We start from the raw sequence: 144,179 nt of genomic DNA, 5'->3' as shown, positions 1-144,179 counted from the left end.
AACAATGGGCAAACTAGAATGCAACGGGACAAATTGAAATATGAGCGGGGCAAACTAGAAAAACAGGGAGTTGAAATATGAGGGGGCAAACTAGAAAAAATGCGGCAAATCAAATATTGCAACAAAGAAATCAAGGGTTTCAAACCCAACATATTTTTAACAAGAAAAAAATGGGCAAATCAAATGAGGGCAAACTAGAAAAAAATGGCAAATTGAAATAGAACGGTAAACTAGAAAAACAATGGGTAAATTGAAATATGAGCGAGGTAAACTAGAAAATAATGGGGCAAACAAGAAAAACAATGGGCAAAACTAGAAAAAAAAAGAAGACAAACTAAAATAGAGCGGCAAACAAGAAAAAACAACGGCAAATGTCGGGTCTCATTTGTCCACGTCATTTCCAAGGACTCAAGCTAACAAGATATACCGGATTTCTCTCTCCCAAATAGATTGCGTGCTATGCTACAACTTTTTAAAGGAGTAGTCCTATATTTTAGCTTAGTTTTTTAAAGAAAAAAATGAAATTCTTTATGATGAATAATCACGTATATAATTAATAAAATCATAGATAACAAAAATAAGTCCTATATTGAAATATAATAAACTAATGTAATAATAAAAATATTAGAATAATGATTGGCACGTAATTGAAATAACAAACTAATGTAATAACAAAAATATTAGACGTATTTGAAATATAATAAACTAATGTAATAAGTCCTATATTGAAATATAATAAAAATGAAAATTTCTAGTTTTCCCGCTCAATTTCATGTTTGCCTTGCTCAATTTCATGTTTGCCTTTGAATTTCTAGTTTGACCCACTGATTTCTAACTGCGAAATGAATGAAATGGATTTTCAACCAATGACCCGATGGAATCTTGGAAAATAACTAGGTTGATTGGCTAAATTAGCTTCTCCTACCCCAAAATCATATGTAGTAAGTTAAGTAAATCATTCTAGTTTAGGAGATATGCTTGTTAAATAAATAGACAAAGAAATGAATTAAAAGATAGAAAAATATTTTTATATACTTATATATACATATTTACATAATTATGTATTATAGAAAAATGTAAGGGGGAAAACGTTCTCAATGTAAAAAATAAAAATAAAAATAAAAAAAATCAAAAAATGAAAGAAGTGCATAGCACTACAGTTTTGGCTACGGTTATAATCCGTAGCGATAGACCCAGCTCTGACCCGGTCGACCGGGTCCAACCCGGTCGACCCCAACACGCTGCCTTCCTTTTTTCTTTTCCTTCTTTTTCCCTATTGTTATCCCCACCGATTTTTGTGGGTCCCATTATGAGGTATGTGTTATATCCAAACCGTCCATCTATTTGGCGAACTCGAATTAAGGCTTGAGGTGAAAAATAAGACAGATCTAGCAATCAACTGGACCACACTGGAAAAGGCAGTGGGGAATTGAACGTCTACCATTGCAACCCTTTTAGGGGTTACACAAGTTTTGGATCATTATGAAATTTGTTTTTCCTATTCATCCAGGTCTTTGTGACCTTATGAATGAACTTAGACGGGGTGGATTTCTCACAAACATCACAGTGGGCTCCACCTGAGTTTCTAATGGTTGACGCTCATTCAAAATTGTTTCCTGTAATGTGGTACAATTGAGATTTGGATATACCTAATTTTGGTCTCATACCATAAAATGATCTGGAAAAATATATGGACGGCATGGATGAAAAGTATACAATATGGTGGGGTCCACAGACCAGCGACCGTCCGCATTAGCTGGTGGCAAGGGGAGTACCGAATCCGTTACCGTCAAAAGGAGGGGTATTTTCGTCCTGAAATTTTGACTCTGTGCGAGGAGGTCCAAGTGCGTATTCTAAGTTTGTATTGCTTCATAAAAACCGCTGGATAAAAGGTGGGGTCCACAGACGTAAATTTCTCTTTCTGATCGTTACCCTTTTGTAATCGTACTGCCATGCTTGGGAAGTCATCCACGGACGCGTTTAATGAAGTTAGACGATCATGATCATTTTGGCCATGGCCCACCTGACAGCGACTTAGATCTGCAGTCGCGAGGGAACCACGTTTCAGGAGGCGATATTAATGCATACTCACGGGATGGCACCGTTCCCATGGAGGGATGATTCCATTGCCATTTGCCAGTGAAGTAGGGAAGCTGATTCGGTGAGACCCTGGATCCTTCGCAGGAAGTTACTGCGCAAGGATTGAGCGTGGGCCCACTGAGATGGTTTTTAGAAAGCCATTCCGTCCATCTATTTTTCGAGCTCATCTTAGGACATGCCATTAAAAATAAGGTGTATCCAACACTTAAATGGGCCACACGAGAGGAAATAGTGGGAATTTGGTGACCACCGTTGAAACATCTATAGGGTTAAAAAAGTTTTGTATGGGTCTAAGTTTTCGGTGTTTTCACTTCATCTACGTGAAAATGACCTTATAAACGGCGTGGATGAAATATAAACATCAAGGTGGAGCCTAAGAAGGTTTCAACGGTAGGCATTCCTTTTCCCACTGTTTCATCTAGTATGGCCCACTTGAGTTTTGGAATCTCCTCCTTTTTGGTCTAATGTCCTACAATGAGCTCGAAAAATGGATGGACGGTTTGGATTTCTCACAAACATCACATTGGCCCCACCCATAATCCTTGCGCAGGAACTTCCGCGTCCCCCCGATCCATCAAGGTGGGTGGGACCCTGACTGCGTGGGGCCACTATGATGTATGTGACTACATCCATGCCATCCACACGTAATGAAAGCCCATTTTAGGGCATGAATCCAAAAATGGAAACGGATTGGCTACTCCCCCTGACACCAGCTCTGTGGCTATGATCGGTGCTCTGTGGGCCCATCATGATGTATGTTTCTCATCCATTCCGTTCATCCACTTTTACAGAACATTTTATTTCTTTGTCCCAAAAATGAGAGGTATATAAATCTCAGGTGAGCCACACCACATGAAAACAATAGTGATTGGATATCAACCATTAAAATCCTCCTAAGGCCCACTATACTGTTTATTTGACATTCAATCTATTGATTAGGTCATACAGGCCCAGATGAAGAGAAAAAACAAATAACAGCTTGATCCAAAACCTTTATGGCCCCCAAAATGTTTTTAATGGTCGACCCTCATTCAACACTCTTTCCTGTAATGTGGACCACTTGAGATTTGGATATTTCTCATTTTTGGATTCATACCGTAAAATGATATGTTAAAACAGATGGATGGCATGGATGAAATACATACATCATGGTGGAGCCCACATAGCACCGACCACCAGCCATTGGCTAGTGTAAGGGGGAGTAGCCAATCCGTTCCCTAAATGAGGCAGTTTCAAATCCCAAGCGAGTACACTTTAGAGTGTGTTTGGGCGGGCGAATTAGGCGGGAGTAAGGGGAATGGAATTGTAAAATTTCGGAATACCACACTCAATAGGTGTTTGGACCGCAAGGGATGGGAGGCAATCTCATCCATCGTTCGGACAGAGGCCGGATATGGAGGGATTTTGCAATACCGAGTTGGATTTGCCGCCGGTCTATCTCTCGCATCGAGTCCAGTTCCGTATTCCGTGTATCTCTCGCAATCCCTTCTGTGGAACTGAATTTATCTTAACCGTTCATTTCTTTGTTACGCGTGTGGCTTGCGTCCATGTGCTAGTATGTAAGAGGCGAAAGCCAACATGGTGCACTTTACTCAGCAGTCCTTGAGCTCGTGACAAATCGGCACACGTGTGCAATTCTTCAAGCAGCCTACCTTTCAGTGGCCCTTGGCCTGGAAATCATCCACTCCAGTCCAGCTTTAAGTCAGCCAAACACGTGCAAAAGAGGGACGGTTGGACAATTTTAAACAATGGTTCACGTTCAAAATACATTTATGGCACGAAATATGAGGCAGGATAACATAGATTTCCGGTCATAACACCTACACAGAGGAATTCATCCTGATGAACGGCTTGGATCTCACACACACATGACATGTCGACATGTGGGAGACGCGAGTCCATGAAAAAAATATTGCGCGTGTATTGTTCCCATGGAGAGCTGGCGGGAGTTACATGATACTCGGGCAGCGACGCAGCGCAAGACGCTTGATATGCAGGCAGTCAAAAAATGTACACGTGGCATACATTAACTAAAATTAAACCGACTACGTTGTGTAATTAAATTTTTGTAATTTAAGATCAAAAATTCAAATTAGTTGAACAATTCTAACCTCTGATAATACAACCATTGGATATTCTTCATTCTCAGCCGTCCAATAAATGGCCACCAATTCGATATACTTAAATAATGTGGAAAAAAAATCTAAAGTTTTGTTTCATGATAAATATAAAGTAGAAACCATGATTTCTACAATTAATTGACTTAGTTTTGCCACGTATGCAATTTCTAAGTGCCTGAGTATCATCCATCACTGCCAGCCAGATTATCAAAGCTATTCTCCTTTCAAAATCTCCCACTCAAAATCACCTCCCTCGTCAAAGAAGAAAAATACAGAGAATTCAATCCTCCTGATGGCTAATGTATCGGCAAAACCAACGCTCTCTCGTCCCTCTCTCTTCTCTCCTTCCTCTCCGCAAATCTCAACCGTTGATCACCTTCCCCATCTCCAAATCCTCACTGTCCATCACGTCCTCCATCTAGTTTTATAGATCGTTTTATGATATGAGACCAAAAAAGAGTTATATCCCAATCTCAAATGGACCACATTACAGGAATCAGTGTTGAATGAGCGTTGACCATTAAAAACCTTTTGGGGGCATAAAAGTTTTGGATCAAGCTGATATTTGTTTCTTCATCTGGGCATATATGACCTAATCAACAAATTGGATGTCAAATAAACAGTATAGTGTGCCTTAGGACGATTTTAATGGTGGATATCCAATCAATATTGTTTTCCTGTTGTGTGGTCCACCTGAGATTTATACCCTTCTCATTTTCGGCTTAAAGCCTAAAATGGATGACCGGACTGGATGAAACACATACATCATGGTGGGGCCACAGAGCACCGACCATCAGCCACGGAACGGATTGGCTACTCCCCCAGACACCAGCCAAGAGCTGATGGTCGGTGCTATGTGGGCCCTACCATGATGTATGTGTTTCATCCATGCCGTCCATCTATTTTTACAGATCATTTTATGGAATGAGGACAAAAATGAGGTATATACAAATATCAAGTGGACCACATTACAGGAAACAGTGTTGAATGAGGGTCAACCATTAAAAACATTTTGGGGCCATAAAAGTTTTGAATCGAGTTGTTCTTTGGTTTTTTCTCTTCATCTGGGCCTGTATGACCTATTGGATGTCAAATAAACAGTATAGTAGGCCTTAGAAGGATTTTAATGATGGATATCTAATCACTATTGTTTTCATGCGGTGTTGTCAACATGAGACTTATATCCCTCTCATTTTTGGGATCAAGCCATAAAATGATACATAAAAATGGATGAAACACACACATCATGTTGGGGTCCTCAGAGCACCGACCACCAGCCCCGTGGCCGGTGACAGGGGGAGTAGCCAATCCGTTTCCATCAGCCACGGGGCTGGTGGCAGGGGGCGTGGCCAATCCGTTTCCCTATTTGATGGTGAGTCCGGCCCAGCTTGGGACAGGGCGCAGTGCGCATCATGATTTTAGACGGACGAGTTTTAAATCTGATGTGACTCACCTGAGTTGACCTGGACTCGGTCAGACCCGATTCAGTTGGATGGGATGAGCCATCCTCCTGAGTCAATCCTGACCTGATTCAGTTCAAATGTGTCAACCTCCTGAGTCAATCCTGGCCTGATTCAGTTCAAATGAGTCATCATCCCGAGTAAACCCTTCTACGAATTAGATGGGCCCATGTGTGCGATGAAGATCAATGATCAATGGTCCATATTAGACAAACATGCATGGCCCACTAGATGAGTGGAGCATCTCTATTTTTTAGCCATGTCAGCCCTTACCTAGTTAAGGGCCCAAGGAGGCGCGGATTGGAGTAAGTTGAGATCAGATGACCACCCCTTTGATAGCCCATAGACCAAAAACCACACCAGTCAGAGATGATCGTGGCCGTTTATTGGAGGATATCTTCCAGTAAACCTCTCCCAAACAAGTGAGCTTTGAAAGTGATGGAAACGGTGGTTAGGATGTCTCATAAGCGTGAACTTTGAAATATAGGACATTGATGATGGGTCCCACTCTATGGACGGTTTCGATTGGTAATCGCCCGACCAAGTTAGCCACTGATAGATGGCTCTATTGTATATGTTACAACGGCTCTACCGTGTCGGCTCCCCTCTTCTATTCAGGTACAGTTTTGGATATCTACATTGGCTTCATTGCATCTCCACTGTACACGTGGCACCACTGACCATGCTTTCCACGTAATTGCGCCAATCAGATGCAAGTATAGCAATGGGTTGGACTTGGGTCAGCTCGTGGGCAGCCCAAGCCAAACCCAATTACAAAGCAGGCTAAGAACTTCGCCCAAACCCCGACGCATTAGCTTGTGGATCGACCCAACCCACTTCTAATTCATCAAGCCCAAGCCCCACACAACCCATTTATACATAATCCGTTTGGCGGATATATACTCTGGATGCCTCATTGTGCCGGTAGCTTTTGACATATTTGCCCTTATAATTAGTTCTGGGGTGAAAATTCTCTAGGCTTTTGCCCTTATGTAGTCCTTCAATTGGAGGCTATTTTCGTACTTTCAACTCTTACATGAAGTAGACCGTAGACATAGCTCACTTCTTCTGTACTCGGCATTGGTACTGGTTGGTGCTGGAAAAGCTCCGTGGGCACAATCATGATGTATGTGTCTTATCCATGCGGTCCATTCATTTTTTCAGCTCATTTTAAAGCATGAGCCCAAAAACGATGTAGATCCAAGTTTCAGATGGACCACACCACGGGAAACAGTAACAGTAGTGATTGAATGCCCACCATTAAAAACTTCCCAGGGGCCACTGTAATGTTTATTTGCAACCCAACCTATTGATTAGGTCACACAGACCTGTATTAGTTTGATCCAATACTTTTGTGGCCCTCAAGAAGTTTTTAACGGTGCAAGTTCAATCACCACTGTTTCCTGTCGTGTGGTCCACCTGAGATGTAGATCCGTTTCATTTGTGGGCTCATGCGATGAAATGATATGGAAAAAATGGATGGACGGTATGGATAAAACAGTGGGCCACATTTTCTAGACCAAGCCATTTATAACCTTTAGGGGTCTTGGCCAGATAGGGTTTAAATGGCAAGTTGACCTGAGACCCATTGCCACCTTTGGTCCAGCTACGCGGGCAGTGGCCATGTTGGTACCCAAGACGTTTTATGCAATGCAAACCATTACAAATGAAGGGAAGCCATGAGCCAGAACCTTGGCCACTCTCAGGGTTTTAAGGCTCAGATGAGTCCCGTGCAACTCATCTCGTGTGACTTGTTTGAGTTAACTCAGTCTCGGTAGGATGACTCAGACCCAATGCTGTTTCACACCACAAGGAACTTAGGCGACTCATCCCAACTTGGTCAAGTCTCCCCGATTCGCCCCGACCGGACTCGACACCTAACGAATCGGTAGAGTTGGGGAGTCTTGTAACTAAGACTAGAGGTGGGCACAGACGACTCGATCCGGCTAACTCGACTCGTCCGACTCGTTCAGATCTGACTCGACCTGAACCGAATGGGTGAGTTGGTCCGAACCAAGTAGGCTTCGCCCAATCCAAACTCAAACTAAGTCGAGTTTAAGTTACCTAGTGGCTCGACTCGACTCGACCCGAAACTCGATCCGAAACCTGACTCGAACTGACTCTCTAGCCCTACTTGCCGCACCCTACCCTGACCCAATCCCAAACTCTCTCTCTCTCCCTCCCTCCTCCTCCTCCTCCTCTTCCAAGCTCGGTAACCCACCACCACCACCATCCTCTTCCTCCTCCTCCTCTCTCTCATCTCCACTCCTTCCCTCTCTCCCTCATCCTCCTCATCTTCCAAGCCCGACAACCACCCACCACCGTCACCCTCTCTCTCTCTCTCTCTCTCTCTCTCTCTCTCCCCTCTCCACTCCCTCCCTCCTTCATCTCTCAATCCGACTCGGTGCCAACTTAACTAGACTCGGTTCTTCTAATCGGATCAGACTCGGTTCGGATCAATCCAGGCTAGTTTGAACTTGGATCGAGCCAAGCATGCTGGACTCGGTATTGAGTCGGATCGAGTTCGGGTTAGGCCCATTTCAAAACTGGATTGAGTCGAGTTAGCCCTAACTTGGTCCGACCCGACTCGATGCCCAGCTCTAATTAAGACCACTAGACATGATGGATCCCACACAACGTTTGAGGTCAATTTATTGTTAATTGTATTCGTGGAATTGACAAATCATGTGTACATTAGTAATGGAGATTCAACACTAATATTTAAGATGTACCTGATTGGAAAGACATTCTCATGCCGTGTTATTGTCAAGGAATGCTAGGTCTTCGCACCTCACACCTGTAGTAGAATCTCTAAATGGGACTAGAGTTTTCCTTCGTGTGTCGGTGAGAGGACCAATACATTTATTTATATGGAAGAGAGCTAGTGAAGCTAATCCATTACCCTTCTCTCTTTTAAGGTCTTCACAATGTAGGTTTCTATATTTAGGTTTTTTATTTTTTTTTATTTTTGGGTTAGCTTGTTAGTACACACACTCCATGTTAGCCACCCCCACTAGGGATCGATACTAAGACCTCAAGTATTGAAACGATGTATCTCCACTCAGTCTACCAGTTTCTATACTTGGCTTAATAACCATGTCTATATGAGTCACGGTTCAAACGTCCTGCCACAAGTCTATATATAATGATCACAATTTCAATAAGGCCTATTGAATCACTCTCAATCTGAATAATCTAATGATTAGATCTAAACCGGTAATTATGTGTAGCCCACCTAATAAGAGCCTTACATTTATTAGCATGGTAACATCGTAACAGAACGTGTCAAACGTGGGGTCATAAAACTACTCTTTCGTTTTATTACAAATAATGTAGGCATTCATTCCGCCACCACCACATACCTCATTCCAAACAACCTAAATCAGGGCTCCTTTGATCACCCAAAAAAAATCACAGCTATTAACTGTGTAATTAATAACTGGCTGGTTGGTGGGCTTCAAATGGACGGTTCAGAATAAAGAATGTAAATGTGCTATGTTCGATAAATAAAAATCTATCAATCCATCAATCCAGTTTCTGCGTAGTGACGGACAGCTGGGATTGATACATGAGAATGCTAAGTGTATGGATGCCCATACGGTACCAACATTTCATGCCCATATGGAAACTCCGTACATGTGGAGATGTCCACGCATCCAAATGATCCCCCACCGTAATTTGGTCCCGTCACGGTAGGCCCCATCAAATGGACTGTTTTAGATTATCCAGCCATACAATCACATGGCCCATCATAGACGGGCCAATGTCCATCTGATGAACTTAAAGCTCGAATCGGTTAAACCGTCCTCAACGAAATTCAACGGATGAAACGCTCCATGACCGGACAAGTCTAAAAGAAGAGTCCTAGCCGTCCATTTTAAATGGAAGGCACTGTCTTAAACTCGGGAATGCGATGACAACTGTTTAATTCTGGCCATGACGTGTTGGTGAGGTTTCATCATATATCAACCACCTGCACCGATGAAGCGTGCAGCCACAAGCGCTGCAAAATGGTGGGCCCCATGAGACAATCATCTCGTCCAGATCGTACGGTTGAGTTCTCTTTAGTGCGTGTTGCTCATCCAACCAAATCATTTCTCTTTTTTGGAGTTACATGATACTCCGGCAGTGTATGACCCTTGATACGCATGCACTCAGAAACTAAACACGTGGCATACAAGAACTCGAATTAAATCAAATAAACTGTGGAACCCAGTCTCAAAGTTACAGTTCCAAAATCAGATTATTTGATAGATCATAGCCTCTGACTCAGGGACACTTGTTTGAATTAGGACCGTTGGATATTTTTCATTTTAACAGTCCTATAAATGTCCACCAATCTGGTAGTCAAATAATCAAATAAGAATATTTTTTGTTAAATAATGTATTTAAACTGGGATTTTGATTTGGACAGCTTAATTTGACGGATCCGTATGCCATGTATGCTATTTTTAAGTGCCTGCGTATCATCCTTCACACTCCACCAGAGCATCATAGTTTCTCTCGGATCAATGGGTAATTTTTTAATATAGGCACGACCTTTGACCCACCTTACATTTTGCGATCGACCTAAAACCTAACATACCAAACTAGACCTCAAGAATAAGTCCATTTCAAACAAAAATACCCTAACCTTTTTCACCTACTTATATCTGGCAGGGCAGGATGCAATTAGAGGTGGGCATCGAGCCGAGTTGAGTCAAGGTGGGCCAAGCTCGGCTCGGCTTGTCCATGATGTACTCGAGTTCGAGTTCGAGCTCGGATTCAAGGTCAACTCGAGTTCGAGTCGAGCTAGTGGTTCGAGTCGAGTAGAGTTTACCTCGAGTCGAGCTCGAGCTTGAAGGGTGAGAGAGTAATGGATTGAGTTCTTGATCCTCCTCCAATGATGAAAAATTCAAAAATCTAAGGAGAAACAAAGCAAAACCCGAAAAAAATCAAACAAAACTTCGAATCGAATGAGGAAACCTATAAGAACTGATCTGTTCTTGATCTTCTTCCACTAGCAGAAATCCAAGTACTAAAAGAGAAACAGAGCAAAACACAAATCAGAAATCTAAGTAAAGAGCTCTAGCTAATCAGATCATTGGATTTCCTTGAAGCTCTAGCAAATCTGAGAAGAACCCATCTCAGATTTCTTGGATTTCTCGCTCAAGAAGTAAATCTCAAGAGATTGAAATCATAATATTGTAGAGCTGAAATGAAAATTGGTGGTAGTGATCCGGGCGGGCGTGCGGCTAGCAGCGGGTAGAGAAAGAAGAAAAGGAAAGGAAAGGAAAAAGGGGTGCGTGTGGACGAGTAAAGACCCTAGGGTTTGCTTTTTTCTTTTTAAAAAAAGTTAAAACTTAAAACTTATATATATATATATATATATATATATATATATATATATATATATATATATAATATATATATATATATATATATATATATATATATATATATATATACATATATAATATAATATTTAATATATTTATTAATCAGTAGTCGAGCTAAGTCGAGCTCGAGTTTGAGTCGAGTCGAGTTAAAATGCCCCATGATCGAACTCGGCTCGAACTCAACTCGAGCTACAAAAAATTAGCTTGACTCAGCCCGAGTCTACCATTCAAGCTGAGTCAATCGGAGCTGACTCGAGCCGAGTCGACCAAGTTATTCGAGATAGCTCGACTCATGAATAGTCCTAGCCATGTCGTGCACAGGGATCCTGAAAAACTACTTTGGTAATCAAAGTTTGCAGCCGTTGGAAAAAAAAAAAAATCTCTTAAAAGGTAAGCATCTACTGTGCTAATTTTTCCCGATCAATTACATAGATTTCTTGTGGTAAAGCTAAGCGGATAGGTGCTGACCCAGCCAACGTGATTCATGTGTTTTATATCAACGTCGTCAATTCATTTTTACAGCTCATTTTAGGACATAAGACTAAAAATAAACAGATCTAAAGCTCAAGTAAACCATACCATAGGAAATAATAGGGTTAATGATACCCACTAATGAATTACCATCCAACCCGTTGATAAGGTCACACAGAAAACACAAATATCAACTTAATCTAAAATATTTATCACTGCTAAAAAAATTTTAACATTGCCTCATTGGATCATCTCTATTTCCTGTGGAGTGATCTACTTGAGTTTAGTATCTACTTTAATATCGGGCTCATGCCTTAAAATGAGTTGAAACAATAGATGGACGTAGTGGATATAACACACATTTATCACATTGGGCCTTGCAGGTCCCAACACCACCTACTTGCTGGGCAACCATGATTTATGTGTTTTTTATCAACACCGTTCATCCATTTTTCTGGCTCATTTTAGAGCATGAGACTAAAAATTAGCAAATCTAAAACTCAAGTGTATCATACCATGCGAAATAATAGGGATAATGATACACGCAGATGAATTGCCATCCAACTTGTTGATAAGGTCATGTAGGCCTGGATGAATGGAAAACACAAATATCAGCTTGATCTAAATTCTTTATCGCTGTTAAAAAGTTTTGAACGGTGAGCATCGGATCATCCCTATTTCCTGTGGGGCGGTCTACTTGAGTTTAGTACCTGCTCTTTTTTTGTATTTTTTTGTTAGCTTGGTAGTACACCCACTGTCACTTCACACTTCACTGTTAGCCACCCCCACTAGGGAATCTAGCAAGAGCTCAATGCTGAAACGAGATATCTTCTTTAATATTAGACTCATGCCCTAAAATGAGTTGAAACATATCTACTTTAATATTAGACTCATGCCCTAAAATGAGTTGAAACAATGGATGGACATAGTCGATATAACACACCTGTCACGGTGAGCCTTGTAGGTCCCAACACCACCTAATGGTGCTGGCTCACCACCAAATCGGCATCCATTGAGTGCTTCTCTAGTAGGGTGTCCCTGCAAGGCACGAATGTGGTGGGAGGTTGGTGGATCTTTGACTTTGGGCCTCACCATGATATATGTGCCGTCCATCAATGCCGTACATATGTTTTGAAAGTTCATTTTAGAGCAACACCTGAAAAATAAGCAAATTCAAATTTAACTGAACAATATTACAAGAAACAGTGGTGATTGAATATTCACCATTAAAAGCTTCTTGGGGCCACTAGAATTTTATTCACCGCCTAACCCTTTAATAAGGTCATAAATACCTAGATGAAGGGACCACACAAATATCATCTTAATGTAAAACTTTCATCTCATAAAAAGTTTTTAATAGTCAATTATCACTTTTTCCTATGGTTTAGTAAAGTTCACTTGACATTTGAATCTACTTCATTTTTTTTAAATCATGCGCTGAAATGAGTTATCAAGGGGGGGTGGATGGATTATATATAAGGCTCGTACGTCACCATCACCCATCTCAGTGGATCCGGCAACATAATGCCCCCACAGGGATTCACCCATCTCAGTGGATTTGGTAATTCGTACACGGTTTGGCTCGTGACCCCAACACCAACCAGCTAGTTGGTGTCAAAGACCTGTGGGGCCCACCAAGATGTATTTTATGAATGATGTTCATCCATTTTATCAGCTTATTTTAGGGCAAAAACTCAATATACCACACTGAAATAATGGAGATTGAATGCTAACTGCTGAAAACCTTTCAGGGGCCAGAGAAGTTTTGAATGAAGCAGATATATGTCTTACATCATCAAGACGTGGGATGAGAAATTAAATATTATGGTAGCCATAGGAAGTTTTTAACTGTCGATGTTTAATCAAATATCATTTCATTGTGGCGTAGCTGTCTATCATTTGGATCTGACTCATTTTTAGGATTATGGTTAAAATAAAATGAAAAAAATAAAAATAAAAATGAATGAACAGCGTGAATAAAACACATACATATGGTGGAATCCATGTAGCTTTGAAACCAGCTAGATGGTTGGTGTTGGGTCACTAGCCAAACCGCGTCCGTTAACACCTGGAATCAATCAAGTGTAGGGCCCACCAGCTTACACGTGGCGGTCCCCACGTGGTACCAGGTTGAGAGGGAATGAGAGATCGCTATCTTGAGTCATGGACACTCAAAAGTGGGTACTCCGCCACGAAAAGCACTCCCACCATCGAACGCACTCATAAGTGATGTAATGGAAGAGAAGAGGCTTCGATTCTCTCGCAGGAGTATGATGATCCGTACACACGCACGAAGCAACTATACGCATACTCTACATGTGCCTTGCATTAAACACTTCAAATTAAGGGCCCCAAATAGCTCATTACTCAATGGTCTGGATTGACTAATCAATCTGATTTTTTTGGGCATACATCATATACGGTGGATCCACTATCTGGACAGATTTTATTTAGTCGAACGTACACCAAGGGCCGATGGCTGAGTGCATATGCATATATGGATCTCGTATACCCCAATAGTATGATTGGGATAGGTTGCTTTTGGAGTACGTGTGTCAATGGGTCGGGCTCGGGCCTGAAAAATCAAAATTTTAAATATACCTAGTGGCCTGGCCGGAGTTCAAAACCCGGACCGATACCAACCCAGGCCCGGCCTGTTTGAGCCCTACTTTGGAAGAAGCAGTCTCGGTGAGCTTAAGCGTACTTGAGCAAGCTCTATGGGGCTACCATGGATGTATATGTCTTATCTACTTCGTACATCTGTTTTTCCATATCATCTTAGGGCATGATTAAAAAATTGAATTATATCCAAAGCTTAAATGGACCACACCACAGGAAACAGTGGGAATAATAATGTCCTCCGTTGAAACCTTCCTAGGGCCTACAGTGATATTTATTTGTCACTCAACCCATAGGTCACGTAAACATGGATGAAGGGAAAACACAAATATATGATTGATCCAAAATTTCAGTAGGCATCTGATTTACACTTTTTCCTGTGATGTGGTCTACTTAATATTTGAGTATATTTCAATTTTGGGCCCATTATCTAAAATGACCTGTTAAAACGGATGGACGGAGTGGATAAAAAGACATAAATAGGTCTATAAAGTTTACTTACTACACTTACGGAGTCCGCTTCCCCCTCTGGTGTTCAACAGTGACAGTGGGGTCGAGTATCAAGACGGAGAAACAAACAGAGTATAGCTAGAAATGCATGAAGAAGGAATCTGTTGTGGGGGCGCTCTCTTTAACAGAAAAAGGGAAGATGCCTACTCAACGTTTGCAAGGCACCCAACCCATTGGTTGTGGCTTTGAAATATATGGCCATTGAAAGAGACCTATCAGTTATCAAGCAAAACGAAAGAAGCCTAACTGACTTTGAAAAGGAGAGATCCACCGTCCACGTGGTGCCTGTGTACGATATATGGATCTTTCATCAACTGGCCCCCACTGAATGTGGCATAAATAAGATGAAGATGGCTGTGTGTGAGTCACGTGACCTATCTACTGGAAAGCTGACTGATTGGATTTAACTAGGCTACGTGCTACTGTTAAAGATGGGCCACCAAAGGGACCTATGACAGCAATATCTCTGTGACCCAAAGTCACAGAATTAATTGAGCCATGTATTACTGTAAAAAAAATGAACGGATGCAAGGCATTCGAAAAGTTATTCAGCCCAATAAATACAAACCTATCAAAAGAGAGTCCAGATACTCTGCTTGCCATAAAATCCAGCTTTCGTACATCATGATTAGTCGATGTTATTATTAACATTGTCTGCACTGAGACATTAGATGCTGAGTGTGATGATGTGGTCCAATTAAATTGCAATAAGTTGGATTTTTTTGTTTTTGGCAAACATAGGATCCAGATTCATTAAAGAATCAATTAGGTGGTGAATCATGTTAGGCACGGAAATCAATTATGTGGTGTTGGCGGTGAGCCGTGTTGTGCACGAAAACCAATTAGGCACGGCTAGGTCATGTTGGGTGCTTTGGGATATACTGTAGTATATCTGTTTTTTCTGCTTTGTTCATTCATTTTTCTTAGATCATTCTAAGACTAGCATCAAAAATATTAAATAGATAGAGGGCTCAAGTGGACCACCCCATGTGCAATAATAGTGATTGAATGACCACCATTAAAAAATTTCTGCAGCTTCAAAAATTTTGAAGCAAGTTAATATTTGAGTCATTTGGTAATGTGAATTCTGAGGTATTTGGAATACACAATTTTGATATGTTTTGAAGTATAACCTTTACTTCGTTTTAAACTCAAATATCTTTTTTAGCTCCTTTTTAAAGGAAGGAGACTTACACAGGTAAACATAAGTATTGTTAGACTATTAATCTACTTTACAGGTGACATACTGATGATGCCTCAAAACAGTCAAATTATCAATTACATCCATAGAATGATATGAAACGTGCAAACATTAGTCATGTAAATGGACGATTAAAGAATGTTAGTGAGTTGCTCATTTATGATCCTTGTAACGCACCCCAAGCTCAAAATTTTGTAATTTTTGGCCAAAGTATATATTTAAATGGGCTTATTATAATTATTTTGTCAAATATCATATGTATACACTAATTTAGGATATTAAAATTGGTTTAGTAATAAAATTCAAATTCCTATAAATATGCTATGGAATTTCAATGCTTTTCTATTTTTACATTCTAACAAACTGCCAAACACAACTTGGGATTCAAAATCACCTTCATTAGTGATTTGGATTGCATGCATTCCAAATACAAGCTCTCAAACAAGCCCTGATTAATGAACATTTGTTCCTTGAAATTTGGACCACTAATTTACCATAGTTTCATGGAGAGTGGTCAGACAGATTGGATAACTTCTCTAAGGTGTTATTTTAGTAGTGATCCATTGATTTTAGGGTCCATAGTTTTGAAGGTCTGGATTGAAGCAATACGGCCATGTGTGTTGTGGTTGTGGTTGTGGTTGTCTGCATGTGTATGGTCTTCATATTTCATACATGAAGTAGGATAGATTCTGGATGGTTTTAAGAAGGGCCCAGATTAAAGGAAATCAGGACATTGGACATAGGAGTCAAGATGGGGATGCAATGCAAATTATAACGTTCTACAATTAGTTTTTTGTGACCTGTTATTAAAATTATCCATATAACATTTTGTCATGAATTTTGGCCCATGTTAGAAGCTATTAGCCCCATGGCTGTGATGGACAGACTATTTCAACACTGAGATCATAGGGTCCAGTACCCATGTGTAGGTGTGAGTGTGGGTGTGGGTGTGTAAGTGCACATATAAATATAATATAATAAAAGCTAACGGATAGTTTTGCAATACGATCATTTTGAGGTTAAATTTGTGCTTTAAGTGAATTATATTTTTACTATTTTTTAGAGTATTTTAAAGGTTGGACTTAAAATTCTTTTTTACTTGATAATGGCCTTTTTTTAATGTTTAAAAAGTTCAGGGTTTGAACTAGTTATAAGTTTAAGGTTTATAAGAGTCATATCAAGTGCATTGTAAGCTAGTTGTATTATTTTAGTGAATTCAAGGGATCTCGTTGAGCCGACATTTCTCCCATTTTTCAATGCTACCTTTCTTTTTTCATGATAACCTCTTGCATTTCTTTCCTTCTTTTGTTACTATGGCTATGCTCGTCCAATTTATACAATTTAAATCATAGCAAGTAGACCAAAACTCACACGAAAAATAATGGTGGTCCAAATTTCATAAGAGTTACTATTTACACTCATTTTCGATGCCCTGATGTGATGATTGACACTACGTGTTTGGCACGTATGAAAGTCATATTCGCACCTGAAGAGATCCTTAGTTGATTTTCCTTCAATGTACACATGCCCTTAAGAGAATGAATTGTTACATGCCACATGGTTATGTTTATCGTGCCCAATTAATAAGGCATTGTACCCGCCATTGCTATAAAAAGTACTTGTTGAGAGAACAAGTCAAATCACATATTTGGCTATGATATTTTCGGTGAGGCCATCTCTCACAGTCTTTCCAAAATTAAAGATCTTCTTAGAGACGTTTCGAGAACTAGCAACATTCGAGAAGAATCCAAATATCAAGAGATCGGATCAATGTCCATGCTAATCCAACCTTAGTTCGAACCCAAGCCGGGAGAGACAGACACATCAACTAGATCAAGTCCCAAGTCATTGTCCAATCAAAATTAAGAGTTTGAGAGATTAGAATATGATGGGCTCCCATTTATCCCTTCTAGTACTCCAAACCATCTTATAATGAATGATGAAAACACAAGAGGTGATTTGAACTAGACTGTACAACACTCCAAAGTAGAAGATCATAGAGTGAGCCATCAGATGAGTGGCCACGAACATCTTCACGAAATATCAACTACAAGAAGATCTGAGAAGTTAGCAAGTTTGGATATGGATAGAGTCCTTTATTTCCAATACAAGTCAGTAGTTTCGGATCAACCAAATCTACAACTACGACGTAAGCATGAAGGATTCAAAAATAGCAAGGAAACCCAGCGAATTTCGCACCTTGACAAGTTATAAAAGGAGCACACGAAGAATAACTCGAAGCTCCATGCCAAATACATTTATCTACTTTACATTTATATGCCTAGCATAGTTCTAATATACATAGTTACTGCATAATAGCTCCCGCTATAGTACCTTAGGAGTATAGTAAATATCCTTAACTTTAAGCGGTAGAATCATGATAAATTAAGTTCCAATTTATTTGAGCATATCAATCCGGTCACATTCTACCGGCCCCCGCCTCGATCATCTATTCTAATAGATATATTAAGTATTTATCTTTCTTTCTCATTTAATTTATACTATGGTTGATTGTTACTTTATGAATTGTAATGGGGCCATATATTTAAACATCAATAAAATTAGTACTGTGTAGTCTTATTTCATTTATCTATATATTCTTATTCATTTAAGAGATATATAAATCTAAAAATTGGTGAAAGAAGGCATCCTTGAGTTCATACACTCATGGCTATTGTCGTAAAAAAATTAAAAAAAAAAAATCGCTCATTTGAAAGGTTTTAATACTTGTTTTTTACAAAACCACCCATGCAAAGTACAAACCGGTGGTTGAGAGGATAATTATGTCTAATATGTCCATCTCAACGCAAGGACACTAACAACCAATTTAGGCCCTCAGCTCACACGCATAGCCTTGTTTGATTGAATTGTCACCACCAATTACCAACCCCGGTTAATATTGTTCTACAAATTTGATTTCTGTACTGTGATCCATCTACCATGGGACCCACTGTTAGGCCGATCTGGATTGAAGTACAAGAATGCCACGTGCACATAGGTTGTAACACATGGTAGTACTACCGGGACTATGCATTTTTCTATTTTACCCATTCACTCCCCGTTGAGTCTGGATTCCATCGTTGTCAAGCACGACCACCGAAAGTCCTTCCACTAAAACGTGATTAAAGAGAATCGCTGTCGTTATCTAAAGTTTTATTTTATCTTTACTCGTACGGTCAGATTAGTCTGATTTAAAATAAAGGAGACTACTCGTACTTAGGTGCATTTCAGCATAGGGAGTGGAGTAGATACGGTCCTTACCATGGGCCCACCTTGATATACGTATTCTATATCCATGCCGTCCATCCGTTTTGCCAAATCATTTTAGGGTATGAACCCAAAAATGAAGCAGATATAATTCTCAGGTGGACCATGCCATAGGAAACAGTAGTGATTGACTGTTAATCTGCCACGTAAGTTTTAGATCAAGCTGATATTTGTGTTTTCCTTTCGTTCAGGTTTATGTGACCGTATCAACAAGTTGGATGGAAAATAAATATTACAGTGGGCCTTAGTAAGTTTTTTATGGTACCACGTTCAGTCACCACTTTTTTATCTATAGTATGGTCTGCCTGAGATTTGGATTTTTTTAATTTTTGGGCTCATGTCCTGAAATGATACGTAAAAAACGAATGGACGGCATGGATATAGAATATATACATCAAGGTGGGCTCCACAGTAAGAGCCGCTCCATCTTGGGTGAGGCCGGGCGTACCTAATCCGCTCCCAGCAGGCAGAGCCGTTCACATGGTGGGCCTTGCCATTGACCAGCTATATACCACATTCACACTCCAATAATCATGACTGTTTGAAGTGGTCCGTAAATGGATGGTTGAAGAGCTCGAAGTCTCTAGGAAACTACTTAACGTGCGTGGAAATCCACCCCGTCAGCTGGGTGACCGCTTATTTAACCTTGATCCCAAAATCAGGCTGACTCAATGCTCAGGTGGGTCGCCCTATAGAATTATACCAAAATCCTCTAAATTCACATAACATGCCCCCACCAAAGTATTGGAATTCTGTAATTTTCGGATAATGATTTTGTTACTGCCAAAATTTGGATCTCAGAACTCCGAGCCGTCTCTGAATCCTGTACCTGCACAACCACAATGAGCAAAGGGGACTTTAGCTTAAATAGGAGACCCTCCGATGCCTAAGTCAGGCCAAGGGAATCTGGGTCTAAGTTGAATTATAGAGGGAGAGTGCTAGATATTGCGTAACTATTTCCTCCTCAAAAGATACTATTTATACCCCCTCGGCCTGGGATTACTCTGATTCGACTGCCTCGGCCTCGGATCGCTCCAAGTTCCGAGTCGGCCTCCCAGACCTCGGGTCAAAAGCGTAAAGGATATCAGGTTAGGTGTCATGCCTCTACCTATGTGTATAACTCCGAGCTTAGTCCCGCGCCCTGAGTCGGCTCTGAATAACCTCTGGTCACGGAGTTCAGGTGTCTTTGATTTTCCCACAACAGATTTCATCCTAACAAGGAACATTGGATGAATGGATTGGATGGCATATAAACACTATAGTGGGCCCTACACAAAATTAATGGTGGGTGTCCCATCTCAACATTTTTCTGGTGTTGGCCAACTTGAGCTCTAGATGGTCATGATTTTTGGGTTCTGAGGTAAACATTGAGGCAATATACCTCGTGGAGGGGGTGGATCTCATGAAAGTTCCACCCATGTGGCTCTCGGTGTGCAGCTCTCTCAAACAGCCCGCTCAATAAACAACTTTCAGCCTATGGTTAGAGCTGGGCACGGGGCCACTCAACTGGGCAGACTCGTTCAGACCCGGCTTGATCCAAACCGAGTGGGTGAGTCGACGTCCAACCCAAACTCAAACTGAGTCGAGTTCGTGTCACCCAGTAACTTGACTCAATCGGAAATCCAACTCAGTACTGACTCGAGTCAATCTCTGTGTGTGTGTGTGTGTGTGTGTAATCTGGATATTTCAGATCTAAGATGCCATATAGCTGACGGAGAGGGTGGATACCTACTGTATCCGACCCGACTCGGTGCCGATTCAACCCAACTCGGTATCTGTGACCAGGTCGGAGTTGATCTAGATTAGTCTATGCTGAACTTGGACTCGGATCGGGTTAGTCATGCTTGACTCAGTACCAAGCCGGGTCGAGTTCGGATCAAGATCGGATAGTGGTTAATCCGGACCGTTCTGATCCGAAAACCCGATCCGAATAGATCTGGACCGTTCCGATCCAGCCAGATCCGGAGTAAAAAACAATATTTTTACTTTTTCTTATGGTGTGGTCCACTTGAGCTTTGAATATTCATCAATTTTGGGTTCAACAGCTAAAATAATCTGAGAAAACAAATGGACGGCATGGATCACATGCATTCATGGTGGGCCCCAGCAGAGTTCACTCAGATATGAGAATGGGTTACTTGCACGGCACGTCAACAGCGGGTAACAGCTGTTTACTTGCTTTACAAGTCAATACGGTAGGTTGTGGGAGTATGTATTAAAGTGGCTTAACCAAGTTACTTGGGCCCCACCATGATGTATGTTATGTATCCAACCTTCCATCCATTTGGAGAGATCATTTCAGGGCAATATCCAAAGAATGAATGAAATCCAAAGCTCCAGTGGACCCCACTATAGAAAGTTTTCTGAACAGTGATGCCCACCATTAAAAACTTTTAAAGGCTACAAAAGTTTTAGATTAACGTGGTATTTGTGTTTTCCCTTATTTCTTTATTTTTCAACTTTTGAATAGGTTGGATTTCAAATAAACATTACGGTGGGCCTTAGAATAGTTTCAACGGTGGAAATCATTCTCCCCACTTTTTTCTGTGATGTGGTCTACTACAGATTTTTATCTACATCATTATTTGGCTCATGCCCTAAAATGATATCTCAAAATTGATCGACGGTGTGGATGTAACACATACAGTGTAGTGGGGCCCACAGAACTTGGTGACGGGCCCACAGAACTTGGTGACGTTACGTCAGTAGCCTTGAGAGTTGAGGCTGCCTGCCCGATTGGACAACACATGCAGCATGCATTTATATAAATTTTTTATAGTCATGTGGGGCCCACCTTGATGTATATATGTTATCTAAGCCGTTCATCCATTTTGACATATCAATTTAGGCGTTGAACAAAAAATTATGATACATTGAAGATTAAAGTGGACCACACCATATGAAATGATCCGAATAGTGTCCAACCCGATCCGACTCAATTTTCTTTACCAAGTCAGACTCGGATCGGGTCAAATAAATCAAGTATCGGATCTATCCGAGTCCAGTGACTTGGACTCAGTCTCGGATCGGATATTTCAGATCTAAGATGCCATATAGCTGACGGAGAGGGTGGATACCTACTGTATCCGACCCGACTCGGTGCCGATTCAACCCAACTCGGTATCTGTGACCAGGTCGGAGTTGATCTAGATTAGTCTATGCTGAACTTGGACTCGGATCGGGTTAGTCATGCTTGACTCAGTACCAAGCCGGGTCGAGTTCGGGTCAAATCTATTTCAAAACCAATTCGAGTCATGTCAGCCCTAGCTTGGTCCTACATGCCCCGCTCTACCCATGGTTGACCTCAGCATGGCCCACCGGATGAACTGTCTGGATAAGAGTGGCAGCTCTACAGAAGGCGCCATTCACCATAGTCTCTCCCTTTTTCAGTGAGACCAGTCTCATATTAGTTTCCCACTTTCAGTCTCATATAAGGAAAGGTATATGATAAATATCTACTTTCTATGATGCTAAGATAAAAATAGTCATCTTCCACCGTCCACCTGGAAGGATAGATGGCCAACTACCAGTAGCCGCTGTCGGTGCTCTGTGGGCCCTACTATGATGTATATATTTTATCCAGGCGGCTACCTGTTTTTCCAAATCATTTTATGGCATGAGCCTAAAAATGCGGTGGATCAAATCTCACATCAACCAAACCACAAGAAAAGAAAACAGTGGTGATTGGACCCACCATTAAAAACTTCCTCTGTAATGTTTTATTTTCTATTCAACCCGTTGATTAGGTCACACAGACCTGAATGAAGTGAAAACACAAATATCAGCTTACTTTTGTGCCCCCAAAAAGTTTTTAACGGTGGGCACTCAATCACCACTGTTTCCTGTGATGGGGTCCACCTGAGATTTGTTTCTATCACACGTTTGTAATCATGCAATAGAATGATCTCGAAAAGTAAATGGACAGCTTGTATAAAATAAATACACCATGGTGGGGCCAATAGAGCACCCACTAGAATAAAATGATTAGAAATATCGGTTTGCATTTCACCGTCCATTTGAGGCTGCGATTAGAATGATCAGTTTTTGCTGTCGATTTGACCGTGGGCCCCACAGTTTAAGGTCCACTACTTGTACGCTTCACATCCAAAGTTTACCACCTAGTCGACAAAAAGGGTGGCTCTATCATATTATAACAGAGGCGACTCCATCATTTCACCTCTCTCTCTCTCTCTCTCTCTCTCTCGCGGAAAGTTATTTATACCGGGTAGCTAATGATGCTTGATACGCAGGCGCTCTAAACAGTAGAACGTGGACTTGGTGGTGATCCCTCCTGTGCAATCGGTACTGGTCTGCGCTGGAAAAAAGGTTTGTAGGCCCTTCCTTGATGTATGTGTTTTCTCTCTATTGTTAATCTATTTTTTTATATCAAGTAGATTCAAATCTCCGGTTGACCATATTAGATTTTAAAAAAATAAAAACTAGTAGTTATTGAATGCTTACCATTAAAAACTTCATGAATAACACAAAAGTTTTGAAGCAAATTGATATTTCTATTTTCCCTTCATCTTGGTCTGTTGAACTTAATTAATAAGTTGGATGGCAAATAAATATTACAATAGGTGTAAGGAAATTTTTAATGGGGACATTCAATCACCACTGTTTCCTGTTGAGTGGTCTACCTAAGATTTCGATCTACTGCAGTTTTTGGTTTATACCTTAAAATGAACTAGAAAAATGGATGGATGGTGTGGATAATACACATACCTTATAGTAAGCCTACTAAGCTTTTCCAACACAAGATGGGAGTAAATAAATAAATAAAAAGAAAAACACTATGACGTCCACTCCAGCGATTAACTGTGTGAATTTATATTTCGACATGAAATAAAAAAACAACGCAGATCTAAAACTCAAGTGAGCCAACACCAGGTGATGTATCAAGAACGATTGCAACCTTCTATGTGGCACAGTGATTTCCATATGCCATCCAACTCATTTATTTATATGATATGTCGTACCAAGGCTGATGGAAAATACAAATAATAGCTTGATCCAAAACTTTCGTGGCCCCCTAACCCTAAGAATCTGATTCTTAACGGTGGAATTCAATACCTACAGTGTGGTCCACCTGAGATTTATATCCACTTCATTTTTTACACCATGCCTTAAAATAAGGTGGCAAAACGGATGGACGGCATACATACATAGAAGTGGGGCCCACGGTCAGGGTCCCACCCACCTGGCTGATCCCCGTCGCAGCTAATCCGCGTCGGTAATACTAATACCCACAACATGGTGGCCCCCACGGGAGGCTTTTGTTGCATGGTTGTGCCGTAACGAAATCAAAATCCCAAAATCATATTACTTAAATAATCCTAACCTCTCATCAGTTGACACTTGTTTGCAGAAAATTACTATCGAACATCATTCATTTCAACCGTCCACTACATGTCCACCAATCCTATAGTTATAGATAATTAAATAACTGTAATTTTTAGTTCATGAAGCATCTAAACTAAAACCCCTAACTTGACCAGTTAAACTCAATTAATTGCATGACACGTGTAAATTCCTCAGCGCCTGAGTATCATCCATCCCACTCAGCCAGAGTATGAAAGCTCTCCCAGGTACTAGGGAGCCGCGCAACGCTTCCCGTTTAACAAGCGGAATGTTTTCCGGACGGGTTGAATAATCCAATCCTCGAGATTTCGTTATACACAGCGACCCTTTTTGTTATTTGTTTTTTTAAAAAGCGGAGAGCGTGTGGGAGCAAACACGAGGCATCGATCTCCGCACGTGTGACAAGAATATTGGTTTGCTTTTCTTCCACTCGACATCCCTTGTATATAAATATCTCTACTGAGAGAGAGATGGAAGCCAGCACCTGATCTGATTCTTCGAAGAGCTGAGATTGCAAGGTACGGAGAACATTTATTTCATCAAATTGTGATATCCTGTTTTACAAATATCCCGTTTCTTTTCTACTTTTCGGTACAGATTTGTACTGTTGGATTACGCAACAGTGGAATCGTCGGGTGTATCGATCAATCGGGCGGGTTTAAATATCTCAATGTTTTTTTCTTTTTAATTCTTGTGAGGTAGGTGAGCAGTTCTTTATATGTATGGAAGATTGCTGTTTTTTTTATTTTTTATATTTTTATTTTTTATACTTTTATTTTTCTTTTCTAATTTGACTGAATTACCCCCGTATATGAAGAAAAGACGTAAATTCTTCTGGCAAATGAGTTAACTCAGTTGAGGGTTTAATGGTCTTTTTTTCTTTTTTTTGGATAAAAGCAAGCATTTGTTCCGAAAGCATAGCAGATGGTGTGAGTTTTTGTTATTTACCGAATGGAATAAAATAAATAAATAAAACGCAATATTTTGGCAAAAGGGAATTTCTCCACGGCACGTGTGAGATCAGCACACGTGCGTAGACGCTGAGTGTATAGCGTGGTGTGGATTCTATGTGGCGCCACCGTAGTGTATGTGTTTTATCCACGCCGTCCATCATTTTTTCCTGCTCATTCTAGGGCATGAGCCTGAAATCGAAGCATATCCAAAGCTCAAGTGGACCACACCACAGGAAACTGTAGGAATAATGACGTCCACCGATGAAACCTTCCTAGGGCACACAGTGGTGTTTATTTGTCATCCAACCCGTTGATAATGCCACACGGATCTTGATGAGGGTAAAACAAAAATATCAGCTTGATCCAAAATTTCCGTGGCCCCCATGAAGTTTTCAACGTTAGTTGTTCAATTCCCACTGTTTCCTATGTTGTGATCCACTTGAGCTTTGGATATACTTAAAATTTGTCCTCATGACTTAAAATGAGCTGAAAAAATAGATGGACGGCGTGGATTAAACACATGCATCACGGTGGTGAGTGCCTGGCTACACAATCCTCGTCCCACGTGTGAGGTCAGGCCACCTGAGTCATGGAACGGGACAACATTTTTACGGTAAAAAATGGATGGTTAAAATAACTTAATTAAGAATCCACATTCAAAGAACTCATGTGGCCCACCTGATGAGTGGACCAGAACATGCTCTTAATGAAGGGTCTGATCTTACGCAAAGCTCTCACCCTAAGAGCATGATAAGTTACAGTGCTCCCAGTTGCATCCACTTCGACAGTCCAATCGATCTGGGCTGTCCATTACGGTCCAGCTACCACAATTCCATTTGCTTCCATACGAAAATACAGTGCGATTGGACGATTCTCACCATTCAATTGATAGCGAATAAAATGGATGGCCGATATTGTTTGTGAGTAAAAATGAGTTCAACCAACTATTTAAGCCATTTATTCGTGCGGGCCCTACATGGGCTTATGATTCTAGATAATCACTCGATCCTATCAATCCCATCAATGGCTCAGAAAATGGATGGCTATTAAAAAAAAAAAAAGGATGGGTGTAATTATCTGATTAGTCCGACCTTCTCATGGTAGCTTATGACATGCTTGCTAGAACCAATGAACAGTTTGGATCAATGGATTGGATTTTCCGATTGGGTGTAGCTGATCGTTGCATCTTTACCATACACGATGAGGGGAGAATCCATGAACCTCATGTATTGCCCTTGCATGGCCTAGTGCGCTCTTAAGGATACGAGAACGGTTTTAAATTGAATCTAAGAATGTTTAAGATGTGTTTGGTTTTCCAATTTCACGTGTAATACAAGGTAAATAAGCCATTATTATTATTTCAAGATATTTGTTTAAATAAAAATTACTATTTATAAATTGAGAGTTATCATAATGGAAGGTTTTGTGTTTGAATATCGAGAGCAGCCAAATATGCCTAGGTGATATATTCTTCGCTGGGACAGGGAAATTAAGTCCATATGGGACTAAGAAATCAAGCCCAATCTATTTATGGTGTGAGTGTCTTTCTACCCTTCTTCATTATATTCCCGTGCGGAGTTTCACCTTGCACGTGTGGAGGACTGTTTAGGTCACTTGATACATATTGATATGCTAGCCTTTAATAGCTCAAGGTTTTATTTCAAGAGGTTGTAAGACAAATACACTTATAAATAGATAGGTAAAGAAAATTATAATTTTTATATTTTTATATTATAAAATTATTATTTTTACTGTGATTTTTTAGTGAACCAAACAAAATAGCAAACTCACCATTGCAATCAAATGAAGGTAATGTAACCATACAATTACAAGAGTACGGAGTAAATTATCAATATCCATTTGTAATTTTGAATTTGTTTTATTTGCAGAAGCACAGAAAAAGAAGAAGAAGAGAGAGAGAGAAATGGAGGAAGGGAATTTGACTAATGAGATATGGAAGTGGAGGAGGTGTTCGAGTTCAGGTAGGATGGAGGAAGAAGGAGAATGCGAGGGAGAAGTGTCGATCCCACCACCTCAGACTCCTAACGAGCCCATGGAATTCCTTTCAAGGTCTTGGAGTCTCTCCGCTGCTGAGATTTCAAAAGCTCTCGCCGAGAAAAAGAAATTTTTTCTTCTCGACAAAAAACCCGATATACTTCCCGACACTTTCATTCCTTCTCCCTATGTAAGTCATTTTCTTTTGCCTTCAGCGTTGGATTACTTCTACACAATTGTTCAATCATCCAAACCATTGAGGTGACCGGCCTCAGTCCTGATGGCACATGGAAAAAGTTATCCGATTAAAATGTGATCCCTTGTTGTAATTTCTTTCTTAATCATCAAATAACGGGCCACGTATTATGAATGGTTAGGATTTTTCCTTTCTTCTTTTTTTTTTGGGTGGGAGAGATTTGTTAAATGGGGCATATCATATCAGACAAAACAGTAGTATCTGATTTTTTACCCTTTCTTATCCTGTCCACTCAATACACCAAGGACTCGCAATCCATGTGATAATTATCATTTATTCTCCCATAGATTTTTTTATTTTATTTTATATTTTTTTACAGAAATTTGACTTCAGGCACATGATAGTATGCAATACACACCCATGTATTAGATGAGAGATTTAGGAATGCGTGCGTAACACACGCACCATGCCTACAGTAGAAGGGTCCTTTTGTTGATGGTTATGGTTTTTGTTCCTCTCTAGGGAAGCCAGATACTCGGGCAAATGGGAATATTCCAATGGCAAGGATTATCAGGTCTAAGCCATTCTCACACATTTAATCCTAGCCCTACTGATTACCGCTTACAAGACAAAGAGGTGATTTTAATTCCATCTTATTTAGATTAAAGTTGCTTGTTATTAATTAATTAATTAATTACCTAATTCTTATAATGATCCACAAACGTTCATTGTCCAACCCCATAGATGCATGCCTCCAATGTGCCAATGTGGCATGGTCTTAAAACATCCAAGTCATCAGGTGGGCCCCACTTTGTAATCTGTCTGGCCCAAAATTAGGCAGGCCCACGCATCAGGTGAGCCACTGCATGCAAAAAAGAATGGACGGCTATCACATTTGGTTTATCCTTCCATTTTAGCTGGAACACTGGAGGTTTGGGGAATCTATATGGTGGGGCTCACCTGATGAACGGCTCAGGTGCTCCACATGCAGAGGCATGCATGGGGGCCTGCTATACAGAGCAAGCCACTCCATCCAATACCAGCATTATATATATATATTTTAAAAAAATTCCAATCACAGCCATGCAGAACACTTAATCCGAGCAATGCACGTCGAGCAACGGTCGGAAAATGGTTCCACACCAAGGAATTCAGTAGCAATAAACTGAAGAAGAAAGAAAAGGCGCGCATCGACAATGCACGTGTTCATGCAGCAATGTCTGTGGCTGGTGTAGCAGCAGCCGTAGCTGCGTTAGCTGCTGCAGCGAATTCTGACCATCCTACTTCCAAGATGAGCACTGCAATGGCATCAGCAACTGAGCTCTTAGCATCGCACTGTCTGGAGATTGCGGAGCTAGCAGGGTCCAACCACGATCGGGTGGCTTCCGTCGTCAGATCAGCAGTAAACGTCAGGACCCCCGGTGATCTTATGACCCTGACAGCAGCAGCCGCAACAGGTATTAATGGATTCCAACAATAATGACATTAACACACATACATGCCTGATCATACTTCATTTTATTGATTTTCTTTTCATTTTTCAACTACTAAGCTTTGCGAGGAGCAGCCACGCTTAAAGCAAGAGTACAGAAGGAAGCAAGGAGCAGTGCAACTATCATTCCATTTGAAAAGGGAGTTGGGTCGACTTGCCATCTCATTCAGCTGAGCGAAAATGCAACGACTTTTAGTGGCTCCGATATTCCTAGCAAAGAAGGGAAACTGCTTAAACGCACACGGAAAGGTATGTACACTTCGTTTTCATTGCCGTCACTGATCTATCAAAAACACAAATGCACTTGCGCTGTTTGGTTGAACTTTAATAAAATAAAATGTTGAAAATGAAGTCAGTTTCTTCTTATTGCAACTCTATGCATTTCAATTTGGAGTGGAAATTATCAGTATTGCTGTTTGGGGTTAGTTCTTCATTATGAATGGATTGGGGGAAATTCCCATTTTCACTTTTATCACTTTATTGCATTGAATTATTGGAATTCGATTCAGTTGGTCATCCAAACGCAGCCTAAGTTTATACTATGCTAATTATATTAATATTATTTAAATCCCCCATGGATCTTGTGGAAGTATTGGGCTTATGTTAGGGGCCTATATCAAGGAAATTCCCATTCTAGTTGAGCTATAGATTATAGAATCTATTGCTAGATTTGTAATTCTTTTGGGTATTCTGTATTTTGGATGTGTTCTTGTTGATTGCATATTCATCATTTTATTTTTCATTTGATTCAAAACAGAATCTCAGACACCCATTCCCATACTTTACAGGCGTACTTCACTGGAAGCAAGTCTCCATCTATGTTAACAAGAATTCACAGGTAAATATGGAAGTGTTGAAATGGGTCATGGAATCAAGAACAAATCGCAGCTCTAACGCAATGGTAACCTGGATTTCAGGTCATGGTTAAGCTTAAAAGCAAGCATGTTGGAGGGGCATTTTCCAAGAAGAAAAAGAGTAAGTTTTCAGTTTCAAGGAATCATTCGGTGTGTTGACACAGTTTTGGTGTATATCCAAACAAAGCAATGATCTGGTATTGATTGGATGGTTGATGAAGGGGTGAACACATGCTAGGCAGGCTAACCAAACCCCTGATTGATTCCAAGCCTTCCCACCACCAAAATGCAGATGAGGAAAGAAAAGTGTCCGAGGAAAACTATGGAAAAGAAAATCTGTGCAAAAGAATCCTTAAATAACCTGATTGTTTTAACATACATGATTTCAATGGAAATGTAGAAAAGCCAATGACAAAAAAGTGAGAGTTATCTCCCAAGAAGGGTGGAAATCTCTATTTCCTTGGTTTTAGACAGGAAAAGGATATGGTCCTTTTCAGAGGAAATCTGAGGAAATGAAAACTGATTTCCTCATCCCTATTAGCTTTTGCAAACAAGGTGAACTGTTACATAGGATGAAATCAGTTTTCTTTCCTCCGTTGAATATCGTTTTCCACCAATCCATACAGACTTAGAGATCAGGCACTTGTCGAAAAGCAGTTATGCTGGATCATTACTCTTTTAGTTTTGACTTTCCATATGTTGGGACTGGTGAAATCCTGTATTCTATCATGGAAAAAAAAATCGTTTTCCACAAATGTGATGTTTACCACTGAATGCGAAAAGAAAGAAAGCTATGGGAAATGAATTTCCTTTCTTCTGTTTTCCTCAAAAAAGGCTGATTTCCATTTCCTAGGAAAAAAAAAAAAAACCTCATTTCCATGTTTTCCCGAGATACAACTCTCACTTTTTGACCCTTCACTTTTCCACCTCTTCATGGAAATCACATATGCTAAAACAAAGATGTTTAGTTGGATTCCTTTCTACAGATTTCTATTTCCATAGATTCCCACAGATGTGATATTTTTCCTTTCCTAATCTACTTGTTTGGATTCCACCAATCCAGACCTCTTAATCCTTCAAAGGCATGAAGTATTGCTATTGCCATGGTTGTGTGTAATGTTTTGACGCAACTGTTATTATCAGGTGTTGTCTACGATGTTTGTGAAGAGATTCCTGCATGGCCGGGAAGGGGAAGAGGAAATGGCGGGGAAGAGAGAGGCTACTTCGGTCTGAAAACAGCACAAGGTCTTCTAGAGTTCGAGTGCAAGAACAGGATTCATCGGCAGAGATGGGTGGACAGCATTCGGGATCTTCTACGACAGGTGGGCAGCATTGAACAGACAGAGCAATCCCTAGAATTATTAAAGATCAATTAGGGATTAGTTGTTGGGCTTTTCATGTAATAACATTTGAGGTGAAGCTGATACATATGCAAGGAAGTTCGATGACTCTTTCTCACAGCACATCTAACGACTGACAGAGATGAGAAGGTTATAATAATGAAAATATGCATGTGAGACAGATTTTTGAACCTTTTAATCTACTTCAAATGACATACAAAAAAGAGTTTTTGACATAATTCGGTATTTGCATTATTCCAACTCGAAGTGATAGAGATGGTGAAAGGAAGAAATAATGTAATGAGAGTGTAGTTACTTCCAGGTTTGCATGTTTAGCAATGCTCTTGCTGTGGGCATTTCAGGGATAAATGGTGGCAATTTAAACAAATGGTTTGCAAGTGCTTAAACAAGTTAGGGATAATTGTGAGAGAAAAACTTTGATACTCTGGCAGCATGATGAATGATACACATGTGCTTGGAGATTACTTTGGAATTGCATCTGTGGCACCCAAGTCAAGCTGAACTGTCCAAATTATGGGTCCCAGTTAAGACATGTTGTGAGCCAAAAAAGTATGGTTATTTGATTATCTGACTGTTGGCTTGGTGGACACTAAGGGACAGTTAAAAATGAAAAATATACAATGGTTCTGTCTCAAAAAGTACACCGTGAATCAGAGGTTAGGATTATTCGACAATTTAGTCAGTTTAATTTGGGTTCATGTATGCCGCACATGGTGTTTCCGAGTGTTTGTGTATCAAGCGCATCAAGCGTCATGCAGCCAAAGTATCAAATAACTCTCCTACTTGTAAACACCTCCCTATGTTTTGAATCATTATATATGCCTCCCCATTCATTGAAGATTCTCCAAGACATGGAAACAAGGCCGTTATCTTTGAGCAATGGACCATTTCTAACCATCTCATGTGCAACTAGTAGTGGATGTGTGGGCCCACCATAGTCCGTGCATGTCATCCCACTCCTTTGGCATGGTCACTCCACCATGAAAATGGGACAACCCAAAATTGAAGTTGATCTAACCATCAGGTGGTGCACCATGTTAATTTGGAAGTTTTTTTGTTGGCAGTCCATTGTTTTCTATGGTGTAGCTCATCTGATGATTGGATTAGCCTATTTTTTAGGCATCTATTTTTATAGCAGAGTGACCCTGTTGGATTGGATGCCATGCACACGTGACAGTGGGCCCCCACACCGACAAAGAACGAGCTCGTCAAATGAACCTATTTTTGTCAGTTGGTACATATTTATCTGGCCTCTCTAACAGATGAAAGGTACCTGCAATAATCCAAAAAAGAGGTGTTTACAATTAGAGGTCATTTCCTCTGCAAGTCCATGTAGAATGAGCTTATTCCACAAGGTTGCAGGCCCACCATGGTGACTGTATGGGCATCCAACCTGTCCAGAAGGGTCAGACCCACTGTCAAAGTTGGACACTCCAAAATTCAGGCTGATCCGATTGTCACATGGGTTACCGTATGACTTCAGAGGTTTTGGGGTGGTAGTCAAGCATCCCATCATCATCGTGGAGCTTACTTAATGCATGGGTTGGATGGAGTACACATGACCTGGTGGGCCCCACACATTTATAAGCATATGAATAAGCAAAGTGAATATGCAGGAGAACAACTTTTCTCACACAGGTGAATGGCTAGTGCGATAAGCCTATTCTACAAAGACTTGTAGCGGAACCGGCCTTACTAAAAATTATCTCAACAAGTTAAGGATTCATAATCTAACAACAGTAGGAAAACATACCAGAAGATAGGGTAGATCCAACTCCAGCAAGAACAAGAAGTTAGAGATTGCATCCGCAAGATCTGATCAGAGGGTGGGGGCTAAATGTGGCCATTCAATGATGAGTTGTCTTGGAAACCATTTTTACCAACAATCTTCTCGTGCCATTTTCATTTATAGTCTTTCTTCCATTTTATAAGCTTTTTTCATCTGCGAATATGAATTGGAACCAGACAGTGATGGAACACATGAACTCAAGGGTAATAGCAAAATGGTGACACATGCTCTAACACCAGTATGCAATGGCCTAAAACAGCAAAAGACCTGGAGCTCCATAAGCTTCGTTAGCAAAACCCAGAACCAAAAACTACTTAGAGCTATGTTTGAGAACTCGGAGAGGGAGAAAAAACACTTGAGTCAGCTGAGTTGACTCAACTCTATCAGATTTTCATCTTGAAAAGCAAAAAGCCCCATTTGTTCAAGACTATTTCGAGGCTGGACTCCACAAAGCTAGTAAAAAATCAATAGTACTCGACACGACCTGACTCAGCTTGCCATGTCATGATATTTATATCTAATTTAAATATTAAACATTACCAGGTCTCAGTGTTCAAGACTTGAAAAAACTCACCCAAGTTACTAGACAACTTGACAGACTTTCAAGTCAGCTCCTGTTTCTGAGTTTTAAAATCTGGTTTCTGAGTAACTTCTTTGTTATGCACATCAAACACCAACTTCTTTTATTACCCTACTTTTACAGGTTATCTCCTACCTTTTTCTTCTATATTCTCTCAGCAACTAAACCCAGATAAGGTGTTAAATGAAAAGGTCAAATCAGCAACCAAATCACCTAAGAGCATCCTTATCAATTAACATGAAAATACTTTTCAAAATAAATCAATTACGATGAAAATTCATAAAATTAGAGATATTTTCATTAATAATGCAGGATACAGTAGAAAAGAATGATATCAATTATTAATTAATGGTGAATTTTTACAAACTAGGACCCTTTGTGTCCTTGTTACTCTTCAAAATACAACAGTCTTCGCTTCTTCATAAGGCAGCACCCGAAGCTCACAATAAGATTTTAAAGCCTTTGCCAAGCATTGCTTCTCGAGGTCCTCTGATTTCTGCACAAAGCTTCTTAGGTTGTCTCGGTGGGATACTCGCTCAACCTGCAGAACAAAACAAATTTGCAATTTGTCTCTAATGGATCAGCATCATACATTGATAGCTTGTATACTCACAATAAGTAAGGTGGTATACATTGGCAATAATTAATACTCAAGAAACTGGTAAGCCGGAATAATAAACTCTCTCAACAAAAATAAGATAATTTATATTGATAAAAAATCACCATCTGTTCAATAATAGCACCCGAATCAAGTTCTTCAGTTACGAAATGACTTGTTGCACCAATCAATTTCACTCCAGCGTCATAAGCCTGGGAATATCATATTGCAGAGTTAGAAAACAATGTTAAATGCACCAAATATCATTGAAGACCGTTTAATAAAAAACATGAAACTTCATGATATTTGGCGCAACCAAACATGCCCTTATGTTAATAATAATAATAATAATAATAATAATAATAATAAGCAAATACAGATCATCTAATAAGAAAGACAAGAATGTCTAACCTGTTTAGAAGGACTGCCACCCTTAAATGATGGTAGAAGGCCATGATGAATGTTAATTACATCCTTCCCATAGCTCTTCAGAAATTTTCCAGACAATATCTACAAAACTATTCAACATATTATTGATGAACTTCAAAGATCACAAAGGTACTCTCTCTTCTTGATGAATTGCAGTTGAATTTTAACTATTTATATATAAACTATTCAAGCAAGGGTAAAGGAGGGTTGGTGTTAGGTGGGCAGCTAGTTGCCAAACTTTTGCCAATCAATCACGGGAGTTCCCGTTTCAAATCTCAGGACTGACATAACAAGTTATTATTTAAGCAATATTTGGCGTAATGAGATTGGTGAAGATAGCTCCAAATAGCTCAGACAAGGCTATGATGATGATGATAATATCCCAAGAAATACCTCAAATTTTGAAATTTCCGGGCTGAGAAATTGCGGAGAATGAGATTTGTCACAATAATGATGATGAATATGATATAACTATTACCTTTTCTTTTCTTTTCTTTTTTTGGAAGGATGCATATAATTTTTCCCATTATTGATGAACTTCAAACATCACAGTACATGCAATTGAAATGAATGATAAATTTGAGAAAAGTGTGTTTACATTTTGACAACAGGTTCTATTTTTCAATACACATTTGCCAAGAGCTAAATTAATATGTTTCAAGAACAATCATGGTCATGAAAGCAAAAGCTTGAAAAAAATAAGTAAATGCTTCTGCAGCAATCTGTGTCAGCGTAACTCGAGATTGAGGATTTTTCATAAAGAATGAAGGATATAGAGCAATAGTCCAACAAAGTAGATATAACCAACATGGGAAACCAAAAACTTATTTATGTTTAGGAATTAGGATACCGGTTTCAAAATGATGCAAAACCGATATTGGTCAGTGATACTGCATGTATGCTCGTAGGGTGCAGATTAACAGTATCCAATCAAACTAGGTTCCTCATTTTCTGAACTCCTAGATTTTCTGACAGTATCAAGATGTTATCTGTGTCCTCAATTTCATGAAATGCAGGTTGCTTTCCAATTCCCGTACTCATGTCTGCACAAGTCTCTGTATCTACACATCATAGATTTGCCTTGCCATCTAACCCTCCGATGAAAATGGGGAATTACCAGGTTCCTACAGTCTCAAAGATGTGGAACCTTCAAATGCATACTCAATCTTAAAAAATTAGATCAATACCATCAAATGAACCAAAAAACAGTTGAAACAACCCAGCCTTTGAACCGTTCAGAATATCCCATGTTGTCAAATCCATAAAAGTACCCCTAGAAGGTAAAACAGGTGGTTAAAATTGTCCAGAATTGAAACAAAGCAATGTCAAAGCAATGCCAAACCAACATTGGATTAAACCATATCAAAATCAAGTTATACTATAACTCTTCCTCAAACATGGTTTTTTGCTATTTACTTGCTCTGATGTTTATGTGAATCTTTTAAAAGTGATCTATAGCTTCTCACTCTGGACCCTGGTAGTTAGGACCAACAGCTCGCTTGTCGTAGGTTCTGACTGCAAATAGACTGGGAGTCAATTTGAAATTATTGAAGAGAAGGATGATCAGGCACCTATATTCCATATTGACTGGGTTGGAACAAGTTACCCATAGATCAAAGTTGCTTAAAGCACCATGGATGTACTCAATGAACTACAAGCACACATCATTTACTAGTGAATATAGTGAGGCGACTACCATCTGCAATGAAAATACTGCACAAATCTAAATTACCTGCATATATCTAGCTAGCACCAGAAAATCAGTATTTCCAACCAAATCCAAGATCTCATCTTCTCTTTTGTTCCCAGAAGTTGTAGGCAAGTAATGGTATGGGATTCCATGCCTCTCAAGAAACCGAATCACATGAGTATTTGGTGCCCTCTCGTGGTTACTGCAAGGCATAATAAGGACCACGAGTTAATGTTCGAGGCGAATAATCCTACCAAAATAATTGATCGATCAAAATTTCACCTTATTACGCGAGTAATGTCCACAGGAAGTCTCCCCTCCTGCCATCCATGCAGTAAGTCCACCAAACAGTGGTCCTGCAACAGCATAGTTTCAAGCATGACAAACAAATAATATGTGAAATGCATAAAAATTATGGGTTTGACTTTAACTGCAAGTCATGATACACTTAAAGAAAAGAAAAGGATGCATCAAAGCAGACAACATCCAAATCTGTGTCATGGATTATGCAACCAAATAGCACTATGATTCTCATAAAAGTTAGCAAACTATCTTATCAAGGCTGTAATGTTAATCATCTAGGCATATGTACAAAGAAAGAATTATTAAAAGGCATCTAAGGATCATAATTGAAACAAAGATCAGACAGGAAACCCGCTTTACCTGCTTTGAAGCAAGAACTGCAATCTTATATTTTGGGTCCAGATCAGGCACTCGTACGATGGATCTTTCTGCATTGAACAGCTTTGAGAGTTTCACGAAGTCATCGTCCATCATTGCCCGCGGCCACTGTGTAGAGTCAAAGACAAATTCACTGCAGAGTTGTATCAGCATCTAACCTTAGATTCACTTAAAATCAGGAGGAATATGCAAATGCAATGCAATCTAGCTGATACACAAACAACAGGTAATTAAAGTAGTAGAGAAGTTAATCTTCCACGCATGGAAAATGCAGCTCAGTAGAAAAGTAGCAACCACCATTACTTGCATTAGCAGCATGCCTACGTGCCATTAAAAACCTCCATCCCTCCCTCATCATCACAATCATCAACATCACCACCACCACCATCAACATCAGCACAATCACCGTCATCATCATCACAAAGTGCTGAACATACAAATTAGCTCTGAGTTATCTGTGTTGTCATCCGTCCATCTAACATGGCTACAATCGTCCACCAGTTGTTTATCCAGAAAACAAAAAATTCAATCATAGTCGCTGTCTAAGCCTTTCTCCCAGCGATTTGGCAGTGGTTTCCAAATGGAAGGTTGGCATAAGTTTTAGGAACCGACTCCCACCAATGTAAGACTTCCTCTTTTAACCAGGACATGCCAATACAATTCCACCAATATTAATCCCCAGCTGATCTAAACACACCCCAAATGGAAGGCAAGCAAAGGAGGGCCACGGAGAGGCAGTTGCTAGGTATCCCTCTAAGCATGAGGGGCAGACACCCACATGGAGTTTCCTAGTATTAGGTATATACACAGGCACCCAAGGCTTTGAGGCACACACGTACCACTAGTAGACCAGAAGTGGAAAGGACATCATAGTTAGGTACGAAGAATGGCAGCAAGCCAATGGATATACGTGTTTATCTAACACCGTTTGCATCCCAGAAACTGCACTTTAGCCTAACCATCAAAAATTTAATTAGAGGTTCCGAAGTGCAATTCGCCCAGGGACCAAAACTGGTACAACTCACCTGTATCAGTCAGTTTCAGTCCTGCTTCAGTCCCATAACAAGTCTTGTGACTTGTTTCATCATGGATTTGAACTGATACAACTCAGTCAATACTGAGTCCTATTGGACAATGATTAAAACTGCGTAGCAACCATGTGTTACCCAAAAAGGGAATTTACAAAAAACTAAGATTTAGAGCATGCAATGCCAAACAAACTTGCTAAGCATGAAACGAAACATTTTATCAAGTATGCAAAACAATACAAGTCTAAATCACGCAATGCAAGTTGTAAATAACAGTTAAATAGATTGCTCCAGCTTTGAGTGGAATCTACCATGTAATGACACTCTATAGGTCATCGTCCCCATCATCATAATAATTGTAGCATTGTCCCAGCTGTTTGGATTGGGCTTTACAAATCTTGTTTTGACAATCATTCCTATCTACTACTCCACTCTGTAATTGAACGAGCCTTCTCATCCCTTCTCAACACCTCAAACCAAGTCCTTTTTGTCGAATGACAGTCTTATAAAATTTCCCCTTTTCGTCATCAATGTGGCGATCAAATGTCACTCCAAATGCACATCTCCAACTATATTGGCATACGGGCGTCCAGGGTAATTCCTTTAAACTTTAAGGTGTGTTTGGACACACTATCGGATTGAACTAAATTCCAATATTCAGTGCAATAAAGTAGAAATAACCAAATTATTCTGAACTGCACTTACATCACATTCAAGTTGGACATGAAAGGAATGAAGGAATGCAAAAACAACTTTACTAGCTACCTCCCCAATATGAATACCATGAAACAACATTACTGTTTGGCATCTTCCAATGGTCGTTGGATCCATGGAGTGGAGATTCTCTCATACTTGTAATTCAAAGGAAATTTTCACTCCACCTTACCAAAAAGGATGTGGTTTCCATGTTTTTGTGGAAATATCTTTCCATGGAATAGGATACGACTTCATTCCCCATCTAAATCTTCAAACCATGGAAAATAACAATAATCGACATTCGGATGCGGCAATGTTAGGAATAGTCTATGTTTCAAAGCATTAAAAAGAAACCTTCATGAATTTTACATACATGTTGAATATAAACGGATCGAGACGCAATGAAGCAATACCTTCTGGAGTAGAAGACCTGCTTGTTTTCAGGAACAAAGACATCAACGCCCTGTATATTCCCTCCATGAGAAGCAATGCACGCCGACAGCTTTGCAACGATCCCCACCTCATCCTTAAAATAAAATAAAATAAAAAATAAAACGAATCCAGGCAATTCAATCTCCGAAAGCAGAAATCTCAAGCCATCTAAGGAATGGAATTTTGATGGCTAGGATCGGAGATCCCAAACTACAAGCGACTCAAGGGCTCTGATTACCGGGCAATGGAAAACGTGGATGCCGAGAGTGGAGGTGAATCTCCTTGAATGGAAGAAGGGCCTTGAGAATCCTGCTGCAATTTGCGGGAAGAGCGTGGAGATTCTTGTATTGCGGAGCATGGGATGGGGTTTTGAGGGGGATGAAGGGGTATTTTGGGAATTCCGAGAGAAGTGTGCACTGGAAAAGCGTGCTTTTCCTGCTCGGGCAGAGGCTTGCTGTGAGAGGAAGATGAGCAACAACCATCGCTCTCATATACCGCCACCACCCCAGTCTTAGCCGATGCGAAGTTGTTGAATCGTTTTCGGGTTCTGCCTATGCGTTGGACACGTGGAAGTTAAATAGGAAATGTTATCCGCAGCACCCGAGCTATGTCGGGCCCACCGGACTGTTTGTGTGGGAAACGGAATGGCTACCTCCCCGGCACCAGCCAATGGCTGGTGGTCGGTTCTCTGTGGGCCCCACCATAATGTATGTGTTTCATCCATGCTGTCCATCTATTTTTACAGATCATTTTACAGTATGAGACCAAAAATGAGATATATCCCAATCTCTAGTGGACCACATTACAGGAAACAGTGTTGAATGAGCATAAATCATTAAAAACATTTTGGGGGCATAAAAGATTTTGATCAAGCTGATTTTTGTTTTTTTCCCTTCATCTGGTCCTGTATGATCTAATCAACAGATTGGATATCAAATAAACAGCACAGTGGGCCTTAGGAGGATTTTAATGGTGGATATCCAATCATTATTGTTTTCATGTGGTGTGGACCACCGGAGATTTATTACCTCTAAATTTTTGGATCGACCCTAAAATGATCTTTAAAAATGGATGAACGGAATGGATGAAACACATACATCATGGTAGGGCCCACAGAGCACCGACCACCAGCCAGGGGGCTGGTGGCAGGGGGAGTAGCCAATCCATCCATCAGGTGCGCCCGTAGATATTAGGTTGTACGCATGGAAGTCAGCCAAATCCTAGCCACACGATATGGAACAGCAGGGAGGATACTCCGACCGTAGGTTTGCATGTGGGCGTGCCATGATGTCTGTATATTCTATCCAAGCCGTTCATCAGCTGTGCCTCACCAGGATGAAGGGACAGTCCAAAACGATCCAGACCTAAAACTAAGGCAGGCCACACCGCAAGGACTTTGAAGATTTTAGTCGTGATTTTATATTGTTTCCCTTGTATGGGGAATATACGTTTTTTAATTAGGTTGATTTTTTACATGTATAGTGAAAATGAGGGGGGCGCTCCTGAAGGACGGACTGGATGTTACTCAAACCACACGACGGTGGGTCCCAAAGAACTCGCGTGAGATTGTTGAGGTTTCCCATCTGGTAGGAGATAGTTGGAAATCGGTCCAGGCAGGGGCTCTGTGGGGTCCACCGTGATATGTGAGTTTTATCCACGCTGTTCATCCATTTTTTCAGATCATTTTAGTAATATAAGAAAAAATTAAGCGACATCCGATGCTCAAATGGACCACACCGCAAGAATCAGCACTGATAATGATGCCCACCGTTGAAACCTTCGTAAGGCCCACCGTGATGTTTATTTGTCATACAACCTGTTAATAAGGTCCCGTATCCTTGGATAAAGGAAAAAAAAAAAAACCAAATATCAGCTTCGTACAAAACTTATGCAGATCCCAAAAAATTTCAACGGTTGGAATTCAATCCCTAATGTGTGGTCCACTTGAGCCTTTAATCTGTCTTAATTTTTTGGTTTATACCATCAAATGATATTTCAAAATGAATGAACGGCGTGGATAAAACCCATACATCACTATGGCCCCACAAATCCCCACCTGGACGGATTATTGTGCATGGGCTGGACGCAACCCGCTTCCGCTTCCAAGATGAAGAAGGTAATCCCCGCACATGATGACATGGACTTTGGACGTGTATTTCCTTCTAAAACCTTGAAATCATTTGGAAAAATGGATGAGCGGCGTGGATGCAAGGCACATGCATCATGGTGGGGCCATAGTCAGGGATCCACCCACCTCGGTGCACCGAAGCGGGAAACGGATTGGCTACTCCCCCTGCCACCGGCCAGTGGCTGATGGTTGGTGCTCTGTGGGCCCCACCATGATGTATGCATTTCATCCATGCCGCCCATATATTTTTTCAGATCATTTCATGATATAAGACCAAAGAGTCCGGATCCTCTGTTACCAGGTAAACAGGGATTCCCTGTTACCCTAATCCTCATTGGTCCACGTCACCATTCACTTAAAAAATAAAAAAATAAAAGAAAGCTCCGGACGCCAAATCATTATAAAAAAAAAACAAAGGAAAAAAAAAAATACCAGAAAAAGAAAACGGGAAGGGAAAAGAATAGGAAGAGAAGGCAGAGAGTCTCATCTCCTCCCTCTCTTCTATTGGGTCGTTTTCCTTCCTTACGGAAGATTTACGAGGTTAGTATTTGAATTTTCATATATTTTAGATTTTCCTTTAAATTTAGACTCCACATTCTTTAAAAAGATTCACTGCTTTGATTCTTCTCTGTCATTTCACCGCCTTTCGGCAAAATCAATACAGTTACCCTGTAGTTTTTTCCAACCAACTATGGATGGAGTATCAACAAAATTTTAACAGGGAGATAATCTTAACTGTCTGATTTTTTTTCCATTTTCTATCGGACTACTCACTTATTTATTCTCAACCATCCATTTGGTAGACTTTGATTGGACGGTTAGGACTGCCTTAATCAGTGTAGTTTTAGAGATATGGTTCATTTAAAAAGGAACCAACAATTTGAATGGTCTGGATTGCTGCACCGGTACCAAGGGGCAGACTCCTATGATAGTTTAACCAGAAGGATTCCAAGGAGCTTTTTTTTTTCTCTCTCGATAGCAGGCACATTTTTAAAAGAAAGCTCAGGGTCTTTGTCTTCTCTCTCCGAAAGGTTCTCTGATGGGCAGGTGAATTTGAATTTCCTTGGAGTTTTATTCTCTCGGTCATTTTGGGGTAGGCGATTTTGATTTGTGCAAAATGTGGTTATTGAAAGTGTCTTTCATGCAAGCAATGGATAATCTAGTGGTAATTATTTGCATCGATTTGGAGGTGGTTTGGCAGCTTGGATTTTGGCAATTTTGGTGCTTTTGAAGAAAACAAATATTCGCATGCTTCCCCTTTTGCAAGAATAATGGAGGGTGGTTATGCTCCGCGGCTTCTACAAGTAAAGTTGTTTTCTTGTATTTCTTTGTACTTCACCGTTTAGCATATAGATTGTGGAACCACAATATGTTTACTTAGCAGCAACCATGTCTGAACAAATGTATTATTATTATCATATCTATTATTATTATTATCATTATTATTTGTTTCTCTATTGCTTTCTCATAATTCAATGCTTCAGTTTCAGCATATCCTATAATGTCAAATGTTAAAATGTCTCTTCATCCACATTAACTTTCTCTTCTTTAATAATCCTACAGCACATTCATGTAATTTTTATATGTGCATTGTAATTGTGGGTGTTATATCCGTATCCATGGCCATGATATGTTATTAGTGTTATATCAAGCAACCTTGGGGGCTATGAAGGTTCTGCTTGTTGTATGTGTAAATGTGGAAAAGGATGAATTTTGTGTTGTACATTTGACTTAATTACAAATTTAAATTCATGTTTTCAGCTAGAAAAAGGTGTAGATGGGCTATTTGATAGTTTTGCTAGATTGGATTCACATGTCTCTAGCGTGGGACTGACGATTCAGAAAAACTGAATTCTTCTACTTGTGGCAAGCAGAGGATCCAGATTCATGTTAACCCTTCTGTCTTTTTTGCTGTTCTATTTTTGAGACAAAGATTACCAGATTTTGTTCTGAGACACTATTTTTGTCATCTAAAAACATAATTTCTTATCATTGATTTATGTTCTCTTATTTATTAATTTTCAGGCAACAAGTTTTAGAAATTCCAATCTTAGTTCTATAAAATGGTTGTACATCTCGTTTGAATGATCAATAAAGTTACAAGTGGCGTGCTTCCACTTTTCTGGGAAAAAAGTATTGTATTTTTTGTGAGCATGGTGTCTTTTTTTTCTTTTTTTTTCTTTTTTGTTGACTCCTGCTGATAATATTGTATTTACTATTTGCATAGGAAAAGGGCTCAGATGAAATTGTCTTCAAGGTGATGGGAAGAGCTATAAATAAAATTGTTATGATCGTGGAGCTGATTAAGGTGGAGTATCTTATATCAATATTCTATGTTTCCTTTTTTTTTTTTTTTTTTTTGGTCGGGTGGGGGTGGTTAGTAGTTCAGTTCCAAGTAGTAAAGATGGGAAGGACCACCTGTATTTATTTACAACTCATGTTGCTGGCTGCATTCTCATTCCTTTTATGCAGAGAAGGATTGCTGGTCTTCATCAGAATACATCAGTTGGATCAACTGACATAACTGACAAAATTGTTTCCTATCACTTCTTATGTTGTCAGTCTCCCTATATATTGTTACACATAAAATTTGTTATTGGTAGAGTCTCATGTCTTATCTAATGGCATAATACACACTAATAATTAGCCATTTGCATTGATTACTTAGTGCCAGGTGTCATAGAGTTCGTGATAGCAGAACTGCTTTACTTGCAATGGATGGGATCCAAACCAGCCAATTTATCTTTACATCAATTCAACTGGAACGACTCATCCGTTTCCAACTTGGTTTAGTCTTAGACTCAGCTAGACAAGGTTATAGGTGCTTCAAATTTAAGTTTTCGAATCTCTACTGTTCCAATTTTCAGAGCAACTATTGAATTTGTTCAATGCAAACCTGAATCTTAATTTTTTTCTAGATCTTGTTAATATTTGTAGACTTACCAGTCTTTCTTCTTTTTTTTTGGTTCAATGCAAACCTGTGTTTTAAAGAAATTGATGTTTTTTTTTTTTTTTTTCTGGTCTGCCATGTTAGGTGACAATCTGTATACTTGTGAATGGGAAGTAAACATTTTGTCTCATTGTAAAGACAATTTCTCTGATATATGCTATTGATCAAAGGAATAAGGTTGTGTTTAAATGCAATGTGATAGTTGCAACAAATTCAGTAGACAGGAAATGATGAAGGGTAGCAATGGGCTGGGTAGTCTGCCGGACCCAGGTTTGGACTGGGCTTGGACCTACTAGCTGGCCCATGGGTTGGGCTCGGGCATCCCATGCATGGCCTGATTAATTTGCAGGTCAGGCCTGGACTCATGTCACTTTAGCCTGGCCTGTTCGGCTAACTATGTGCATGTGTTAAATGTATACTGTTGGTTTAATTCCTCTGTAATGTCTTTTTTCTTTGTGCATTTTTTTTCTTTCTTTGTGCATTTGTTCCCTACATGATCAATCGATATTATGTCTCTTTCTCCCTCTCTGTCTCTCTTTCTCAGTTTCTCTTCCTATCTCACATCTGTTTGAGACTAGACATGTGCTCCATTTCCAGTTGGGCATATCCTCTTGTATGTTCCTTTTGGCAATATTACATTTTCTTGACTTTCACATAACAATATTACATTGGTTGTTCATTGACTTTCACATAACAACATTTTCTTGGAAAGTAATTCCTGTTGGAGATATTTCTTTCAGTAATTCCTGTTGGTCAATGGAAGCGTGTTGCATGTCAAAACTTAGTTCATTTTTTTAATACTTTAAATGGATCTAGTGGTTGAATATTGCATCAATTGAAAGCATCTTTATGCCAAATTATGTGACCTAGAATATAACTTCCATCCAATCATGTGCATGTGACTTCCCTTCTCTACATTTAAAAAAAAAAAAACTTTCAATCAATGATTACTATAATGCCTCTTATACAAATCCCATACATATGTTTCCTATTCCTTCTTTCCTTTCTTACCATTTGTATCCTATGATTTTTGTTTAATGCAATCGTCATTCATATTCATAGGTTTGTATATAGCTGTCATGACACAAACAACCTCATTATCTTTTGCAACTTGATGGGGGTTAAGAATCAAAATTTTAATTTATGACTGACCGAAGAAAACTTAATTCATTGGTCCTTAGATTTATCACTGACCGAAGTAAAGTATTTGCACTTTTTTAGTCCAAAAATGGAAATGGGTGTGGTGTTTGTAAATCAAAAGGGTGGGTGTAAATAGTTGATCCCTTTCTTCAGAGGGTTATTTGTGGAAGAGAAAGGAAAAAAGGAAAGAAAAAAGAATACCAAGTTGAGTTCTATGATTGCCCATGTCTACAATTTTTGTTTTTGGGTGAATTTAGATATCGTATTGCATTTATTTATTTTGTTACATAGGACATGATGGAGCAGGAATTCTAGCAGGTTCGCTTGCAGGATTGTCCATTTTAGCTTTAGTAGTCTTACCCAAATGGTCCAACTATTGATGATAGAAATTGAATAAACTTGCTGGAATTTCACCATTACTTATACTTTTGTGATTAAATAGTCCGATTTTCATATTTCAATATTGGAAATTCATAATGATGTCCTGCTTGGAGCAAATCAATATCACAAGTACAAGCTAAAAAAGCAACCTAGTTGAATCCTTGGAGGAGCTTGCACCTGCTTACACATTAGATGTGAATTTTCCTCCATGGTAATATCACCCTGAAACAACAACTTGTTTCATCATTACAAATGAATTTTATTTTGCCTCGGTTATAGATTGAAGAATCCTTGGAGGAGCTTGCACCTACTTGCACATTAGATGTGATTCGGTCCTTCTAAATTCACATTAGGTGGAATTTAAAGCTTTAAATTGGTGAAATGCTCTGAAATTGTACAAATCATCTCAGATAGATTAAAAAATTCAGATAATTGTACAGATCATCTCGGATGCGAGTTTTAGGAATTTCCTGCTTCATTAAAAAAGGAAAAAAAAAAAAAAGTTTACTCGAAGTTCCTGTAACCTAAAAGCTCTACAGGGGCTACTGCTAAATCCTTGAGAAATGCACTCCCTTCATCAGTTTCTCTAGGTCATTTCAGATTTAGAACAAAAAATGAGCATTTATTTATCGATGAGGGATGCTATCTTTCCTTCTCATAATTGAGGAAATATCTACGGTATCACTAAAAGATGACTGGCTCTCGCCCTAATAACCTGAAATATCCCATGGTCTTTTTTGCATTAGTTGGCACAGCACGTGCATATTTTGATTTGATGTTATCTTTCTAGCCTTTTGAAATTCCAATGTTCTTTTAGTTTACCAGCATTAGTTGTGCAGATTCCTTCAAATTATTGTGAACGGAATCAATAGATTACCTTGTCAAATTGCACGGCCAAGGCCAACTACACCCAATCTTTGGGCATGAGATGCACCATCCCGAAGTTTGTATGGAAAGAAAACACATTCCAAAGATTTTATTGTTATCTTATTCTCTGTAATCTGGCTTTCTAATGTTTGTTGTTTGTTCTTACATTTCTCCTGAGAGTATTTTGGCTTTGGTCGAAGTACATGTTTCCAAATGTTTGTAATGAGGAAGTAGCCTTCAAATTGCAATTATGTTCTTCACAGGTCCAACTTGGAACTTGGAAGTAATGTGACTGCAATTTGAAGCCTTGATGCACTGTATGAATAAAGAAGGAAACAACAACATGCCAATACGCTGGCTGATACTGTTACCTAATACTTAGGTACCTGGAAACAAATTGGAGATACCTTGGCTTCTTATAGCTTCCTAAAATCCGGTTGCTTGGGTGGTCATGTGTTGTGGGTCCTAGCTTCAAGTATGGTTCATGATAAGATCAGGCATTCTTGTGGGCCATGGCAAGGTGCACATTCTATGAGCATTATTATGTTTGAAGGCAGTATTACTTCCACAGATGCATGTACCTATTCTGATATAGATTGTACTCTCTTACATGGTGTCTGCCACTTCTCTCATTTATATTTGAAAATTTTCTAACCCTATAAAAAAATACAATAAACAATTTATCTTACCTGCATTGGGACGCCTTCTAATAATCCGGTAAAGGCTTGTGTAACTGCCAGTAAAAGGTCTGTATATGTGTAGGCCAATGTTTATTATATCTAATTCATGAAAGTTGTTGTGCATCTTTCGTTTATTGTTGAATTCGAAATTTTTAGATGAGTTGATCTATCAGGGCATGCACTAACAATGGTAAGCCATTATTTTAAAAAAATAGAAGCTAGCTACGGATAATAGCCGTAGCCTTAGATCTAAACACCGTAGCCATAGTTATTTAGCTACGGTTTTTATCCGTAGCTTTTATCCCTTTTCTGATAGGAATTACTTTTGCTTTATCACCTTAGATCATCATTATTATTAAAAATTTTACTTTTCACTATTATTATTATTTTTGTTATTTCTTTTGAGGGTTTTAAACAAATGAATATTGAAAACTGAAAATAGATATAAAATCCTATAATCTTCGCTAAAATAAACAACCATATCACATTTCTAAGTGAAATCACTTCACACTCACACAACCATATCATATCCTCAAGTGTAACCTCATCATATAGTGTATTAATTGTATCACATTTTCAAGTGGATCCACCACACCAACTGTTAAACAACCATATCATATCCTCAAGTGCAACCTCATCATATAGTCTATAAAGTGTTTCACATTCTCAAGTGGAACCACATCACACTATTACACAACCATATCATATACATCCTTAAGTGTATCCTCATTATATAGTCCATCAACTGTATCATAATCTCAAGTGGAATCACATCACATTATCATCTCAACCATGTCATGCGCTCAAGTGCAACCTAATCACATAGTCCATCAACCATATCATATCCTCAAGTGTAACCACATCACATTATCATACAACCATATCATATCCTCAGGTGCAAACTCATCACGTTGTCCATCAATCGTATCACATTCTCAAGTGAATGCATACCTCATCACACTATCACACTACCATACTACATCCTTAAATACAACTCCATCATGTTGTCCATCAACTGTATCACATCTCAAGTGGAGACATCACACTCACACAACCACTTATCATATCCTCAAGTGTAACCTCATCCCATAGTCCTTCAATTTCTTTTATTCTTAATTGTAACTTCATCACATAGTCGCACTATAATATCATATCCTCGAGTGTAACCTCATCACATAGTCCATCAATTATATCATATTTTCAAGTGTAACATGATCATACTGTCACACAACTTTGGATTATCCAACGTCATAACATAGTCCATCAACCATATCACATTCCCAAGTGGAGATCATTTATCACACTACATAATCATATTATATTCTCAAGCACAAATAGTCCATCAACCGTATCACATTCTTCAATCTGGAACCACTTCACACTGTTATATAATCATATCATATGCATATGTGCAACCTAATCACATGGTATATCAACTATATCATATTCTCAAATGTAACCACATCATGCTATCACACAACCATATCATATCCTCTAGTGCAACCTCATCACATAGTACGATAACCATATCACATTCTCAAGTGGAACCATATCACACTATCACACAACCATATCATATCCTCAAGCACAACCTCATCATATAATCTATCAACCATATCATATTCTCAAGTAGAACTACTTCACATTATCACACAACTACATCATATCCTTAAAGGTAACCTCATCACTTAGTCCATCAACTGTATCATATTCTCAAGTGTAACCCCATTATACTGGGACAATATTATATCAACGCCTTAAGTATAATCTCATCACATAGTCCATCAACCGTATCACTTCCACAGATGCATGTACCTATTCTGATATAGATTGTACTCTCTTACATGGTGTCTGCCACTTCTTTCATTTATATTTGAAAAATTTTCAACCCTATAAAAAAACACAAAAAAATTATTTATCTTACCTGCATTGGGACGCCTTCTAATAATCCAAGTCATTCCATTGTACAAACATGTTAAATCGTACTTTTTTTTTTGTAAAGTGGGAGTACACCATCTATAAAAATCCAAACATGTTAACTAAAAAATGTACAAATATTCAGGTGGGCATTACAAATAAAAAGTTCCTCACCTATCATATAGCCCAGACACAGGCATATAAGAAATGACCCATTGCATCAAGTAGATATGCTTCCCAATAAAAGAGCTACCTAACAAGTTCTGTTGGGTTTGATCATGAGGTATGTGTTATATCCAAACCGTCCATCCATTTGGCGAGCTCGTCTTCAGGCTTAAGATGAAAAGTAAGACAGATCTAACTATCAAGTGGATCACACTGCAAAAAGCAGTGGGGGATTAAACGTCTACCATTGAAACCCTTTTTAGGGTCACAGAAGTTTTAGATCAATGTGAAATTTGTTTTTCCTCTTCATTCAGGTCTTTGTGACCTTATGAATAGATTGGATGGAGAGTGATGAGGTTACACTTGAGAATGAAAGAAATAGAAGGACTATGTGATGAGGTTACACTTGAGGATATGATATGTGGTTGTGTGAGTGTGATGTGTCCACTTAGGAATGTGATATGGTTGATGGACAATGTGATGGAGTTGCACTTGAGAATGTGGTATGGTAGTGTGATAGTGTGATGAGGTATATATCCACTTGAGAATGTGATACGATTGATGGACAGCGTGATGAGTTTGCACTTGAGGATATGATATGGTTGTATGATAATGTGATGTGGTTACACTTGATGATATGATATGGTTGATGGACTATGTGATTAGGTTGCACGTGAGCACATGATATGGTTAAGACGATAGTGTGATGTGATTCCACTTGGGATTATGATACAGTTAATGGACTATATGATGAGTTTGCACTTGAGGATGCATATGATATAGTTGTGCGATAGTGTGATGTGGTTCCGCTTGAGAATGTGAAACACTTTATGGACTGTGTGATGAGGTTGCACTTGAAGATATGATATGGTTGTGTGCCAGTATGGTGTGGTAGATCACTTGAAAATGTGATACAGTTGATCGACTATATGATGAGGTTGCATTTGAGGATATGATATGGTTGTGTGAGTGTGGAGTAATTTCACTGTGGTTACTAAACAATAAAGTTCATTCCATAATTTTTCAAAAACTTGTACCTTATTGTGGTTACTTGCATCTTCAACTACCAGGATGGACCCGACTATTTAGCTTAGCATCTTCAACTACCAGGATGGACTAGACTATTTAGCTTACCATTTTGCTAAGAACCATTCCATACTAGCATCTTAACAAACATTAGCCTCAACCTTCATCAATTACAATTCAACACCTAAGCTTGGAGATATGATATTCATTATACAAGTATGTTGTGTTTGTAAATCATCAAAAGTAAGCACCGACTCAATTAAAGAGCCTCAAGAGGCTTCAACAATCTCCAAACTTGTCACTTGCATGACTTCAACTTCCTTTATCATTATCACATCTCGAAAGTGAAATTTTAATATGTAAATGGTATTCCATTGCATCCATAAGTGGACTTTCAATATGTAATTTCATCATTTTTCAAAATTACTGTACATGAATTCTTGAAGACTCACAAAAAAGAAACATGCCTCATCTATCGTATAATGCACTTAAACAACACAAAATGTACATCAATTCAAGTGGGCCAAAAAAAGAAAAAGAACTACGGTCTTTGTTACATCTCAAAATTACCTTACTAGACTTTCTGATCTTTATTACATCTAAAAAATATATCCTCCTAATAACTATGGTCTAAAGAGATTGAGACTTCTTAAGATCCGTCAGCAACAAGTATTCCATGTTGCAGCTTTCCTTTAACAATTTCATGCTTTTGGTAGGAATTATGGAGCTGCATCCAGGAGGGATCAATAGCATCCCAAGTAAACCACGCATAGAAATTGGTATGCCTCTTCTCTTTGGTGAATAAAATTCAGTAAGACCCAGGATAATTTTAATATTTGTGATTTTAAAGGAGAAAAAAAAGATATGGGTTCAGTAAGGATTCCTTCATTGAAATTCTGTTTTCTGTATAAGATGACTTCATTAATTATATGGCGATTAATTATCTTTGATTCCTAGCGTAATAGTTAGTATGACTTTAAGTTCCTTACAAGGAAATCCTATTGATTAGCTTGCAAAATCCTATTGATTTTCACACCAATACTCCCTGGTCAGTCACTAATCTTTGTTTGAATTTCTTTTCCTTTATTTATTTACATCACCATCATCATCATCCTAGCCTCATCCCACCACAGAAATAACAGGAAAATAGATGAAATACCCCAAGCTTATGAACTCCGTAATGTTGACATCAGGTGCAAGAACAAGCTATCATGAGGTGGGTCCAATTGCACAGTTGCTCTAGCCTAAAATCAGGCTGGTCAGCTCATCACTTAAAAACACCGCACATTTTATATCTACACTGGCGTTTTGTTGGGGCCGCCAGTGAGAGTGCGCTCAAGTGCAACGTAATCATATAATCCATCAACCATATCATATCCTCAAGTGTAACCATATCACATTGTCATACAATCATATCATATCCTCAGATGCAAACTCATCACGTTGTCCATCAATGATATCACATTCTCAAGTGGATATATACCTCATCACACTATCATACTACCATACCACATCCTTAAGTATGACTCTATCGTGTTGTCCATCAACCGTATCACATTCTCACAGCAAAGCCAGAAAGTTGATTTTAGCTCAATCGGTGAGTTTTAAACCAATTGCAAACTTTCTTCATGAACATTGAACTCTACAAGACATTATTTCAAAGGGAAACAACAATAGCAAGAAGGACTATACCTCTACAAATTTCAATTTGAAATCGAGGCTTCCGAAATGTTGCGCAGGCTCATACTCATCTCGAAGGTATTCCAATATCTGGGCATAGTTTGCATCGTGCCAAGCAATTTCAGATTTGAACGATGAGAGTGACAAGCATGAGATGCATTCAATTATGTGCTAGCTTATAATTCTAATTCGATATTTTTGGAAGTCAATTCAGAAAACTGGTATTTTGATTTTGCAGTCCAAGTGAACTGTCAGAAGAAATTTGCTAGGTTGGTAATGTAATAGGTCAATTTTGGACTCAAGAGGCTAGGCCAATTGAAAGGACTTGGTTGAGCTGCAAGTAGATCAATGAGTTCTCAAGATTTTATATTACTTTGAGCATACACTTCTTGCAAAAAGAAATTATGTTAAGGACTCTCACTCTACACCAATTTACTCTAATAATCGTCCAAAAAAGAAAATTAATATAAATGGCCATCTTTTCATCAATGTGTGTGCGGCCATCATTCCACTGTAGATCAATTGTACCTCTAATTTATAATACAATGAAGGCTTGAAATTTTGAGACACTTTTTATAACCTCCAGTGGTTGATCAGAAGTAACAGGAATGACATTTTTTTCTTTTTAATAACCTACAAAAGAAAAGAGAAGAAGCCTATATGCATCATACCATCATAGACCAGCAGTCCATGTCTGGTATGAGCATCTTCAAGTAATTCCAAGAGTTAAATCCTTCTATAGTTGCATTCCTAGAGAAAATAACTGAAGCAAAAATTGTGAAAGCTCACCACTTCATTGCACATTCTCTAAAAACAGTAATATGATAGAAAAGCCCACAATTAATTAAAAACCAAGACAAAGTTCTCCATATGACCAGGCCTGGAGCATCCAATACCACAATGGTTGAAATTCTTAGAAAAAAGAAAATTGTAGCAGCATCACAACTTCGAATGGGAAAGGAAGCAGGAGTGGCATCTTGAGCAGAAAGTTCCTATAGCTAAGCTCATATCACTTCACAGGTTGTGTTTAAGACTAAAAAGTGGGCATAGAATCCCTAAAAATTCATCAATTAGCACCCACATTCGGTTTATACCATTGAAAACTAACCTTCCACTTTAATCTTGCCAACTACTTTCTTTGCCGCTCTATATATTCACTCATATCCAATCGTATCATGGCTGCCTCCTACAACAATGTCAGCAAAAAAATGAAATTAGCTAGTTGCCACTTCATGCATTGCCTGAACAGCTCTAATTTCTTGCCAATATTCATTTGGCGACTTTGAAAGTAGAAAATATTAAAAGTTACTAAATAGATAAAAAGTAGCGACATGCCAACTAATATGTGGATAGGGCTAAAGGAGGCTTGATGTCAAGTGGCATTGGTTTGCTGGATGTCAAACTTTTGTCCCCAGTCCACATAAAAGTGCTAATCTCAGGTGGCACTGGTTTGCTGGTTGTCAAACTTTTGCCAACCAACCATGATAATTGTCAGAAAGCTAACATCAAATAGATGGGACAAGGTTATGGTGATGATGATCATGATGCAACCAAATGTACCTTTGGCCATTTGATGCAACCAAACGCTATAACGGAGACTTTTACCAGCAAAAAATAAATAAATAAAAAAGAAATAAGATCAGCAAAAAACAGGCAATTACTACAATTTTAATCTTTTTGTTGTTGCATACCACCCAAGCTTTGAAGATCATCAATGTCTCTTCGAACCATGTCCTCTCTAAAAACTGCCTACAACAGCAAACCAACAAATGAATCATTTTTTGTTACTTAGTGAAATTACGGACCAAGAATCAAGATCAAATAAACACCTGCTGCTCTGTTCTACTAAGAGTCTGCCTCAGTTATTCAAGTGCTTGAACAAGGGTAGCTTCTCGCTCCCCAGCTTCTCTCAAGTTTAGTTTTGGCTTCATTGTTCGCTCGTGCCTCTCTCATATGATTTCTTCCTGAACAAATTCCATTCCCAATTGTATTTTTGAAGCTGAGAAATGGACCTGGGGAGCATGGAATTTGATGGAAACTGAAGAACATTTTCTAAAAGCTCTGCGTAGCCCGTTATAAACTCTGATGCTAGTATGTTCCTAGCAAGTAACTTTCCAGAGTAAGCAACAACATGAGCAAATTTAGACAGCTTCATGTCCGATACTAAAATCCTATAATCTACACTATCATCTCAGGTTCACGTGCTTGAAAAATCAAACCATGGACTCTGTTAACAACCTGTATTAAGACGGGTTTTTTAATAAATATAAATAAAAAATTGCGAACTTCAGTCATGTAAATGTAAAGGAAACAAGGATGAGTTTAAATGGCACTAAACTCACATATCTTTTTATGCTAGCCAAGTCAGGAGCAATGATGGGTACTTCAAAGGAACCATAAAGAACAATGTCAGCCATTAATAACACACTATTAACATCAACATCCAGACCATGGTGGCTTACAGAACCATCAGGAAAGCCCAGATGTGAAGCAATTTCCTGCACAAAAAATGTAATGAAGCAATTTATCTTCTCATATCTAAGAACATCAATAAACTTATATAGACTGCAGGACCATCACCGTCCAACATCAATGCTACAGATAACAAATACCAAACTACCGCAGTCCCCTCAAAATCTAAGTATATTGTGCACACCCTCGGTCAAGGATCTCATAATTCATCATCTAATAAAGTGATTTTAAAAATGAGGAATACTGATTCTGAATGCACATTTGTAGACCTACATGACTAGACAACAGACAAATAAATAGAATTATTATCGCTTAAATAAACCATAGGAACAAATATTATCCTGATACAAAACTTTTGTCACTACTAGGCGTTCAATCCACATTGTTTCATGTGGTGTAATACCCCACATGAGTTTTGGGTATAGCATTTGACGAGCAGCAATTGACACAGCTAATATAGCATTTGCACCAAGTTCCCCCTGCATGTTGAAATGTTGCAGTCCAGATATTATAAATGATAAAGTGGGTATGTAATGATTTTCAATTTACCAAAAAAGAAAAGAAGATTTTCTCTGCATTGGTATATCTATATCATCAAATAGATCAAGTGGACTGAAGCATATTGAGAGAAGATACACAGACCCAAAAGATTTACAATCTGCCTCCATACAATTTTCACAGTATCCAACTGATTCCATATCAATTAAGTAAAAGACTTCCCATCTCTGATATCCTCCACATCAAACTTCCATAACAAAAGCAGCATTTTCTTCTAAATAATCGCAATTTTGAACTATTTTCTTTTTAGAAAACTTCCAAAATTGTGACTAAGCATAAAAGTGCCCCTTTCATGCACAAATTGATGTGGAGGGTATGGGACCTGGCAAACTCTGGATTAGGATACCCTAACCACTCACACAAAGCATTAGGAATTCAAGAAGCAGCTACAAAAATAATAATAATTAAAAAAAAAATTGTAAAAGGAAAAAAAAAAAAACAATATTCTTTTCTGGTTAGGATTGAAAAGGAAATTATTCAAGTTCCTTGAACTCGAGTTGATTAAAAGCAGCTACAAAAATCCAATCTTTCCATTAAAGAAAGGAACTCTCCAAATCTACTCTGAAAGAAGTAAAGGATGGAATAAAAAAAGCACCTTTTCAATGTTAATGCATTAACATTAAAGTGATCAAATGCAAGTCCATAGTTCACAACAACACAAAAAAGGAGGAGATGGAGCCTTCTCATTTACCACAGTCCACAGTTCACAACCACTTTCCGAATAAGATAAATAGATTAATGCATTAACATTAAAGTGATCAAATATACAGAGAGAGTACCTATTTGAAAAGGAGATGGAGCCTTCTCATTTACCATACCATCATTTGAGCTTCATAACACAGCTTCTCCAGTGAATATAACTCAATTTCCTTTTCAAGGTGAGCTATGTCCAGTTCTAGTTGTGGATAGCCCCCTTGCCCCTGCATGACTTTAAGGGTTGACAATGTTTCCTTGCACATAGATAAGTCCTGCAATTGATTTCACACAGTAAATAAACACTACCGAAAGAAACTCCACAATGATGAGATCCACTTTATGCAAACCATAGATTGAGCTAAAATCAACTTTCTAGCTTTTCAAGGTGAGCTATTGTTGTTTCCTTTTGAAATAATGTCACAGTGAAAAACCACATATCTCTTGTGTGAGTGTGATGTGTCCACTTGAGAATGTGATACAGTTGTACTTAAGGATGTGGTATGGTTGTGTGATAGTGTGATGAGGTATATATCCACTTGAGAATGTGATACGATTGATGAACAGCGTGATGAGTTTGCACCTAAGGATATGATATGGTCTTATAATAATGTGATGTGGTTACACTTGAGGATATGATTTGGTTGATGGACTATGTGATTATGTTGCACTTGAGCGCATGACATGGTTGAAACGATAGTGTGATGTGATTTCACTTGAGAATATGATACAGTTGATGGACTATAGGATGAGATTGCACTTGAGGATGCATATGATATGGTTGTGTGATAGCGTGATGTGGTTCCGCTTGAGAATGTGAAACACTTTATGGACTGTGTGATGAGGTTGCACTTGAGGATATGATATAGTTGTTTAATAGTTGGTGTGGTGAATCCACTTGAGAATGTGATACGATTGATAGACTATATGATGAGGTTACACTTGAGGAGATGATATGGTTGTGTGAGTGTGAAGTGATTTCACTTAGAAATATGATATGATTGTTTATTTTGGCGAAGATTATAGTTTATTTTTCTATTTCCAGTTTTCAATCTTCATTCATTTAAAACCCTCAAAAGAAATAGCAAAAAAAAAAAAAACTTAGGTGATAAAGCAAAAGTAATAGTTACCTAGATAGATTTAAGTCACAAAATTTAGTTAAATAGAGGTCATATCAGTCGGTGAATAAAAGGTCATGTTTGGATGTTGAATTGGATTATGTATGATACTGTACATCCCAAAAAAGCACCAGCCCCGACCCGTCGAATACTAATTAAGTCAGGATGTATCAAACCTAACAATCAAGATGACTAAAATTGCAATTCAACACCTAAGCTTGGAGATATGATATTCGTTATACAAGTATGTTGTGTTTGTAAATCATCAAAAGTAAGCAACGACTCAATTGAAGAGCCTCCAACAATCTCCAAACTTGTCACTTGCATGACTTCAACTTTCTTGATCGTTATCACATCTCAAAAGTGAAATTTTAATATGTAAATGGCATTCCGTTACACTACAAGAAAATTGACCTTTATAAAGGCCCAAAAAACTACCGGTATAAGTGGCATTGGTAAAGCCTTTACTAGCGGTCAGGGACCTTTACCCGCGGTTGTGCTAAATGCCCCTATATCGTCAGTTATTCAGGAAAATGATCAAAGGCTACGGGTTAAATCCGTAGCTATAAAGAAAAAAATCCTTCTAAAAAAAATAAAAATAAAATAAACAAATGCAAGACAAACATGCCTCTTTTATCTACTTCAGTGTGCAAAAACGGTCTTATTTCTTGCAATCTGAAATGCTACACAAACATAAGTTGCAATTTGAAAAGAAGCATGCACATGAATCCTCAATCTTGCAGAATTCATACCAGCTGAAGTGATCAACCTTGAACTTCCACTCCCCTTTGACTGGGTCATAAGAAATAAACCGGGCGCCCTGATCTTGAGTTTTCTTCATCAGCATCTCCTTGTACTTTTCAACCTTGGGCCCTTCCATGTACTTCTCTCCTGTCTTCTTATTGATGCATTTTATATTGAGGAGTGTTGCTGTATCTTAGAAGATTGCTGCTGGTTTTGGTCAGAATATCTTGTCACTTGAGCTACATTCTTCAATATCGCCACAGGACTGATGCCTTTGAGAAACCATAACCAAGGAAGATTGCTATAGCCAAACATACAGAAACTGTTAGCTTGAGGGACTAGTTTACTGAATTACATGTTTTTCTGTTTTAGGAACATACAATGAAATTGTTGAGCAGGATGGAATTCAAACAGTCAACCTCTCCTGTAAGGCAGGGACCTACTACCAGCATACCTTCTGATGGTGGGAGTCAGACACGTCATGCGAGGCTAACATTCTCTCAAACCTTCTGTTCCTTGTTACATAACATACAAAAACAAGTTGTATGGTGAAAATTAACCGAAGTGAAATTCACATGAATCCATCAAAACAATGGAAAAAATCTATTTTTTCTAGATGAAATGAGATGGATCAAAGCAAAACAAGCAGATGAAATAACAGATCAGGAAAATCAAATACAGAGCAGATTTTTTTTTTTTTTTTTTAAGAACTTAACTGTCGGAGACGAATGAATTCTTTTGATCTGTCGATCACCACAGATTCTTATTGGTGCTTTTACTAGTCTCTTGAAAGCATCACTACACAGAATTTTAGATAAATAAAAAGAAAGAAAGAAAGACAAGAGGCTTCTTAAAATCAGCTCGATTCGAGTGCATCCCACCAATAAACAACATTTTAAATGTGTCCAATTAAACTATATAAAAAAAAAATGTCGTGTACATTTCCAGCTTTCCTGTAAGTAACGTCGGTGAGTTACCATGCAAACTTTGCACTTGGAGGCTTACCAATCTTACATTAGCTTAGGGTCTAACCATGGTCTAAAACATGACTCAACTACTGCTGAATATGACCAGGAAAGAAGGCTCAGTTATTGTTGACTCTATGATGCCAATGCGGTAGTAATGTATATAGTTAGATGGGGACACTCTTTTTGTTAAAATCTGGTAGATCAGGCCATTCATCAAGTTGTTTTTATTGGTGCTAATACTCAAAATATTTAAAATAGTTGTATGAGTGTTTTCAACCATTGATCTTTTATTTAACAGTTAAATTATTTTTATCATACTTAATGGTAATTTCAACAATTAAGATCTTATGATCCATTACTTAACTTACATGAGAATTAGATTAAGGAAGAATTAGTGTTCATTAGAGGGGTGTGGTAGATATAGGTAGACGGTTATGCAGAATTATAGACTTCAAAAGTTTAAATGCTACTGCTTTTCAAAAGATTCTAATATACGCTGTGAACATGGCTTAGACCAAAAGGTACTTGTATGTGAATAATAGGCAATTAGAAAAATAAAAAATAAAAAATCAAGTGGTGTGGATTCAACATACATGTTTATTACCCTGATTTTTTATGTTTACATTGAGCATTAATTATTAAATAATGCATATGATTACATGTCCATCCAAATGGTGGTAAGTGGTCACCAGGCCCACATAATAGGAAACAGGATCCTCATTTTGTCCAAACCTCGATTCTTGGTGTGGAAATGCTAATTTACTGTAATAAAAGGGAATATTTGTAAACATCTCCCATGGTTTGAAAATTTTCAAGTACCTCTTCTCTACTAGAGATGTTAGATGAATGCAGCCCAAATGACAAAAATAGCAGTAGATAATTGTATGATGCCTGGCCAAAAGTGTTGCAATTTAATGCAATACCTCAATTCGAGTAAGCATCCCATTCACTAGATAATTGTATAGAAATAACCCAATGGTGCAGAAGTCAGGCCGTTCATCTCGTTAGGTGAGCCACACATGTACGATGGCAACAAGTTATTTTAAAAAGAATTTTCCCACTGTTCACATCAATGAAGTACCCTAATGGTCTACAGAGAGTTATATTTTTTCTCCTAGGTCATCTCAATGGTGGGGCCTACCTCATTCACAACTCAGATGTACCGCATACGCACATTCTTTGGCATATGCCACTATGCATGTGGGCTTTAGCAGAACTATAAATGGTCGTGACAACAGTATCCCCATCGCAATGTGTTCGAAAAACCACCAAAGCATACACAAAGGCTGTGCTTGGATGCATGAGCAAATTGAATTCTGAACAGTTTGTTAAATGAGGAAATAACATAAATGAATGATGTTTCCTAGTATTCATAACAGGAAGTAGCCCTCAATTCGTAGTTGCATTTCCTTTCACATCCCACATCAAATTACTAATTGAAATCTCGAGCAATGATCCCCAAATATAAATGCTAGAGAAGTTCATGATTTGAACTTTTTTTTAACCCACTTTATTAGACTAACAATTGCAATTCAAAACGATAGTGCATCCAAACAAACCCAATAACTTCTAAATATGAACAATGTAATATCATCTAAGTAGGTGGATATAGCATTTGCTTGTGTTTTCACAATCCAAAGGAGAATGAGCATACATACAGAGTTCTGCTAGAACGATCACAATATTCGAGTGAAATTAACTATCCACGTAGTGATACAAATTTGAAACTTACACGAGATGTAGACGAGAGCTGTCCCCCATCCATGCCTCGACCTTAACCCTCGCTGATGGGTGATCCGAACCCAATTGAGAAATCGAAGGTGATGCAAGTCATTTGGTTGCCGTTCCCGCCCAACAACTTCATCTTAAGTGTGTACTTGCCCTGTACACAGTATCATGGAAAAGGAAGACAACATGACTTATTCCAAAAAACAAGGTCAGTACATCATTAGTGCTTCTCTAATGATGCAAAGAAAAAAGATAAGCAATGACAGCGTGTTTTGCTATGTTGGAGGATAGAGAAATTACAGGAACCCCAGACTCAGGATAGGCATAGTATCCTCAGTTTGAACAAGAGAGGCCTGTGGCTCAGTGATCTAGAACATTTGGTTTAACAGGCCCCACAAGACCCCAGATTGGAAGATTGTATCCGATTTCTTTTTCCTCTCACTGAACGTGGACAGTTGCTATATATTTTATTATTTCATCACAGACCTGCAGTGGCCCTATTTGCAGGGGACTAATCAAATGTTATCTTATCTGGGAGATCATTAATAGAATATATCCAAACTAAGACCTCTTAAAACCCAATCGCAAGTAGGAAGATTATATTTAAAAAATAGAAATAAAAAAAATGCAGTTAAAGAGACAATGTTCCTGTCAGGCATAATGTCGAATAGCTTGCGGGCATGTGCCAAATCCTCACACCTTATATACATATTTATTAACCCATGTCCAAACATGCAATCTGGAGGTTTTAGATTTGAAAAACAAGAGATTGAATGGCTCACTATCCCTCCAATGTAAAAGCACATGGATCTTACTGATAGATGTAGAGTTGAGTCTTTTCCGCAATTTACAAGAGCGATTCACCCAATCTCTGCATATCACTCGAATAGCTTCAAGAAAGAAGAGAAAAAAAAAAAGATCAAAACCTAAATCCTTGAAAAGAATATCTGAGAGAGATAGATAGGGAGAGTGAGAGTGAGAGGAGACAGAGAGAGAGATAGGAGATAGACTCTCTTCCTTTTCTTCCTTTTCTTTTCCCTCCCTCCCCGTTTTCTTTTTCTGGTATTTTTTTTTTTTCCTTTGTTTTTTTTTATAATGATTTGGCGTCCGGAGCTTTCTTTTATTTTTTTATTTTTTAAGTGAGTGGTGACGTGGACCAATGAGGATTAGGGTAACAGGGAATCCCTGTTTACCTGGTAACAGAGGATCCGGACTCAAGACGAAAAATGAGTTATATGTAAATCTCAATGGACCACAATGTAGGAAACAGTGTTGAATGAGTGTCGACCATTAAAAACCTTTTGGGTGCCATAAAAGTTTTGGATCAAGCCGATCTTTGTTTCTTGTCTGTATGACCTAATCAACAAATTGGATGTCAAATAAACAGTACAGTGGGCCTTAGGAGGATTTTAACGGTGGATATCTAATTACTATTGTTTTCCTCTGGTGTGGTCCACTTGAGATTTTTCATAACTCTCATTTTTATGATCAAGCCATAAAATGATCCGTAAAAATGGATTAACGGAATGGATGAAACACATACATCATGATGAGTCCCCCATAGCACCGACCATTAGCCACTAGGCTGGTGGCAGGAGGAGTAGCCAATCCGTTTCCCCGAAGCCGCGCCAGATGTCGCAAGCGCACGGAGCAGTGAGACCATCTACACCAACGTCCAACACAAAAAGATCGACTCGCTTCCTCGACCGAGAGCAACGTCCCTTCGTTCCGTTCTCTACCTGAAGCACGAGAACCAAAAATGCCTGTAACTCTCTCTCTCTCTCTCTCTCTCTCTCAAATCCCATTTTTCTTTTCTTATTTTGTAACAGATCCCTTTTATCAATCCCCATGTTTTCTTTTCTTATTTTGTAACAGATCCCTTTTCTCAATTCCTTCTCATCTTTCTCGAATCTTTTTCTTTCTTTTTTTTAAAAAAAAAATCTTCCCGAACAATCTCCAGATCTACAATCAAACAACAATAGCCGAATTCTAGGGTTAGGGTTTTCTTCATCTTCCTTTCTATTGATTTTTCTAACTATGTGAATTGCTCAGCTGAGGAGACTTTTAGAGGTGGAGCCCCCCGGCCCTCTGCGCTATATAGTCGGGGCCGTGATCATGATGGTCGGTGTCGTTCTGCCCGTCGGATATATGATGTTCCGGAACAAGCGGGTCCCGTCCGCTTCTTCCTACTCCAAGCAGACGTAGGTGTGCCGCCATTTTCGCTTTCCGTTCTCTTCTTTTATCTAATTGATCGTTTTCTTGGATTCAACGTGGAATTCCAGTTCTGGTCACGGTCGGATCGCATTTACTGCAGTCTGATCTCTGTGGATGGAATTCAATGGCATTTCTGTAATTTCATCTTTTTTCTGCGTTGACTTTTCAGGAATAAAGTCCTGATATAGGAATGCTGCGGAGATTTGGCTTCTTTTCTGTCCCTGGTTATTGGAAGGACCACCGGTAATGCGGTTGTTCTTATTCAGCTTTGAATGTAAAATCTGATTTTTGGGTTTTTAGTTGTTGGAAATTCTAATGCTGTTTCCATAAGATGAATGTATTTGGTCCGATTTGTTTGTCATGGAGAAGTGCATTTGTTCATGTGTCGTGTGTTTTCTTGAATCTTTTCATCTTCTTCTTTTTCCCGCCCATCTGCAAAGAATTCTCTAAGTGAAAACAGAGAGACAAAGGGCTGATATTTGAAAAGGAAAAAAGAATGGATCTGTAGGGTCCCAAATGAACTGGTTTTTTCAAAAAAAAAAAAAAAGCCTTGTTCAATGCATTAACATATAGTTCCTTTGTTGGGATTATGTTGGGAACCATTGGCTCGGGAGTGATATCAGTGACAAGGTTTGAAAATCATTGCTATAGTGGTCACCACCAAAACCAGATTCTTTTGTCCGTATCGCCCCGTGTTGGGCTGATACAGCCATATCATTTATGTATGAAACTGGTAATGCATGGGGAATAAAGTACCTGTTTCCTATGATACTGTAACCCTTGGTTGGTGATGCTATAAACTGTAAATTCTATTTTGGGTGCGTTTGGATGCACAATTGATTTGGAATGTGTATGTTCATTTCAATTATAAGAGAATAATGAAATTTTAATGGTGTTTTCTAGTACTCCTAATGAAAAAAGGTAGGCCCCAAATTGCTGTTGAGTTCCTTTCAAGTCCAACTTAAAGGTAACATAACTGGAATTCAGTTCCTTGTCTCTCAAGATCAAGGCTAAGGGCTATTTACATCTTGGTCATTTCCACTTTATTGAACAAATCATTGCAACTCAATTTAATGTTGCATCTGAACACAGGCTTAGGGAGCTTTCTACACAATGTTACTTGGTTATTGATCAATTTGCTATGTTCTCATTTAGATTAAGAAAACAAAAAAAAGCAAACTACACTAACAAGTTCATAAACTGACTCACACTGTAATTGATGGGAACATGTAATATTCATACGTGTGTGTACTCATGTAACTTGGACATTGGGTCCTTACTCTTGCTCGGGTAGTAGACTCTCAGGAGTTTCAACTCCCGGTCAAGGGTTCGAGTACCCAGAAGTGGTGAAATTCCACTAGCGTGAGTGTGTGGGGTGTGTGTGCGTGTGTAAAAAATAATAATAATAATAATTTTTTTGAAATAAATGTAACTTGGACATTGAAGTGTGTGCTCATGTTGGTCAGGGACACGATGGCTTCTAAAAGTAAGAGTTGTTGGTATGTCTGTATGCATATTCATATTTTTTATCTCCAATGTAATTTTTTAATATGTAAAATAATCTGAAAAAGAAATAATAGTAACAAACTTGGGGCCTGTTTGGATTGGGAATTACCACAGTAATGTAATGGAAAAGTCCATCTTTATGATTTTACCATCACAACCAAACGCGGCAATCATTGGTCAAATGCAATGTTTTCAGTTACTGTAGACTTACACCAGGGTTCAGCATTGAACCTGTATCTTTTTCATTGGTTATGTTTGAGTTAACAAAGCATTTAGAAGAAGTCCGTTGTTTGCAGATGACATAGTTTTGATTGATGAGACAAGGGAGGGTGTAAACATGACGCTAAACTATGGTCATGTAGTTCCTCAAGTACCCAACTTTCATGGTTGGTTTTATAGGACCTCCTGGCGTTGCTTCGGACCAGGCTTGGACCTGTTAGCATTGCTTGTGGGCTAGGCTCAGGTCTTATACTAAATGCTTCCCTAGTTGATGATGTTTCTCCATGAGGTTTAGATATGTTGGAAATTTTTGTAGAAGTATTCTCAACAGTATTCATGGACTCATGGGGTCAGGAAAAAATGGGGCTCTTGATCTTGCTGTTGAATTGGTTTTGTAGAGGATTGCCAAGCCGACTGTGGTGTCGTGATGGTTCATGAGCTTATGGATCTATTCAATCCATATGGATGTTAGATATAGAACAGGTCTCATGATTGGAAAGGTGAACCTTTTTGGTGTGGTGCTGGGAAGATGAATTTGGAGTAATGTTGAGGACGCCAATAAGCCATACCATTTTGTAGTAGTTTGTTAAGTGTGATAAATGCACGCTGACTGGCTTCTTCCACCTAAATTGGTTGGCCAAACAAGTTAACTCTGATCAGTTAAAGTCACTATAGGTAGGATAATTGAAGCAATTATCCAAACCTTGCAGTCAAGAGCCATGAGTAGAGGATTTGTTGAGTGATCTTTATCATTTTCTCAAAACTAGAAAGTATGGGGGAGCTCTTTCTTTCTTTCTTTCTTTTTTCCCTTCTTTTTTTATTTAATTAATTAATTTTTTTTGTAAGGGCGGAGACTGGAGAGGTGGTTTGCATCACGGAAGGGTTAGGTGCTGTCCTTTCCCTGGCTATGGTACTTTCATGACTGCCACATTATGGTATATTCTTGTCTCCTTTATTACGTTTTATTGCATCCTTGCTGTTTGTGTTGGAAGTTGGAGAGATGAGGAGTAACTTCGGTTTCTAATGGAATAGAAGAGAGAAACAGTGCCCATGCGTAGGCGTAGGAGCTGCTTGGGCCAAAGGATTTGGGCGATCCAAAGGATTTGAATATGGGGCGTGGTTCAGATGTAAGAAATCCAAAGGATTTGAATATGGTGCTTTTGTGGAAATGATTTTGGATGATGCTTTTGTGGAAATGAGCTGTATGTGCTTTTATTCTTGAGGCACAAAATGCTAGGGTATGACATGTTGTTCGCTCTGGGGGCAGGAGATATTGGTCTTGGGAGTTAGAACATTGTTGTTTCGGTTGTAGGTCTTGGGGAACTTCCAGGTTTAGATTTATGATCAGAGATGATCATGAGGATCGTGTTACTCGGACATTTGGAATAGAATTATGCTTCTGACCAATACTCTAGATGTCCTCCTTTTCGCAGTTAAGGAGAGTGATGGAGGAAGTTGTGTTTAAGGGCATGTCCTGCTTGTGGATTACAGTTTATGGTCATTAATGATGAATAGGATCTCACTGGTTTATCTAATGCAAGATTCTTACCATTCCATCTGTATCTCACTAGAAACATGTTATGATTCTGTTTAGGGAGATTTCAGGATTTAATACACAAGGCCATTCCACAGATTTATGTATTGGAGCTGATTCTCTCTCCCTGAAGATTGATTGGAGTACTATGGTATTATAATCGTTTGAGTACAATCCCTCCCTCCCGTTTGAGAGGTCCTTTTTTTTTTTTTGGATGAAAAGGCATAATCTCCCTTCCTCCCGCTTGGGTGGTCTTTTTTTGGATGAAAAGGCATAATCTCCCTCCCTCCTGTTTGGGTGGACTTTTTTTGGATGAAAAAGGCATCATCTCATTTGCTTGTGTGCTGTGAAGTTCTTTGCAGCACATTTGGCTGTTGTTAATGATTCCATTTGGTCACTTATCACAACCTCATTCCCATCAAGCTGTTGTGTTTTTCCCTCTTTTGCAGTTATCTTAAAAAGAATGCTGTTCTTTCGTTGCTTTTCTGGCTATGTTATGATGTTGTTATGGATTGAGATTGTGCAAGGAGATAAAAATACCAGCACTATATAACCTTTGCTGTCTCCTGAAAGACGACAGTGAGAGTTCTCCTTGGAATCCATTTCTACAAATGATTCATAGGTCGAGACCATTTCCGTTCCATTCTCTTGATACGGTGGTGGTGGGTGGGGGCTGATTCAGTAATCCAAGGAGAAAGTCCCTGCATGGATGTGCATGAGGAAAGAAAAAGAAGAAGAAAAAGAAAAGGTTACCTTGATAATAAATTTTTTGTGCTTTCTTCACTGTTAATGTCGGCAGCTCAGATCATTGGCCATTGCCTCCACAAATGCAAACTAAATTCCAAGCAAATAGTGTATTTTCTTTCCATCAAGTTGGTTAACTGATACCGGCAAAGAGGTGGTTTGAAAGTAAGTTGTAACAGACAGAACGTTTGAATTAGGCCCATTGCCGTGCTCTCGCCAGATAATTGGTCCAGATCACGGGCCCGATGTGGCACACGACTTTTGTGAGAGCTCACAATAGGGATCATTAATCCATTGTTCACGAACCAGATGACCTTTCTAGCAAATTTTACTGAGGTATTTCTCACCCTCCATAGACTTTCTGGACTATTGATTCTTGACAGCCGAAAAACAGGTAATATGGCATGTGCAGCATGGAGGAAGAGAGCAGCAGTTAGTTGGGCCTCATGGTTACTGAAGATTGTTACCATCTTCATGAGAGAAGCAAATTATGTTACTGCACTGCAACAACAGAAGCTTGCAAGGAAATGGCATGGTTACAGGGTCTCATAGAGGGGTCAGGTAATAAGTAAGAAAATTGTAAGTCATACAGTGACAGTGAAAGCACAATTTTGTAGCAGAAAGAGCACGGTAGGCTATGTGTTCACTTTGCGTGGTGCAGCAGTTAGTTGAGCCTCACCATTACAGAAGATTGTTACCATCTCCATGAGAGAAGCAAATTATGTTACTGCACTGCAATAGAAGCTTGCAAGGAAATGGCGTGGTTACAAGGTCTCATAGATGGGTTGGGTAAGAAGTGAGAAAATTGTAAGTTATACAGTGACGGTGAAAGCACAATTCACCTAAAAGAATTCAGCCTTCCATTTCAAGAAGTAAGCATATAAATAGCAAATATAATTTCATACGATCACTTCTGGAATATGGGCAATTTACTTTGGAAAAGATTCACACAAATTAGAACCATACAAATATGTTGACCAAGGTGGTCACTAAAGAGATTCACATCGAGTTTTCTACGGAAGCATGGGCTTTTACATATGCAGCATGATCAATGGGAGATTGCCTATAATCAATCTCCAAGTGGGAGATTGTTAGGATATGTGGAGCCCATTCATCAAAGGTGCATTGTTTATCCAACCATCACTTTCTCATATTTCACATGGATTTTTATATAAACCCTAGTTCGTTTGGAATTATATATATATATATATATATATATATATATAAAAGGAAAAGGTACTATGCGCTCGACCTCACGAGTCCGTCCCATGAGGTCGAGCTATGTGGGCCCCACCGCGATGCGTTTCGAACATCTACCCCATCAGTCAAATGCACCATTCAATCGTGGGTCTAGGTCTCAAAAATCAAGTCAATCCGTGACTTGTATGGGCCACACCACATACAAAAGTAGGGAGGGCCCGTGCACCATAAAAACATTCATAATCATTTTTTGGGCCCACCGAGATGTGGTTTGCAAATCCAGCCCATCCATTATGTGTCCCACTTGCATGAGGGTTCAGACCAAGTTTCAGCAGCATTAAAAACTCAGGTGGGCCCCACCAAATGCTTTTATATGTTTTAATGGTGTCTTCACATGATTTTAGATGGTATGGCCCACCCGAGTTCCGTATACGGCTGATTTTTGGGATATCCCATAATTTAGAAGGGACCTATCAAATGCACGGTGTTGATGGTCGACACACATCACGGTGGGGCCACACAGCTCAACCTCACGGGAGCTTATCATGAGGTCGAGCACATAGTACTTTTTCCCTATATATATATATATATATATATATATTTCTGTTGTGGGAGAAAGAGAACAATAATTGTATCGAGAGTTGTAACTTTGTTTTTGCCTTCGAACATAATGAATCGGTGTGAATCCGTAGACATACGGAAAATGAACCACGAAAATCTGTCTTGTGATTTGTATATTCTCTTTTTCTTTTGATTGAAATTGCTCTGCGTACGGTCAGTAAGGGATCTCTTTTCCCAACAAGATCATCCAAAATTGAACTGAGTTGCACTTTTTGGTGCATTGCCATAAGATAATAAGTATATAATCACCATGTGAGCCAGAGTGAAATGTGAAAAAAAAGAAAAGAAAACTGTGCTTTACAACTCCCGACTGCATGAAAAGCAATCAAAATCGTGGGTTTACCTATAAAGCACCATCTGATTCCTGTGCAGAGACTCAATGGTAGAATTCAGCTGTGGGACATGCACCAACATCAGATGGCTAGGAAGAGCTTTGCTAAGCCCACACGCGTGCATGCCATCACATAAGCCAGTGTGGCAGACTAGAATATTAAAGCCACCCATTAGGTGGCCTTGATCCGTGTAGATGTTGCTGTAGAAGTAGTTCGCTTTCGCGTTGGCTGCTCTCACTACATGCACTAGATATTCTTAATAACTATAAATTCCATTTGGACGGTCCAACACACACGTGTCCCATCCCTCCCTCTCTCCTATCTGGGTTAGCTACCAAGCAGCCATCCTAATGTTTGATACCTGCAAGATCGGAATCATCCATCACTTGGGACCCACCGTAAACAGGTCCCACCAAAAATCACAGAGTTGGCATGTTCCTGTACACCCAAGTAGATGACCTGATGATTTCAACGAACAGTTAGAAAATGATCCAACCAAGTCTGCTAGGTAACTTCAGATGGGTCCAATTTTATAAAATACAGTGCATGACATCTTAATCTTCAACGTCGCCCTGCTCTAAACCCATGTGATTGGCATAGGTGCAACGGGACCCATGTGCAACCACAACAGCTCCACAACAATATAATCCCTACAAGGCATAGGTGCAGCAGGACCCATGAGCAATCACAACAGCTCCACAACGATAAAATCCCTACAAATTGCTGGAAAACACACGTCTCTGTCAGAACATGGATGACTCTAGACAATCGGTATTAAGCCTCCACAGTCGTTTTTTTTTTTAGGGCAGGCTCGTTCTGCTCGACACAGAGGACTTGGGATAGTATTTGTAGAATAGGCATTTTCATGATGAAGAAACAATATATGGACTATTGCAAGCAAAATCAATGGTCAAATAAATAGGGTGTTCAAATGCATAACCCATCAAATATTCAGAAAATGATAGCTGATTGAAAATATGAGATTTGTTTCTGTTAGTTATGAAATAATCCACCAACAATCTATTATAACTGCCTTCTGAGGAGAGCAACCTGTAATCAGCCTCTTCTAAATCACTTGGTAATCTTGTAAGCCTGCAAAACAGAAAAAACGGGTTGTGTGAGATTCCTTGCCACAGTGCATCCCTTTAATGGAAACCTAGATGGGATTGAGAATTAAGTTCACAATGCAACCGACAAGATTGGACTGTTAAATCATTTGGAAAGAAACCTCTAACATTGCGAGGTGCCAATCATTTAGGCTGCATCTGCTTGGGATGCACTATCAAATTCAATTACTATTACCAGTCTAGTGAAGTGTAACGGAAGGGAAAGACCCAAATTGCAATACGCTTCCGACTTACATTTCCATTGAGACTCTGGCTCCTAAATGCAATTCCCTTGTTTGTTTAAAGAGATTCTAAAATCTGGGACAGGAAAAGCCCTATGAAATCCTCAGAAAATAGAAAACTGCAAAATCCAACAATTATTCCATTGTTTGGTTTGCAGTGTTGTTTTCTGTGGAAATGTTAAAAGCTAAATGGTCTTAAGACCAAGAGCTGTCTCTTGTAACCATCAAAAGCTACATGCAACAGTTTTCTTTTCTTTTCCTTTTTCTCTCCTTTTTCTTAAAGGGGAGTCTAGGAAAAGGAAATAGATAGATTCTCCACTCTCTTTTTTGTTTGTTTTTCAAACTGAGGAAACTGTCACATCAAGTGAATTTGTATTCTTTTGCATGGGGTTTCTCTAAACAAACAGGACTCAAGTTAAGACACAGAAAGAAAAGTAACCGCAATTTAGAAGCTATGTCATCATTGTGCATACAAGGAAAAATCATTGACTTTTCTCTGACGTTTTAAATGGGGACCAGACCCCAACCTGTTTTTGTTGGCAGATCAATCCAAAGCAATACCCATGTTTATATATAGTATGAAGAAATATAGTGTGGTTTGACCCAGGTTTATAATAGTAAAAAGAAATATAGTTTTTATGCTGCAAAACATGTGTTAGTGCTGATAGCATGGCTGCTTCTCAAGTAGGAGCTCAGAGTTTCAACCTCTAACCCAACCATTTAAAAATTGCTGACAAGTCCATTCAGTCAGTTGGATCGCTTGACCCAGAAAACCTGAACAATTGCCAAGACCTGTTATATGCCCGTTTCAATTCAAGCCAATCCAACTGTCCAGTCTGGTTGGGCTTTGAAACATTGCTTTTATCATTTTCTCTCAAATAAACTAAACGTCCATAAGTTAACAGCTTGTACATCCACACACAGCCTTATGAAATTCTTTATTTCATATGCACTGCTTACCAATTGCTTTCCTTTCTCTAACAGGAAATAGACCTTATTGAAGAAATTCATATACATACCTTTACAGTTCTCAATAGATTATTGGCTTCAGTGTTGTTTTTGAAGTGTTCCCGTACTGGCTGCAAGTACAAAAGGGAGGATTGAGATCTACTTTCAAGAAAAACAAGAAATAGCAACAGAACTTCCACCCAAATAGCTATTTTGATGTGTATGTCAAGGCCCTTCAATGCTGATGCAAAGGAGATTACGAACAAACAATGCAACACAGAATCAATTAGAACAAGTAGGATTATCTTCAAAAACAACATTTTACATTTATTCATCAGCAGAGGACGAAACCAAAAATGTTTTAATTTCTAAGAGGACCAAGTCCATGTACATGGTCTCAACATTGGTGACCTGAACCATCAACCTGGTGGGTCCCGTTGTGGATGATGAACATTCAGTTTTTTGAACGTTCAGTTTTTTGGTGACCTGAACCATCAACCTGGTGGGTCCCGTTGTGGATGGTGAACGTTCAATTTTTTGTTTTGCAAACATTCCTGCCCATCTGGTTCAAGTAATACTGCAGGTAGAATTTGAACTGCAAGTGTGGTTTTAACAATTCATTTGCAGGTCATGATGGAGCCACCAGATCTAATCAATTTGATTTTGACACTATGGGATGAGCACTTCCAGTAGTGCGCAGGGACTGCATGCCTGGTATATGTTGAAGCATCATCGACACTATTTTTAATAATACAGTAGCAAGCATTAAGCAATTTTCCACTCGAGAATTATCATAAGAGCCCCACTTTTGTGCACCATTCATGGTAGGTGGGAAGCTCTATGCACAATGAACGTGGGCATCGCTGAAATCCCACTTTGGATGTGAGTAGAGTTCCTTGCCACCACAAACCAATGGGTTGGAGCCAGTGGCTCACAAGCTCCTGCATGCCAATGGAAATACACAAATATTTTCTCACACAAGCTTACAGAAAAGCAGGTCGGGCTTCAGAGCGACATGAAACTGAGATCTACCTGCAAAATCTTATTTAATGCCTTTGAAAGTGCAGGCTTGACATCTGCAGGATGTAATTCCTCCCTTTCATAGTCACCTATCAGTTCCTCAATGCTGGTGAATGTCCTGAATGGAGGGTGAAATTTTTACAGGTCAGTCCTTAAAAGATCCAATATTAGTAGTTTGAGCATCAGTCATCAATATAGCATTTCGAATCATACAGAATCCAACCACAGAGGCGAGGCATCTATGAGCCGTTTGAAATTCAATACATGAGCAATAAGACCATTTGGACATGCCCAATGCCTACCATCATTGCATCCAATATTTGCGAGTGAGGTTTCAAATAGGTGATACCCAATGTGAAAGGATATGTGACATCTTTTTCTTCGTCTTTTTTTTTTTCTTGTTCTTTTTTTTTTGTGGGGGGGACAAAATAAATTTTGTAAGCTCAAAGGAAATACAACTCAAGAGAAAGTATGTCAACACAGAATAATATTGTTGCAAGGACGTGGCTTCAAAGAAATGTTAGTCTTCCAAAAGAAAGGGACATCGCTTTCTATTTGGCAACTTCCACCCCTAGCTACCTCTACTTCTTACCCTGTGGCAATCAACTCATTCAAGGTGTTCTGTATCCATTACGATACGGCCGTAAAGGCCAATACATACAGATAACGACCGTGACTGTTACGCGATACGGGGGGTGAAACGGGGCAATTGTTTTTTTTGACCCTATCGGCCATAATGGCCGTTACGCCCATAACGGTCGAAAAACATCTATTTTTTCTATGTAAATCCATTCTCCTCCTCATTTCCCACTTTTCTTACTCCAAAAACCTTTCTAGATTATTTTACAGCAGATTCTTACCATAGTTTTTAGGATTAAAATTGTAGATTGAAGCGATTTGAGTGAATAGAAGCTCCGAGGGCAATTTTTTCAAAAAAATAAAAAGTGGAATTTATGCCTTTTTTTCGATTTCTAATTATAATGCTTGATTGTAACGTCTAAATATTAGAAACACATAACCATGTTCATAAGTTCACTAGACAACCAAATACAACACTCTCACCAAAGAGTGGACCATTACGCTTGCACAAACATGTTTAAAACAAAAAATGAATACATATTTAGAATATTTACACTATTCTGGATTTTCTAAATATTTTTTCAGAATTTTTAAGGGAACAAATTTCAACCATTACGGGAGTCGTAATGGTCTTTACACCCCCGTACAGCCATTATGGCCAATACCCGTATCAGTAACGATGGTGACCGTTACAACCACCATTACCGATACGGAATACCTTGAACCTATTCCTCGTAAAAATGGGTGTGATGAATGATGATAAATCAGGAAAATAGTCAGTAAATTCTTGACACAAGCAGGTTGAAATGTATTGATTCTGTTTCCAGTCTGCAACTGAAAACACAATCACAAACATCTTTGCCTTCAAACAAATAAATGAAGAATTTCAAAAACAATCAAGGGATGAGAATACACACTTAAGAGATGAAACAAAACTCACTTGTTACCCTAAAAAAGAAGAAAAAACTCACTTGTTCCCACCATTCTTCTCATCGCGTACTACCTCAAACTTTCCAAACCATGGGAAAACGATGTACTTGATGTATTCCAAACATGGGTTTCCTTCCACAAACTTTGGAGGGCAGTATGCCTTCTTTATCTTCACATTCACTTCAGCCTATAACATAAGCCAACACTGTTATAACAAGCATTCTACAAAAAAGAAGAAGAAGACGGTGAACAGAAAGGAAACAGATGTTATGAACATGAAATGGAGCATTGAAACAAGAGAACAACATCATAGTCAAAACATATGTTATCAGTTTTCATAAACTCAGTTCATAATCAAGTTTATGTTACAAGCAGTGTTTCAAATAGCGCTCGTAGGCTACGTAGCGTAGCGTGGCCGTAGCGCTACATAGCATCCCAAATAGCGTAAATCCCCTATAGCGTATGCTACAACGGTCATAGCGTATGCTACAGCTACGTAGCATCTGTAGCGTAAGATACGATGCATTTATTTTACTATTTTAGTTTTTTATTATTTTTTCAAGTTTTCTTTGTTTATAATGTTGAGGAATGTGACACTTGTATTGTACTTGATACTTTTAACCCATGGGATTTTTATTTCTTTTCATAATTGTGACTTGTGGTTTCAATTAGACATTATTAATTAAAGTGGTTTGCTTATAAAGTTGTTTTTTTTTTTTGAAAGATAACGTGCATTAAAAGGGGAAAAAGATACAAAAAAGGACCGTCGAGCTGGCAGCCCCTTAGGACACAAGAAAAGAAAGATCAACATTGGGCCCTTCCCTAATGGAAATCCACTCAGCGATGAAACAAAAAGCATTGGAGGAGACTATGTGGGGGGGTTTCGCGTCGTTCCAAAAGCATCTGTTGTTCCTTGCTAACCAGAGGGCCCACCAAATCACTAAAATACCGATCCGCCATATCCTAGATTTGAATTTGCTTAATCTGACCCCGTGCCAGGCTTTAAGGAGAGTATCCACATCATTTGGAAAACACCATTTAATTTTAAAGCAATACAGGAAAGCTGACCAGACGGAATAAGCGAAGGGGCAGTGGATCAGTAAATGGTTCACCGATTCTTCAGCAAACATGCAGCAAAGGCAGACATTCGGCACAATCATTCCTTTTTTCCTAAGGTTGTCGATGGTGAGGATTCAGTTGTTCCCCACCAGCCACCCGAAAACCTGGAGTTTTGGTGGAGTAGCGTATTTTCATATGAAATGAGGATGTTGCGAGGGGGTGGAAACATTGTTGGCCGATAAGATTTTAAAGAATGACCTGACCGTGAAAGCAAATTTGTCTGGTTTCCACGTGAGGCAGTCGTCGCGATCCTGGTTGAGGGAGACAGATTGAAGAAGCTGCAACAGATGAACATAGTGATCATTTCCCAATCTTGCAAGTTCCTTCTACAAGGGATGTTCCAAATAACCTTGTCATCTACCCGGGAGTAATATTCAGCGATGAAAGTATTGTTGTCTTTCGCCACCCTGAATATTGGAGGGAATTTATCCTTCAGAGGCATGTCCCCAAGCCAACTGTCGTGCCAAAACCTAACGTTGTCTCCCCTGCCCACATCAAAAGCAATCAAACGGATCACTTTCTCTTTTAGGCGACTGATTCCTCTCCAGATCGCAGAGACCTTGTAAGGAGCAGCGTCATTCGTCCACCATCCGCCTATCGAGCTCCCGTATTTACCTTTAATGATTTTATTCCAAAGGCTGTCCTTTTCTACTCCAAGACGCCACATCCATTTACCTAAAAGGGCCTGGTTCATCAGTTTAAGTTGTTGATGTGATAATTATTTGATTTGGCTTATATATGTGGATTGGCTTTTGATAAATGATAACTAATAACTTTTTTAACATGCTTATAATTGATAAAATGAATCATCTTTTAGGCATTTTCATATTTTTTCCTTTTTTTTCACTATTTATTATATTTGTCCTATTTTGAAATTAAAAAATAGAAGTATCATGTAGCTTACGCTACGCGCTACATATTTACGCTACACGCTATAGAGGACTGAGCGCTACGCATCACACTACCGCTATTTAAAACAATGGTTACAAGGGCATGTGTACAGGTAGGGCTATATGCAGTGCCATCATGCAGGAACAGTTCTGGCTAAACACCAATTCGGACCATGTGGACACAGTTACATGCGTTAGTTGCGAATATTCAATGAGAACTCGATTCTATCCAGTGCCCGGTATGGCTCTAGAGCACAGGTGAGCTCAATGCAAGAAAGAGACAACTCAAGCTAAATTGCCATTTTGGACAATGGCCTTGAGCTGAATGCAAATACAGCAAATTTTCAATGCAGTCTTAATTCTATCGACATTCACATGTTTCTTTCCATTTTCAAGCGCCTACCTCATCATCCTCCATGAAGATTGAAGATGATGGGTCACTTTTTGACATCTTCTCTTGACCTTGCTGTAGACCAGGCAACATGTCTGCAGTTCATCAGCACTTAAGGCCAATCATATAATCACAGTTGAGAATAAACAAACACAGCAGATGAATATATAGGATACGATGTGACAAGATAATAGGCTTCCTCTTCCTTTTGATGTCGTCACAGTACTCTCTTGCCAGTACATTCACTTTACGCTGATCCATGCCCAACTGGCAGATGTCAGCCTGTAAAAACAAAATAAGTAGCCATCACTGATGTTGTCTTGTATGAAACAGCAATAGTTAGTTCTGCAAACTTGTGTCAGTGACACAATTCTACGCCTTATTGATTGATTGGAGAAAACCAAACGATAAACAAAATGAATAAAAATTAACACCCCAATATGAGCTCATGAAAACCAGCTAGCATTCATTACTAATATTTTAAAAAGGAAGATATTTGGGAAGACGGTACCTTCAGAAAAAATATGTCAGCACATTGCATGCATGGGTAGAAAATCTGTGCTGCCGTCAATTCATCCTGCTCACTCCGACCCATGATTTGACAGCACCTACAAAATCAAGAAACTGTCAAACCTCAGGTTCTGGATTAGGTGATAGTCGCTAGAAGCTACTGTTGCTCTAAAGTTTTAGATCAGAAAATGCACGCCGAACACACACATGGAACAACACTCAGGATCCAATGCACATGAATGCAAGAACACGCATACAAAGGTTATTCCCACACCTTAGGATCCTTGGAAGCTTGTTCCTTCGAGCTATATCCATTACGAGAGGCCAGTACACAATGGCATTCTTGTTAATTTCTTCTGAGGACCACAAAAACTCTACTCTATCAAGGTCCATTCCCACAGCTTTCCAAATCTCAATCAGATAACGGCCGACGATTTGGATTTTTTTCAAGTCACCGCCCATTTTATTGTTCAGCTGGGCAAACCAATCTGCAATCCAGATCTTCACTTTGCATCCTGCAGATGTCAGCTTGTTCACGTTTATTGCCTTCATAACACCCTGCTCAACAATCAAGAGCAACCGTTTATAACTATAATGTTTGGTACAGTGTGGGAAGCCCTCAACCTTTCATCTGTACTTCAAATAAATCTAATAGAGTATTAACATGATCAACCACATAATAACATTCAAATTGTAGCCTGTTTGCAATTCCACTTATTGTAATTAACAAGTTGGCTGACTCACATCAATCAGGGAGGAATGGTCTAGCCAATGAATAAGGGAGCTAAAATAATGTTGAAAAACAGTTCTTAGTGGCAAGCATCTGAGGTTGATGCCAACAAGGTACAACTCCCCAAGGAATCCTCTGGAACTTCAGTTGACTGACATCAAACTATCAATAAGAATATCAAAATGATATGTTGAAATGACTAAAAAGTGCATTGGAAACAACCTGCAAGAAGAGAGATAAAGTGGCAGCCTTAGGGCCAAATCGTGGTTGAAAGCAAGCTTACCCAGATGTTCTTTACTAATTATGTTTTGGTGTACCCTGAATGTGCACTGTTTCATGCCAGAACAGAGGCAACCAAATGATGTGGAAACAGAGCCATCAACTATATGCAGCCCCCAACTCCCCTAAATCCAAATCAATGGATTCCACCATAAAGATGATGGATGAATCAAGCATTGGAAGCTAACAAGCTATCAACTAGATTGAATAGAGAATGCATCTCTTCTTCTCTTGAAAGGAAGGATGCTTTCAAGATAGTGTTGACTGCTGAGAGGGCCAAACGCTACACTATACACTACATGCCATTTAAAACACTACTTGGGGTTGCTATGTTGTCTGATATCTCAGCAGATTCCTTTCCTCTTTTGTATCTTTTTCGCTATTAATATATTTTCCAGTTATCCTTTTGTATATAAAAAAAAAAAACACTACTTGGGGCCTCAAGGTGGATAGGGGAGACTTTTAAGTGTCTCACCTCTAGTTTGCGGATGACACCATCTTATTTTGTGAGCCGAACGCCACTCGAATTGATAAGCTCCAGAATGCGATTTTCTAGTTTGAAATGGTTTCAGACGTTGCAGGAAATTTTCAAAAATCAACAGTGTTGATTTTGGGCATCGGTTTGTCCAAGGAGGAAGTGGATTCTTTTGCTCAGTTGTTTGGTTCAAGGGGCAGTCCTTCCCAACATCTTACTTGGGTATTCCCTTGTGTATTGGAAAGGTGAAATGTTGTTTATGGGATCTGGTGATTGAGAGATTGAGAGATTCGAAAGGAAATTTTCAGTGCAAAAGAGTAGGTTGTGTCATTGGGGGATAGAATCGTTCTTATCGAAGCAGTGCTTTCATACCTCCCCATTTATTTCATGCCTCTCTTCAAGCGCCCGAAAGTAGTGCTCAATAAATTGGAAAGTTGAAAGGGAATATCTTATAGCAAGTTGGGGAAGCTAAGAAAAAATTCCATCTTATGAATTGGGTCGATGTTTGTAGGCCTAAAGAAGTGGGGCGGCCCTTAGGTTCATTGAATGACACTTTATTGGGGAAATGGATTTGGAAATTTGGGGTGAAGGGAAGCCTTTTAAAGGAGGTTTTGGCTAGAAAATATGGGGTGGATCATGGGTGGTGGCCCAATAGTGCCTCTATGTATACAGCATTAGGTGTGTGGAAGCAAAACTTGAACTTAAAAATGTGATCCATGGTAGGGTGACTACAGGGGGAGGGTAAGATTTTGGATGTGTGGTTAGGTGATCAGTCTTTGCAGGAGCAATTCCCAAGAATTGCTCAAGTGGCATTGGACCCCGACTCTTCGATGAAATGTTGCTTCTCTATTCAAGATAGCATAGGGGTGTTAACTTCTTTATGTCGTAGAGATCTCCATGAGGAGAAATTTCAATAGTTGCTAGTTCTTCTTATTCTGTTCGGGGGGGACTCGAGGATAAATCTGGGAAGTTCTCGGTGAAATCTTTCCATTCTTTGCTCTCTAGAAACCAAAGCGGAAGATCTAGAGGTGGTGCATACTCTACTCCTTTGGTCCTATGGTGGTGCGCCTTCTAAGGTGTCGATTTTTTGCTTGGTGGGTTGGAATAAGGTGTTGACAATTGATAACTTGAAAAAGAGAGGTCGTATCATTATCAATGCTTGCCCGTTGTGTAGACAAGATGATAAATCCGTTCGCCATCTCTTTTTGCTTTGCCCATTCACTTTGGAAGTGTGGGCCAACATCTTTCAATTCCCTAGTACGGTAGTGGTCAGGGAAGCTCTATTGAAGCCCTACTCAGATAATGGCATGGTAGTGGTCAGGGAAGCTTGGGAAGAAAGAAATGGAGGCTCTTTCTTCTAGCTAGGCTATGGACCATTTGGAAGGAACGAAATTCAAGATGCTTCTCGGACATTTGTAGCAATCCCAAGGGGATATTTTTCAGAGCCAAAACTTTGGTTGCAGAATGGGTGCAGGCATCCTTTTAGTTGAGGCTCGTTAGGGAGGGCTGGATTTCGGTACCCCCCCTTCTTTTTTTTCTTTTCTTTTTTTAATGATGTTGGGATCCCTGCCCCATTTTGAGGCGAGACTATTCCCTGCGGATGCACGCAATCATCTGCAAACCACGTGCATTGGGTAATCCCAAGGAGGGGAACGAACTCATGTCTATGGAGAGAACGCCCATGACGCTTACTGTTTGCCCAAACCCTGAGCAGGTGATTTTGTCGCTCATTGCCAAGGCGATTTTTGTTTTCTGTTGCCCTCTTATTCTTTACATTCTTTCAGTTTTGCCACTTTATCTATAAATTGTCATCCTTAAATTTAAAATTTAAAAAAAAAAAAAAAAAAAATTAGAGAAAGAGATGAGAATGTTGCAGGAGGATTTGTTGAAACACCATAAAGCCACCAAGGAGCCATTTACAGTGGTTAGGGAGAAGCAATAATGGTTCATGGCAAGTGTTGAGGCCAAGCCCAAGTTACTGCTGAGAATAAGGCTACTATTAGCAATGTTAAACAACTTGATAACTGCTGAATCTTACCAAAAGGTTGGAGAACATCAGCATTGTCTGGTGTCAGTTTTGGTCAAAAACCAGAGCAACCTATAGCAGCAAGTGGCGGATGGACATGTCATATTAAGATCAAGTTTCTGCAGTTTGATGAAGACCCTTTAGGGTGGACCTTCCATGCCAAATAATACAAGAGACAACAATACTCTGGTTCAATAAATGGTGGAGCCAGCGTACACCCATTTGGTAGGTGATGCGATATTATTTTACCAATGGGCATGTGAAGTTTTAGCTTGGTTACTTGGTCTGAGTTCACCAAGGCACCATGCACTTTGTTGAGAAACCTTGAACAAGCCAGTGCCACAGGTGTTATGGCTAAATTTTGACAAATGGTGACTGTGTGCGATTCCCTGGTAGAGTTTGAGAGGTTCTTCTAACGAATCTTGGGACTAAGAATCATTTTTAGTTTTTCATCCCTTTTTTAAAAATGAATGCACCCAATTTATTAGCCCAGCGGCAAGCCGGAAACAAGAAGGAAAGAACAAGCAAGACTAAGAAAGGAAAAAAAAACAAAGATACAAAATGCGCACAACACTAAAACTTGAGCATCAATTTATATGCAATAAAAATATCAGTTTGCTCTGGGCCCATCATAATATTTATATGCCATAAAATCTGTTCACAAGGTGTGTCCAACAAGGATGAAGGGACATCCCAAACATCAAGCAGATCCACACCACTTGCATTTGGAGGTTTAGGCACATTTTTACATTGTTTCCAATGGCATGGCCCACCTGGGTTTGGTATTAAGTCTGGATTTTTGGGCACATTAATTCCAAGGTAGGGCTCACCTGTGCACAGTTTGGATTTCACAAAAACATCAACCTTGGCCCACAAACAACACATGTTTTAGACTCATAGCCCTTGACCATAATGCCAAGCCTATAGAGCCCTCACTGAAACGACTCTTCATTTTTATCAACGAGAAAATATTCGATAATCTGGAAGATTGTGATGGATTATACTCAGGCATTTAGAAAATGCATACATTACATCAACCAATTGAAATTAAATGATCCAAAATGCACCATGAACTAAAAAAATATCCTTATTTGATCATCTGACTATCTGATTGTTGGGCATTTATTGGATGGTTGAAATTTAAATAATAATAATAATATTAATAATAAAATCCACCAGTCCTATTTCAACAAACATGCACCCACGAATCAGAGGTTAACACTGCCCAACCAATCTGTTTAGGGACAGCAACTTGGTGAAAGTAGGTTCTACAACTTAGGCGGTTTCAAGTAAGTTAATACAACTACGTGAGAATTTCTCAATGCTACGTATCAAGGCTCACAGGTTGCAAGAGTATCAAATAACTTCCCTGATATCAATTGAAATTTTACAAATGGTACAGTCATGACAAGGCATAAATAGATTGGTCCAAACCATTGATTTAATCTGTACCACAGTAATGAACCGTGCATGTACATATCAGCCTAAATAGATTGATCCAAACCGTTGATGTAATCTGTACCACAGTAATGGGCCGTACATGTACATATCAGCTTAAACAGACTACGCTCAGTTTTAACGGCGAATGCTAACGAAGGAAACCACAGTTCAGTCGTTTCCACTGCATCAGACTAATAAAAATAGTAATTTAAATCGATAATGCATCCAAACGCACCACTAGATGAGAAAATAAAAAGAAATCAACTAATGGAAGGGAACTGACCTGGGCAATATGCATTCTACCAGAGGGTTCGAACCCGTCGTAGCATATCGGATCCTTCTTCATTGCAAGAAGATTCAGCAACTCATCTTCTTGTATGCATTCTTCTCCGATGCTCCTTATGATCTTGAATTTCTCTTCCAATGTCAACCTACGGTGCATGTTAGAAACATACCGAACACAGATGAAAAGCAAATCACAGAGAAACAGATCCAAAGAAATGATGATTTGGAACTTCTTCTTCTTACTCGGCCACAGGTCTCGCATCGCTTGAAGAATAGGATTCGCCTTCATCTCGAGAATCCAACGATAAGCATTGGATCTGGTGAGAGTCTTTGACGGTGGGGTTTGGATTCGCTGATTCGTCGGCCATCTCTGACTGTGAGACGCTGGTTTCTATGGTTTGCAGAGGGGTTTTGGAAGGAAGCTGCGCGAGCGTTATATATCCAGGGTTTGGAGACGGAAGTCCAACCCGTCGACGTAGTGACCCCTCCAGTACCACGCCGGTGGACGCGGATTGCGTACACGCAAATTCTGTGGGGCCCGCAGTGATGTATGTGTCTGATCCAATCCGTCCATCCGTTTTTTTTCAGTTCCTTTAAGTGTGTGAAATCAAAATTGGAGTATATCCAAATATCAAGTGGACCACACCACAAGAAAAGGTGGGAATTGAATGCTCACCGTTGAAAACTTCTTTGGGGACACCGAAGTTTTAGTCAAGCTGATATTTGTATTTTTCCTTCATCCATGTCCGTGCGATCTGTGATCAGGTTGAATCACAAATAAGCATCACTCTGGTATCTAAGAAGGTTTCAATGGTGGTCATCATTATCACCACTTTTTCCTGTGGTGTGGTCCGCTTTCGGTTTGGACATCCTTAAATTTTGGGCTGGTACCATGAAATTATCTGATAAAAATGATGGATGGAGTGGATAATACATATACATAATGATGGCCCCCACACAATTTAGCCAGTACGCTATAGGTACTCGGCACGAAATCCATTTCCTTAGCCCCGCCGGGACCGGTTGGTGCGGGAAAAGCCGTGTGGGCCCATAATGATTTATGTCTATTATCTGCTCCATCCATCCATTTTTACATATCAATTTAGGTAAAGGGTTCAAAAATGAGGTAGATCTATGTCTCTGGTGGACCACACCATAGGAAACAGTGGTAATTGAACTCCCACCATTAGAAACTTCCGCTGCAATGCTTATCTAGAGAAGGATAGCTTACAGACGCTGCCAGCCTGCCAGGATCAGGACGCGGATTTCCTGCGAAAGCCTTTAGCAGGAAGTTCCTGCGCTGGTAACTTAGGTGGGGCCCATTGTGATGTTTGTGAGAAATCCTCCCCGTCCATCCGTTTTATGAGTTCATTTCAGGACATGCTGTCAAAAATGAACCATATCAAAAGCTTGAGTGATCCGTACTAAAGGAAAATGTATTTAGGAAAATTTCTACCATTGAAACCTTCCCGGGTTCAACAGTGATATTTTGATGTCATCCATACCATTAATAACGTCATTCCTATTGGGATGAACTGAAAATAAAAATATTAGCCCGAATCAAAACTTCTGTGGCCCCACAAATACTTCAACTGTGGACATTTAATTATCACGTTTTTGGCTCACTTGAGCTTTGGATACATTTCATTTTTGGTAACTTGTCTTAAAATGAACTCACAAAACGGATGGGCGGAGAGGATTTCTCACAAACATCACAGTGGGCCCCACCTAATTTCCCAGCTCAAGGTGCCTGCTGGAAACGGATTGGCTACTCCCCCCGCCGCCAGCCTGGTGGCTGGTGGTCGGTACTCCGTGGACGCCACCATGATGTATGTGTTTCATCCATTCCGTTCATACATTTTTACGGATCATCATTTTAGGGCTTGATCCCAAAACTGAGAGGTATATAAATCTCAGGTGGACCACACCACAGGAAAATAAATAGTGATTGGATATCCACCATGAAAATCCTCCTAAGGCCCACTGTACTGTTTATTTGACATCCAATCTGTTGATTAGGTCATACAGACCCAGATGAAGGAATAAAACAAAGATCAGCTTGATCCAAAACTTTTATGGTCCCCAAAAATGTTTTTAATGGTTGACCTTCATTCAACACTCTTTCCTTTAATGTGGTTCACTTGAGAATGGGATATACTTTATTTATTGTCTCATAACATAAAATTATCTTAAAAAATAAATGGACGGCATGGATGAAACACATACATCATGGTGGGGCCCACGGAGCACCGACCACCAGCCATTGGCTGGTGGCAGGGGGAGTAGCCAATCCGTTTCCGTGGCTACTGGACGGTGATATGTGGGCCTCTCCATGATATGTGTTTTATACATGGTATCCATCCATTTTGGATAATTATTTTTGGGACGGGGTTTAACTAGTGACTCCAATGGCATTGAATCTTTGCGGCTCCACCAGATTGAATACTTACTGTTGAGAACTTATTAAGGTTATAGAAGTTTTGGATCAAGTTGATGCCTGTGTTTTCCCTCATCCAGGTCTTTGTGATCTCTTGGATGGCAAATAAACATCATGGTGTACTTTAGGAGTTTTTAATGATGTTGAATCAACAGGTGCGGTCCACTGAGATTTGTATTTACCTCATGTTTTGGGCTGATGCCTTAAACATTGGCTAATTCACAACCCATGTGGTTCACAACAGGTGGAATAGTTGAGATTGGGATGTCCACCGATTAGTTTTGTGTAGGGCCCGTGAATCAGAGGTTAGAATAGATCAAACAGTAAGAGTTTGGAAATGTTACTTAGCAATAGTGGATGGAATTTACACTGGTGTTAGTTTTGATTTGAGTTGGTAATTAACTTTCAAAAACTAAGGGCCTGCATATCAAGTGTGTAACCCTTTTAAAGTATCACATAGCTCCAGAAAGTGGTGATAGAAGATGAAATGGCCAAGGAGCATGGGGATGAAAAAAGTAAAAACAGATGAAGAGAAGTCATATGATATTCGAACTAGAGCTGAAAGTCGGGCGGGTACAACCCGACCGACCCGGGACCGACCGACTTTGGGTTGGGCTCGGGCAGGATATCTCGGGTTCAGTCTGGGGCTTGGGCCATAGAAACACCAACCCAGCAAAATTTCAGTCGGGCTCGGGTTGCCAATGAGTATAATGTAAATACATACATCGTGTTATGTGCTGAGTATTTCCGATGAAGGCTATCCCATGGGCCGGAATTTTCTCTCCTGATTGCGTGTGACGCGGATTTGCTATGAAAGCCTTTCGCACGGGGTTCTGCTCAAGGATGCAATGTGGGATCCACCGTGATGTTTATGAGAAATCCAACGCGTCCATCCGTTTTTCTAGCTCATTTTAGAACATTCGACCAAAAATGAGAAGGATCCAAAACTCACCTGGGCCATACAAGATGAAACAGTGGGAAAAGTAATTCCTACCGTTGAAACCTTTCTAAGCTTTGCCTTGATGTTTATATGTCATCCAAACCGTTTATAAAGTCATTTTTACTAAGATGAAGTAAAAACATTAAAAACTTAGACTTAGGAAACTTTTATAACCATATAAGTATTTCGACAGTGGTCACTAAATCCCCACTATTTCCTCTCGTGTAGTCCATTTGAATTTTTGATCCATCTTACTTTTGGTCACATGTCCTAAAATAAATTCAAAAAACGGATAGGCCCCGTTCAGAATCCACCCAGGATCCATTCACCGGAACTTCTTGCCAAAGCTTTGGCAGGAAATCCGCGTCCGATTGCATTCTCCAATGGCAGCGGAAACGGATTGGTTGGTCGGTGCTTCGTGGACCTCAACATGATAAACATGATGTATGTGTCTCATTCATGCCGTCCATCCATTTTTCCTAATAATTTTACGGTATCAACCCAAAACTGAGGCAAATCAAAATCTCAGGTGGACCACACCATGGGAAAACAGTAGTAATTGAAGATCTACTATTAAAAATCTCCTGGAGCCCACGGTGATGTCTATTTGACATCAAACCTGTAGATTAAGTCTAAGAGACTTGGACGAAGGCAAAAAACCAAATATCAGCTCGATCTAAAACTTTTGTTACTACAAGAAATTTTTAAGAAGTTTTTAATTGTGGGAGTTCAATCAACACTGTGTGGCTGATATGAGTTTTGATCCACCTCAGTTTTGGGCCAATCACATAATTTTATCTAAAAAAATGGATGGACGGCATGGATGAGACATACATCATATTAGGATCCACATAGCACCAACCACTAGCCATTGGCTGGTTGAGAGAAGCCACTCCGTGTCTTATGGCACAACTTCTATGCAGATTGCGTAATCTTCCACAGTGCGTAATCCACCGCAGGACTTTTAACATGTGGTGGATCTCTGGCCTCACGAGGATTTGTGTTTTTGTGTTTTACATCCATACTGTCTATCAATTTTTATGGATCATTCTAGAATATGATCCCAAAAATGAATTACCATTGAAACGTTCCTAGGGCCAAGCTTGAGGATAATTTTCCATCCAACTTGTTCATAATATCAAACACACCTGGAATAAGTTAAAATACAAATATCAGCTTGATTAGAGTCTTTTGTGGCCTCAAAAAATTTCAACGGTAATAATTTAATCCCTGTTACTTTCTATGGTGTGGTCCACTTGAGCTTTGGATGTTTCTCATTTTGAGGTTCATGCTTTATAATGATATGTAAAAATTGATGGACAGTGTGGATCTAAAACCTAAATCATTGTGGCCCCGAGAAGTTTCATGTGCTAAAATTCTGATGTGGAAGGCCATTTATTTTGGAAAGAAAATTTCAGGCATAGGAGAGAGAGAGAGAGAGAGAGAGAGAGAGAGAGAGAGAGAGAGAGAGAGAGTTAGATAGAGAGAGAGAGAGCATCTCACAAGGTATGTAAATATGTATCACCATCAATCTATTATTCTCTCTTTCTCTCTATATCATATAAAGGTTTGTTTGATCATTTTCCTTTCTTTTTTTTTTCTTTTCTTTTTGTTTCTCTGCATTTGTAATTATTTTGATATTTTTCATGGCCATGATTGCAACACATGTAAAGATTTAGTTTATTTTTTTAATCATATCATGAAATATAAAATGCACATAATTAGTAATATTGATGCCCTATTTTCTACATGTCTCTTATGTACAGAGTTTTTTTTTTTTTGAATGGGGGATAGTAATGCTCCTGTTGATATTACAGATAATTCTATGGTTAGTAAACAAGTAACATATATAAAAAAATAAAAAAAAATAAAAAAAAAGGCAAACGACGGCGACACACAATAATGTCTCAAGAATATAGAAACACTTTAAAAAAGTTGATAAATAACTACATATATAATTAATCAAATCACATGTATAAAAAATAAGGCGTGTATTGAAATATAATAGACTAATGTAATAACGAAAGTACCAACCCGACCAACTCGACCAAGCCTCTTTTGGGTTAGGCTTGGATGGAGAATTTCCAACCGGAAGTTAAGTTGAGTTGGGTTGGGTTACGGTTGAGGTATAGGAACCTTGGGTTGGGCTAGGGTTGAGCACCAACCTGGCCCAACCCGGCCCGGCCGACTTTCAGCCCTAATTCGAACACGATGCTTGATACGTTGGCACTAAGAAATTGTATGCGTAGCTAACGTTTACCAAGTTAAAGTGATTGAATATCTACCAGGGTCCGCGGGTAGGGAGCGCCTTCGGTGGATCCCATGCTGTGGGGCCCACCTTTAAGTATGTTCCTTGAATCCACGCCATCCATCCGTTTTGAAATCTTATTTTAGTGAATTATATGGAAAAAAATTGAAGAAGATCGAAAATTTAGGTGGACCACACCATAGGAAACAGAGGTGATTGAATACCCACCATTAAAAACTTCTTGGAGCCTATCGGAATGTTTATTTCCATCCAACCCGTTAACAAGGTCAAAAAGACTAGGATGAAGGGACCACACAAATATCATCCGGATCCAAAACTTTTGTGGCCCACAAGAAGTTTTTAATGGACAACTACCACTGTTTCCTGTGGCGTGGATCTGCTTCATTTTTAGGATCGATGTAAGGCACATACTTCACGGTGGGAAGCCGCGCCCGAATTAATCCCGTACATACAATACCTTTCAAAAAAAGAAAAAAAAACATCTTTCCTGCTAACATGACCCTCGTGTAGGACATCCTTGCCATCAAACAACAGCCCGCACAACTAATATCATCACCGTTCTTGAAATTCAAGCTGATCAATTCACGAAGTGGGCCACCTGTATGTTAAGTCAGAGCTACGGTTGTCCATTGATTCCAACGGTGTAGCCCACCTGATGCTCAACCGTTTTTTTCTTCTTTTTTTTTTTGCGTGTGCATGCGATCTTAACGGTAAGGTGTCCTCCCCAAATGGTATTTTGTCAAGAAATATGGTACGGCACCACTAGTAGCGGTGTCCTCGTTCCAATCCCAGGGACGATTCAGCTGAATTTAGACCGCTGATATAATCATTCCTCTGCCAGCCGCTTATCAGACTCCCGTTTCGTTATATAGCCTGTTCAAGTGGTGGGCCACCAGAAGGGGAGTTACAATCATCAGACCAGATTGCGACGTGTGCGCGTGATGGGTAAACTGCACATTCTATGCAGGGACATTTACATATCAGCTTTTTTGCTCAGCCAAATGTTGTCAGTACCATTAGCGTATTCATTTTGTATAAATGACCCATGGTTCATTCATCCAAGCCATTGCTATTATGGAGTCCACCGTAGATGGAATCCACACCAACAATTTTCATTCGGACATAATTCCAGCCGTTTTTTGGTATAAAAAAAAAGACGGCTAAGAATAGAAAATTGCTATGAGAAAAAAAAGACGGCTGAAAAAGGTTAACGTTGAATAAATAAATAAATAAATAACGCTTAATTATTGCTAGATCATTGAACCATGAGAGTCCTTTGGACAAACTGAAAACTGTTTCACAAACACAAATATTAAGATATCGGATTGCGGGGGTTTTCTGGGGCATTGTCCATCCATGGTGGGAAGTGACAGATCAATGGTCTGGATCAAAGAATCACCAGGTCCACTTGTTGGAAATGGAAACCTGCATATGCAATTGAAACTTGAAGCCCCCTGGATTCGATATTTGCACAGTACGAGTGAGTGTGCGGCTATGAAGGGGCGAGATCTGGGCCGCTCATTGGATACACTTGGTTTCTTCAAAATTCAGTGAGTAAAGGAAAATCAAATCCAAGGATGTATAGCAACCTTTTTCTGAGAGTTTCTAAGAGTCTTGTTTCCAAGAATTTATTCAACATTTGACAAAATCAGTGTCATAAAAACTAGAAAGAGATTCATGGCAGCCAATCCAAAATACAAACTGAATAGATCTCAATCTTGAGAGCCAAACAGTCTTCAAATCTCTTGATGAAAGAGATGAAAAACAACCCAAAGAGAAAAAAACTGGTGGGATGAAAGATTGTTACCCTGTAAGCGCAGAGTTGAGAGCACTGTGAACATCCACCCCAATTTGAGCTTCAGCCTTCTCCAAGTCGGTCGAGGCTGAGCTGAGCTTCTGGGTGAACTCTGCGAGCCCCTTCTGGACAAGGCTTGGGTCGATGTGGTCGACCGGGACAGCCTCAACAGCCACTACATCTGCAACTGAATTGGCATGGATGAATGCAAATCCACTGCTTACGAAGTACTTGGTGACTTCACTGCCTTCATGGACTGACATGATTCCAGGCTTCAGCTCTGCGATGGTGGCGACATGGCCCGGCAAAACACCCATCTGCCCAGTTGTCGCTGGTATTATCACCATGTCAACCTGAAAATACATAAAAGATTAGAGCAGTCTACTTTCCCTTCTTCACTTCTTTTGTGTTTTATATTCGTTTTTTGTTGAATGGATGCTTTAGTCTGTGTTGGGTGAACTGCCAAATCACGGTCAGCAAGGCTTAGTGTTTGGTGCAGCAAGAAAAATAGAAACCACATTGAGAACACATGGAAATGCAGAAAATAAAAGATAAAGAATGTGTGTAATCAACTAGGCAAAATCAAGAAAACCATTACACACACCGACATGCCAAACATGATATGAAATGTGCGGAGGAAGAGGAAGAGGAAGAGGAAGAGGAAGGAGGAGGAGGATGAAGTAAACATGCTGGATCAGCATAAACGAGCAACCAATGTATATTAAGCTTTAAGATGAATGAGAAAAAAATACATGAATTGGACAAAAGGACGAAACAGTATGCTTAAGTGCATGACTGAGAGAAGGATGAAGTATACGAAAGCTGCAAGAACATCCCGCATAAACTACATTATGCAGGCACTCTGTCATGAATACATATGGACTCTTTCATATAGAAGAGGAGTCTATTGATCCAAACACTTGGATGTCGGACCACATGGACATCGAAAAAGGCATAATAAATGGGCATACGGGAGCAAATGAACTTGATATTAGAAATCCATCATTTAGACATCAAAAAGCTTGTGAATCAATTGAAGGTAAAAATGCATTGAGAATGAAATATAATATAAAAGTTAAATATGGATATGAAAGTACAAAATAGAGTTTTTTCTTTCCTTTTTATTTTATACTAAAGTGAAGCTTTGTCGATTAAGAAAAGTACTCCATTGGGATAAAGAAAACATGTCCCCGACACAAGGGGATGATCTCTCTAATCCCTCTGCAGCTAGGATGTTGATGATCTCGTTAGCTTCTCTACCTACATAAGTAAATGAGATGGGTAGCTTGGTAACCTCTTGAATCGCATAAAAAAAATAAAAAATACAAAAAATACAAAAGCCTACGTTTTCGAATAAGCCAGCTACTCCTATTGGATCTAGTGAATGACGTTCAGAAAAATCCGAAATCCTTCCCTTTGAGTTCTTGCTCGAATTTCGTTAGAATCAGCCTACTCCAGTAGTCTAGGAAAAGGTCAGTCATAAAGGATGACTGAAATCAATGTGATCATAAGCTTTCTTGATATCGATTTTTTTTTTTGAAAGATCACAAATTATATTAATAGATAAAGAGAAATACAGAGATAGCTAAACCACTGAGGTAGCGGGACTGCTACACTCCTATAAACTGAAGATTATAGCCCTTTAATTTTTCTGCATTAGAAGCCCACTCGACTACAAACCACCTCACTCTAAATGCTATGGATTCCGGAGAATTTGAGACACCATCGAAACATCTTCCATTTCTTTCTTCCCACACTGTCCACCAGATAGCGAGGAGGGACATTCTCCATAAATCGGTCCTCTATTTGCCCAATCTTGGGCCATGCCAAGCCTTAAGGAGTCTACCTATCGAATTTGGTAAGGACCAACGGATATCAAAATGGGATAGGATATTTGGCCAGATCCGACTCATGAAGGGGAGAGTGAATGAAGAGATGGTCCACCAATTCTTCGCTTGTCATGGAGCATAGACACACATTAGTGATAATCATACCCTTTTTTCTCAAATTATCAACTGTAAGGACCTTCTTCTTACCAGCCAGCCAGCTGAAACCCACTATCTTGGGAGGAGCTTTGTATTTCCAAACATGATTAGTCTGGGTCTCTTCTCCTATTGACAATCAATGCTCCTATGGAAAGATTTAACTGAGACTTCTCTTGATTTGTCAATTTTCCAAACTACTCTGTCCGCACTAGACAAATCCGGCTTGACGTTGTGGATGCGATTAAGAAGGGCTACATATTCTTCAAACTCATGATCATGGAGATTTCTTCTACATTCTGGATTCCACACCACTTCACCCCCAAGGATAGAATAACATTCAGCAACCACAATGGACTGATTAGAGGCGATGCGGAATATGTGCGGAAATTCGTCTTTCAATGCAGCGTCGCCCACCCAAATGTTGTACTAGAATTGAGTACTATCACCTTTCCCTATAGCAACTCCTATCCTTTTCAGGACCTCCTCCTTTATGGATAGCACCCCTTTCCATAACGCTGAAGCTCTGTAATTGGATGAGTCCTTGGTCCACCACCTCCTCCTTTATGGATAGCACCCCTTTCTCGATATCGATTTTACAATCCAGGACTGGAGATTTCTTTCTTAAGTGGATGCATTCATTGGCACCACCAGGGATTTGCTGACCCTGCATAAATGCCCCTTGGAATATGAATACGATGAGGGGCACAACCACAAGCAATCTACATAGCCAAGACTTGCTGCGATAAATCGGTAAACGCTTCCTGCTAGACTAATTAGCTACAAGTCTTCAAACTCGATGGCACCTTCCTTGTGGATAAGAGTAGGTGGCAATGAGACTTATGTTCAACCCTTCCCTCTGTTGGACTTATGATCTCTTCACTTGCAGCAGAAAATAGAATAAACAAAAGGAAGAAAGGTAAATATGTGGCATCAGATCAAAAAGAACAACTTACGCAGTATACCAAAGGAGCTAGATGCATTGCACCACTAGCTTCTAGAAGAATCACTCTCCTAGGCTACGATCAAGTCACAGCAAACTTAAGAAGTTAACTTCATTCGATCATTCAAATAATCAAGTAACATTCATAGCGTCATTTGTACGACCCTATATTAGCTTTATACAGGCTGCTAATCTTCTCTAGATTATTTTGGAAAGAAGTCTATAGAAATTTCTCTCTTGCTTACTTCATTGAATAGCGAATAATTGCCTATTCTCACCTAACTTGCATTTAAAGAGTATCTAAACAAAGACACTAAAATGAACAGTTCAAATCCAACTAAGGATACTAAAATGAACAGTTTAAATCCAACCAAGGAAACTAAAGTAAATAAAAATATGAACTATTGGCTTATACAATCTGTACAAATCCTCCAAAAGGGGCCTTAAATTTTTGTAAAAGGCCTTATAAAGGCGAATGGTTGGACTGGTGGGCCACATAGGCCATCTGCTTGATTTGGGGTCCCTGTAGTTTAGTCAAACCATTGATATGTTGAAAATAATCATCAGGGCCTTCGACCGAGCCCAAATGGCCAATAACGTGAATATGGACCCTTGCTGTGGTCCAGACCTTGAATAGATTACTAAATTGACTAGACATTCAGTATGGACAATTGGATAGGTTTGATTTGTATTTTATAAATGGTCTAAGGAGATTGTTAGTTTCTACTGCTCAAGAAAACAATCTCTACCGTAAGGGACAGGATTTCACTAATCAGAGGAAGGGGGAATTTTTTATTTTATTTTCCAATTATGAGGAAACTCAAAATTTACAAAACACATTATTTCGGCCTCTTTTTTTTTTTTGGTCCATAAGCTTGATGGATGAGGGTGACTTGAGTAATGCCGTCAAATGGTCTAAAATGTTAGTGCTGGAGCCTTGGAAATTGGCTTATCTTCTAGCATGTAGCTGTTAGACAAATGAGATTCCTGACCCTCTCGAAAAGGGAGTGATGGGAGGCCAGTAGGGTCACCCTTAATTGGCTCCCCACTGCCCCTTTCCAGGTGCATTCCCATTTCTCTCTACTAAAATTTTAGTTTTATTGAAAGAGAGAATTTCCAAAACAAATCCAAGTGTATCTTCGTTTCTCTAAAATTTTAGTTATATTGGGAGAGAGTGTGTGTGTGTGTTCCCGCAACAAACCCAGATTTGTTTAAACATTTAGAATGACATCTTTGAATTAAATATCTAATCTGCGATTTATAGCCATCTATTTGGAACATTTCTGTGTCTAGTCTACTACTGGATCACTGAAGGTAATTTAATCAGGCAATCATTCGCATCAGCAATGAGTCGATGACACAAACTGGCCATCATCTTAGCACTAGAAGATGCCTTAGATTAGCCCAAATCCTTTTTTTCGAAAGTAAATGGTATGGGAGGCATGTTTCTAGGTGAAGTTTGGAAACAGAATAAGCATGTCAGCAATTGACACAGACTAATACCAACAGAAGATCCATGAATAGTGTGCCAATTTAAAACCATTTTTCCTCTCCTCAACTGATGCATCTCCTTCATCCCTACAAAGCATAAACCCAAAATGGACCACAAATATTCACATTATCAGCAAAACGTTGTGATTGCCATTGCTTGAATTGGGATACTATACCTGGCATGCCTATGAATTGTTTGCATAGACCACATGGCCATTGCAGGTGTCAGTACCACATCTCGTACAAAGGAGAAATAAATTTCTCTGGAAAAGTCCTCACAAAGTCTTTGTAGTTTACAAGTCATTAGATTTAGGGTGTGTTTGGATGCTCAATCAAAACAAAGAGAAAATCACCAAAGTGGGAGAGGAGCCATTTTAATTCACAACAACAACTGATCCCTCAATCGCATTCCATGCGTTTCAAGCCGGACTTGAAAATGATGCATAACAACGATGATTTGAAGGCTAATCCCCTGTTGTAATCTGAGGGAGGCCATCACCACCACATGATCTTTTTCCTCCCTACTGAATTGGTTCATTGCGATTCACTCCAATCGAGCACCCAAACCCACCCTTCGGCCACATCTTGCTCTACAAAACTAAGTATTCTTTAAACTTCAACAAAAGGGGATCAAATCTTCATTCACTAAAACTACAATATAATCAAGATCCAAAAGTCGTCACACCAAAATCTACATTTCCAAGAGGTAAAAAAATCCATCCACGAAAACCCTAACAACCCAACAACTGGCATTCTCAATCATCAAATCAGAACCCCATTTTCTAAATCCATTCTCAAAAGGAGATAATCTAACAACAGGAACGGATAGATATGGGTGCGACCCGTTTACCTCTTTGGCGGACAGCTCTGATTGGTAGGGGAGGACGAAATTGACGGTGATCTTTGAAGGAATGGATGAGGGCGTGGTGGGTCGCGGCTTCATGAAGGAGAGTGGGGTCTGGGGAGGGTCGATGTTCGGGATTACCTTCTTCCATGCCTCGACGAACGCTGAGTCAGATGCGGGCTGGGCGGGGACATCGGAGAAGGGCCGAGACCGGGCCATCATCGAACGGGCCAAAAGGCGCGGGGCTTGTCGAAACATGGTCGATCGGACGGTCAGATAGAAAGCTGCTGAGGTTCTTGTTTGCCTCTTGAGGAGCTTTTCTCTGTGAGTCTTGATGAGAATGAAAAGGGCTTCGGAAGGGAGAAGAGAAAACCTTTGATACTCCGGCGGAGTGCGATGGATTGCGTCCAACCCCGCCCGTCTCGAGTTGGGAACGGGCAGGAGCTTAGAGTGGCCAACGTGATGTATAGGTCTTATCCACGCCATCCGTCCATTTTTCCGTATCATTTTAGGGTATAATCCTGTTTTTGAGGAAGATCCAAGGCTCAAGTGAACTACACAATGAGGATTAAACTCCTACCGTTGAAAACTTCTTGGGGGCCACAGAAGTTTTGGATGAAGCTGATATTTGTGTTTTCTCTTCATCCAGGTATATGTAACTTTATGAATAAGTTGGATGGAAAATAAATACCCCAGTTGGCCCTAGAAAAGTTTTAACCGTGAGAATCATTATCACTGCTGCATCTTGTGGTGTGGTCCATTTGAGCTTGAATCTGCCTTATTTTTTGATTAATATCCTAAATTGATAGGAAAAAAAATGGATGGACAGTATAGATAAGAGACATTCATTACAGTGGCAACTAAAAGCTTCTGCCCGTTCTCAGCTTGAGACGGGCACCATTTGAATGGGAAGCTGATTGCGTTCTACGCCTCTCTAAACACGAACGGATAGTTCTATGTGTGGGGCCACTGTGGTGTATCTGTAGGTCCAAGCCGTTTATCCCATCATTTAAGGGTATGTGCACGAAAATAAGGGGGATCCGAGGCTCAAGTGGACGACACCTCTCTAAACACGAAGCGGACAGTTCTATGGGTGGGGCCACCGTGATGCATCTGTATGTCCAAGCCGTTTATCCCATCATTTAAGGGTATGTGCACGAAAATAAGGGAGATCCGAGGCTCAAGTGGACCACACCAAGTGATAAGCTTTGGTTGCATTAAATGCCCAAATCATAGGTGGTAGACTCTCAGGAGTTTCAATACCCGGTAAGGGTTCGGGTATTCATAGGTGGGGAAATCTTACTCCGCGTGAGTATGCGACCCAAATCATTAAAATAATGTGAGATAAGGGATGGATGGCGTGGATATACGGATACTGGGTGTGCCCGAACCGAGCTAGCTCGGTTTGCTAACTGGCTCGACTTGAAAAAGCTCGATTCCACTCGGTTTGAAGCTGAGTTCGAGCAGAGTTGAGCTGATTTTTAGAGCTTGAAAATGAGTTCGAGAAGCCCTAGCTCGACTCGACTTAGATCAAATCCAGCTCGAATCGAACTCGGATCAAACCAGTTCGGTGACTCAGTTACTTTGCCACTGATGTTGCTCACCAACTGTTTGTTAAAATAACTCAACGAAATGTGGCCCGTGGCAAGGAAAGTTTGGCTGGTGGCAAGAAAGGTCAACTTTCGGATCCTTACTCTTGCTCGGGTGGTAGACTCTCAGGAGTTTCAACACCCAGTCAAGGGTTCAAGTATCCACAGGTGGTGAAATTCCACTACGGCGTGAGTGTGTGAGGGTGTGTGCGTGTGTATTAAAAATAAAAATAAAATAAAATAAAATAAAGAAATAAGAAAAAGAGGAAAGGTCATCTTTCTCTTTACAATACAATCCCTTCATAATGAAAGTGATTTTTATGATTTTTTTTTTTCCAAATTTCTCTCACTTGAGATTTTTGTTTCCTAGATGTGACAATGCAGGGGTTGTTAACTAGTTTGGAGATATTGCGTACAAAGAGGCATTCACTGACAATCTTGAATAATATTAGTGGGTTTGTGAAACCCGGTAGGTGATGATACTCTATCCGGACCCTGACCCGAGTTCACATGTTTGCATGTGTGTGTGTGAGTATGCATCTCGTGTATTTTGGTCCCGCGGTCCTACCGGTCAAATTTCGGCGACCGCGACCTTCGGATAGTGATTGCGGTCACCCTCGAGTTTGGTCACGTAGACCCAACTCGGATTGACCCAAGATCTATGCCTTTGCGACCGCATCGTCGCCGCGGTTCCAGTGCCGCGTCTCATGCGTAAATCCGGCATGTCCATCAAAAGTTATGGGCCGCGCATTATTTGGACCGTTGATTGCATTTTTGGTGGGACCCACCTGATTGCACATTTCCCCATGTGCACTATTCCCCATGTAAGCCACCTTTAGGCTAGCAATGATGGCTTCTTTTCTCAAGAAAACCATGATGAAATTGGCTTCTCTAGGCAATGATGAGCCACCTTATCCCATGAGCAATGATTATTTCTCTTTTCAAAAATTCATCTTTTTCTAAGAAAGCAATCATTTCAACCTTAGAAACTCTCTCATCTGCCTCTGTCTTTCTTCAGTTCTCTCTTCTCCTCTTTGCAAATGTCCTCCATTGCTGAATTGTTCCAGCCCTCTATCATCTTATACTACCCTAGATATAACCAACAAAGATCCATCATCACCATTGAACCCCTTCCTTAGAGCTTAAGGAGCATGGTGGTTGAAGAATCTTGAAGATCCAACAAGTGGGTGAGCATGTAGGATAAATTGCATGATTCTTATTGTCATAGATCTTTTGTTGCTTCATATGGAGAGTGTAGGACTCACCACATCAATGGTGAAGGTCCACCACTCCTTGGATAAGGTTTATTTTAGCCATCACTTGCATGCATGTGATCTTGATGGGGCCATTCTCCATGGACCCCATCTTGATGAGATTTCCTTTATTCCTCTCTTCTCCACTTTATATGGTTTGGATGTAATGATTATGTGGCCCACCTGATGTGCCATGCAATCAGAATTTTTAAATTTTGGGACATCCAGGCCCAAGTTGTTGGACACCCAGGCCCAACTGTGCTGCCTAGTTTTGCTGCTTGATTTGGAAAGCCTTTGGGCCTGATTTTATGGATTTTCTTGGGGAGGTGCTGGGCTTGGGAGTTATGTGACACATCAGGGTGGACCCCACCTTGTGAAATCTATGATTTATTTCCCATTTATTAATTTTTTTGGGCTGATCTAGACAGTAACATGTTGCTGTCCAGATTGCTGGAATTTTTTTATGCTGTAATGTATGGGTTGTAGGCCTTGTTTGTGGTCTCCTTTTTCCTGATTTCTTAGACTTCTCTTTGAGGTATGGACCCCACCTAAAAGTATGCTAAACCTCAGCTTCAAATGTCCCTATTTGATCACCCAAAAGGGTGGGCCAAGGAGGGTGGACGGTCCAGATTTTTCTGGACTGTCCAGCTACACTATTTGCTGGAAACTCATAAATATCAGCCTGATTTTGAAATGCTGGGCCACCTTTGTGGACCCCACCTTAATGTATACTTGTATAGGAAGGTTGGCCTTGTATTTTTCCAAATTTACATAGACCTGGGCCCACTCAAATGGGGTGCTAAAGTCAGGGACAGCAGCATTGCTGCAGCAGGAAAATAAAAATCTGGACCTTGCTGTCCATAAATTGCATGAGTTAAATAAAATATTTTTACTATCCCAAAAATCCTAAATTTTTGTAAGGAGGTGTCCCACCCATAGTAGGACCTATCCACAAAATTTCAGGGCCAAGGAATCCTATTTGGGCATCCAAAAGGGTGGGCCAACATACTGGACTGCCAGAAATTTCTGCTGTGCAGTCCAGCAGCATAGTCCCATAAAAATAATATTAAAAAAATAATTTCTAAGAAGGTAGGCCATATTTCTGGATTCCAACTTGTTTTAGGCTTGATGAGGGACCTTGGGTCCAAATTTCAGGAATTTTGGAGGCCCAGAACCCACCCATTGGATGGCTAAAATTCAAGACGATTATATTCTAACAATATTTCACCCTAGACAGATTGTATTCCTTAAATTAATTAAAATACTTCTGAGCATCCTAAAATTATGAAAATTTAAAGAGAGGTGATATACCCATGGTGGGACCTAACTACTAAATTATAGGGCTAATGGAGCCCTGTGTACATCGTGACAAAAGTGCTGGAATGGCTCACCACGTCCAGGTGACCTGATTCACCAGATTTTCTTGATGGTCTGATTTATTTAAATTAATTAAAATACTTCTGATCGTCCAAAAATCACAAAATTTTGAGGATTCGTGTCCACCTATGGGAGGACCATATTGTAAATTTTCATGGCCATCGGGCCCCTGTACTGATCGTGGTGTGGCTTGCAAACTTGGGTCAGTTTTGGGCCAGATACTCAGGCCGTAGGACTACGCATCACGGGACGCCCCTACCTTGGGTTGTTGCTGGGCCTGTATTCCAGCGGCATGGCCCACTTCTAATATGTGTTGTGCATTCCCCTCTCATCCGGTGGGACCCACTATGATACGTGTGGGTCACCATGGGCTAGTAACCCATCTAGATTAAATAAATTTCTTGACTCCAGTAGACCCAAGAAATGGGTGGGCTGGAATTCCAGCAAGGGGCCCAAATTTGCTGCATGGTTGATTGTTTTGGAACCATTGTGGCCCACCAGATTTAAGGGAGTATTGCACATACTCTTTGCCTTGTTTCCTTAGACATTTTTGGGCATAATTAGTGCCTCTTAAGGCCCACATTTGTAGTGATATTGTGGGCTAGCCTTAACCAGATTTTTAGGTAGTTTTATAGGCCCAATGGGCTGGAAACCTATTTCTTGAGCCCAAGATCGTGTAGGGCCTGACCTTATTGTTTCACAGGCCCAACGAGCCGTCTACAGGCTGACCGTGTGTATTTATTAGCCGTGATGCCCTCATGAAATGCTTAATTATGGGCTGACTTGGGGCCCACATAAATGTATAGTGTGGAGGGCCTTGCTAAGTCTTTGGGCTGATGTGGTAAGGCCCACACTATCGTATAGGCCTTGCCTATATATATTCTTAGGTTTATGGGCTGCCCTCCAGCCCACCATATTGTATGAATTGGATGACCTTTATTTTGGGCCATTTCTTTAGGGCCCATTATGTGTTATAGTATATGCATGTTTGTGTTAGCTAGTAGGCCTTGTGGACTCGATTCTTTTGGATAGGCCCATTGATCTTGAGCCTATACTCTCCTATCTATTGTGATGGGCTTAGGGGTAGTAATACACAAGAAGTCGAGCCCTTGGTTGCCTACTAAACTGACCCTGTACTTAGGCCAAAAGTGATGCCCAACTCACTTGTGTTAAATGTGAAACTTGCCCATGTAAATGAATTACTGGGCTGCCCCTGACGCACACCACAATATGTGGAATTATGACCTTTGTGGTTAGGCCCAAACCTTACTTGAAGGCCCACTATATGGCCTATGAGTTGGGCTTGGTGTATGGCCCATTAGGCCATGCATTGCTTGGGCTTTAGACCTTACATTATATGAGTAGTGGTGAGCTACTTCTTGGAAACCAGTTGAGGTTGGATGTCCTCCTGGGTGATCCTAAGGTAAGCCCATAGGTTTCTCTATGTGTGGTTAAAGGCCCACCATAGACCTTAGGCCATTTATTTAAGGCTCAATGTGCATGTATGTGGAACCTACCTTAACACATGTTTGATCCAGGCCGTCTAAGCCTTGGATCGCCTGATTGTGGAAGCACTCTCTACCTTGGGCTGTTGCTGGACTCACAATCCAGTAGCAGGCCACTTGATCTTTTCATGATATATACACACTCTCCATCTGGTGGGGTCCCCCAGTGAGTATAGTTGGCCTTCATGAGATTATTTCCACATAGTCAACTAATTTCTGGACCTTAGCAGGCCCAGGAAGTCAAACGGGCCAAAAGTTTATCAAAGGGCCTTAGATGTATAATTTTATGGTTAAAACTTTATTTGGTTGTGGGGCCCACCATATTGAGAACTTGTGAACATGTTACATGCTTATATTTTCTTATAATCTTTGGGCTTAATCAGTGCATTCTTTTGGGTCACTTTTAGTGATCTTATGAGGACCCCATCTTAAGATCAGAATTTTTGGACATCCAGTGAGCCTAGAGTGGGCAGGGATGTCCCAGCTTGGCCCAACCATATATTGGGCCGACTTCCACCATTTTGATGGACTTGTGGGCTGAGATAAAGATAGTATTGGGCCCTCGGTTGCCTACTTAAATTACTAATTATTGGGCTGATGTAGTGGGGCCCATCTCATCCAAACTTGAACTTATTTTTTTGGGCCGTATATTGTGTATGCCGGCTGCCCACCAAGTCCAACTTAATGCATGGATTCTATGGCCATTGGGAATTGAGCCTTGGACCTTAATTTCCCTCTTAGAGCCATGTTGTTAAAAGTGGTATTATATCTTTTTATGGCCTATTATGAGGAATATATGTATGTGGTTACTTTTATTTTTATCTTAAATGTAGGCCTTGGGCTTTTATCCATATAGTTCATGGTAGATATGCCTTTTTGGGGAATGGTGGTTAAATGTCCCCATTATGGACCCCTCTAGGTCCGATTGTATTTAAAAGTGATTGGATACTTATCTTAGATAGTTGCTAGGCTCATTTCTATATTACTTAGACCCGTAGTTGTATGCTTAGTCTTATGGGCTACCCTGGTAAATGGGCCCCTACTAGAGGCGGGATTCCTTATGGATATTGTCTAAGTACCTAGTCTTGGTTCCTTCTTGGATAGGAGGAATGTAATTTACTTTGTATATCGCCGCATAATGCGCCTAGACCCATCTTCATGACCCATGTGCATCATTGTATGCTTGGATGACACTGTGTGTGTGGTTATGATTGTGCCATTGGGCATTGCATGCTGTCTTCTCGAGGGACGTAATATTCCCTCTTGAGCATGTTGGATGCTTGGAATTGATGCATAGTTGATTGTGTGATTCATGCATCTGGCATTGCATAATATGAGCATTATCACCCTTGCTTCATCAGGGTTGTAGCCTCCATAGATACATCATGGATGGCCATGTTTGGACACCGGAAATGTTACTTGAGCATATTGGGTGCATAGGATGCCCATGGGTGAAATTCCCAAAACTTCCATGGTACCAAGGATCTGCTCCAACGCCGTGACCGAGTGGAATATATGAGCGCACGAGGGCCTTATACTATTAGGCCGCGACTCCCACTGTCGTGTAGTCGGTTGGATAGGGGTGTGGCCTTACTAGCCTTGATGTAAGAGGGCATTGCTGGGCGTCTGACCGGCTCGTGAATGGGTCCGCTACCGTCGGTCTTGGTGATTGGTTGTCCACGGCGGGTAGTGAGGTCTCTTACGCTCGTTTGGTTGCGGGGTCTGTAGAGCGGCAGTCATCCAGCAGTGTAACGGACCCCGGTGATTTCCTTATGATTGGAAATATACTTGACATATGGTTTGGTTATGAGCACTAGCATTACCTGCATCGCATTAGTATTGGTTATGTAAGCCCCTTCATGCATTGCCTTGGTATGGCGTCCAGTACTCATTGCATCATATTCATGATAAGCCTTGGTAAGGCTAGTGATATTCTCATTGAGCATGTCTCCTTCCGTATCTCCTATTATTCTTCTGTGCACTATGATCACACACTTACACCACCCTCTAAGCTTCTATAAGCTTATGCACGATTGATGCGTGCAGGAGATCCTAGGCAGGTGTCGCAGTGGCAGAGTTTGGATTAGAGCTGAGCTTGAGGACCCAGTATTGCATCCTTCCTTTCTTTCTTCTATTATCTTATGTATGTCCTTTTGGACCTCATGTAAACTTGTAAAAGTTCAAATTCTTAGTGGATTTTGTGATAAGTGCCTTTTTTATTCTCAGATTTACTTGTTATGATCTTGGGTATGCTCGTATTGGAAATAGTTATATTGTTATGGAAATCCTCCTTGTAGGATCCCAGGATCGGAACTTACTTCAGGAGCCGAGAATGGGGTACTACAGAGGCTATTGCGGCCAGAACCGGCCATCAGGTTCCTTGTGAATTCGGTTACCGAGTCTGGGGCGTGACATCGGGTTTAGGTTATTATTGTTTTTTTTTAAAAAAAAGGGTGAAGTTTTTGGAATTTTGAAATTTTTATTCTTAAAATAATTTCAAGAAATCTCTAACTGGATGCTTTTTTTTTTTTTTTTTTCATTTTAAAGTTCCAAAATCATGGATATTCAATGGGATTTTGAAGCTGCAGTTCAGGTGTTTATGAAAATGCCTCAATGGCGAACTCGACCCGAGCTGGCCCGAGCTGTTGCGAGTTGGCCAGTTAGGCTCAAGGATCAAGCTGAGGTCAGCTAGTGTTCAAGTCGAGTTCGAGCTGAGGTCAACCAGTGTTCAAGCCGAGTCGAGCTGAGGACAACTTGACTCAGTTCGACTCAATGTACACCTGTATACATCACGGTGGGCCAACCCACAAAATTGCCCGTTCGTGGTGTGAGTGTGTGTGGTAGACTCCCGGGAGTTTCAACACCCATTCAAGGGTTCGAGTATCCATAGGTGGTGAAATCCCATTGCGGTGTGAGTGTGTGCGGGTGTGTGTGCGTGTGTAAAAAAAAAAGTGTGCAATGGTGAGAGTATATATGTTAAAAAAAGAAAAAATCATTCCCTTAACTATTAAATAAACATCTTTCAGTGAATATTGACCATTCATCCTCTTTATTTGTTCAGTGAATATTGACCGTTCATCCTCTTTATTTTTGGCCATTCCGACTTTCCACGCTGTCTTTACACCCGACCTAATAGAATCAGATCTGATTTACATGGTAAAGATGAAAGTGGGCCAAAAAGCAAGAGATGAGTCCATACTATGATGCATTAAATGAAAATGTTTGATAAAAACAATACATTAAATGCAAGAATTCAACTACCAAACCTCTTTAGCATAGTAACAAGGACCATGTAAAACATGTACAAGAATATTATTTAATAGAGTCGGTGCAATGCAGTTGATGGTTGGTGTGGATGAGACCCACGGTGTATCTCACATGGTGCTCATTTAGTTATAAGTAGGATGTTGCATCAAGCATATTATGAGTGACTCATTAGGTTGTGAGCACAAGCGATTGAGATGGCTTAGTCATGGGCCCTACCAGTTGGAATTGAAAATGGAGAAGTGGGTCACATATCACATAGTTAGAGCCGGACACGAGTTGATTTGAGTTGAGCTTGGTACAGCTTATCTTGGTTCGGCCGGCCGCCAATCCCAGTTCGAACTCTGCTTAGCTCGGTACACCCATTACATGTACTCACACAACTCTCACACTCACACACTACATCCATTGCCATATAGACATGCACAGCGCATAGCACACATTTGGCACACATGCAACACACGTGAGTGTAAGCCAAACATGTGCTTGCACATATTTTAGATGAGGAAAAAAAAAAACCACTGATGAGAGAGACGTAAAGGAATAAATATCAAAGAGATTATAAAAGCAAGAGAGAGAAATAAAAAAAGATAAGAAAAGAGTTGGTTATTCATGTGAGAGAGAAAGAGAAAAATAAGGAAATAGGTAGGGTGAGATAGGAAGATAAAAATAATAATAAAAAAAATAAAGAAAAAGAGAGAGAAAGAGAAAGAGAGAAAGAAAGAGAAGAAAAAAAAAAGATAAAAGGAAAAAAAATAACTATTCTCTCACTTGTGTGTGTTTTTTTTCTACTAAATTATTCGTTCATGTGTGGATGCTAAAAATTTATTTCTATTTGATTTGTTAAAAATAAAAGAATAATATGATATATGAAATTGCTCATCTTAGTTGCAATTATTATCAGTAGTAGTATTTTTAAAAAAAAAATCATATTTTTAAATATGTCATTTTTTATTATCTTTAATTAATTGCTCATCTTGGTTGCAATTATTATTAGTAGTAGTGTTTTTTTTTTTTTTTTTTGTTGAATTATTTATTATACTTTTAAATATGTCATTTTTTATTATCTTTAATTAACATAACTCAATTTGACTTTAATATTGGCTTATTGTTAATCCTGTTTTTTTTTTAAAAATATTTTTTTTATTTAGATTTTTTTTTTGTTAAAATTATTGTAAAAAATCTCAAGTTTATATATAATTTCTAGATTCTTAGATCTAATAAGTTATATTGTAGGTTTATTTTTTTATGTAAAATTTTAATCAATATATAATAGATTACATTGCATGTTTATTTTTATTTTTACGTAGAACCTTAATCATGTATGGACAATTTACATTGATTGAAAATTTTATTTTTTGTTTAATAAATCATGTACATCACATATTATGGATTGATCGATGAATATCGGTCATTGAAGATTTTTTTAAAATATTTTATTCATGAAATATTAAAATCATGTATAAAAAAACGTCAGAAAATAGGTGAGGTAATCAAGTCTTCTAGGTAAAAAATTCATAAAGTGTAAACAAGTGGCGTAACTTAGACTCTCAAGTGAAAAGTCCCAGAATCCCAATTGATACCTCTTGTCACTTCTATCATATCCCTTGAGTGGGTGAGTGTGTTAAGATAATAAAAGGTTCATGCTGTCAGGTTCAGCAAGGTATTAGTCTGACCAGCTAAAGTACAAATGAGTTCCTCATCGAATGTCTTTGAATGAGTGAGCATGTCACGCAAAAGGTTCGCATTACTAGGCTATGTGTTGTATTAGTGTGGGTGTTGGTTAACTGGGATAAAATGACCTTGGTGATTATGTCATAAGAGAGAATCTTGTTTATTAACATCATCATCTATTTGCTTTACATAAACATGTATTGTATTTTTTTTGTACATTTTATTTAAATGATATGATGTTGTTTTTTTAGAAAAACTGTATTGAGATTACTCGTTGGTCTTCGTAACTTTACCCTATCAGGATTTTAAAATTTCAGGATTAGGATTTCGTGGAGGCGCTTAAAGAGATTTGCTTTTATATTTAGATTTATTTTTCATTTCTTTAACATTTTCTAAATAAGTTGTAATGAACATTTAGTATGATAGTATGGTGATGACATGTTTTGAGACATGAGTTGGGTGATAATCTTCAATAGTCGGGGCATGGATATTTTATTTTCTTTAAATAACTATTTATTGATTTAAATTTTTAGATGGTTATATCTTATGAATAAGAATAATTTTATCAGTATATGTGTGGATTATGAAATGTGAACATATAAAACATAAGTCATACCTTCGGGTATGGAATCGGGGTTAAATATATCCAGGTGCCGGATTTCGAGGTGTGACAGTAACTATTCAACATTTTTTCACATTCTCCAAATGCGGAAAGACATGGGGGGATCTAATATGATTAGATCAGATTACTCAGAAGGCACTATGTATAAACAATATACTTTATGTGCTGAAGATAAACTTCGTACTAAGAAGTAAAAGGCTTGTCCGTATTACAATGCATTAAATACAAAAGTCCAATAAAGACAATGCATAAAAATTTTATTTTTTATTTTTAAAAACTCTCAAGTAAAGCAATAAAGGCAAAAAGATGATCATCCATGCATGATAAGTTGTAAATGAGCAAAAGTAGAATACTGACCTAGGAGAGTGTGCACAACTACATAACTTGCTGGAAAATGTATTCTCCATGACTTAAAATAGCATGCACAAGCACATTACTTATTGGAATTAATATTTTTTATACACATAATCGAATGTTAGAGGCTACACTTACGTGTATGACTCACATGAGATCACACGGCCAACTAGCCCAATCTCTCACAATGCTGAAAATTGCTCTTTAGTGACTACCTTTTAAGTCTATTATAAATAGAGCACATAATGAAAAGTTTTAGGCTACATGCAAATGCAATCAAATTAAGCACAATGCTATTTATCTACCTGTCCCTTGTTGATGCTTATCCTTTTATTTTATATATATATAAAAAAAAAAAAATTAGCCCTCATCACTCTTTAGCACATATTATGGGTCATAGTTTTTATCCTTAGTTTATCTCTTCATCCTTCATTCATGGCATCTCGCTGGATCGCAAAGAAGATTGCTCATTTAGGAAAGAAAGGCTATTTGATTTTCCTGCTACATGCTAAGTGATTTTGTCGACCATCTTGCCATGAAGTTTGATTCACATATAGTCAAATTACAAAAGTCTTATTATAGAATTGGTTCCCAATAAATCATCGAGCAAACTATCATCCCACTAGCCATCTTCCTATGAAGCCCGATTTTGATTAAATGACGAACAAATTGTCGAAGTTTAATCCTCAATTGTCATTCTCGTCATGAAGCTTGATTTTCAACTGAGCAACGAATAGACGACCGTCCTGCACTGTCCTTCTACGAGGCTTAACCCATGTTATGCAACAAACAAATCATCATTCCTCAAGTTAATTGTGAGTGTCCTATTGGAAGATCATTAATAAAATACTTTCAGTTTTTGTCTTGTTATATATTCTTTCTTTATTGGTTTATCATCGAACTACATTGCAATCCTATGAATATTGAAGTACTTTTGATAAAAATATAAGGAAAAAAAAATCATTTGAAAAGTAAACCCTCTCATTTACTAATCACATGATCTAATACGATCGTTGGCTAGATAGATAATCGATATTCACATGATCCGGTCCTAAGTGATCTATCTCGATATATGGGGTCAAAAGGAGTTCGGTTCGAATTAAGTCACATTCAGCTTTGGCATACTCAACATGCACATGGCCGGAACCCGTGGCCCATCATAAGTGAGGTACATAGTTTGGGTGATTTGACTTGATTACATATAGGGATCACCTGGTTGATGGTAAATGAATGCACATGGGTAAAAACTGTCATTTCATTGATGGTAACCAGTGCTAATTGGAGTCAATATAAAATAAGATGATGCAAAATCATGTAAATTAGAATCCTCTCGAAAGATTGATCATGAGATACAAATGCCAAAAAGGATCAGATTCTCAAAAATGGGCCCACTTTTATAGCCCACCCAAGGCTAAAAAATTTATCATTTTTGCTGAAGTGTGTGTGTATATAATTGCAGTGTCCTTTAATTTTAGGCATCCAAACACAACTGAGTATTTTACTTTGCATCGATTCTATCAAATTACAATCAACCAAACAAGCCCTATGCCACCGGTATAGTTTCTAAGGGCCTATTCGGTACACAGATTAAATGGTATGGAATTGCATTATATAGAATTAACACCGTTATCGCAGAAGGATTGCATGTCTGGAATATCATTGTATTTTTATAGCTCAATCACACATTTGGAATCAAATTCTTCCTTTAAGAAAGACATGGCAATGCGAAACTGCATTTGAGACGGTGGAATTACAATCAACCGTCCAAGTTACTTGTACACATATGCCATTGAAATGTGTAAAGGGTTCATGTGGATGGACCACATCGATCAAACACATGCATTAATTTAAGGCCCATGAATGTAATGTATTTTGAAATCCACGTGGAATCCTCCAGTATCTTCCATTGGGACGGAATAATATCATACTTGATTAATCCAATTCTTTCCCTTGTTTCTAAATGTTGATAAAGTGTCACACTAGGGCTACTGCAGGAGTGGGACTTTCCATTAATAGATCTAGACCATCGAAGAAATTAACATTTAGAAGAAAAAAAAAAAGGAAAACAAAAAATTAAAAATTAAAATTCTTGAAACCTAGATACAAAACAAAGCAAAAAAAATAAAAAATAAAAAATAAAAAATTAACATTCAGGAAACCAAAAAAAAAAGAAAAAAAGAAAAGTTAAAAAGCTAACATTCAGGGGAAAAAGGAGAAACAAAACAAAACAAAACAAAAAAGATAAAATAATAGAAAAAAAAGGGAAAATAAATATAAAAAAATAGAAAAAATGGAAAAGGAAAAAAATAAAAGGTGAGCCAACTCCACTATCAAAGCCATGGTTCAATCCTAAGACCTGTGGGCTACGGGCCCACTAGGCTTCCGCTGGGTCACTCTAATGAGTTATATGTCTTCCATCAAATATATTTTAAATTTTAATTACAGAGTTTGGAAGAAGAAAAGAAGAATAAGAAAGAAACGAAGGTAACAGCGCACCTGTGCGTTGTAGGCCCATGCTCAGACACTTTTCTACAAAGTAGGGGTCATGCTCAGACATTTTCACCACGCTCAGATATTTTTTCTAACCAGAAAGATTGGAAGAAGAAGAAAAAAAAAACAGAGAGATTGGAAGGAAAAAAAGAAAAGGAAAAAAAAGAGAGTAGAGAGTTCGGGAGAAACCACAAAAAAAGACGGAAAGAGAAAGAAAAAAAAAGAAGAAGAAGAAGCAGAGAGATCGGAAGAAAACACAAATAAAAAAGCAGAGAGATTGGAAGACAGAAAGAATAAAAAGCAGAGACATAGGAAGAAATTAAAAATAGCAGAAAAAAGGGAAAAATTTATTTTAATATCAGAGCCAAGTTTCGATCTTGGGACCTGTGGGTTATGGGCCCACCACGCTTCCGCTGCGCCACTCTGATCAGATGTATATATTTCCTAAATTATTTTCTAAGTATAGAAATTTTGGAATTACAAAATGAATAAGTAAGTAACGGTTTAGATTTTGTGCACGTTGGGGTAATGAATGGGTGATGAACGGCTTAGGTTAATCTATTCAATTTTATATTCCTATTTTGTACAGTTGATGCTACTTTAAATTTTTACCGTGCTTAACGTGTCTTGATAGGGATGACTTAAAATATCTTCATATCAGAAGATCCTAGCCATTAGATCTTTGCCCTTTTGTCCCAGCTCAACTTACAAAAGCCCTAAGTTCTCAAGTCTTTATTTTTCTACCTCTCCTAGCCAGTGCAGTTTTTAATTGCCATGGCACATGGCTAAGGAAGCAACCGCCAGGATGTAAAGGGGTGTAGACAGGGGATCTGTGGGACCCACTGTGATGTATGGGTTTTATCCACACCGTTCATCCATTTTTCCATATCATTTTACCCTTTGATCCAAAACATTAGACAGATACAAGGCCCAAATGGACCGCACAACAGGAAGCAACTGTGTCCACCGACTGTTGAAACCTTCCTAGGGCCCAACGTGATGTTTATTTTCCATCCAACCTGTTAATAAGGTCAAAAAACCTGGATGAAGAGAAAACACAATTTTTAGCTTGATCCAAAACTTCTGTGGCCGCCAATAAGTTTTTAATGGTGGGCGTTTAATCCCAACTGTGTGGCCCAAGTAAGCCTTGGATCTTCCTCATTCTTACCATAATACACTAAAATGGTATGGAAAAATGGATGAACGGTGTGGATAAAACTCATATATCACTGCGGGCCCCACAGAGACCTTCCCTGAGTCGGGGCGGAGGGTAGGACGCAATGGGGCATCCCATGGCTAATGGCTAAACCTGCCATATATAGTGCTACTAGTTAGTTCCATGTGGTTTATGAGCTAATGACCCATTTGCAGTGGGCCATAGTTTGGACTGTTTAAATCAGTTACATGTATGGCTTGCAGTTAGGAACCATCGCACGTCAAAGCTTTTGTGAGGAAAGGTTAAAAAGCTTGTCCAAGGCAAGGAGTGTTGTTGTTGGTTTGGAAGCAAAAGATATAAATTTACCCATGCTTGATACCGCTTATTATTTATTTCTATTTTTCAGGCATGTTTAGCTGTCTGGGAAGGGTTGTTGATAGCATGGATATTGAGTAGTTCGGATTTGGAATCCAAATCCAGTAAAAAAAAAAATTTAAAAAAAAATAAAATGAAAGAAGGAGAAAAGTGTTATTCACCCTTTGATTTTGGTGGATTCTATAGACATTGGACATTTTCATTTTTAACTGTCCACTTGTCGAAAATAAAAACCTGCATACGCAATTGAAACTTGAAGTCCCCTGGATTCGATATTTGCACAGTACGAGTGCGGCTATGAAGGGGCGAGATCTGGGCCGCTCATGGGATACACTTGGTAAACAAAACTCAGATTGGTTTGGCCATCAGCTGGGCCACCGAAGAACAGTTACCCTTCAATTCAAGTATCCTTTCTTCATGCCTGTCTCACCTTTCTAACACTTGAGTTCTTCGGCCAAAGAGAAATGATTAAACCACAGCAATACAATTTGCAGTAGTCCTAATTGTATGGAGACATTTGGGCAGCCCAATCAATCAATCTGGACAGTCGATAATAGCTGGCACATTTCACACCAATTAAACAATTTAGCCATTGAATCAATAGCCTATAAAATAGATGGTCAGGATCATTTATGGAAATAACTACGGAAGATTGGTCCAACCAACAATATACGCATCTGTTTGACAATGGCTTGCAGTTCTAAAGCACCATCTTTACCAGGCATTGCTAACCATCCCATCCATGGTTTAGAAAGCATAACCTTTTTTTTGAAAAAAAAAAAAAGTTACTAATGGCTCAGATAATCCCATGTAATGTCTGCAAGAGAAAAATGGAAAGTCAGGATCTCTATTGATTGGACTTCCAAGAGTCCCACGCATATAGGATCATCTCTCAGAACATGCCCATGCCAAACAATACCACCGCGGAAAATGGAAATCCAGCCAGCTGCACCTCACAAGGGTGCCAAAACCCATTCAACCGCACACAAGCCAATCTTGATTGCCCATGTTGTGGGTGGCACATAGCCTGCAAGTCACACAGATCAACCAATCCTAACCGTACAAACTAGTGACAATGAAATGAAGGTAACAAACAGAATTGTCAATGGTCCAAATTTAATGAACAAAAGCAGATGGTTGAGATTGTCCAATACATATGATTGTCAGGTAGGCTCCCAAGGGGCCCACAATTTCAAATGTCCAAACTTAGTATGCATTTGGCATTGCAGCCGTCAGGTTGCAGCGCTGTAGAGGGAGTCCAGATGAGCCCGATAGCACCTGGATTGTAAACAAGTGCAAATAATGCAATGGGCATCATTATATTAGACCTACAATGAAGTATGTGATCCACATGTGTACATAGAAATTGCCAGGAAGTATCATGCATGGTTCACAGCAAAACAGGCATAAGTCGGAGCCCATCAGATGTTGAGCCATCTCAGAGTTTCACATCAGTCTCTACCTATTCTCTTGAGAATGGTCCAAAAATTTTTTTTAAAAAAAAAAACGACACAAGAAGAAGAAGAAGAAGAAGAAAACAAAGGAAAAAAGAAAAAAAGAAGAAAAAAAAAGGAACAAAAACAGAAGGGATACACCAAAATGGGTGTTCTGAACCGCACATATGTTCTATTTTTCTGAAACATTACAAAGGCCGCATCTCCAGATTGGTATGTTGGACACCGTTCTCAGATGCCATTGATTCTCGGCTTTCAGACGTGTTCATTTCCTGCACAGGAGGAGGGTTTACCATGGTCATGGGCATCATGACGTTATCAGAAAGCCGTCCCTTCATTTCCCTGTGCTCTTGACAGATAGCACACCAATGCATGCAGCAATGTACCATGCATGGATCACAAGGAGAGTTCTGCAGACCATCGTAAGACTCAAGAGTTAGCAAATGACAGGCAGCCCAGATAATCACTAACCCACCAAAGTCACAGGTGAAAGATATTAATAATGGATTATGCAGTGCATGTTATCTCACATACTTTGCATCCATTCATACGTGCAGACAAGCATCCCAACATGGATTGCATTCAGAAATTAATATGTAGATTACTTCTATTTATGAGAAGCCATTGTATGTGGTATGCATCCATTCATACGTGCAGACAAGCATCCCAACATGGATTGCATTCAGAAATTAATATGTAGATTACTTCTATTTATGAGAAGCCATTGTATGTGGTACAAAAGTTCATGTACGTGCACGTGCACAAGGCACAAGTACACTGCCCAAAATCATTTTCAAGAAAACCCAGAATGTTTTCACCATCTTTCATCAACTCATCAGTGACTCAGCTTTTCATGCAGTCAATGTAAGTATGCTAATTACAAATTCCAAACCAATCATCACGTATGCCTGCCTTGGATGGGTCAAACCCAAAATTCACACCAATTGGACTGGACAATCTTTAGGTAAGAAATGGACAATCAAAGGAACCTTAGTCGACTTTCATTTCTGCAACCATCTCTCTTCCCCAAATTCCAAACCAATCATCATGTACATCATGCCTTCGATGGGCTATATCCGAAATTCATACTGATTGGACAATTGTAGGCCTTGTATTTCACCATCTTTGGGGGAAAAATTGGACAATCAACCTTCAGTTGAATTTTATTTTATTTTTTTCCTTTTTAATTCTTGCTCCAACCATCTCTCTTTTTCCAATAGACACTCCAATGGAGTGATAAGATCAGCGCAATTTCTCAAGTATGCCCATCCAAGGAAGAGCCTACCTCATAAGGGGATTGGATCTAGCACCAGTTTGCCATGTGTACAAAAAGCAAGTCCCCTGAGTGTACTTGTTCCAAATCCCAAAACAATCATCAGTCATCATGTAAAGCCATGCCTTGGATGGGCCATATCCCAGGTTGACATTGATTGAACAATTACAACTTTGCACTGGACAATCTTTAGGGGGAAAATTAGATGGTCACAGCAACTTCAGTCAACATTTTTTTTTTTTAATCTTTTTATTTTTAATATCGAAATATTGCTTTTCCCCCAAAGCCATTAATGGAATGGCTAGGATTGTCAGATCAGTGAAATTTCTGGGGTATGGCCAATCCAAGGACGAGACTACCTGATAATGGGTTCAGATCATGCACATGTTTGCCATGTGTACAAAAAAGCAAATCACCGTTGAAGTGAAAGGGAGGCCTTTACACTCAAGAAAAACGTAAATTGCAGTCAGCTGTGGAAAAAGAAAAGGGTCCAACAGACACTGAATCACTAAATGCATGCATGTAATCCCACAAAATAACCCAAGCAAGATGTGCTACAGACAAGCGGGTGCCATGCCAATGGGCTGCAGGAACAATAGCATGCATGTGTCCCTATTCATGACAGATTTCTTTGCAAACCCTTTTGTTTCAGCTCAAATAGGCGCTGGCATCTAATATACCCAGAGACAGAGAGATCACCTTGAGATGATATTTCTTCTGTAAAGATTGCCTGAAAAGACCAGTATAGATGCCACACATCCACCAAGCAAACACTAAGCCCTCACCAATCAGGAAAGTCGTTCTAGGTTCAATGCCATGGACCATCAGTGCTGTTGCAGCTGCAAGTGCAAGGCCACCTTCGACAAAAATAGCATGACAAATGCATGGTTTGGTCCATTCAATGTCTTCTCTCAAGTTCTCAACATTACGACCAAACAATACACAGGGGCAGAACAATCCAGTCCAACCTGTAGGCACAAAGCACCAGGATAGTAGTTTAACATCAACATTATACATCCATATCATAGTAGAAATAGGGAGAAGTATTAAGAATAAGTACCTCACATAAGAGACAATGAATTGTTTGGCTGAAAAATAAGCATATAAGTAGGAAAATGAGTGTGGGTGTTTGTTTGGAGGTGAGGAAAAGATAGAGCGAGTGCTGGTTGATTCAGTAGAAACAACACATGGGTCCTTGAATCGCACTATATTAAGATATTTCAACTTCAACTGTTTATAAAAGATGAAAATAACCAAAAAGGACCATTCCCATCTTTCAATTCTGATGGCTAAAACCAAAAATTCAAAATAATCACATGAGATGGCAGCGGAAATAAACAGTATCAATACAAACAATGTTTCAAAATATGAATACAAACCATCACATCAGGAATAACTGGTTCTGGGTCCTTACTCATGCCTCAGTGGTAGACTCACAAGAGTTTCAACATGAGGTCATCGATTTGAGTACCCATTGTGGTGTGAGTGTGTGGGGGTGTGAGTGCCTGTGTTGAAAAAATAAAAGGAATCACTGGTTCCTGATAGGATATTTAGGTAATAACTGGTCATACGACTCATACCCAAAATTCAGATTGGACCATTGATATGGCTCAATATGGACATACTGTGCAAAATGTGTTTTTAAGTCTTGGTGATTTATTTTTTTTCTGTTTGTTGATTTTTTTCATTTTTTTTTACACATGCACTCACACACCCACACACTCACACCACAGTGGCTTTTTTATCCCACAATGGGTACTCGAACCATGACCTCGTGATGAAACTCCTGTGAGTCTACCACTGAGGCATGAGTAAGGGCCCATGCTTCTTCTTCTTCTTTTTCTAAAGGGGTCATACATGTATTGGCCTGGACCGATATTCATGTCACTTAAGGGTACAGATATGGTGCCATTATGGCACTTTTTTATCTGTCCCGTTTACACCCGTAATGGTTAACAGGGATCCAATATGACCGATACATAATCAGCACTGAAAAACAATGCTTCAGAGGCTAACTGCAGTGTCAATCCTTATTATTAGCACTTAGCAGTAGTTTAATATTCTGCTGGTTTCTGCTTTACCGTTTCGATTTGACTGTTTCTCTTTACATGTCTGGTGGGAAACACACACACACACACACCCCTCTCCCTTAAGCTTATTTTGCATGTCCTTTTTTTCGTCAAAAATTTCAGTCCTTCATGCTATGTTTCATATCAAGTTTTTCAAACTCCTAGGTTGTTTTCAACATATGCTTAAGATAATCTGGCAGTCCTGCTTACTTTGATCATATAGTAGAAGTTGGAGATTGTTGGTCCCCATTGTGGATTGCGAACCTTTGAATGATGAAGGATATGGGATCCTTCAAGTTCAATGATGATTTCACTTAGTTATTGGGAAATGCCCGGGTAACTGCTCCCATTCTATACAAAATTGGGTTTTTTTCTTTTTTCTTTTTTCTTTTTAAAGAACAAATAAAAAACTTTACAATACTCAGATGTGCAGGAGTACCTTAACCAGACTGTTTGCCTAGAAGAAAGGTAAAAATATATTTCGAATTTTTAACCATGAACTCGATGAAACTAACAAGCTAATCCCAGTCACATCATGATGAGCTGACTACCGCATCCAGTTCCTAGAACACTATTAATGACTCATTAAGTTGGTAACTCCTGGCTCTTAGATTTCGCTGCACCTACAAATGATGGGTCCCTTTCTACATTCCAAGACATCTGTTCTTTCTTCTTCTTCTTCCTCTTCTTGTTTTTTTTTTTTTTTTTGAAGGATACTAAGACATCTGTTCATAGGTACCTATGTGGTAGAACCAAAGTTGGATAGTACTGTCTAATCTCTCACACAAATTTATTTATATCCCCATTGCACAATGTCAATCACCATTATTGATGAAACAATAATACATCACTGACTTATTTTTCTCTGGAACCTCAGGTTCCCATGTAAATTTCAATCCCTTTAAAGAATCCTTCTTTCCATCAACAAAAAAGGTTTGGAGCCATAATCTTCCAAAAAAAAAAAAAAGTTGGAGCCAATGAGCCATGCTCTGAAAATTGAACCAAAATATAAAATTGGGGGAACCTAAGGTTGGCTGGAATTGGGGGTCTTTTCTGGGATTCCAGTGGCAGGGTTATTGTCGAATTTCCAGGGCTGAACGAATCAGAGACTCGATTTTTGCTAAAATTTTAATGCTCCTTCAAGCCTGTAAACTTGAAGTTTAGTTTTCCAACAGTGGACGATTCCCGGAATTTGATTTCCTGAACCGAGTGTCACAAATTTCTGAAACATCTCCCATTTCTTTCTTCCCAAATTGCCCAAATATCCACCAACAAACACAGCCGCTATATGCCTTTCATTTCCTTCGCAGCCTAAACCCTGTGCCAACCAAAAAATAGGAACCAATGGAGCTCAGATAGGCCCAAGAGACATTGAACTTGCGTAAAAAATAGCTCCATAATCTGCTAGCAAATGGGCAATGGAGGAATAAATGATTAACTGACTCCAAGTTAGCCATGCACATCAAACGGACATTAGGGAGCACCATTCTCCACTTATGAAAGTTATCCACTGTCAACACCCTTTCCCTACCAACGAGCCAAGCAAAAGCTGCAATCTTCGTGGTGGGGGTGGGGGAGGCACCATAGAACTAAACATGCTTAGTAGGTATAATTACCCCCACTAAACCATGGTTGTGCAGCAAATTACAAAAGGACTGCAAAGAGAATCTTCCAAATTAATCACAATGTCACGACAACCTATTTCATTCCCCAATGACCGCCTTGTAAGCCTCGATCACTGTTTTAAATAGAGAATAGCATGGAGCATAATGCTCACCCCTTTAAAGCAAGAGGCCTCAGCAACATAGCGTGTAGTGCAAGCGACATGCTACTTCTAGATTTTTAGTCAAGGTTGTGCTAGGTTGCACCAATTTCATGATATTCTGCACCAAATTAGACTGGTTAATAATGAAATTTAACAAAATTTCGTGATATTTGGTGCAGCCTAAAGTAATAAGAAAGGGCGATTATTAAGTATAAAGTTAAAGAAAGAGCAAGGAACCTGATTTAATATTGTTACTTGTATTATTTTACTAAAAGCATTGAAAAGATTAACTAATTTTTATTTCAGAAGAAAAATGTAACAAATCATTGAAAACATTAATTGATTTTAATGTTGTAATGAAAAATAATTTGTAATGTAAGCTACGGAGCATGTAACATGGTTTATGTAGTGTTCGAATTATCTCCGATATTATCTTTATCTCCAGCTCAACGATACCGATAACACTGGTAGCGATACCGATAACGCTGGTAGTATCAGAAATTCCAAGTATTAGCAATGTATCGCTAAGTATTGCCAACATATCAATATTGCTAATGTAATCACCAATATTTTCAACTATGTAAATTCTAAGTGTTGTTTGTATTGCTAATGCATCAATATCGCCAATGTATCGCCAATATTTTCGACCATGTAAATTCTAGGTAATGCTTCTATCATAAGTGTATCGATGATATTTCAATAATATCGGCAACATATTAATATCATTAAAATTTTGTTTATTAGAAAAAAAAATTATTTCAATTTTTTCCCATGGGCACATGGTTGTATGTAGTGTTCAATTTGTCATTGATAATATCTCAATATTATCGATATCGCAACATGTGTGATATTGAGACCGCAATATTTCGTTTCCTTTCCAATTGTTGATGATTTCTTGGTGAAATATCATGTGTTGTTGATATTTTGCAATATCGATGGATGTTTTGAATGAAAGGTTGGATGGTTAAACAGGCCAGATGGGATGGTTGGACTGATTTCTTACAACAACACATGCTTTTAAGGCCCTTTTTGCAATTTTTTTGATTTCTAAATATACAAGTATGTACATTTTAACATCTCATAAAGTTTCACTGAAAATTCCACCGTTTTTCCCATGTTTCCCCACATTTCCGGTTATCAACGATATTATCAGCGATATCAATATTGTTTCCGTATCCCGGCCAGCGAAACTTGTAGCGATACCGATATTTCGAACACTGAGTCTATGTAATGTGTAATGTATGCAATTATCATGTAGCGTAGACTATTTTCATGAGCTACATAGCATAAAGGCGAAGCTACGCTACGTGGCGTAAGCTACACCCTACATAGTGTGGCTATTTAAAACACTGGCATCAATAGCCTTTAGAATCCTGAACAATTCATCAATCTCATCATTAGACAGAAGTAATCAACATGGAGGAGCCCAAACCCCCAAATTGCCATATCCCGAGAAACAACACACTATTGGGACATCACTATCCACAACTACGTGGGCAATTCTCAGGAATAATAGCTCCAAAGGTTCCTCCGTGATCCACAGATCTTTCCAAAACCAAATATTCCCCCACATTCCCAAGCACATACTCCACTCCTTTACTGAAGAAAGTTTTTACAAAAAACAAGCCTTTCCAAATTGTCGAGGCCCTATATAGCAAGGATTCCTTAATACACCATCCCCCTTCACTACACCCGTATTTGCTAGAAACTATGTTCCCTCCAAAATGCGTCTTCCTCTCTACCAAAACGTAAAAGCCACTTTCCTAACAACGCCTACTTCATTGCCCCCCAAGTCTCTAATACCAGCCCCTCCATTGTACCATTTACAAAACTCCTCCCATTTAATCAAATGAAACTTATTTGTACTTTCCGCCCCTTGCCATAGAAAATTCCGCCTCTATTTGTTAAGTTTCTCCAACATGGATGTCAGACACCGGAATAGCAACATAAAATACATGAGCATATTTGATAAGCCGACTTTCATAAGGGTGATCCAGCCTCCAAGGGACAAATACTGGCACATCCATTTTGGTGACTTTCCTCTTCACCCTTTCTATTACGACATCCCATAAATGCTTTGGAGGCTTACCGATACAAAGAAGAAAGACAAGATACGTGGAAAGGAAATCTCTTGCCACACAACCAAATGAAGAAGTCAAACCCTTATGGGCTTCCTTACATGCAAACACCCAAAATCATGCTTTTTGCAATGTTGACCTTTAACCCACATCTCCACTAGTAGCATAAGTAACAACAATTAGAAAGGATTTTTAGTCCTTCCTTAAACCCCTCAGATCCTAAGAGCAAGGATTTATAGTCCTTTAGCAACAACCTTTGGATCCTAATGACTTCTGGCCCATGACTTTTGTATTTCTGAATCTCACAATTGAATCTAACTACCCAAGTCGATCCTATTGGCAATGGAGAAACATTGATGGACACTAACCATTATGGGCAATGGGCAAAAGACGCTTATGCGGGATCTCTAGGTCAAATTTTCTATTATCGTATTTCTTTCATACTTTCTTTACAGAGATATTGTACAAATATATAGGGAGATTAGCAACCCTATTCTTGGCTATACATAGATATTGTACAATCACGAATATAATCTTTCTGATTTTCTCTTAATTGACAACTCATTGATTGATTTGACAACTCATGCCAACACTCCCCCTTAAGTGGAAGCATCCAAATCTTCAATGCGCAACTTGTTTAGTGAGTTGTAGAAATCCTTGCTTGATACGGCCTTTGTAAGAATATCCACCAGTTGGTCTTCGGACTTCACGAATGGAAACCGAATTATTTTAGCTTCGAGATTTTCTTTGATAAAGTGTCTGTCAACCTCCACGTGTTTGGTACGATCATGCTGGATCGGATTGTGAGTAATGGCGATAGCTGCCTTGTTATCACAAAAGAGGTCCATCTCGAATGTAGGAGCAAACCCAATTTAAGTTAGAAGTCTTTTGAGCCACAGGAGTTCACAAAGTCCTTTAGCCCTTCCACAGAACTCTGCTTCAACACTTGCTAATGTCACCACTTTTTGTTTCTTACTTCTCCATGTAACAAGATTCCCTCCAACAACATGAAGTATCCTGAGGTGGATCTTCTGTCTGTGGTATTCCCCACCCAATCTGCGTCTGTATAACCATTAACTTTGAGATGGTTATTTTTCGAAAACATAAGCCTTTTTCCCGGAGAGGATTTTAAGTATCGTAAAATCCGGATCACCGCTTCCATATGATCCTTACTAGGTTGATGCATGAATTGACTTACTACACTCACTGCGTAGGCAATATCTGGACAAGTATGGGAGAGGTAAATAAGTTTACCAACTAATCTCTGGTACCTTCCTTTGTCCGTTAGCATTTGGCTTGGATATTCTTCGAGCTTGTGGTTCTGAATGATTGGAGTGTCTGCTGACTTACAATCCAACATTCCAACCTCACATAGTAAGTCTAATATATATTTTCGGCTTCACTGAGAAAGAAATATACCTCGCCTCGATCTAGCAACTTCTATTCCCAGGAAATATTTGAGTCCTCCTAGATTTTTCATCTCGAACTCGGCCGCCAATTGTTTCTGAAGCTTAGTGATTTCCTCCTTATCATCCCTTGTGATGATCATATCATCGACATATACAATTAAAGTTGTTACCTTGCCCCGTTGGTGCTTCAGAAATAATGTATGATCTGAATTACTTTGATGAAAGCCATACTTCTTCATTGCTAGACTGAACCTCCCAAACCATGCTCGAGGTGATTGTTTTAATCCATACAGTGCTCGCTGCAATTTGCACACAACTTCAGCTTTTGAAGATGCTGTGTAGCCTGGAGGAGTATCCATGTATACTTCCTCTTCAAGATCACCATGGAGAAATGTGTTCTTTACATCAAACTGGTGCAATAGCCAGTCCAAGTTGGCTGCGAGAGATAACAGGACCCTGACTGTGTTTAACTTGGCTACCGGCGAAAAAGTTTTTTGATAATCTACGCCATATGTCTGAGTGTATCCCTTTGCGACTAGTCTTGCCTTGTATCGTTCTATAAATCCATCTGCCCTGTGTTTAACAGAGAAGACCCATTTGCACCCGACTGTTTCTTTTCCTTTGGGCAATGGAACCAAGGTCCATGTTTGATTCTTTAGTAGTGCTCCCATTTCTTCCTCTATTGCCTGTGTCCACTTGGGATCAGGTAAAGCTTCCTGAGCTGTAGTGGAAATATGACATACGGGCAGCTCGTGTGAGAATGTCTTGAGAGGTTCAGGTAGCTTTTTGGTGGAAACATAGTTGACAATTGGATACCTCGACCTTCTTTCCTCAATGTCTAGAGAGTATTTGTTTGGTGGCTTATAACGGTTATGCCTAAAAGGTAAGGTATACCCAGCAAACGTATCTATATTATTCATAAATAAGGGTGTAGTGGAATTGCTTACCTCGGGAATATTCTCAGGAGATGGGTCTGCAGGCACTGAGAGATGGGGGGATTCGGATTCTTCTCCTGATGATGTGAGCTCAGTTGCCGAAGGCCCTCTAGATTCAGAGGATATGTCAGGCCCTGAAGATGTATTTGTTGATTCCTCGCCAATTATTAGTGTGTCATTCCGATCTTCAAGCCAGTCAAAACTCAGCCAATTCAACTCTTCATCTAGTGTCTCCCCCTGAAGAGAAGAAGTGGATGCTGAACAAGGATAGAACGGTTCGGATTCCAGAAAGGTGACATCCATAGTCACATAGGTATGCTTGGCAGCAGGATTATAACAGCGGTAGCCTTTTTGATGCGTAGTATAGCCTAAGAAGAGGCATCAAAGGGCACATGAGTCAAGTTTGGTGCGCTGCTTCTTAGGGAGGTGCACATACGCCACACACCCAAATATGCGAGGAGGGAGCATTAGGGCCATAGGTAGAGAAACTAAGACTGACAGAGACTATAATAGGGTCTTAAAATTTAACATTTTGGAAGGAAGGCAATTGATTAAATGTACGGCAATGGTAATAGCATCGGGCCAATGTCGTGTGGGAACATGAGTGCCTAGAAGGAGAGCCCGGGCAGTCTCAAGAATATGCCGATTCTTCCGTTCAGCGACTCCATTTTGCTGAGGAGTCTGAGGACATGAGGTCTCGTGGATAAGACCATGTTGTTGAAAATAGGAATGAAAGTGGTGATTAACATATTCACCACCATTGTCAGAGCGGAGAATTCGAATCTGAGCGGAAAACTAGGTCTGAACCATAACATGAAATGACTGAAAGATATGAAACACTTCATCCTTATGTTTCATCAAATATAACCAGGTCATCCAGGTGCAATCATCAACAAATATCACAAACCACCGTACACCAGATAAAATAGAAAAAGGAGAGGGTCCCCATACATCAGAATGAATTAAAGCAAAAGGTGTATCACTTTTATTCATGCTTAATGGATAAATAGCACGATGACTTTTGGCTAAAATACAAATATCACAGTGAAATTCAGAAGTCTCCACATTAGAGAATAAATTAGGAAATAAATGCCGTAAATATCCAAATGACGGATGTCCTAAACGACGATGCCACAGTCAAATCTTTCGAGCCTTGGAACCAAGTGTAGAAAACACGTGATGTGCACGACCCAAACTGAAATCTTCCATATAGTATAATCCCCCCCCTCTTAGTATCACGCCCAATTATCTCCTTAGTGAGAATATCCTGAATAAGACAAAAATCAGAAAACACTAGCACCACACAATTTATATCATTAGTAACTTGGCTAACAGATAATAACTTGTGAGATAAAGAGGGAACAAGTAGAGTGTTGGGTAAATGAAGAAAGGGTGATAGGGTTATAGATCCGGCTCCTGTGACAGATGAGGTCACTCCATTAGCATTCGCAATGCTGGTGCGCCTTGGAGGTGAGTGATATGAGAAATCTGTGGGATCAAACGTCATATGATCTGTGGCCCCAGAGTCGAGGAGCCAATCACTACTGTCCACATCATGGCGACTACTAAGCAAGGAATGACAGAAATTACCTGAATCCGCAGGAGAGAAGTCCGATTTAAGTGAGGCAGTGGGTGGGATGAGAGAGAGATAAGGTTCGGCTACTGCCACAACAGCCTTTCCCGCGCCTTCAGCCGCACCGTCTCGTTTTTTCCTGGCTTAAAGTTTGTGCCACCAATCGGGGTACCTATGCAACTGGAAGCAGTTTTCACGTGTATGCTTCATTTGCCACAATGAGAGCATTTGAGACCATCGGATGAGGTACGAGCTTTAAAGGAAGATTTTCCAGTATGCTAAGAAGCGGATCCAGATAGTCCAAGCTTTAGGCCTTTCGAAGCAAGCACCGCCCCTGGAGGTGGTTCGTGGTCGCCAGCGTTCATCACCACCTGGCGAAGAGCTTCCCTGCGGACAAGGGCATACGCTTGCTCCACGGTGGGAAACGGGTGCATCTGCAATACGTCACTACGAATATTGTCCAACCTGTCATCAAGACCATCCAAGAATACATAAACCCGATCTTCTTGGAGAAGATTATTATAACGTTCAATATCGGCAAGGCACTCCATTGGTTTGGGACATCAAAAATCAATCTCACGCCAGAGGCCTTACAAATCAGTGTAGTATTTTTCCAGGGAGCCACCCGCTCGGCAATTTCTACTTCTTCTCTTCAGGGGGAGACACTAGATGAAGAGTTGAATTGGCTGAGTTTTGACTGGCTTGAAAATATGAATGAACTTGCCGATTAACGCCGGATCCATGGAGTTAATCAGCCATTCTTTAACAATGACGTTGTTAGTACGCCATTTGCGGAAGGATAGATCGGTCGGAGATGGCGAAGGTAACTCGCCATTGATGTAGCCCAACTTGTCTTTGCTGGAGATGTACATCTCGACAACTTGGGACCATAAAGCATAGGTGGAACCATCCAACTTGATATCGATCGAGACAACCGCAGTTTCAGAAAGCACGGTCGGGGCCTGAGATTTGGACAGAGCTTCGGCCATTTTTGTGGTGAATATTTCAGAGAGGAGCGTATTATGGTCGATGGAAGAGTCACCGGACTTCGTTGGGGTTTTGGTGTCTCCCATATGTGAAGGTGGCGCAGAAGGAGGTTATGAACAAGGGTTAAACGTAAACCAAGAGCCAGAAATCGACTAGCTTTGATACCATGTCAAATTTTCTATTATCGTGTTTCTTTCATACTTTCTTTACAGTGATATTGTACAAATATGTAGGGAGATTAGCAACCCTATTCTTAGCTATACACAGATATTGTACAATCACGAATACAATCTTTCTATTTTTCTCTTAATTGACAACTCATTGATTGATTTGACAACTTACACCAACACTCTGTGCCTTCACACTAGAGAATCTAAGCTAACTTTGAGTTGTTATCATGCTAGATCGGAGTAAAGCCACACTAAAAGCCATCACACTTACTCATAGGAGTTCGGCCTGCTCTGTAATGCGTAGACGTCGCAAGGCCATATGAAAAAATACTGGAAAAATAACTGCTAGAGAAAACCAATTATGCTGGGTTCTCCATGGAATGGAGAATGCAGTAAGTTTGAATTGAACCGATTCTCATAGCTAGAAGGTTCCCTTTGCTATTGTCCGAAGGTTCAACCAACCTTTGGTTTGCTTTAACAAAATTTCACTAAAGTTAACCCGGGGCGAAGTTGGTGAAACCTGGGCTACGCGACTTCCTTCTTCCCCTTTCTCTAGACATTCTCTCTAAAAAAAAAAAAGCTTGGCATAATGAAACACTATGTGGTCCCTTAAAGCTCGAGTCAATACATTCATGGGTTATAAACGCACTATCAAGAATTTGCCTACTTTCAACAAAAGCCCCTTCATACTTGGATATGACGCTCACAAGCACCCCTTTGAATCTTGTAGCTAACACCTTGGCAAGAATTTTGTAAACACTCCCAAAGAAGCTAATGGGTCGATAATCTTTCAAGTTCTATGCTGGAATTAAAGAAATGGAGGGCCCCAACTGCTTCGAAAGTCCCCCTCCACTAAAGAATTCCGACATAAAATGTACAACATCCTCAACATTCTCCCAAAAAACTTGAAAAAAAAAATTCTAATGGAAAACCATCTTGCCACGAAGCTTTGTCTCCACCCAAGCTATCCACAACTTTCTTGACCTCGTCGATGGAAAATGGCTTCTCTGACAATTTCGCTTCCTCCCTTGTCAATGAGATAAAATGCAAATTATTGAAAGCGAGTCTTTGCCATCCTTCATCCAATAACAACTCTTTATAGAACCGAACTATTGCATTGCAGACCTTGTCTTTTTTGTTGATTATATCACCCTCTACAACAATGCTACTTATATTATTGCACCTAGCCCTCGCATTAGCAATACTGTGGAAGAATTTTGTATTCTTATCTCCCTTTGTGCATAATCTTGCCAAGGCTCCCTTGAAGGCTATTCCATCCTCCAAAAGATCCGATTACTTGACCTTAATGTTGAGGTTGTGAATCCGATTTAACATTTCCTCCAATTCAATGTAGGTTTTCCTTCGAACTTCCTCTTTCCAATCAAGAATTTTCCTTCGTCCAAACCCCATTGAAGGAGAAGCAGACAATTCGGCTAAGAATGGGGCAGTCAGAATCGATCTCTTGGTAAAGAAAGTAATTGAAGAGTGTGGCCCCTGTTGCCCCCTGTTGCTTAGCTTCTCACTATGTCTGTTTTTCCCTTTTTTGGGGGTGTTTTCTCATTTCTTGTATGGTTTAGTTATGTGTGTGTTTGTTCTGTTTTTATGGTCATGCGTCTTGCTCCCTGTTTTCTTTATTTATATATATATATATATATATATATATATCTTCTTTTGATTGTTCAGTAGAAAAAAGAATAAAAAATTAAAAATTAAAAATAGAAGTTGCACTTTGAACTATGAAAAAGTAAGATTTTCCTTTATTCTCTCTCTCTCTCTCTCTCTCTCTCTCTCTCTCTCTCTCTCTTTCTTTTTCTTTTTTTTTGAAAAAAATGAAAAATGGAACAAGATATTGCCAAAACAAAAACATTTGAATGTTTGACAACAAATAATACTTCACTTGTAACATAGAAATCAAATAGTACTTCATTAAATGGAACTTCTATGTAAACGCTTCATGGAGCATCCAAATCAATCAAACATAGAGAACTAGTCAATGGACATTACTTTAGATTCTTGAAACGATATCCATTCTATCTTTAAAGAATAGCGTGAATAAAATATGAGCTTTCAAGCAGGATACAAATTGAATCATGAATCAATTTCTAAGGAATTTGAGTTGGATCATAGGATTTGAATAGTAAATCTTAGGACTTAACAACAATGGCCTGTAGTGATTTTAGACCAAAGTTTGAGCCCACATGAACCTTTAAACATTTGAATGTAAACAAGTCTCACTTCTACCCAAGTTACTTGTTCCAAATGCAGTGTATTGAATAGCTTATGCTACGTAAGTGGCTTAGACTTCACGTTCCATAGCTTATGAAAATGGCATAAGTTGTTGTAACTTATGCAACATGCTAATTAGCATATGCTACACGCTACACAGCCTAATCTTCAAGCTAAGTAGCTTACTCTATGAGTTATTTTTCACTAAAACATTAAAATCAATTAATGGTTTTAATGATTTGTTACATTTTTCTATTTTCAATAGAAATTAGTTGATTTTTCAATGATTTTAGTAACTAGGAGAGCTGGTAGAGACAGTGTAGTGTGTGAGTGATCTAGGGGGGGAGGTTATTAAATTAGTCTTTTGCTATTTCTTTATCTTTATACTTAATATCTGCCCTAATTTTCCCATTACTTTAGGTTGTGTTTGGTTGCACCAAATATCATGAAATTTCATTATTAATTTGTTTAATCTGGCATAACTAAGCACAATCTAAATATAAAAATCTTGAAGTAGTGTGTCGCTTACGCTTCAAAGGTGTGAACACAACAGTACACACTATTTGCTACTCAAAATACTGAAATGGAGTTGGTAGAGTAAAAAAATTCCACCTACTTGTGATGTAATCCAGGACTTCCAATCAATTCAATGACCGTGGGGCATGATATCAAGTACAGTTTACACAGTCAGCAGACTCAGCACACTCTAATAGTTTAGGAACATGTTTGGTAGTAGAAGATACAAGAGAATATAAAATTTGAGAATCGTTCTAATGATTTATGTTCTAATGCGTGAGAAGGACATTAAGTATTAGAATTCCAATGTGATTTAAATTGTGCAAAAATGAAAGACGACTTCTATAATTATCAGCACTTAATTTCTACCTTAGCTAGATGAATGATGGAACCTGAGGAACATAAATTGGTATAATCTACACAGGGAAATAAGATCAAAGCAATTTTTTTTTTCTTTAAAGAAATTTGTAAACCTTCTCCCCCTAGAATGGCAATATCTAAACTTTTTAGATTAGGAAATCCATGTACAGAAGGTATTTGAGGGGTTTAAGGCATCTTGTTTATTATATAATAGATAATTTATGAAAACTATATGATATATGATCAAGAAAGGGGGCCCTACAGAACAATCTAATAAGCTATAACCCCATTGTATTTCTAGATTTCATGTGAACTGTTAGATTTTTCTTTCTGAAGATAATGTAGGTTTTATTCAAAGAGAGAAACATAATACCTTCAGAGGGAGTAATCGAATTCACAATTACAAGATAAGGAACAGCTAATCCTTCTGCTATTGAATTCACTTCTCTGCCAACATGAGCGAACTAAATGTTTAGCCTCGAGGCAAGGAGATGGATTTCCTTGAAAATAAAGGAAAGCTTCCATGGGTTGGCTTCATCCTCCATTGTCCACTTAATGACATTAAGGGACCTGCTTTCCAAGGTGATTTGGCCCTCATGCTCTCAATGAGAAGCCTCAACCATTCCCTAGGAGCACAACCACCGAATTTGAGGGCTAAGGGAAGCCCATTCTATGATGCAGCTTTTGATGAGCTCAGCTACCTTATTTTCTCTCTTTTTTTCTTTTTCTTTTTTTTCTTTTTTTACTGGCAAAAGGATATTTTATTAGAAAAACAAAAAGGCCCGAAGGCCAATACAGCCCAATGCTAATATGAAGAAAGCTGATCAAAAGGGGAAAACTTCCACAATGACAGGATGAGCATAACCCGCTGTTTCTACCCAAGAGTACACAAGCTGTTTCGATGGGCTTGGCTACCTTCTTTTCATGGGCAGAAGAATATACAAATATTCTTATGTTTCTTACCCTACGTGTCTTCAAATAGATTGCCATTGGAGATCAAACGATGTACAGATAGAATTTAGAAATCATAAAGTATCTACAACAGAAAAATGGCAGTTCCCCATACTTTTCGTTAACTATTGGAGCGTGTTTGTAAGCTCGTATTGTATTGCATTGCATTACATGGTATTAACATAATGATTACTCTTACAGTACTTTCATAGAAATACCATGGTATTTTGACCATCAAATCCCATGTTTGGGATCAAATTCTTTCTTTGGGAAAAACATTGTATTACATGAAACCAGTGTTTGGTGGATGCTGGAATTGTAATCAACGAACCATATTTTACATATGATGCCTGTCATCTATATTCATATGCAAGTCGATTGTCATGTATAAAGGGCGCATATAAATAGGCAGCATAGATAAAACATATGCATCAATGTGGGGCCCATAGGTCTAGTGGATTTTGAAATCCACCAGAACTTACATTGCATCTCCTATTAAGGCTAGAAGGTCAAATACATGGATTAATTTAATCATTCCTATAGATTCCAAACGCATGATGGAATTTACATCCCACCAAATGCAATTCAATAAACAAAACTCTCATTTTTTCTCTATCATTGTTCATGATCATTTAACCCCATAATCTTTTGCCTTCTTTCCTATGGTTGTATGCCTAGATAATAGCAATAGGCAAATTAAACCAACAAGGGAGTGGGGTGGAAGTAATTAAAAAGTGCAATGATGGTCGACAAGGAAATAAAATCACCATTCATTGCTCTTAACCCCGAAGAGGTACCAAGGGAAGGGACTTGTAAGTTCGGTTGGAAGTCTATACCAAATCATTGAAAAGGTGTTTTCTTCAAGGATCATGTGGGTGTATATGCATGTGGGCCTATGACTGGGCCCATAGGGACATACACCCAGGTCTCATATGTTATGGGCCTTCATCTCTTATGTTTCAGCATTTCATCTTTACTTCATGCTTTCCTTATTTGACTCTTAGCCTTCATTTAATTTTTCCTTTATATGAGGGCATATATGTAATTTTACCTTTTCTTCCATTATTATACTTAAGAGAGGGCCAGACATCCCAACCCCATATGCTCTCTTTCTCTCAAATTCTCTCCTTCTTCTTAGCATGGTATTAGAGCTTAAGTTTTTCTAAGGTTTCTTCTTCTTCTTCTTCTTCTAGGGCCTGTTTGGAGCATGAGATTGTGTGGCATTGCATTGGATTAAGTGAGATATAAATCTCATCTGGTGTTTGGAAACGATGGGAAGGATTGGACTAATCTAGGTATTTGATCTTCCAGTCCCAATAGGAGGTACAACATGATTTTTGGTAGATTTCAAAATCCACTACACCTGTGGCCCCATGTTGATGCATGCATTTTATCCATGTCGTCCATTCATATGCACCCTTTACACGTGATACTCAAGTTGCATATGAATATAGATGACCGGCATCAATTGTGAAATTCGGTCATTTGATTACGATTTTAACATCCACCAAATGCTAGTTTCACGTAATATTGTGTTTTCCCAAAAGGAAGAATTTGATCCCAAACGTAGGATTGGATGCTCAAAATACCATGATATTTCTAGACATACAATCATTATGTAATAATGGTGTTAATTCCATCTAATGCATCTTTCCAAACATGCCCAGGGTTTCTTCTTCTTTGTCTTCTTCTAATAAGTGTCTTAATATCCACAAGAAGATCTTTATCTTTGACATTGTAGGTTTAGTCATCCTTAGAGTTTAGTATTGCATCCTTTATTACTAATGTCAATAGAGTCTAGTGATGTTGGAAATTTAAAGTGTGAGGATTGTATTTTAACGGTCCCAAATATATGGTATCATTAAAATACTCACTTGGAATTGAAGTCTCTTGGTTCAAGAAGGGCATAGTTTTGTCTCAATGGAAATATGCTCTTGATTTGTCGACTTGACCAGGAATCTTAGTATCAAATCTATAGATTCTCCACTGGAAGTTAATAAGAAGCTCTGGGTCAATAATGGGGAACTTCTTGATAATCCTCACACGAATCAGTTCTTGGTTAGGAAGATTGATAAATTTGATGATTACTCAACCGAATTTGTCTCATGCAATAACTTTGGTTGGCTAGTTCATGCATGCTCCTCGTTCTAGTCATCCTGAAGCCGTTCTTTGCATCTTGCACTAAATCAAATTGTCCCCAGGGCGTGGTATCCTATTTGGTCGTCATCATAGTGATGATGTTAAGGGGTATTCTAATGCATCCTTAAAAGTAGGAGTAACTTTGCATTGTTCATCCTAACTTTATATATATATATATATATAATAATCAATCTACATAGGTGTTTTGAGTCTTCACCCACTATAATTGGAAGCTAATCTCATCTGGCTAGTTAGTAATTTAGAAAGTGAAATGCCCAGTTCTTCATTGTCATGTTCATGATCATCTAACTCCACAAACTACTTCCTTCCTCTTTTCCTGCAATTAAATACATTAACAGTAGGGATGGGCAAATCAACCAACCAGCAATGGGTACGGGGGTGGAAGTAAATAAAATGTTCCATGAGAAAATTAGGAAAAATAAAATAAATGGATGTGTGGGTATGCTTTTCAAAATTGGTTTGGGCCTTAAAAAGTAAGTTTTTTTTTTTGGTTGAATAAGGGCATCCTTTACTCACATAGCCTCATGAATCTCATTCGTCCGCATTAACTAAACAACCTTGAGTTGTTACTAGCATATTTTCACCATTCAAATTATCGTAATTAAGAATTAGAAGCCAATTGGAAATCAAAGAGAAAAGAAGCCAATTAAATAGCCCACCCATCTAGACCAAAATGCAAAATTGCAAAAGATGATTACTCGTCTTGGTCACGAATAAATGTCTAAGAAAACCTCATAACTTATTTCATAGTCATTCTGGTCTATAAAATTATCATCATGAGAAATTGTAAATATATTTTTTGAGCAATATAATAAAGATAATTGTCTCGTTCGCACAAGGGATCTTCAAGAGGTATGCTTGACAAAGGCAGACTTGAGAGTGTATTTTTATGGTTTTGGAAAACAGATGAGGCACAAAAGCTCCTTAGGTAGCGCTTATGAGACAAATTGCTTGGATGAAATTGCATGTTGCATTGACTGTATTAGCTAAACCTCAAAAGCCAGCCTGATACTGATGCCTCCGTAAACATCCATTACATTTTCAGCAAAAGTAGAACATCCACATTCTAGAACATGTGCTGTCTTACAGTTTATGACTTCAAATAGCAGAAACACAATCTATATTCTATCAGCAAGGATATGAATCAAGTATCAAAACACAATTAATGTTATTCTAAAGAAAATGGTTACATCTCTGAATACATACACACTACAAGTATAACAGGAAAGAAATCTTACAACTATCTGTATCTTCAGCACATCCAAAAATCCCAGTTGACCAAGGTTCGTCAGCAGGGGGCTCATAACTCTCGGGAAGGGGTTGTCCACACTCATGACATCTATGAACCTCCAACTGCCCAAGAACACAACCACCCAATTTATCCAAGAGCAGCTTCAAGAATTACAAAACAAAATCCTCAACCCCACAAAAGCTCCTGAACAACAGCAGCGCACTAACAAATCTGGACTTGACTCGATCTGAAAGATCAACCTCCATGCAACAAAGAAGTAGAAATGCAACTGGGGAAGAATCATAAAGTCCTAATGCATCCTTACATGAATAGTGTCATGATTCATCTACTTTGTACAAGTGGGGCCCATGTTCCTCCACTGATCCAGACTGTTCAACACAGATACAGGTGGTGAGCTCCCCGAAAAAAAAGAGTGATTCAGACTGTTGCTATGATGGGCTGGATGGAGTACCCCCAAAAAAATTTGGAGATTGGATGATTCTACCAATCCCATCTCTGAATTTTACTGTGGACCATTTCTCTCTGCAGCCATTGTGTCACAGGTCACTGATCCAATTGGGATTCCAGAGCCATGGGCAGAACATGTACAAACTTGCCCATCATGACACAATGATTCCTCTGTAAGACAACAACGCTATAGGAACAAATAGATTTAGGGCCCGTTTGGTTTTCCAATTACAACGGTAAATGACTGTAAATGGGTAATGATTATTTACTCTTGTAATTATGTGGTGACATAACTTACATTTTACTGCAATGATGATTTTGCTACATTGTTTGGTTCACCCAGAAACCATTGTAAAAATGGTGGTTTTATAATGTGCAAATGTAATGATTACAATTTTACCTATTTTCTTTACAAGTGCATTCGACTCTCAATTTACAACCCATAATTCATGTTTAAACAAACACTTGGAAATGATAATGCTGGCTCATTTACTTCGCATTTCATAGGAAATTGGAAAACCAAACAGGCTTACTTACTGCATTTTATTCTCAACAAAAGTAAATCAATCCAACTCCTTGACACCATCCTGTCATCGCCTCTCACCATGTTCATTCAGAGTTACCAAATGACACATTAATGCATTTCATATAAACATGGAGGGCAACGCACATCAATACACCACAGGCATTGGACACCCGATGTAACAGTTCGTGATCTGGACCGTCCATTGGGTAAGACTTCTGATGGATCAACCGTGGAAGAGATATCCCGTGAATAGATAATATTGTAACCATTTGACTAGCAACCAAAGAGAGGAAGGTAAGGAAAAAAGAAAGAAAGCGGCAATTGCCATTTAACAGGAAAATGCCAACTGATCAGATGACTAGGCTCATCGATTCTGTGCAAATTGGTGACAGACATCCATCAACATTTGACAGTGAGTTGGGATAAGGATTCATGTAGCCAACATCAATTAGTTAGTATAACGCTTGGATGGTGATGCATCCATCGAAGGTGAAGCCCACTCAATCAACGGTCCGGATAACGGACCAATAAATTCTAATAGATCTTAGATAAAAAGAACTTCGAAATTTTACTACAAAAAAAATCTCAAAAAAAAAGAAAAAAAAGAAAAGAAAAAAGAAAACTGACCTGAGGGACTTGAACGGGCTGATTGAGCTCGCCGGGCCGAATCTCCTCCATCGGCGCATCGTGATCCTTGGTAAGCTTCACGTAACGCGATGTCGTTGTTTCCTCCGCCATCATCAGATCCAATAGCACCAGCCCCAATTCAAGAAGACGCTAACCAAAAACCCAAACCCGTTCTCTGTATTTCCAAACCCAAGGCTCCAAAAACTCCAAAATCACTTCCAGATCTGATTAATCCCCTCCCCAGAATACGAAATCGCCTCCAAATCTGGAATACCTCTGCTAAAAATCGGGGACAAAAAACAAGGAAAGAACCCTAAAAGCGGAATCGAAGAAACCTAGATTTCTAAAACAACGCGAGAAGGTCCAAAACTGCCTCTTGGATAGGCGGAGAATTCGGGTCCTTCTCTCTCATCACCGCTTCCGTACGCCGTTGACGATCCATCCAGGCGCGAGTCGAGATTCATTTAATACGTGAAATGACGGCAATGCCCTTCTTTGGATTGGATCCGCCGTTCCCGCCATTGGGAGGGCCGTTCAAAGTGCGCGGGCCGGCCGGCCGGTCCTTGTCCGGCCTGACCATTTACTTTTGTACAAGATCCAAGCTATTCACTAGCTGTGGCCCACCTTATCTGATATGGTACAAAACTACCCCTGAAACTTTAAACGGGCCAGATTAAAGAAAAAGGCAATAAGAAGAAGTCTGAGCTCGGCCCATTAATAAACGGGCTTCCATTCTAGCAAGGCCTCTTTTCATAGTGAGCCCGGCCCGGTGGGCCAGGACTTCAGGCCTGATGGGCAGACGGCCAATGGCAGACTAGCAGTCGCCTTATTCCGGAATCGCCACGCTCCACTGCTCGACCCATTGACCACTTTCCAAATTCACACCGGTGGGAAGATCTCGACCGTCAATTGCCAAAGATTGTTGGTTAATGTTTTGGATAATCCATCAGGAGGGGCACTGCTGGATGGATGGTCAGGATTATCATAGTTCTTGTGTGTATGGTGACCGTGTAAAAGGCGACCAAAATTGAGTTGATCGGGTATTCTAACCGTGTGAAGGATGACTTCTGAAATTGAGCCATGTGTTTATGGCCCATTTGACTGTTATTCCTCATGAACGGCCTGGATCTTAGCCACGTATCCACGTGCATGGTCGTTACTTTTCTATTGATTATTATCATCCGGTAACTCCGTTGAAGGGATGCGACGTACGGGACTTTTCTGCTACACCCGCGTAAACACGCTGGGACCCACCACGATTTACGTACGACATCCACAACGTGCATCAGATCCAGAAATGCAAGCGTGCCGTGCCGCAGGAAACAGTGGGGACAGAAAATGCTCACCGTTAAAACCTTTATGGAGCCTACCGTGACGTTTATATTCCATCCAAACCGTTCATAAGCTTACTCCCACCGGAATGAATGGAAAACACAAAATAGCGTCTGTATCCAAAACATCTGCATACCCAGGTTTCAACGGCAGGCATTTCCATCCCCACAGTTTCAAATGGTGTGGTCCACTTGAGTATTGCATCTCTCACGTTTTTGGGCTCATGATGTAACATGAGCTGGAGAAACTGATGGACGGAATGGATTCCACACGTACATCAACGGAGGAAATTCGTGTCCTAATTACCATGTAGTCCGATGGAAAATGCAAGGACAAAACTGTCATTTCGCAACTCAAAACCGGCCCGGTGGTTTCGTAGGAAGAGCTGCACTCAAAACCGTACACGTGACGGTGGCACTCGTGTTACTGGAATCCAACCGTCCGAATATCGAGATCCGCAGTAGATAGGACATAACTCTAAACTCAGTTTGATTGAATCAATTGACTTCTTTTCATTTTCATGAGATATCAACCGATTGGACGGTGACAATATCACTTGGTATATCTCTCTATTCATTCGCGCATCTAAGGTGGCCCACAATTACACGTATGATCTAGTCACTTCTATGCCACGTGTACAATATTTTTGTGCATGAGTATAAAGCAGTACACTTCGCCAGAGTACGGCAGTTTCTCAGGGATTGCCCACACGCACAATTCGCGAGTCAGAACTCACATGCTCATCGTGGTCTGCACGACGGTTGCAGAACGGGAGCGAATTAGGTGCGGCCCCGGCCTCACTTAAGGTGAGAGTTGGGACTCACCTTGATAAGTATATTACAGATCCAATCCGTCCGTCCGTTTTTCCAGCTAATTTTAGGTATGATTTCGAAAATATAAGAAGATCCGATTCTTATGGGGCCACAGAGCGTGAAACAATGGTGATTGACCATTAAAAACTTATTGTGGGCCAACAAAGTATTGGATCAATTCGATTTTTTATTTTTTCTCTTTGTCCAGGTATCTATGTCCTTATCAACAGGTTGGATGAAAAATTAAAATTACGATGGTCATTAAGTGGTCCATGCGAAATTTTTAATGGTGGCTGTTAAATCACCACTCTTGTTCTAGAGTATGATCTACCTGAGATCTGGATCTCTTTCATTTTTATAATAATACCTTAAAATGAACTGAAAAAACGGATGGATGGCGTGGATATATGATAAATATATTAATGTAGGCCACACGTTTCGGGCTGCACCTATTCCGCTCGCTTGCTGAACAACTTTTATATTATGGCAGAGCGTGATCGATGACGCAATTGGAAATTACGTACCTGTTCTTCTCGCTTGCTGAACAACTTTTATATTATGGCAGAGCGTAATCGATGACGCAATTGGAAATTACGTAGAAATTGCGCAAGTGGCAAATAAGTAATAATTTAGATTTGTCATGAACGAAAAACCAACCTTCTTTGATTATCTAACTAACGGATTGGTGGATATTTATTGGACCGTTAAATGTGAAATATCCAATTCGCTTACTTCACCATCCAAGTGACCATGAATTCTGATTTTCTGATTTTAGGATGGTAAGTTAATGACGGTAGATTCTATAATTTGGTCGGTTTATTTTGAGTTTCTTGTATGCGATTTGTACGGTTTTCAGAGTACCTGACTATCAGCCATCATATGCTACCAGAGTATCAAATAAGTCACCTTGGGCGTATAGAGAGGGGCTGCCCGGGGCTGCTTTGGGCTTTGTGTGGCCCTAAGCCCATGGACTGGATTCTATGCCTTGACATTAGCTTTCGGGCATGATTAGGGCTGAAAGTCAGGCAGGTTGGGTCGGGCTGGTGCTCAACCCTAATCCAACCTAACCCAAATTGAGGTTAGGAATTCTCAACCCAAGCCCAACCCAAGTGGGCTCAGTCGGGTTGGCTGGGTGGATACATACTAAAATTTTCATTATTACACTGGTATGTTATATTCTAATACATGTGTTATTTTTTGTAGGTATGATTTTATAAATTATATATGTAGTTATTTATCATAAAGAACTTTATTTCTTACTTAAATAAACAAGCTAAAATATATATTTGGGAGAGAGAAATCCAGCATATCTTGTTCACTTGAGTCATCGGGAAATGGCATGGACCAATGAGACCAACAACGTTAGAATTTCCTATGCTTTTAACACAAACAACCAGCACAATCCGAGAACTCAACCCAAGCCTAACCTAACTTTTATCGGGTTAGTGTTTATATAGCCCAAGCTTGAGACCAAACCCGATAAATCATGCCCAAGCCCAACCCAGTGTTGGATCGATCATGAGTCGGTTAGGTTGAACCCGCTGGACTTTCAGCCCTAGGCACAATACTTGATTTGGTCAAGCATGGGCTTCGAAGGGAGCGGATTAGGTGCAGCCCTTACCATGGGGCCCATCTTCAAGTATGTGTTCTATATCTAAGCTCTGTCCATCCATTTTTCCATATCAATTTGGAGTGTGAGCTCAAAAATGAAATAGATCCAAATCTCAGGTAGACCATAACATAGGAAAGAGTGTGATTGACCAATATATACTTATTGTAGGCCATAAAAGTTTTGTTTTGAGCTGATATTCGTTTTTTCCCTTCATCTAGGTTTTTTTGACCTTATGGACAAGTTGGATGGCAAATAAATGTTATTGAAATATCATAGTGGGCCCTAGGAAGTATTTAACCGTAGGCATTCAATTACCATTGTTTCCTATGATATGGACCACCTTAGATTTAGACCTGTTTCATTTTTGGGCTCATGCCCTAAAATGATCTCGAAAAACAGACAGACAGGTTGACATATAAAATACATGCATCAAAGTGGGCTCCACAGCAAGGGACACACCATCTTAGGTGAGGCCAAGGCCAACTATCCGCTCCCATGTTTTAGTGACATGGGTCAGGATCAGGCCTCTAATAGAAGCTGTAGAACGGATACCTGCGTGGCTTTTTGACTCGGAGACTCGGACAACTCAAAACATCCTAAAACGAGTCGCAACTCAGCCGAGTCACCCAACTCGGCCGAATCGTCAATCCATGGATGCCAGCCTAAAGATGCAGCCAGTACATATGTATCATGAGGCCTTACCATGGGCCCCACCATCACGTATGTATTCTGTTTCCACACCGTCCATCCGTTTGTCCATATCATTTTAGGATATGGGCTCAAAAATAAAGCAGATTCAATTATCAGGTCAAGCATATGATAGGAAAAAGTGGTGATTGACCATTAATGGGCCACAAAAGTTTTGGATCAAGTTGATATTTGTTTTATCCCTTCATCCACGTTTATATGACCTTATCAACAGGTTGGATGGCAAATAAACATTTTAGAAACTTTACAGTGGGTCCTAAGAAGTTTTTAATGGTAGGGCATTCAATCACCACTGTTTCCAATGTTATGGTCTATCTGAGAGTTAGATCTTCTTCATTTTTGGCCTCATGCCCTTAAACTATATGGAAAAACAGATGGACGGTGTGGATATAAAATATATACATCAAGGTAGGCCCCATGGTAAGGGCTGCAACTTCGTGGTGAGGCTGGGGCGCACCTAATCTGCTCCCTTATTTCAAATGAGTAATTACTAAATAAGCCGAGCCGGGCCCTGATTGTCCGGGCCCGGGCCTAGAAACTTAGCCATCAGGCCGGGCTGGGCGAACTTAAACCCAACGAGCTTATTCCATTTACAAGTTTTGTCAGAACGATCATGCTCATATTGATGCAATTAACGTAGACTTGGCCAGAGGGAATTTTTTAAATGGCTTTATCCCGAGTGGAGATGATCGGTAGAGCTGGAGAAACGGATTCTAGTAGATCCATCAACCCCAGGGTACCCATCGGAGAAAGATGAATCGATCAAGGCCGTCCATCTAAGTGAGTTCTGCCATGGATGACTCATGGTTAAAAATAATAACAATCAGACAATCCTGTCCATTCATTTCTCCAAATTTCTAATGATGAAGTTTTGGCCATTAACTATTTCCATCTCATAGGGTATATTTGAAGAATAGTTTCAGATGGATAGGGTAATCGGATATCTGTGTATTTGGAAAAAAAAACTATCTATCTAAAGCAGGGGCAACTAGATGAACGGACTCGATTGATTCATTAATATTCAACTTGTGCTGTGAAGAATTATCCAGTAGTTTGTTTCTTTCACAGCCGAATGTGGACTGTCCACCAGTTCTATTATATTTAGGGGTGTACACGAGTGAGCTTGGCACAGCTCAACTTGGCTGGCCACTAGCTCACCTCAGTTTGAACTTGGCTTAGCTCGGCTTGGTCAATAGCTCCAGCTAGTTTGAGCCAAGATCGAGTCAAGATTGAGCCCATGCAACATTTTCTCAAACACATGGAGTGTATCTTCAATTTCTCACAAAATGTAAAAGGCAGAATCAATTTATAGGTATTTCATCAAACATTCAGTAGGTAACATAAAAATCAAGATATAAGGGTATTTGTTTTATATCCATACATTCCTCGCTTTCGCCGAGTCACTTCATCAAACACTTGCTCAACAACATCAATATCAAAATAACAGAGTCAACGAACTGGTTCAATCCAATTTCGATTTGAGTTGGGGTTCTATCCGAGCCGAGTCAAGTTTGGGTAGGCTCGAACTTGGCTTGAATTTTTTTCAAGCTCAAAAAGTAGCTTGACTTGACTCGAACTTAGTTTCGAACCGAGTTGAATCAAGCATTTTCAAGTCTGAGTCGAGCAAGAAAACTGAGCAAACTCAGTTCATGTACACCCCTGATTATATTTCTCGTTCTTTCTCATGAGTGGACTCAATTTGTTTGAATGTCCATTTTGAGTGGCACCAAACAAATGGTACAGATCGTATCATTGTTGGAATTTATGGGAAACAGATTGGCTACTCCCCTGACACAAGTCAATGACTAGTAGTCGGTGTTCTGTGGACCCCAACATGATGTTTATGTCTCATCCATGCCGTCCATCCATTTTTCCAGATAATTTTATAGTATGAACCCAAAACTAAGGTAGATCAAAATCTTAAGCGGGCCACATAGTGTTGATTGAGCTCTCACCATTAAAAAGTTAATGGGGCTACAAAAGTTTTGGATCAAGCTTATATATATATGCCTTCATTGAGGTTTGTATGACCTAATGTACAGATTGGATGTCAAAGAAACATCACAGTGGGCCCTAGCAGGTTTTTAATGGTAGACATTCAATCACTACTAATTTTCCATGGGGTGGTCCACCTGAGATTTTGATCTGCCTCATTTATAAAATAGATTATTAAAATGATGTGTAAAAATGAATGGCCGGTGTGGATAAAACATATAGATCATGGTGGAGCCCACATAGCACCGACCACTAGCCAGGTGGCTAGTGGCAGCGTCACTAGCCAAACCGCGTCCGAATTTATGGTGAAACACATGCATTAGGCTGGGGTCCACATAGTCGGTCCAGGCAGGGGCAGGATCCGCGCACTGCGGAAACAACCCCGGAAATGAATTCGACCGTCCTTTCCCAATGACAGGAGGGATTTCATACACCAAGTATTGCCACCTAAAAGAGTCCATAAATCTGCACCATCCATTCAGTGGGCCCAGTTCTTATCCAAACATTTGTTGGCCAGCAAACACTCAGATATAGTGATCATAGTTTGTAAACCTAGACTTTGCTTGGTATTGATTAATCGTTGGGTCAAATCGATCAGGTGGTCCAAGTTGACTTGGCTAGCTAATTTTATATTTTATTTTTTTAAAATTTTATCTTATCTATGTATTTACTCATGATAGATGGTTAGTTCTCATTTTTATTATTTTCCTCGTTTCAACTTCTTCTAATAGCTTTAAAAAATAAAAATAAATAAATAAATAATTCTATTCTTTTCATTTCGAATCTAGATTTTTGGGTTTTTCTTCAGGCGCATATTTGTGTGCTTGTCAACATCGTGGTCATTATCACAATCATTATCGAATTCTTATCAAATTTGAATTTGGGTCATCTTTTTAAATATGAATTCTTTGGGATGGTGACTCAAACATCCGCCAGTTAACTATTGTCAAAGCTCGGTAGGCTCCATGATGTATAATGTGTTTTATCCATGCTGTCCATCTATTTTGCCAAATCATTTTAAGGCATTAGCTTAAAATTTAGGTAGATCCAAAAGCTAAAATGGACCACACCACAGGAATTAGTAGAGAGAATGATGTCCACCATTGAAACTTTTCTAAGGACATTGAGAAAAATCAGTTTACAGAAAAAATCTGTATTTTTCTTTGTGTGTATTCGACAGTCAAAATGGACTGCTATATATAAGCTTACAAGAGCAAATCAAGATTCTAAATTAGAGAAAAATAAAATAAAGATCTATCTAATTTCCTTGATTGAAAGGATTACAAATCTCCTAAATATATACATGAAATAATATCCCTTAATTTAAGATAACGTAATCTTAATACTCCCCCTCAAGTTGGAGCATATATATCCAGCATGTTCAACTTGATTTCTTAAACACATTTCCTCCAAGAGCCTTCGTAAAAGCATCAGCCAGTTGCAAATGAGATGGAACAAATTTGGTGATAATTTGACCATCTTGTATCTTTTCTCTTACAACATGACAATCAAGTTCTATGTGTTTGGTGCGCTCATGATATACTGGGTTTGCTGCTATGTGGAAAGCAGCTTGATTATCACATATCAACATTGCTGGTCCTGTAGAAACTTACATATCATTGAGTAAAAATTTGAGCCAAGTTAGCTCATAGGTTGCCGTTGCCATGGACCTGTACTCAGCTTCTGAGGATGATCTTGAAACTGTTTTCTGTTTTTTTGTTTTTCATGAAATCAATGAATTCCCTAAGAACACACAATAACCTGTAGTTGATCTTCTTGTCATAGGACAGTTTGCCCAATTAACATTACAATAAGCCTTTAAGGAAAATGAATTGCTTGAGGAGAACAACAATCCTAAACCAGGACTGCCTTTCAAATATTTGATAATGCGAAGAGCAGCATGCCAGTGAGACTTTCTCGGAGCATACATAAATTGGCTTAAAATATTAACCGAGTATATAATGTCTGGTCTTGTAATTGTGAGATAGATTAGTTGTCCAACTAACCTCCTATAGCGAGCTGGATCATGTAACAGATCACCTTGATAATCTATGAGCTTCAGATTTATTTTCATGGGAAAGTTTGATGGTTGAGCACCCAAGTATTCAACATTTTCTATGATCTCTAAAGTATATTTTCATTGAGAGATAACAATACCTACTTTGGACTTTGCAACTTCCAACCCAAAAAAATACTTAAGGAGACCAAGATCTTTAATATGAAATTGTTGATGAAGAAATTACTTGAGACTTTGTATAGCAGTTGCATCATTTCCGGTTATTACTATATCATCTACATAGATAAGCACCATGGTTGTAGATGAGCCTTTAGTCTTCACGAACAAAGAATAATCTGAATGTAATTGAACAAAGCTAACCTGTTTAATAGCATGCGAAAATTTTACAAACCAATTTTGAAGGGCTTGTTTAAGCCCATAAAGAAACTTATGTAGTCGACATATGAGTTTCTCCCCCTGTCGACAAAGGCCTGATGGTGGAGTCATGTACACCTTTTCATTTAAATCACTATGTAGGAAGGCATTGGTCACATCCATTTGATACAATGGCCAATGTTTAGTAGCAGCAGCAATAAAAACACAACGAATAGTGGTTAACTTAGCAACATGAGCAAATGTTTCGGTATAATCCAAGCCTTCTTGTTGAGAAAATCCTTTAGCGACTAATCGAGCATTGTAGCGTTCAATTGTGCCATTGAAATTGTATTTAATTAATACGATAGACCCATTTGTTGCCAATGGGGCAATGACCAGCAGGCAATGGAACCAATGACCATATTTTTTGGGTAGTTAGAGCATGAAGTTCACGTTGCATTGCCTCTTGCCATTTGGGATTTAAGACAGCCTGAGCATATGAGGTGGGTTTTAGGACACATGAAATGGTATTAACAAGTGTTTATGAGCAGAAGACAAAGAATCATAGGAACGATAGATACTTAAAGGATACGGAGTACCTGACTTAGTCAAAGATGCCTGTTTTGAAGTTGCAGTTGATGGCGTTGTATTAACTTGTCCACAATGAAAATCTTAAAGGAGGGTGAATGGCTGTTTGACACGTTCACTTCTACGAAGAGGAAGTATAACAGGAGATATAGAGGAATGAGAAGAAGGAGAGGATGGAGGAGTGATCTCGGATGATGAAGAAATAGGAGGAATTGCAAGTGGAGGTGAATCAGTGATATATTCAAATATCTCAAGTTGGAAAATAATGTTTTCTAGTGAGGTTTTGACGCAGGGATGAACGTGATGAGGATAACTACTCCGAATCCACGGAGCTTCTCTGGACTCCTCACAGAGACTTCTCGAATCCACGAGGAAAGAAAGCAGAAAATAGAAATAAATTCTAATAAATTCGAAATTGATTAATTGATCAATAAAAACGAGTTTACAACCCTTTAAATAGGGGTACTAAGCAATGGGAAAGAAATTAGAATCAAACTACAACTCAAACTCTTAGAATCCGCGACTTACTATAAATAGTAAGCTTACTATTTATAGACGATCGTGATGTCTACTAGTGCGCAAGGTTTTCGGCCAAAAATAGTAAGTGTCCTATTTGGCTTCAACTAACCGTTCTCCTAATTATTCTAAGCTCTTTTCACGTTGTGCGCAACTCCTAAAGCCCGACGGATGAAGAGTTATAATCAAACTAAAACTTACTATTTATAGTAAAAACGAAATTAAAACAGGGAAATGACCGTCGATCCAGGGGTTTTTTGCAATTCCGGGCTGCGTAACCCGGTGTAGCGGGGTTAGTTGGCTTCAGTAGCTCGTTCTACCCCAAAATCATATATTTTATGTCAGATAACTCATTCCGGATTGCAAGATACGCCTGATTTAAGATTCGATGGTCTGGATCGCTTCTGTCATCGACCAGGCCTTTTCTAATCCATCTTGGCTATGAAATTGTCTGTGACCCACTCTACATCAGTCTCATCCACTTCAAAAGAACTCGTCCTGCTTTGGTTCATGATACTCGGTGAGGTCTGTGATGTTGAAAGTCTATGAGATCGCCATGTCATCTGAAAGATCAACAACATAATCATTATCATTGATCTTTCGGATGATTGGGATGGGTCCAATCTTCTTATTTTTCAACTTGTTGTACGTCTCGGTCGGAAATCTCTTTTTGCGCAGATGGACCATAAAGCCGTCGCCCACCTTAAAAACTTTTTGTTATTGATGCTTGTCCGCTTGTTCCTTGTACTTCTCGTTCGAGGCATGTAGCTTAGTCTGCACTTTTGCATGGATGCCCATGATCTTGTCTGCCATATGTTCTGCTGCAATGCTCGTGCCCGAGTGCTTGGGTAGAGGGACCAAGTCAAGTGTGTGGCGAGGCACTCGTCCGTAGATAATCTGGAACGGTGATCTCCTTGTCGAGCAGTTCACCATGTTGTTGAATGCAAACTCTGCTTGGGACAAGGACAAATCCCACTGCTTCGATTTTTCTCCTGAAATACAGCGAAAGAGGTTTCTCAATGTGCGATTCACAACTTCAGTCTGCCCATCAGTCTGTGGGTGGTAAGCACTGCTGAATTGAAGTCGTGTATCGAATCGATTCCATAAAGTACGCAAAAAGTGGCTAATGAACTTCGTGTCACGATCGGAAGTAATGCTCTTGGGGACCCCATGTAGCCGAACGACCTCCCTGAAAAATAAATTCGTCACGTGTGTTGCATCGAGGGTCTTCTTGCATGGGATAAAGTACGCCATTTTTGAGAAACGATCTACCACCACGAACACCGAATTT

General features: G+C 39.4%; 6 protein-coding genes, 3 long non-coding RNA genes and 1 other non-coding gene across 16 annotated transcripts; 3 read left to right on the top strand and 7 right to left on the bottom strand.

Moving 5' to 3' along the window:
• Positions 1 to 24,853: 24,853 nt before the first annotated feature.
• Positions 24,854 to 31,556, top strand: LOC131248255 (VAN3-binding protein-like). The gene is made up of 8 exons (XM_058248441.1): positions 24,854 to 25,005; positions 27,330 to 27,625; positions 28,154 to 28,267; positions 28,713 to 29,088; positions 29,184 to 29,372; positions 29,912 to 29,961; positions 30,041 to 30,098; positions 31,121 to 31,556. Exons 2-8 carry the CDS (start codon positions 27,365 to 27,367, stop codon positions 31,351 to 31,353), a joined length of 1,281 nt encoding a protein of 426 aa, XP_058104424.1. The 5' UTR covers positions 24,854 to 25,005; positions 27,330 to 27,364; the 3' UTR covers positions 31,354 to 31,556.
• Positions 31,557 to 33,983: 2,427 nt separating this feature from the next.
• Positions 33,984 to 39,811, bottom strand: LOC131248256 (formyltetrahydrofolate deformylase 2, mitochondrial). The gene is made up of 8 exons (XM_058248442.1): positions 39,500 to 39,811; positions 39,243 to 39,355; positions 37,088 to 37,238; positions 36,707 to 36,780; positions 36,467 to 36,626; positions 34,717 to 34,815; positions 34,431 to 34,517; positions 33,984 to 34,248 (listed from the first exon to the last, which is right to left on the bottom strand). Exons 1-8 carry the CDS (start codon positions 39,617 to 39,619, stop codon positions 34,102 to 34,104), a joined length of 951 nt encoding a protein of 316 aa, XP_058104425.1. The 5' UTR covers positions 39,620 to 39,811; the 3' UTR covers positions 33,984 to 34,101.
• A 13,442-nt stretch (positions 39,812 to 53,253) lies between these two features.
• On the bottom strand, positions 53,254 to 58,611 carry LOC131249867 (uncharacterized). Of its 5 annotated transcripts, none has more exons than XR_009172881.1 (5): positions 58,235 to 58,611; positions 57,806 to 58,081; positions 56,005 to 56,193; positions 54,538 to 54,693; positions 53,254 to 53,381 (listed from the first exon to the last, which is right to left on the bottom strand). XR_009172881.1 is itself a non-coding variant. In XM_058250612.1 (4 exons), the coding sequence occupies exons 2-4, from the start codon at positions 57,914 to 57,916 to the stop codon at positions 53,325 to 53,327; spliced, it is 318 nt and encodes a 105-aa protein (XP_058106595.1). In that variant the 5' UTR covers positions 57,917 to 58,081; positions 58,235 to 58,611; the 3' UTR covers positions 53,279 to 53,324. The 5 variants fall into 5 exon arrangements, 1 of the variants encoding a protein (XP_058106595.1); XR_009172882.1 differs by lacking the exon at positions 53,254 to 53,381 and adding an exon at positions 54,388 to 54,433 and having other exon boundaries at positions 54,645 to 54,693; XR_009172880.1 differs by lacking the exon at positions 54,538 to 54,693 and having other exon boundaries at positions 53,279 to 53,381.
• Positions 58,612 to 62,089: 3,478 nt separating this feature from the next.
• LOC131248254 (uncharacterized) lies at positions 62,090 to 63,071 on the top strand. 2 transcript variants are annotated; one of them, XR_009172174.1, is made up of 3 exons: positions 62,090 to 62,241; positions 62,529 to 62,677; positions 62,860 to 63,071. It is a non-coding gene; the product is annotated as an uncharacterized LOC131248254 (long non-coding RNA). The 2 variants fall into 2 exon arrangements; XR_009172175.1 differs by having other exon boundaries at positions 62,529 to 62,681.
• Positions 63,072 to 65,532: 2,461 nt separating this feature from the next.
• On the top strand, positions 65,533 to 67,595 carry LOC131249866 (uncharacterized). The gene is made up of 2 exons (XR_009172878.1): positions 65,533 to 66,697; positions 67,088 to 67,595. It is a non-coding gene; the product is annotated as an uncharacterized LOC131249866 (long non-coding RNA).
• A 2,120-nt stretch (positions 67,596 to 69,715) lies between these two features.
• On the bottom strand, positions 69,716 to 82,265 carry LOC131248252 (tyrosine--tRNA ligase 1, cytoplasmic-like). Its single transcript, XM_058248440.1, has 10 exons — positions 82,060 to 82,265; positions 81,815 to 81,962; positions 76,856 to 77,139; positions 76,583 to 76,679; positions 76,248 to 76,353; positions 76,084 to 76,166; positions 73,713 to 73,858; positions 72,175 to 72,280; positions 71,214 to 71,273; positions 69,716 to 69,938 (listed from the first exon to the last, which is right to left on the bottom strand). The coding sequence occupies exons 1-10, from the start codon at positions 82,182 to 82,184 to the stop codon at positions 69,918 to 69,920; spliced, it is 1,176 nt and encodes a 391-aa protein (XP_058104423.1). The 5' UTR covers positions 82,185 to 82,265; the 3' UTR covers positions 69,716 to 69,917.
• Positions 82,266 to 89,017: 6,752 nt separating this feature from the next.
• LOC131248251 (ATP synthase subunit delta', mitochondrial-like) lies at positions 89,018 to 94,943 on the bottom strand. Its single transcript, XM_058248439.1, has 2 exons — positions 94,524 to 94,943; positions 89,018 to 89,610 (listed from the first exon to the last, which is right to left on the bottom strand). Exons 1-2 carry the CDS (start codon positions 94,773 to 94,775, stop codon positions 89,266 to 89,268), a joined length of 597 nt encoding a protein of 198 aa, XP_058104422.1. The 5' UTR covers positions 94,776 to 94,943; the 3' UTR covers positions 89,018 to 89,265.
• A 14,058-nt stretch (positions 94,944 to 109,001) lies between these two features.
• Positions 109,002 to 109,073, bottom strand: TRNAM-CAU (transfer RNA methionine (anticodon CAU)). Its single transcript has one exon. It is a non-coding gene; the product is annotated as a tRNA-Met (tRNA).
• A 1,882-nt stretch (positions 109,074 to 110,955) lies between these two features.
• On the bottom strand, positions 110,956 to 111,658 carry LOC131249865 (uncharacterized). Its single transcript, XR_009172877.1, has 2 exons — positions 111,331 to 111,658; positions 110,956 to 111,203 (listed from the first exon to the last, which is right to left on the bottom strand). It is a non-coding gene; the product is annotated as an uncharacterized LOC131249865 (long non-coding RNA).
• Positions 111,659 to 111,713: 55 nt separating this feature from the next.
• Positions 111,714 to 133,467, bottom strand: LOC131248250 (cell number regulator 6-like). 2 transcript variants are annotated; one of them, XM_058248437.1, is made up of 4 exons: positions 132,955 to 133,467; positions 131,341 to 131,455; positions 113,603 to 113,991; positions 111,714 to 112,040 (listed from the first exon to the last, which is right to left on the bottom strand). In XM_058248437.1, the coding sequence occupies exons 1-4, from the start codon at positions 133,066 to 133,068 to the stop codon at positions 111,819 to 111,821; spliced, it is 840 nt and encodes a 279-aa protein (XP_058104420.1). In that variant the 5' UTR covers positions 133,069 to 133,467; the 3' UTR covers positions 111,714 to 111,818. The 2 variants fall into 2 exon arrangements, with proteins under 2 accessions (XP_058104420.1, XP_058104421.1); XM_058248438.1 differs by having other exon boundaries at positions 111,719 to 112,040; positions 113,603 to 113,871; positions 132,955 to 133,456.
• Between the last annotated feature and the right edge of the window lie 10,712 nt (positions 133,468 to 144,179).

This window comes from Magnolia sinica, chromosome 6 (genome assembly GCF_029962835.1).
Source record: "Magnolia sinica isolate HGM2019 chromosome 6, MsV1, whole genome shotgun sequence".
Lineage (NCBI taxonomy): Eukaryota > Viridiplantae > Streptophyta > Magnoliopsida > Magnoliales > Magnoliaceae > Magnolia > Magnolia sinica.
The sequence above is the reverse complement of the archived record's forward strand: the minus strand, read 5'-3'. Positions and strand labels throughout refer to the sequence as shown.

What these genes read in the sequence shown, in the direction of transcription:
- LOC131248255 (XM_058248441.1), top strand. Translation starts at nt 27,365, where the DNA reads ATGGAGGAAGGGAATTTGACTAATGAGATATGGAAGTGGAGGAGGTGT. An exon ending in GACAGCAGCAGCCGCAACAG is followed by an intron (nt 29,089 to 29,183) that starts GTATTAATGGAT and finishes TCAACTACTAAG; the next exon opens with CTTTGCGAGGAGCAGCCACG. An exon ending in GCTTAAACGCACACGGAAAG is followed by an intron (nt 29,373 to 29,911) that starts GTATGTACACTT and finishes CATACTTTACAG; the next exon opens with GCGTACTTCACTGGAAGCAA.
- LOC131248256 (XM_058248442.1), bottom strand. Translation starts at nt 39,619, where the DNA reads ATGCTCCGCAATACAAGAATCTCCACGCTCTTCCCGCAAATTGCAGCA. An exon ending in TCCACGTTTTCCATTGCCCG is followed by an intron (nt 39,356 to 39,499) that starts GTAATCAGAGCC and finishes TTTTATTTTAAG; the next exon opens with GATGAGGTGGGGATCGTTGC. An exon ending in CAGGTCTTCTACTCCAGAAG is followed by an intron (nt 37,239 to 39,242) that starts GTATTGCTTCAT and finishes ACAACTCTGCAG; the next exon opens with TGAATTTGTCTTTGACTCTA.
- LOC131249867 (XM_058250612.1), bottom strand. Translation starts at nt 57,916, where the DNA reads ATGGAAGGGCCCAAGGTTGAAAAGTACAAGGAGATGCTGATGAAGAAA. An exon ending in AAGGGGAGTGGAAGTTCAAG is followed by an intron (nt 56,194 to 57,805) that starts GTTGATCACTTC and finishes AATCAATTGCAG; the next exon opens with GACTTATCTATGTGCAAGGA. An exon ending in GTTATGAAGCTCAAATGATG is followed by an intron (nt 53,382 to 56,043) that starts GTATGGTAAATG and finishes ACATTGTTGTAG; the next exon opens with GAGGCAGCCATGATACGATT.
- LOC131248252 (XM_058248440.1), bottom strand. Translation starts at nt 82,184, where the DNA reads ATGGCCGACGAATCAGCGAATCCAAACCCCACCGTCAAAGACTCTCAC. An exon ending in GATGCGAGACCTGTGGCCGA is followed by an intron (nt 81,963 to 82,059) that starts GTAAGAAGAAGA and finishes CATGCACCGTAG; the next exon opens with GTTGACATTGGAAGAGAAAT. An exon ending in TCTTCATGGAGGATGATGAG is followed by an intron (nt 73,859 to 76,083) that starts GTAGGCGCTTGA and finishes CTTATGTTATAG; the next exon opens with GCTGAAGTGAATGTGAAGAT.
- LOC131248251 (XM_058248439.1), bottom strand. Translation starts at nt 94,775, where the DNA reads ATGTTTCGACAAGCCCCGCGCCTTTTGGCCCGTTCGATGATGGCCCGG. An exon ending in CAGAGCTGTCCGCCAAAGAG is followed by an intron (nt 89,611 to 94,523) that starts GTAAACGGGTCG and finishes ATGTATTTTCAG; the next exon opens with GTTGACATGGTGATAATACC.
- LOC131248250 (XM_058248437.1), bottom strand. Translation starts at nt 133,068, where the DNA reads ATGATGGCGGAGGAAACAACGACATCGCGTTACGTGAAGCTTACCAAG. An exon ending in AGCCCGTTCAAGTCCCTCAG is followed by an intron (nt 131,456 to 132,954) that starts GTCAGTTTTCTT and finishes GTTCTTGGGCAG; the next exon opens with TTGGAGGTTCATAGATGTCA. An exon ending in AGAAGAAATATCATCTCAAG is followed by an intron (nt 112,041 to 113,602) that starts GTGATCTCTCTG and finishes GATGGTCTGCAG; the next exon opens with AACTCTCCTTGTGATCCATG.